The sequence below is a fragment of the Neovison vison genome, chromosome 3 (genome assembly GCF_020171115.1).
Source record: "Neovison vison isolate M4711 chromosome 3, ASM_NN_V1, whole genome shotgun sequence".
Classification (NCBI taxonomy): domain Eukaryota; kingdom Metazoa; phylum Chordata; class Mammalia; order Carnivora; family Mustelidae; genus Neogale; species Neogale vison.
In genome coordinates, this window is record NC_058093.1 from 12,886,525 (window position 1) to 13,007,083 (window position 120,559).

General features: G+C 41.6%; 4 protein-coding genes and 1 pseudogene across 13 annotated transcripts; 1 reads left to right on the forward strand and 4 right to left on the reverse strand.

Moving 5' to 3' along the window:
• Positions 1 to 16,099: 16,099 nt before the first annotated feature.
• LOC122901711 lies at positions 16,100 to 16,700 on the reverse strand (annotated as a pseudogene).
• A 4,032-nt stretch (positions 16,701 to 20,732) lies between these two features.
• CLK1 (CDC like kinase 1) lies at positions 20,733 to 31,105 on the reverse strand. Its single transcript, XM_044241265.1, has 13 exons — positions 30,957 to 31,105; positions 28,638 to 28,798; positions 28,172 to 28,400; positions 27,092 to 27,182; positions 26,628 to 26,694; positions 24,121 to 24,237; positions 23,866 to 24,032; positions 23,005 to 23,099; positions 22,781 to 22,910; positions 22,089 to 22,171; positions 21,573 to 21,652; positions 21,222 to 21,312; positions 20,733 to 21,099 (listed from the first exon to the last, which is right to left on the reverse strand). The coding sequence occupies exons 2-13, from the start codon at positions 28,796 to 28,798 to the stop codon at positions 20,956 to 20,958; spliced, it is 1,455 nt and encodes a 484-aa protein (XP_044097200.1). The 5' UTR covers positions 30,957 to 31,105; the 3' UTR covers positions 20,733 to 20,955.
• A 160-nt stretch (positions 31,106 to 31,265) lies between these two features.
• Positions 31,266 to 64,973, forward strand: NIF3L1 (NGG1 interacting factor 3 like 1). Of its 5 annotated transcripts, none has more exons than XM_044241267.1 (7): positions 31,266 to 31,289; positions 49,062 to 49,519; positions 50,351 to 50,513; positions 54,877 to 55,003; positions 56,791 to 56,929; positions 58,590 to 58,673; positions 63,702 to 64,973. In XM_044241267.1, exons 2-7 carry the CDS (start codon positions 49,087 to 49,089, stop codon positions 63,884 to 63,886), a joined length of 1,131 nt encoding a protein of 376 aa, XP_044097202.1. In that variant the 5' UTR covers positions 31,266 to 31,289; positions 49,062 to 49,086; the 3' UTR covers positions 63,887 to 64,973. The 5 variants fall into 5 exon arrangements, with proteins under 5 accessions (XP_044097202.1, XP_044097205.1, XP_044097204.1 ...); XM_044241270.1 differs by having other exon boundaries at positions 31,267 to 31,289; positions 49,116 to 49,519; XM_044241269.1 differs by lacking the exon at positions 31,266 to 31,289 and adding an exon at positions 46,886 to 46,901 and having other exon boundaries at positions 49,116 to 49,519.
• PPIL3 (peptidylprolyl isomerase like 3) lies at positions 37,212 to 46,814 on the reverse strand. Of its 3 annotated transcripts, none has more exons than XM_044241271.1 (7): positions 46,684 to 46,814; positions 45,162 to 45,246; positions 43,602 to 43,676; positions 42,121 to 42,214; positions 40,387 to 40,454; positions 38,154 to 38,272; positions 37,212 to 37,813 (listed from the first exon to the last, which is right to left on the reverse strand). In XM_044241271.1, the coding sequence occupies exons 2-7, from the start codon at positions 45,162 to 45,164 to the stop codon at positions 37,687 to 37,689; spliced, it is 486 nt and encodes a 161-aa protein (XP_044097206.1). In that variant the 5' UTR covers positions 45,165 to 45,246; positions 46,684 to 46,814; the 3' UTR covers positions 37,212 to 37,686. The 3 variants fall into 3 exon arrangements, with proteins under 3 accessions (XP_044097206.1, XP_044097207.1, XP_044097208.1); XM_044241272.1 differs by lacking the exon at positions 46,684 to 46,814 and adding an exon at positions 46,467 to 46,569; XM_044241273.1 differs by lacking the exon at positions 46,684 to 46,814 and adding an exon at positions 45,656 to 45,677.
• Positions 64,974 to 67,971: 2,998 nt separating the features above from the next.
• On the reverse strand, positions 67,972 to 114,218 carry ORC2 (origin recognition complex subunit 2). Of its 4 annotated transcripts, none has more exons than XM_044241275.1 (18): positions 113,992 to 114,217; positions 110,836 to 110,890; positions 109,332 to 109,435; positions 108,733 to 108,876; positions 98,065 to 98,154; positions 93,155 to 93,247; positions 92,576 to 92,607; positions 89,721 to 89,781; positions 87,690 to 87,883; positions 86,205 to 86,303; positions 82,299 to 82,408; positions 80,085 to 80,217; positions 79,202 to 79,298; positions 76,631 to 76,777; positions 75,506 to 75,677; positions 72,841 to 72,902; positions 72,012 to 72,130; positions 67,972 to 69,716 (listed from the first exon to the last, which is right to left on the reverse strand). In XM_044241275.1, the coding sequence occupies exons 3-18, from the start codon at positions 109,426 to 109,428 to the stop codon at positions 69,630 to 69,632; spliced, it is 1,737 nt and encodes a 578-aa protein (XP_044097210.1). In that variant the 5' UTR covers positions 109,429 to 109,435; positions 110,836 to 110,890; positions 113,992 to 114,217; the 3' UTR covers positions 67,972 to 69,629. The 4 variants fall into 4 exon arrangements, with proteins under 4 accessions (XP_044097210.1, XP_044097209.1, XP_044097211.1 ...); XM_044241274.1 differs by having other exon boundaries at positions 113,931 to 114,217; XM_044241276.1 differs by lacking the exon at positions 108,733 to 108,876 and having other exon boundaries at positions 113,931 to 114,218.
• Positions 114,219 to 120,559: the final 6,341 nt, after the last annotated feature.

A 120,559-nucleotide genomic window follows, 5' to 3' on the forward strand; every position in this document is an offset into this window, starting at 1 on the left:
TCTTATTTTGTTTTGTTTTGTTTTTTAAGATTTTATTTATTTGACAGAGAGAAAGAGAGATCACAAGTAGGCAGAGAGGCAGGCAGAGAGAGAGGGGGAAGCAGTCTCCTTGCTGAGCAGAGAGCCCAATGTGGGGCTGGATCCTAGGACCCTGAGATCATGACCTGAGCTGAAGGCAGAAGCTTAACCACTGAGCCACCCAGGTGCCCCTGGGTAATCTTTACACCCAACAAGGGATTTGAACTCTGATTTGAACAACCCTGATTTCAAGAGTCACATGCTCTACTGACTGAGTCAGCAAGGTCCTCTGGCCTGCAGTTTTCTTTACTTGTGAGGTCATTGTCTGGTTTTGGTACCTGGTTAACATCAGCTTCATAGAATAATTTGGGAAGTGGTCCTCTTCTGAGTTTGCTAAGAGTTTACAAAGAATTGATGGTAATTTTTTAAACATTGGTAAAATTCACCAAAGAAGCCATCTGTGTCAGGGCTTTTCTTTGTGCAAAGATTATTTTTTTTTTTAGTATTATTTTTTTTAAAAGATTTTATTTATTTATTTGACAGGCAGAGATCACAAGTAGGCAGAGATGCAGGCAGAGAGAGGGGAGGAAGCAGGTTCCCTGCTGAGCAGACAGCCCGACGTGGGGCTCAATCCCAGGACCCTGAGATCATGACCTGAGCCGAAGGCAGAGGATTTAACCACTGAGCCACCCAGACGCCCCTTTTAAGTATTATTTTAAGTAATCTCTACACATGGTGCTTGAACTCACAACGCCAAGATGAAAAGTCACATACCTTTTTGACTGAGCCAGCCAGGACCCCCTCTTCGTGCAAAAGTTTTTAACTACTAATTCAATCTCTTGTTATAAGTCTTCTGTTCTATTTTTCTAAGATTTTTTTTTTTTTGGTTATTTGACAGAAAGACACACACAGAAAGAGAGAGAGAGCACAGGCAGGAGAGCAGCAGGCAGATGGAAAGAAGCAGGCTCCCTGAGAAGCAGGGAGCCCGATGTGGGGCTTGATCTTAACTGACTGAGCCACCCAGGCGCCCCTAAGATTTTATTTAAAAATTTTTAAAAATTTTATTTTTAAGTAATCTCTACACTTAACTTGGGACTCGAACCCACAACCCTGAGATCAAAGAGTTTCATGCTCTGCCAACTGTGCCAGCCAGGCACTCCTATTCTATTTCTTCTATTTCATCTTAAATCAGTTATCGGTGAAAGGAAATTTGGCATTATGAATCAAAATTTTATTTTATTTTTTAAAGATTTTATTCATTTATTTGTTAGAGAGAGCGTGGAAGAGAGCACAAGCAGGGGGACTGGCAGGCAGAGGGAGAGAGAGAAGCAGGCTCCCCTCTGAGCAGGGAGCCTGACTCAGGGCTCGATCCCCGGAACCCCGGGATCAAGACCTGAGCTGAAGGCAGACGGTAACTGACTGAGCCACCCATGCGCCCCTGAATCAAAATTTTAAATAAGTGTATCTTTCAACTTAGCTCTTCCAATCCAGTAATTCATTTCCATCATATATTCCTATATAAAAAATCACCCCCAAATTTAGTTACATAAAATAACAACTGTTTTATTACGTTCACAGAGTCTGCGGTTCAGGAATTTGGGTAAGGCGCAGTGGAGACTGATCGTCTCTGTGCCATAATGTCTAGGTCCTAATTCAGGAAAATCTAAAGAGTGGAGAGAGGGAAGTAACTCGAATGACAGAAGTCTGGAAACACCTGGAAGCTGATCTAGGATGACTTGGAGCCTGACTGGAGGAATTACACGTGGTCCTTCTCAGTGACTTGGGCTTCTCATAGCTCAGGAGCTGGATTCCAAAATGCAGCCCCTCAAGAGGGAGCTGCTGAGAACAAGTGTTCCATAAAAACAAGATGGAACCCGCAGAACCTTTTATGATCCTAGTGTGACTTCTGCTACTGCTATTATCTGAAGCGGTTAGCAGCTCCAAAGAACATGTGAAGTTGGAGATATTGTGGCAGATGTTTTTAGAAAAAGCTGCCACACCTATCTTAGAGAAAACTTGTATGTTCATTAAAAAAAGCAACTGGCACAATCTTATTTGTAAAGTTTAAAAATGTGTACGTAGGTACAGATACAAACGCAGAGAGAAGGAACTGGAAGGGAGTGGGATCTCTGTACCCGTTATCGCAGTGGTGGGGATGAAGGAGATGAGGTAAACCTGGGCTTTCATATATTTCGATCTACAGTGTTTAAATTGTTTGAATCGTTTACAATGAGAATTATTAATCTATTTTTTTTGCACAACAAAATAGTAATGTTGAAAATAGTTAAGAAAAGAAAATACCAGTTTTCAATAAATGACATAATTATGAATGCTTTCGATTTATAAGACAAAAGAATAATGTAAGGCAGGATGTCTATTGTAGAGGCTGCTTTTAACTTGATCAAGGCAGAAGGATCCACACACAAAGTATCCACAGGCCTTAACCAACCAATAGGTTACTTAGAATCAGGCAGGCATATCAAAAAACGGAAATTCCGGGTGCCTAGGTGGTTCAGTGGGTTAAAGCCACTACCTTCAGCTCAGGTCATGGTCTCAGGGTCCTGGGATCGAGCCCCGCATCAGGCTCTGCTCGGCAGGGAGCCTGCTTCCTCCTCTCTCTCTGCCTGCCTCTCTGTCTACTTGTGATCTCTCTCTGTCAAATAAATAAAATCTTAAAAAAAAAAAAACCACGGAAATTCCGTATGTTCCCATACCTCCTCACCTTCCCTCTTTAAAAACAACCCCCACCTGCTGCCTCGCGGCAGACAGTCTCTGCTTTGCCGTCCTGTTCACTGCTCCTGGTAGTGGATACACTATGAACTTCTATCTCCTTTGTTCTGCCTTGGGTGAATTCTCTCACTGTCCACGCCACTGCCCCCCCCACATCATCACCCAGCATCTGGGGGCCCCCCTCTGATCAGGAGAAACACTCCATGTACAATATAATAAAATGCCATTGACTAAGGCTCAGAGATTAGAAACACAGGGCTGGAGTGACTGGGTGGCTCGGTTGGTTAAGCCTCTGCCTTCAGCTCAGGTCACAATCCTGGAGTCCTGGGACCCAGCGCAGCATCAGACTCCCTGCTCGTGGGAAGCCTGCTTCTCCTTCTCCTCCCAACTCAATCCTCTCTCTCTCTCTCACTCTCAAATAATTTAAAAAAACAAAAACAAAAACCCACAAAACAAAACAAAAAAACACAAGGGTTTCCAGAGAGATATGAAACATATAAAAGGAGACTTTCTAGAACCTACGATTCAAAGCTCTTTGTAAAGGCAGAGCGATGGCAGTTATCCCATGCTTGACGCTTACCCAATTTACAAATCTAGCCGTGGAGGAAATTTCACATGATGCAGGGAAACTAAGAATTTACAGTGGGCAATATACACTTACAAATATTAGTTGCTAATCTGCAAATGAAAATCCCAAGTTTTGCTGTTTAGGAGAAAGTACCAAGCGTTTTTTGTTGGTTGGTTGGTTTAAACAAAATCTGAGGGATCCTTCCCATGCTCACTTTTCTCCCCTTCAGTATTCTGTGGCTGTGATTTTGGCTTCCGGCAATGGCAGGATAACTTCTTCCAAACTCTCTTACTAAGAATAACTAGAAAATCTGAACAAAATGTAAAATACATGAGCTTGCAAACACTGAGGAGTTACCAAGGCAGTGATGACTCCTGGGGCCTATATCCTTGAGAAAAGGAAAGGGGGGTGCAAGGAAGCAACCCTTCAAAGTCCTGGGGAATTGACCAAGAGTGGCTGAAAGGTTGAGCAGAATTTTAGGCAGCTGCACGGGGTGAAGGGGAAAATGGTGCCGGAAGCCTGCCAAGGAGGACCCCAGGTTTTTCACGTGGGGTCCTGTGGCAGACCCCACTGGAGCCCTGCCCATTTCCCTCAGGTCTTCCCATTACAGTAACTGGAGGTTAACTTCCAGGGGCCAGTATCTCATCGGCATTTCTCTTTCCGAAGTCGTCTTTTGGCGGCACAGGCCACGCTACGTTTGGCAGGCTGAAGTGCCAAGAATTCGTTCTCTCCAGCCCAGCAGTCCTCAACATTACCCCTTGGGGAGAGCATTCCTCCACTCTTCTGCCCCGGCTCCCAGAGTTCCGCAGAGGCATTAAGCTCCAGGTACCCCCAACAGGAACTTCCTTGATAACGCGTCTGTCTGGGAGGTCAACCCTTTTCCCTCTCCCTTCTTTACTCTCTTACGGGTGTTTTTCTGGAATCACCTCCCAAATAATCTACTTGCGTTTGAAATCACGTTTCAGGGGCGCCTGGGAGGCTCAGTGGGTTAAAGCCTCTGCCTTCGGCTCAGGTCATGATCCCAGGGTCCTGGGATCGAGTCCCGCATCGGGCTCTGCTCCGCGGGGACCCTGCCTCTCTGCCTACTTGTGATCTCTTTCTGTCAAATAAATAAAATCTTAAGAAAGAAAGAGAGAGAGAAATAAATAAATAAATAAATAAATCACGTTTCAGAGCTTCTGCTTCTGGGAAAACTACCAACTAAAGCATTTGTCCGCGAACTGGTCCTACAGACCGGGGTTCCCAAGATGGGGCTCTGGGTGGGGTCGCTCCCGACCGGCCGGCTCGCAAGGGCCACGTGTGGGGGGAGCAGATCGCCCGGGAAGGCGGTGGCACCGCCGCTGAGACGCCCAGTCGTGGACGGAGCGAGGAGGCAGGTGGCGGGAGACGCGCGGGCTTCCAGGGCGCCGCGGCCGCCGGCGAGAGGGCGACGGTACCCGGAGAGACCCGGGCTCCGTCTCGCTAAGTGCGGTGCGTGCGCCCGGCTGCGACTTCGGGGAGCCGCGCGGGAGCCGTGCGGGATCCTGCCGGGACCCGGCCGCCTCCTCGGGAGTCCCGGGACCGAGCCGTGGCCGCGGCTGCGCGCCGGGGCTCCTCCGCCGGCCGCCGGGGCCGCGGCTGCGGGAGATCCGAGTCGGCTCCTCTCGGCTACAGGAGCCGGGACGCGAGTACGGGCAGGGCGGGGAGACGCGGGAAGGCCCGGGCCGCCGCCGCAGCCGGTGCCGCCGCGAGGATTTCTTCCTCCCTGGCCCGGAGCCGGCGCCGCGCGCCTTACGCGCATCTGGTGCAGCGGAGCGAGGAGTGAGGAGTCGCGGCCTCAGACGCTCGCTCCGGGCAGGTTCCCCCGTGACGGCACATCGCGCCCGGTGCCCCCTCGGTTCCTGGCTGCTGAGTCCTTTTGAAGCATGCGTTCTTTTGTTTTATTTAAGTTGTTTTTGTGTTTTTATTTTTTTAAACTTGCGAGCGTGTGTGTGCGGGCACGAGCGGGGGAGGCGGGTGCGGAGGGAGAGGGACGAGCGGCCGGTGCTGAGCTCGGCGCCCGCCCAGCCCGAGAGCACGGCCTGAGCCGAGACCGGGAGTCGATCCTTCACCGACGGAGCCGCGGCTGCCCCGGCTCCCGGTCTGCGTAAGTCATTCGTTCAGGTTGGCGCCGTGTAGAGGACGAGACGCCTCCGGTCCACAGGAGCCTGTGTGGAGCCGAGACACAGTTAAAGGTATTGCAGCGCCCCCTGATCCGGAGCAGAACCAGGGGAGGTCTGCGGGAGCCAAGACCGACGAGCCCCCTTAAAGATTTTATTTGTTTATCAGAGAGAGAGAGAGAGAGAGAGCACAAGCAGGGGGAGCAGCAGAGGGAGAGGGAGAAGCAGACTCCCTGCTGAGCAGGGAGCCCGACGCGGGACTCGATCCCAGGATCCCCGAGATCACGACCCGAGCCCAAGGCAGTCGCTCCACCGACGGAGCCGCGCGGGCGCCCTCGAGGTTGCTTTACGACTGAGTGAAGCCAGCGCCGTGCAAAGCCACAGCTGGTGCGTGTGCCCTCGCCGCGTGCCCAGGACCCAGAGCGGAGTCGCGGCGGGGCCGCTTGTCCCCGTGAAGGCCCCGCGGGAAGGGAGGGACCGGGCGGGGGGAACGGGAGGCCCGGGAAGCCACCCGCCGGGATCCCTGCGGCCCGCGGTGCGCGCGCGCGTGCGGGGCGGGGACTGCCCGCCCCTCGCAGGGGCTCCGCGGAGGACACTGGCTGACGGTGACGAAGAAAGTGATTTTCATTGTGCCACCACCGGGCCCAAGTGCCTTGCAAGTGGCACATCAGCCGCCTCTGCCCTTGCCTCCCCCCCAACCCCCCCTGCAGGTACCACCAGCCACCCCCATACCATCCTCAGGCTGGCGATGCCAGCAGCTCCTGCTCCTTACCTCATACCCCCAGCTGCTGGGCCACCTCCTCAGGAGGTTCAAACTGCAGCATCTCCCAAATCAGCAGGGGCCCCAAGAGCTCCCCTGGACTTCGACCACCCACTTCAGATTTCCCCACAGGAGCCCCAAGTCAAATGGATGTGGGGAAGAAACTGACTTTTACTGGACGCAGGTGCAACATGTTCAGTGGTAATGTGATTTAAATTTGTTGGTTTCTTTAAACCAGACACGTCTTTAGAGCTATCAGCATTAAATGTGAAACTTTTATTTTACCAAGGCTTACTAAAGGTCGAAGAAATTCATGTCATTTCTGTTGCAACTTGTCATCAAAAAGAGGACATAGGGGCACCTAGGTGGCTCAGTGGGTTAAAGCCACTGACTTTGGCTCAGGTCATGATCTCAGGGTCCTGGAATTGAGCCCCACATCGGGCGCTCTGCTCAGCGGAGAGCCTGCTCCCCCCCTCTCTCTGCCTGTTTCTCTGCCTACTTGTGATCTCTCTCTCTGTCAAATAAATACAAATAAAATCTTTAAAAAACCCACATTTCTAGGAATTATGAAATATATTCATAAATTTCCAATCTAAAGAATTCTGATGTGGGGCGCCTGGGTGGCTCAGTCGTGAAGCATTTGCCTTCAGCTCAGGTCATGGTCCCAGGGCCCTGGGTTTGAGCCCCTCCTGGGGCTCCCTGCTCAGCGGGAAGCCTGCTTCTCCCTCTCCTACTCCCTCTGCTTGTGTTCCCTCTCTTGCTGTGTCTCCGTCAAATACATAAATAAAATCTTTAAAAAAGTCTGATGTATTAAATCACAATTCACTAAAAAAAAAAAAAGGAAGACAATGATGTGAATATTCTACGTACTTACTACCCAGCCACCAAAATCACTCTGAGCAGCAACATTTCTGAAGCATGTGGACATACGTGTGTGTGTGTGTGTGTGTGTGTGTACGTCTGTAAGTATCACTGTTGCCTCATTGAAGCACCAGAGCCTAGGGAAATCCCACTGGCGCCATCTTTGTAACCTGGGATCACAGTTCTGGGCACAACCCCAATCATTCACAAAATGAAAATGAGCCTGACATTCCAAAAAATGCTCAGGGTGATCTGGTTACAAATGAAGAATTCTGTTTTATCTTAAAAAAAAAAAAAGAGATTAAATTGAAGAAAAATGAATTTTTGCTTGCTTTTCTGTTAACCTAAATCAAGAACAAAGGTGGGAGAGGGCAGTCTGTATTTATGCTGTCTGTAGGTAACATGGGGAAAATGCGATCTATGTTTTGAAAAAGAAGAAAAGGTCAAGTCCTATTTGTGTAGGAGTCTTTGTTGATAAAATTTTCCCAAGCAATTTCAATCATATCTATAAGGTGGTTTTTTAAAAAAATCATCTCGTTGTGTGTTTTAAGTGCCTTTTTATATTATACCAAGTGTGAACTTCTAGACATTTTCAAAAGTTTATAAAGACTAAGTGACATTGTATTTTTATAACCTCATTCAAAAGACTAAGAAATGAAATGTCATACCGATTTTTGTTTACCATTTCTTAAGCTTCAAACAATAAAGACATTTTACCTTTAAAAAAAAAAAAGTCTGATGTAACAGAGAGTTTACAATTGTCTAAGTACTTAATGTTTTCACTGGAAATTAAGATCTCATTCATTTGCTCATTTCATTCCAGTATCGTTAATAACAGTGTTACATTAGTTTCAGGTGTACCATATAGTGAGTCAGTAATTCTGTATGTTACCCAGTGCTCATCATGGTAAGTGTACTTTTAATCCCCTTCACGTGCTTCACACATTCCCCCCACTCACCTCCCCTCTGCTAACCCTCAGTTCTTTTTATTTGAGAATCGGGGCGGGGGTGGGGGTGGGGCGCCTAGGTGACTTAGTTAAGCGTCTGCCTTTGGCTCAGGTCATGATCCCAGTGTCCTGGGATCCGCATCGGGCTCCCTGCTGGGCAGGGATGCCTGCTTCTCCTTCTTCCAATGTGTGTTCCCTCTCTTGCTGTCTCTCTCTCTGTCAAATAAATAAATAAATCTTTTTAAAAAAATGAATCTGGGATTTTGGTTGTTTGTCTTTTTTCCTTTTTTGTTTTGTTTCTTAAATTTCACATATGAGTGAAATCACATGGTGTTTGTCCTTCTCTGCCTACTTGTGATTTCTCTCTCCATCAAATAAGTAAATAAAATCTTTAAAAGCAAAAGAAAGGTATGAGGAATAGGAATACATTTTTGTTGAAGAAAAGGAAAGTAATTTTTGCCTAAAATGAGATTGGTTGTTTAGAGAGAGGAGGTTTAAGACAAAATCTGAATGAAAAAGAAAGTTGTAGGTTTTGAAGGAAACCTTTGGAAAATAATTTAATGCATGGTCAGGGCTAAGACTGGAATGAAGTACATACCCTTCTGTAGTTGCCTTTAGAATCTCTTACTGCCACTTCGGTAAAATAGAAAATTAAATATTGAGTGTTATAATCATATGTAATCCTATTTAAGCACATGCTTTAAAACCTTCTGAGGTTTTCTTTTTTTTTTTTAAGATTTTATTTATTTATTTATTTGACAGAGATCACAAGTAGGCAGAGAGGCAGGCAGAGGGTGGGGGGGAAGCAGGCTCCCCACTGAGCAGAGAGCCCAATGTGGGGCTTGATCCCAGGACCCTGAGATCATGACCTGAGCCAAAGACAGAGGCTTTAACCCACTGAGCCACCAAGGCACCCTGAAACCTTCTGAGGTTTTTAACAGACTTCCCAAGATTTGAATTCTAAATGAAGTCTTTTTTACTAACTACGCTTGTTTATTTGGAGTGTTAAGTTGTGTGGGAAGCATTATCAAACATATGATGATAAAATTTCTTAGGTTATATTGCATGGGTAAATGCTGTAAATGTTCTAGAAAATTTATTAAATTCCTAAAATTGGGCCCTGGTTACAGCACCATTTAAAGAGTAACTCTTCTCTTGCAGTGAATTTGCTAAAAAATCCTACGCTGTACCTGACCATGAGAGTAGTAGAGTCCAAAGAAAGCTACATGTATAGCCCTTCAGTGCTAACAATCTGGACCCTGGTAAGAAAGTGGGGCTCTCTGACTTGGGATGGGATATACTTGAGAATCTTGAACCCCCAGATTCCCTGAACCCTCTGACATAGTTGAAGTTGCCCACTCCCCCCACCCCTTGCAAGAAGATAATGTCTCCAGTTCTCTAGATGGCCATGAAAAGCCTTCACGTAAAGCAGATGCCTCACAAAATGATTTATTTCCTCCTGAAGATCCGTCCTTGCCTGTCCACATTGCTTCTAGATTATAATCAGGATTTTCATCAAATCCTATGCCTGCTTTGGGAAGAAAGATATTTACCAAAAGTGTCACAAGATCTGGCTAATATAGAGAGCAGGAACTGGAAGAACATGACTGGAATTGAACTTGGAGGTGCTGGGCCAGGGATGGAGAGAATGACACAACACAAGGCTAGGTAAGGGAAAGTTTGTTGATTTGGGGGAATTTTCCCTTGGCTGAGGACTTAATTCCAAGGGCACCTGAAGCTTGAACAGTATGCTGCTGAGATCATAACTTGAAACTCAGAAAAACTGATGGCCTACAATAAAATAAGGAGGAGATGCTGGAATTGTCTTGACAGAATATTGGGGAAAAGGCCAGAGTTCTCGGAGTGATAATAATAGACAGGCTAAAATGAATTTATGACGTTAGATGAGAGAATCCATCAGCTAACCATGCTTCACAGGAGCCACAGGACACTCTCTTCACTAAATCAATAAGGAACAGGACACCCAGCATCACTGAGAAGCTTAGAGATAGGTCTCTCCTATCGGCTAGGATTATGACTAGGGGGTGTTACTAAAGAACTGGGTTTTTAGCATCAGTTGGAATAAATGGATTCCAGAATAGCAGAGGTCAAGGTCCAGTATTTCATCATCAGAGGCCAGGTGGATGTAATTTGTCAGCAAATTCAAGTTGGCAACTAGGGCAGCCTAGTTGCCAACAGATCCCTTCAGGGGATCTGTGACAGCTCTGTCACCCCTCCTAGTGTTGAGATAGCATTTAAGAGTGTTGCTTGATGTATATAAAAACCAAAAAAGTTCAAGAAAAAAAGAGCAGAAGGCTGATGTCGGCTACTATGGTGAAAAAAATCACAGTGTATTTCCAGTTGCCAGATTTGAGTTGGTTCTCAGACTGACAATTCATAGATTGAAGGGAAGGCTGGGCTCCCTTAAGGAAGACTCCTTCAACACTTTGAAGTGAAGTGCCAGTCTTTCTTTGCTTTCCCCAAAGGCCATTACTATAGTAAATGTAAGCTGGGGAAATTAGGGGATATCAAGCTCTTTTGAGGGCCTTTTAAGTCTGCTATAAGCCTGGGGTCTGCTATAAGACTGGGGGCATATGTCCCTCAAAATGTATATGTTGAGGGACGCCTGGGTGGCTCAGTTGGTTGGACGACTGCCTTCGGCTCAGGGCGTGATCCTGGAGTCCCGGGATCGAGTCCCACATCGGGCTCCCAGCTCCATGGGGAGTCTGCTTCGCTCTCTGACCTTCTCCTCGCTCATGCTCTCTCTCACTGTCTCTCTCTCTCTCAAATAAATAAATAAAAAATCTTTAAAAAAAAAAAATGTATATGTTGAAACCCTGATCCCAGTGTGGTGTTATTTAAGAGATAGGGCCTTGTAGGAGGTAATTAGGAGCCTTCATGATGGGATCGGTGCCCTTCAAAGAAGATACCAGAGAGCTTGCTCCTTCTCAGTCTCTGTCTCTGTCTCTCTCTCTCTCTCTCTGACATGTGAGGATGCAGCAAGGTCTGAAAACCAGGAAAAAGGCTTTCACCAGGAACCGAATTAATCAGCACCCTAAGTCTGGACTTCCCAGTCTTCAAAATTGCAAGGAAAAAATATTACTTAAGCCACCCAGTCAATGGTATTTTTGTTATAACAGCCCCAAAATAAGACAGGGTGTGAACTGGTATTTATCCTAGGGGAAACTGAAACAACCATCATGGCCTTCCTATTAGAGTCAAGTCCGGGTGGTAAATGGAGTCCTGGCCCAAGTCTGTCTCACAGGGAGTCCGATGGGTCCCAGGGTCTCACTCTACAGTCAGGTCCCCATTCTTTGAAATAAGGATGGACAGTTTAGCAGTTGACGAATTCCTAACATTGATTCCCCAGCTGCAGTATAAGAGATATTGAAGTAGCAAAGGCTGGGTGGAAGGCCCTAAAACTGCTTCCCCTCCCCAGCCAAGATCATAAGTCAGAAGCAATTCTGCATCTCCAGTAGAGTATTAAAGACTCATGAATGGTAACTTCAAGGTCTTTAAAAATGTGGGGATGGTTTTATTTCCCATTTGGCATCTACAAAAATAAGATGGTAGATAACAATGGGTTACCCTCGATTTAACCCAATGGTAGCCCCAATTTTAGCTGCTGTGTCAGGTTTAGTATCTACTAGATCGGATCAACACAGTCTATGAAACATTATGCAAAACAGAAGAGAAACGGAATGCAGCTAGTGATTTGGCCGGTGCAGTGTTTCTAATCACGTAAGACAGAGGATGAGGACAGAAGCACGTCACATTTACATGGAATGGCCAGCAATTCCTCCTCACGGTCTTGTCCCAAAGCCGTATTAGCTCTCCTACTCTCTGCCACAGGATCCGCACACTCCACAGAACATTATGACAGTCCATTTGATCAATGACCTCATTTAAATCCAACCTGGGGAAGTGGCGGGTATGCTGACTGTTCTGGAAACACACCTGTAAGTCAGAGGATGAGAAGTAAATCCTCAGAGATCGAGTCTGCCATATCAGCGAAATTTTCAGGAAGAGGACCAGCCAGTACATTCTCTGCCAAGTAGTGAACCCACTGTATCTTCTACCAGTGAAAGAGAGGAGCAGTGCTTGGTAGGCCCCTTGATGCTTTTGGAAATAGCACATCCCACTTAGAAATACTGTTCTTACTCACTTATCAGGTAACTGGGAGGGCTCTCAATTTTGAGCAAGGCCCAGTGCAAGGCCAAGCAATACAGCAAGTCACACTGTGGTACAAACAGCCCTGCCTCTTGGGTCCAGGAAGACTGCGTGGTACTGGAAGTTTCCATGCAGAGACGGATGTTGTGGGAAAGCCTCCAAAGAAGTACAGCTGAGCAGATCTCTCAGATTCTGCTGGAAGTCTGTGCTGTCTGTAGTGGAGATCTGTTCACCATTTGAAAAGAGCTTCTGGTGTGCAGCTAACCCTGACCGTGAGACATCAAGTGAGTTTGTGACTCGAGCTGCCCACTCTCATCCGAGTATTCTCAGACATCCCTGCCCACCAGACACACACACACACACACACACACAGCCTCCTGTGAGATGTCTAATATAGGGTGGCTGGCACATCTGTGCCTTCTCCATCTTTCTCTTTTCTCTGGAAAGAAGAAGGGGGAGATTCTTTAGGTTGGCTTTTCTTCTTGTTTTTAAGTAGGCTCTACACCTAATGTGGGGCTTGAACTCACGACCCCAAGATCAAGAGTCTCATGTTCTACTAACTGAGCTGGCCAGGCACCCTGAGGGTCTCTAGGTTTTATTACTCTTAGAATATAAGCAAATGGCTCCAGGGCTAATGAACCTTTAAAATTTCTGGAGTAGTTCACTTTCTCTGATTTCCAAGATATGTTTGTCAATCTGTCATTCTTTAACCCAGAACGACAGTCCTTTTTGCGCAGGAAGCCCTAACTATGAAGAAACACCACGTGTTCATGGAGCACTGTCTTCCAACACAACCTGTTGATGGGATATATTTTAGGCAGGTCCAGAGGGCACAAGTCGGTCACCTCTTGTACTTATGTTGCACCAGCTTTTCTCCCTCATCTGACACTGTAGGCCTTGGAGCAGTGGAAGGAGGAAGCCAGTGGGTGGCCTGTCGTGGATGGGACAGCTCAGGGGGTTGGAATATCTGAAAATAGGCTGCTTTCCCAGCATAGTCCCGCCCAACAGTGACTCTCGAAGGTTGTGGTGAGGGAAAGAGCAGGCAGAGCGTGGAGCAGTATACCTGGCCATTGATAGGTTTTAGGGACAAAGGTGGCCTGATGGGAAGATACATATGGACTCCTGAGCCCCAGGCCAGGAGCCTGAAAGGACTAACAACTGAGAGATTGGAAACAAAAGGTCTGGAGAAAGAGCATGGAGACAGACCCACAGGTGTGGGCAGAAGATACCCACTTACTCAGAGCACTGCAGGCACTGAAAATCAAGTGGTTGGGATGATCCACCTGTGAAAGGCTGGCCACTCCCTTTCCTGCCCTGGGGGCCTTGAAACCAGGATGACAGGAATGGAGACTATGAATGGACCCAACTGTAAAACTGTATTCTATCCAATGGGGACATTAAGACTGATATAAACTGCCCCACTGGTGTAGGTCTGCCCCGCTGGCAGCAGCAAGTGATGCCTCCCATGATGGTACTTGACCTTGAGAAGACCGGTGAGCCATCTGGTGGCAAACTTATTGTATCAAACTGCTTCCACTCTGGAGGCGACGGCAATTTCCAGAAGTGGAATTTGACACATACTCCAAATACAGGTTAGCCTTCCTTGCCCTAGGGCTTTGGCCAGCCAATATCTAGGGTTTTACGGAATGTCTGCTTTATCATAGTGGGAGCTCGCTTAAAAGTCGTATCGAAAACAGTTTATGACAGGGGCGCCTGGGTGGCTCAGTGGGTTAAGCCTCTGCTTTCAGCCCAGGTCATGATCCAGGGTCCTGGGATCAAGCCCTGCATCGGGCTCTCTGCTCAGTGGGGAGCCTGCTTTCTCCTCTCTCTCTGCCTGCCTCTCTGCCTACTTCTGCCTACTTGTGATCTCTATCCATCAAATAAATAAATAATCTTTAAAAAAAAGTTTATGACAAAAGAGTTTTTTTTTAAAAAAAGATTTTATTTATTTGAGAAAGAGTGAGTGAGAGATACAGCATGAGGGTGAGAAGGGGCAGAGGGAGAAGCAGACTCCCTGTGGAGCAGGGAACCTGACACGGGGCTCGATCCCACAGCTCTGGGAACATGACCCAAGCTGAAGGCAGACACTTAATCAACTGAGCCACCCAGCAAAAGAGGTGTTACAGTAGGCACATGACCATGGGACTTACCAGTCCTACTATACCACCTCACCCCACAAGCTGCTGCTCAGATAGAATACTGTAACAGCCTCTTAAAAGTATTGTCAAGACATCAACTCAGGGGTGATAATCTGAGAGACAGCACTATCCTTCATGATGTGGTGATGTGGTATCTACTTTGAACCAGTGGCCATTGTGTGCTGCTATGTCCCCACTGGATAGAACGTGTGTCCAGGAAACAGTCAGTGGAAGTAATTGCTTCATTCACCATTGCTCCAGCAACTCACTTGGGAACAGTCCTGAACTAGAGGTTCTGTTCCAAGGACAAGAGGAAGCTTCCACAGGGGATTCCCAGTAAGAGTTCCATCAAACCTGCTGCTGTGACTGCTGCCTGAGTATTTGGGGCTCTTTATGCTGGTTGACCATCAGTGAAATAAAGATGGCAGCATATCGGCAGGGAAATTGGCCTGATTCCTCTGAAAGACAGGGTTGTTGCTACAGGAGCTGGGCACACACTCTCTTGGTGCATCTAAGACTTGATAATTACAAGCGGGCAATTATAACCTTACAAGGGCAAGGTAAGCAGAGACTCAGTTGTCAGAAGGGATGAAGGTATGGTCATCCCATCAGGAGCAGCCTTCTAGACCAGCAGAGTACAGATCTAGAATGTATGGTAGAAGAGAGAGGTGATAAATATCAGTATGGACCCCAGGGCCAGTTACAGCAATGCAGTCTTTACAGCTTATTCTAATGAACTTCCTGTTGTGAGTTTATTTTTCCCCCTCTTTGGAAAAAAAAAATATATATGTATATTATATATGTACATATATTTTTATATATATGAATATATATTTTTTTAAAGATTTTATTTATTTATTTGACAGAGAGAGATCACAAGTAGGCAGAGAGGCAGGCAGAGAGAGAGGAGGAAGCAGGCTCCCTGCTGAGCAGAGAGCCCGACGCGGGACTCGATCCCAGGACCCTGAGATCATGACCTGAGCCGAAAGCAGCGGCTTAACCCACTGAGCCACCCAGGCGCCCTATTTATATATATTTTTAAAGATTTTATTTACTTATTTTTTAAAAGATTTTATTTATTTATTTGTTTTTTGTTTTTTTTTTTTGGAGTACCCTCATCTTCATTTGGGGAGGGGAGAAAGGGAATTCTGGGACGCCCGCCTGCCCACCACCCCCACCCCCGCTCCTGGCTAGGCTCACTGTCTCCGCCCCCTCTCCCGGAGAGGACAGGTGGGCGTGGGCTCTGGAACTAGCGGAGGAGGTGAGTGGGCAGGGGCGTGGGGTGCGGGGCGGGAAGGGGCAGCTAGCAGTGGTGTTTGCATGCAGTGCCAGGGTGGAAGGCTGGGGGGCGTGTGCCCTGAGGGGCCTGGCGGCCCTGTGGTCAGGTGCACGTTTGCAGAACAGGTCTGTGCAGAGGTGCTGGGCTTCTTGAGGCTTTGCTATCTTCTGACCTGGCCTCCCATTTGTGCCTCCAGGCCTCAGCTGGCCTCCTGTGTGGAATGAGCGGGCATTCGCCCACTCAGACTGCAGGGGAGGAGGATGAGGGAGGACGGAGAGGAGAAAGGAGAGGAGTGGGGGAGGCTGGGAGCTGGGGGTGTGAGCGAAGCTAGGGGTGGCGCGCAGGCAGGGCTAGGACCCCAGCAGGCGGCTACCATAAATACTACCAAGTTCGGCCGAACCCGAGCTACACTGTGTCTTGCACTAAACATTCCTCTCTCTCCGTGTCTGTCTCCCCTCTGTAGCCCCACCCTCCCTGTCCCCGCCACCCGCTAATCCGACCTCTCGCCGTCATCCTCCTGGTGGGAGTCCCCGTCCTGCCCATTCTTGTCTTCCTTGGAGAGGTGGGCCTGGGAGCCCAGCGCGGACAGCGAGAGGAGGCCGGTGCCAGCGCTGACCGCGGGCAGCGAGGGCGGCTGCAGCCCCACGGGCAGTGGGGTCAGGGGCAAGGCCAGAGCCTGAAGCTGGGACAGCTGGTGGCTTGGAGCTGCTGCCGGATGATGGAGTTCAGCTCAGGAGCGGTGACCTGCTTAGCCCTCTCGATGGCTCCCAAGACCTGCTGCTGGTGCTCTTGGGAAAGGTAGGGTAAGACCTGGGCACAAATCCCATTCAGCTTCTTGACGATTTCAGCCTGCTTGTGCATCTCAATGTTCAGGCCGTAGGACATCTGATAGTACATCACATAATGACACTGCATCTCTGACTTCTCGCTGGCCAGCTTGTCACTGAGCCTGCAGCAGCTGAAACTCGTCTTTGATGCGGTCCCAGGAGTCCGAGGTGGTGAATTTGAGTTGCTGGGGTAGGTGAGACGAGCCCGAATGCCTGCTTTGTGGAAACATCATGTCAGTCACGGCGGGGGGCGCGGGCTGCGCCCCGGCTCCGGAGGCTCGGGAGGCTCGGGGCGCCGGGTGGCCGCGCCTTTGTCCCGGCGCCGATCAGCATCTCCCGGGGCCGCCACCACCGCCGCCTCCCGCGCCCAGCCTCGCCCCAAGATTTTATTTATTTGACACAGATCACAAGTAGGCAGAGAAGCAGGCGGGGGGTGGGGGGTAGTGATTCGGGGCTGATCCTAGGACCTTGAGATCATGACCTGAGCTGAAGGCAGAGGCCTAAGCCACCGAGCCACCCAGGTGCCCCAGGAGGTTCCTGATTTTAATACTATCAGACCTGATTATTTTATTTTCAAAGGATTATGACCATATATTCAAGACAGCAACAATGGAGGACTTTAGCAAAAAAAACTAGGAATGATGAACTAGAATCATTATAAAAACCCTAGAGCCAAAATATATCTGAAATTAAGACTTCGATAGATGAAATTAACAGAAGACTGGACAAACTAAAGAAGATCAGTAAACTAGGAAACAGACCAGAAGAAAATCCCCAAATTGAAAGATGGGAGAATATGGCGATGCCTGTGTGGCTCAGTCAGTTAAGCGCCAGCCTTTCGCTCAGCTCATGATCTCAGGGTCCTGGGATTGGGTCCCACATTGGGTTCCCTGCTCAGCAAGGAGTCTGCTTCTCCCTCTGCTTGCCACTCCCCCTCTGCTTGTTTCTCTCTCCCTCTCTCTGAAAAAAAAAAAAACAAAACACAAAAAACTTAAAAAATAATGGAGATGGGAAATATAAAAAAAACACAAGAGACACTTCCAGAAAGACAGATTGAAGTATTTTTCCCTGCTCTTTCCACTAAGTACAACTAAAATCCCCAAGCATTATATATAAAACAGAAGAGACTCTGAAGGGTTCAGAGAAGGCAGAGCAGCTGGGGACCTTAGCTGTATCTGAGGACTGACATGGTTACTTTTCCTGGCTTTTCTTTTCTTTTTTTTTTTTTAAGATTTATTTGACAGAGAGCACACAAGCAGTGGAAGCAGGAGAGGGAGAAGGGGGCTCCCCACTGAGCAGAGAGCCCTATTGGGGGACCTACTCAGGACCCTGGGATCATGACCTGAGCCAAAGGCAGATACTTAACCCACTTAGCCACACAGGCACCCCCTTGGCTTTTATCTGTCCTAGACTTGATGCTGGCTAAGTTGGCAACCTGGAAACACCAACAGGTACAGACAAAAATCTTCAATAAAGTTTGTTCTTTCTAGCCAAAGGACCAAGAAAAGGGCAGGCTAGCAAAACAGAGCGGTTTTTAAAATTTTGAGAGAAAGCAAGAGAATGAGTCCAGGACGGGGGAGTGGTTGGAGGGGTAAAGGGAGACTCCTAGCTGAGCAGGGAGCCCAAAGTGGGGCTCAATCCAAGCGGACCCTGAGATCATGACCCGAGCTGAAGGCAGATACTTAACTGCCTCAGCCACCCAGGCACCCCAGGACAGGAAACTTTTAAAGACAATGAGTGCTCTGCTCCAGCCAAATACCACAGAAAAAAACATGGCATTACTTCTACTCCTGCCAGCAAAAAACCAAGTGGGGATCCCAGATTTTCACCCCTGCCAGGCTCTAACAAGATTTCTCAACCCCTGACAAGGTGTTGTCAGAGGCTTAGGAACTGGGACTCTCATCCTTGCTGGGTGAGAACGCTCCTTCCAGTCTCCTGTTGTATCCACTTGGAGAGCCTGGACTTTCCTCCTCATTCGCGCTGGTAATGAGTTACCCCTCCCTCTTCCTGCGGATGTGGCATTTCAGGAGGCCAGGTGGAGCGTCTCAGAATTTTCGTGCTGTCCAGAGATAACATGGGTTGAGGCCACTCCACCCTGTGTCAGTGGACCCTTAAGAAGCAACAAGTGGGGGCGCCTGGGTGGCTCAGTGGGTTGAGCCGCTGCCTTCGGCTCTGGTCATGATCTCAGGGTCCTGGGATAGAGTCCCGCATCGGGCTCTCTGCTCAGCAGGGAGCCTGCTTCCTCCTCTCTCTCTGCCTGCCTCTCTGCCTACTTGTGACCTCTCTCTGTCAAATAAATAAAATCTTAAAAAAAAAAAAAAAAAAAGAAGCAACAAGTGAAGAAGCAATCCTGCCGCTCCAGCTAGAGTGATAGCAGAGGCCCAGTGGGGAGTAAGAACTCCCAGCTCTGCCCAGGAGACATTCCAAAGTCCTGCAGCTAGTCCCGGCTAATATTCAAACTAGACAGTCTGGCTCTGGAGTTTAAATCCTCATTCTAGCAACAAGAATTTATACCATGGCCTACAAATATGCTTAATTTTTAAATTTCTAAAAAACCCCAAACGCTCTTCAGCAGTGCAGGAACTGGACATCCACACATAAGATTAATCCTTCAACAAAAATGAACTCAAAATGGATTAGACTTAAATATGAAACACAAAACTGCAGAACTACAAAGAAAACCTAGATGATCTTGGGTATGCTGACTTCTCAGACACTGAATTAGGCATAATCCATTAGAATTTACAATCTAGGGGTGGCTCAGTGGGTTAAAGCCTCTGCCTTCCGCTCAGGTCATGATCCCAGAGTTCTGGGATCAAGCCCCGCATCAGGCTCTCTGCTCAGCGGGGAGCCTGCCTCTCCGCCTACTTGTGATTTCTGCCAAATAAATAAATAAAATCTTTAAAAAAAAAAAAAAAAAAAAGAATTTACAATCTAGATTCTAAGAAAACTTCTGCTCTGTGAAAGACAAGCCAGACTGGAAGAAAATATTTGCAAAACACATCTACTAAAGAACTATTATCCCAAATATAAAAAGAACTCTTACTATAGTCTTACTATTTGACCTAGCAATTACTTTTCTACCAAAAAGAACTGGAAACTTATGTCCACACGCAAACCTAACCATAGATATTTTTAGCAGCTTTATTCGTAATTGTCTTTGAAGCATGTAAATAGCCTTTAGTAAGTGAATGGATAAGCTATGGTACACCCAGACTATGAAATACTCATAAATAAAAAGAAACAAATGATCAAGCTGTGAAAAGATGGAGGAAACTTAAATACACATTATTTAAGTGCAAGAAACCTGAATGGCTAAATATTACAGGAGTCCAATTATAGGATATTATGTAAGAGACAAAACTATAGACAGTGGCTGCCAGACTATGGGAGGGGAGGGCAGGATAAAAGGCAGAACATGGGATTTTTAGAGCAGTGAAAATGCTCAGTATTCCGTAATGATGGATTCACATCATCTTCCATTTGTACAAACCCACAGAATGCGATGCACCAAATGTCAGCCAGAAAGACTACTTTCCCAATCCCAATCCCAGCTAGAAAGTAGTCTTTCTAGCTGATCATCTGTGATCACCAGACCTTAGGTGATCATAGTTTTAACAAACGTACCCCTTAGTGAGGGATGTTGGTAACAGAGACTATGCATGTGTGGGAGTGGGAGGTACACAGGGAATCTCTGTTCCTTCCTCTCAGTTTTGCAGAGAACCCACAACTCTAAAAGTCTTAGAGAAACTAAAAAACAAAACAGAACGGGAAAAAAAACCTGACTGTAGAATCTTAAATGGATCAAGCATAAATAAAAACCATAGACAAATGCCTGACTCACTACAGTCACTTAATATTTGGCACTTCACTACAAAGTATTCCGGAAGCTTTTTTTCCCTTTAACATTATGTAATCTCTATCAGAAAACTACCCCCCAAAAAACCAAGAAAGTAAGAAATCTCTACACCCAGTGTGGGTTGAACTCACAACCCTGAAATTAAGGCTTGCATGCTCCACTGACTGAGCCAGCTAGGTGCCCCTCTGGAAGTTTTTCTGTTATTTGTTAACAGTCTTGAATGAGAATAAAAGGAGAAAAAAACTGGGGACTAATCGCTAGTTCTTTGTATTCTGTAAAATTTGGACATTATGTTTCATTTCAAGAAGGAAGGCAGATGCTGGCAATCCCTAAAATAGAAACAAATGTAAGTATTTCCAAAGACTTAAAGGAAGCCTCCAAAGATAGAAATACAGAGAGGAAGATAGTGCTAAAAACAAACTACAGATTCCTATAAATTTCGTTTAAGCACAAAAATTTTATTCTGAATAAATCATTTTATACAGCAATAACTGGAAAAAATGTTCATTACTTCAGCAATTTACTTAAATCAAATTATCCAAGCAAAATAAACATAGCAATACAAAAATGTAAGAATTTTACAAAAGCTATACAAAATAACTTATTATTTAAAAATTGGACTGATACAGTCTATAAAATCTCTTCAAGAGAACTATAGATCTATGTAGCCTTTTTTAGGGGGTAAAAGAAAGGATGCTTTAAGGCTTCTTTGAGAGTAATCCTTTTAGCTGGATCATACTCCAACATTTTCTCAATGAGGTCAAAGAGCAGCTCATGTTCAGCATCCTGAGAGAGCATAAATTCCTGAAAGGAAAAGAAATAGTCAATCGTCGAAAATTTTCAACTACCATTTATCACAACTTTATTTCTCTACCATAGAAAGAAGGGAAACTCAAGCTTTTAATCGTTTAAAGGCCCAGACTCACCTTCAGAGGTTTACAGCGCCTTGAGACATATCTGCCGGCAGAACTGTGTTCGTCCCAGTCTAATCGATCATGATGGAAATATTTACGTTTCCTAAAAGTCAATATCCATTGATGTTTATAATGCTGACAATGAAAACTTAAAACATATAGTGAAAATGACTGGTTTCATCAATTATTATGCTTTTATAGATCAAAGACTAACACTTCACTAGAGACTTGAAAACAGCCTAGCTACTGGCTTCCCAACAAAGGATCTGTTTAAGTGAAAAAGCATTAGTCTGACTTTTTATAAAGTTCTACAGAAGACCAAGCGGTACAAAGGATGGCACCTACTCTTAAATAAAAACATACCTGGTTTTCTGTATCATATGTTTTGGTAAAGGTCCAAGAATCCTTTCCATCATTGCCAAATGCTCCTTACTATCATGTGTCTAAAACAATAAACAAAACTTGTTGAGCACATTGTGTACTTTGTTCTCATTTAACAGAGCTGCTCAATTTCTCGTCCATAGAAATCAAAAGAAAGGTAATTACTAAAAAGGGCAAATTTTTAGCAAGTTACAGCTGATGATACATACTAAAAGCCAAAGAACAAGCTCACCAGTGATTATCTCCAAATGAACAGGATAACCGTTACAGTATACTTGAAAAATTTTTTAAGTAAAATGATAAATTATGAAGGAAATACAAATACCCAATAGCACGTTACAGAAACTTTATTCCTTTATACTTAACAATTAGTCTATTAATTAGGGGAAAAAACTGCCTAAATGTGTATACTTTGCTTTAAAATGTTCACTCACATAAACACCTTTATTTTTTTAAAAGCACTTTTTTTGAGCAAAGCCACTGAAACCGATCACTTACTGGAAATACTGTAAACCCAAGGTAGTATTCAATAAGAATACAACCTATACTCCAGACATCACATGGCTGGGACCATCCTAAAGCTGCAAAGCAAAAGCAAACTGTTAGGAAAAAAAGCTTTATTTCTTGAAGACACTGAAAAACAAACATGAGCTTAATATCTTTAATGTGTATGTATTTTTTTTTTTTTAAATTTTGTTTATTTGACAGAGATCACAAGTAGGCAGAGAGAGAGAGAGAGGAGGAAGCAGGCTCCCTGCCGAGCAGGGACCCCCATGTGGGCTCTATCCCAGGACCCCAAGATCATGACCCGAGCTGAAGGCAGAGGCTTAACCCACTGAGCCACCCATGCGCCCCTAATGTGTGTGTGTGGTTTTTTTTAAAGATTTTATTTGAGACAGAGCACATGTGCGCATCCTTCTGCACACACGAGCTGGGTCGGGGGGAAGGCAGAGGGACAAGCAGACTCCCTGCCAAGGGTGGAGCCCCCCAAAGTCCCAGGAACCTGAGATCAGGACCTGCACTGCAGTCAGATGGTGCTGACTGAGCCACCCAGGCACCACCTACCCATATTGTGTTTTAAGTTATTAATCTCTTAAAGGGAAAAAGATTTTAGAAAATCCCCACAAAGAATAAGACCAGAACTACAAAAGGATATATACACATTCCTAAAGCACAATTAAGCAACTTACCCAAAATAACTTCAGGTGCCCTATAATGCCTTGTAGATACCAATGTACTGTGATGTTCATCATCGTAAGTTGCGCTTCCAAAGTCTACAACTTTAATATCTGGATTTATTAAGGTACGTTCATCACGTTTCTGAAATCACAAATAATGGAATAAGGAGGCATATTAAGAAGGCATATGATATTAATTAATTTCAAACAATGAAAGTGACACACTGAAGACTTACTATTTTGGGATTATATGCCTCTGTGTAGTCAGACTGCACAAATAAGATGTTTTCAGGCTTTAAGTCTGTGTGAGTCAACTTGTTACTGTGCAGAACTGAGAATGAAACAGAAAGTTGTCATCTGAAAATCAAAAACTTAATCAAACTCAAAAGTCCTACAACAAAAACCTCTCTGATGCTTTTCTTACATGTCCAAAGTTTTCAACATTCAAGAGGCTGCTAGAAAACTACCTACTACCCTCAAAGTTAGTCTACCAGCAGCTAACCACTCAAATGTGAAGAAGTTATTTTTATTCATGAAGCCAAGATTTGCCTGTTTCGAATGATGGCTTTTAATTTTTAAAACTGTGTGAATTATTTTTTGGTGGGGAAAACATAAAATCTTTCCAAAAATAAAGAAGATTACTTAAAGTCTTAAAATCTTTTTATTTTTTTAGCCATTATTTGGAAAGCAGATCCGTAAATAAGAAAGATTAACACAGCAGATGCTACATACAGAAATGACTCCATTCAAGAATTTGAATCTGGACTTCACCAGAGTCCATCAAAGCAGGTTATCAGAACCACAGTAGCAAGAAGTAGAAGCAGCAGTTAAAAACCAAACTAAACTACTCTTCTACATGACAATATTTTACTACATGATGGACAATATACTACTTACTGAATGAAAGCAAAGAACTGACCAACAGCTAGTCATCAACATCTTTCTCATACCTACTCTTAAGTCAGGCTTATGTTAGATCCTATTTTTTTTCTTAAAAGATCCAAATCAGTCTGGCATTAAGTTAGTCTCAGTAACCTCAAGTTTCTTTTTTTTTTTTTTTTAACTTCAAGTTTCTTGAAGACATGCCAAGTACTTACAATTCACTGACTTGCATATCTGATATGCCATCTTCCTGATATGATCGAGACGAAATGGCAGAAAACCATTTTCCTTAATGAAGTCATACGTACTAAGTCCTAGTAGTTCAAATACAATGCAAATGTGACCATGATGCTCAAACCACTCCAACATCTGGACACAGCGGCTATAAATACATGAAAAATAACTGAATACACCTTCTCATAATTCAAATCTATCTGAGAGCATCTTCTGAGTTCTACTTTGATACTTACAATGTACTACTGGGGTCTGTTGTATTCAAGTGTTCCAGAACTTGTATTTCTGAGCGAGCAGCTTCACAGTATCTATCCACATTTTTAACTATTTTTACTGCCACATGTCTACCTCCTCTGTTAGAGAAAGTTGAAAAAAAAAAAAAAGTTAAAAATTATATCCTCTTCCACTTTCCTATTACTCTTTTCAAACTGTAACTACTTCTACTTTGACCCACTATATTTGTTTTCTTGAATGTATGGTCTAGCATTCAGTTTTATCTGATTATACCAAAGTATTCTAACAAAATTAACCCAGTTTTATAGGACTATAGCAACTCACTGTAAGCAACAATAATGATCTTTATTTTTTTAAAAGACTTTCCTTATTGGAGAGAGCGAGCGAGCAAGCATAAGCAGGGGTAACAGCAGGTACAGGGAGGAGCAAGCTCCCCGCCCAGCAAGGAGCCCGATGTGGGACTCCATCCCAGGACCCTGGCATCACAACCAGAGCTGAGGGTAGACACTTAACCAGCTGAGCCATCCAGGCATCCCAAGACTGATCTTTAAGTGTATGGTGGAATCAGTTGGTACAAATACATGCTGAATGACACAATTTTTTTCATCAAACCACCACTCATATGAATTCTTCTTTTGGTCCTTCAATTAAACTATGTATTAATAGCTATGATGTAACAAGATTATTGGGGTATCACCACTCAACTCGTAGTCCAATTAAAATTCAATACGTATATGTAAAAACAGTTTCTTCTTTAGTACTTGTCACTGACAAATATTTTATCAAATTCTTTTTTTTGGAAGATTTTTTTAAATTTGAGAGACAGTGAGAGAAGGAACACAAGCCGGGGAAGCGGGAGAGGGAGAAGCAGGCTTCCCGTGGAGGAGAGAACCCAATGCAGGGCTTGATCCCAGGACAGTGGTTATCATGACCCAAGCAGAAGGCAGATACCCAACCACTGAGCCACCCAGGTACCCCATTTTATCAAATTCTTCATTCTGTCTAGGTTATCAGAAAAGTTACGGAAGGGGCCATGTGATACCAATTTAAGAGTTCTCAACCATGGCTGTGTCATCAATTATAGCATTTTCTAAGAATACAGTGTCCAACTACCCTGAAGAATGTGTCAATATGCCTTGGGTGAGCCCAGTTCCAACACCCAAGAAACTAAGGCTGGGGGAAGTTCTGATTTAAATTAATGACTAGGGGAAGGAGGGAGGCCACAAGAACTGTCACAACTGTGCCCAGTGGGACAACAGAATATTTTCTAAAATAATAAAATCTGGGGCACATGGGTGACTCAGTTGTTGGGTGTCTGCTTTTGGCTTGGGTCATGATCCCGAGGGTCCTGGGATCAAGCCCCACATCAAGCTCCTTGCTGGGTGGGAAGCCGGTTTCTCCCGCTCTCACTCCCCCTGCTTGTGTTCCCTGTCAAGTAAATAAAATCTTTTTAAAAATAAATAAAGCCAGTGGGCTTATCTGATAAAAAAAAAAAGAAAAAATCCATTCTCAACTTAAAATCAAAGGCTACACACATTATTAATAGCTAGTGTTTAAAAATGCAAAGGACTCGAGTGCCTGGGTGGCTCAGTGGGTTAAGCCTTTGCCTTCCTCCCAGGACATGATCTCGGACCCTGGGATCACGCCCCACATCGGGCTCCCTGCTCAGCGGGGAGCCTGTTCTCCTCCCCACCCCGGCCTACTTGTGATCTCTGTCAAATAAAGAAGTAAAATCTAAAAAAAAAAAAAAAAAAAAAATCTAAAGGGCTGGTCATCCTCCCTCCCCCAGCTTTTTAAAATATTTTATTTATTTAAGGGATGCCTGGGTGGCTGAGTTGGTTAGGTGTCTGCATTTGGCTCAGATCATGAGCCAAAGGCAGACACACGGGTTCCAGTCCCATCGGGCCCCTTGCTCAGCAGGGAGCTGCCCAATCCCTTAGCCTGTCACTCCCCCTGCTTGTGCTAGGACAAATAAGTTCTTTTTTAAAAAAGAAAAAAAAAAAAAAAAAAAAAAGGGACGCCTGGGTGGCTCAGTTAGTTGGACGACTGCCTCCGGCTCAGGGCGTGATCCTGGAGTCCCGGGATCGAGTCCCACATCAGGCTCCCAGCTCCATGGGGAGTCTTCTTCGCTCTCTGACCTTCTCCTCACTCATGCTCTCTCTCACTGTCTCTCTCTCTCAAATAAATAAAATAAAATCTTTAAAAAAAAAATTATTTATCTGAGAGTACACAGAATAGGGGGAGGAGTGGGGAGAGGAAAAGGGAGGCGCATATTCCCTGTGAACGGGGAGTCCAACACAGGGTTTGATTGGAGGACCCTCAGAAGGAGATGCTTAACAAACTGAACCACCCAAGTACCCCTTATCAGGCTGGAACCTTTTATTGGGAGTTTCCTAGATCAAAGCAAAAAACCCAAGTGAAAGGATATGGTCAGACAATATACTAAAGCTAAAAAAATTCTCTCACATTGGTGACAGCCCCAAATGCAATCTCAGGGTAGGAAACTTACGCTTTATGATCAATGCACTCCACGACTTTTCCAAAAGCTCCTTCTCCTAAAGTATCAACAATTTCATCTAAAAGAGAGAAATAAATCTCAGTTATATCAAGAAGTGGGAACAGTTTACTTATCATAATAAATGCTATCAATGCAGATTATTCTAGTTGATGCTACAAATTTCCTTATCACTAGACATTTTATTGGTCAACACTGTCAAAAAACATTTATAACTATTTTTAGTTCTAAATTCATTCTTAAGCTCATTTTATTAACTTGATTTACTATTTTGGAAGATCTGCTTAACAAATATTAAATTTCTAAAGAAAGAAAGAAACACAATCCCCCCCCACCAAAAGAAATGAAGAACAAACAAACAAAAAAACAGAGAAAGAAAAGATTTCCAAATCCCTGAAATCTTTATATATAGATTATGTTATCTGAAAAGTTAATAAGTGTTGAAAAATATTCTATACATCTTGCACTTAGTACGTCTCCACTCTGACAGATCAGGTGACCCTCCTCATCATCCTCTACACTCCTGGTTCTTTTCCTTCGGTGACTCTTCTGGAAACGTCAAGTGGGCGGCACCAAGATCATCCAGCCAATCAATATACCCGAGTGAATTCAGGGCAGAATACGAAATTCATTCAGCGGGGAGATATTCAGGCATTCAGATACACGCCAGGCCACAAACGGTTGGCAGGAGCAATTTCAAATTCAGTCCCCAGAAATTCACAGGGCACATAGTTTATGTTAACAGGAGAAAAACATGGCAAGGAACAGATTTTCAGATAAGATACTCAAAGTGGCAAGGCAACAAAACATAATACAATTGTTTTTCTTAAAAAAAAAAAAAAAAATGCTTAAATGTAGCATTCACTGAAACATAATTTTAAGTTTCTAGTGTTCTAATTTAATGTTGTTAAACTGCAGGATGAAATATTTACTTGGTCAAAGTAGACTGTGGCCAAATTAAGATTTCCTAACTAATCTAAGAAAACAAATATTAAAACAGTAAATAAAATTAAAGTCCTAATTTTGGGGAGAAAAAAAAAAGATCTGGCATACAAGAATAACACTATGTCATTTAAAATGTCATCTGAACTAATACTCAAATTAACCCATAACCCATAATGTTCAATCTGTTAAGTGATTTGCTTAGTGAAAAAATTAGAGCATGCTTTATTAGAAAAAGACATGCCTAAACCCTCAACCATACAAAAATAAAATGCTTATTCTACTTTTGTGACAAGACTTCAATTTATCAAAACAAATCATTTCCTGAAATACCATAAAAATAAACTAATCTAATTACCTCCACTGATTCACTGGAATGACAATTAGTTGCCAATAATAATAAAATCTATTGCTATATAACTTAATATGTACTGTATTTCAGGAATCTCCTATTCAATGCACAAACATAAAAAATCCAAGTTAAACTGAGATGACTTTTTTTAAACAGAACTTTCTCAAATGATCAAACACAAATTCAAGTATTCCTGTTCCACGTGAGAAATAAAATTTACAGAATGTTTTAAAAGAGCTCATACCCCATGTGAACGATGGCGTGAAGTACTGTGGTGAATCCTGTGTTTGCTTTTATAACTACTTCTTCCACTTCTCCCAGAAGACTTGCTACTATGGTTCTGATATCTGCTTTCATGGTCTCTATGACGATGTCCAGGTTCACATCCTTGACTGTAGTCATTTCTGTATTCATCAATGTAGCGTCGACTATGATAATCTTTCTCATTTATGGATCTGCTTTCCAAATAATGGCTAAAAAAATAAAAAGATTTTAAGACTTTATGCTTTCCCCACCAAAAAAATACACACAATTTTACAAACATTACAAGCCCTCATTGGAAACAGAAAGGAATGTGATTCATCATTACTTACGTGATACTGTAATTTTAATCAGGAAAATATACGCCAACTTTTACTGAGATACAGTTGACGTACAGCATTGCAGTGCAATGTATTTTTATAGTGAGACACTTTAAATACCATCCTTACCTATCAGATGTTTTAGAATGATTATATTTGCAGCGCTTGTTCTCTCGGGCACTGCTATGTGATCTCTTCTTTCTTTTATGACTGCTGCTGCTTCTCCATTTTCCACAGTCCCAATCCTTTTCATCCCAATCAGGACAGTAAGTTCTCTTTGAGTGTCTCATCTACATAAAAGACACATTTTGCAGTTAAGTTGTATCCCACCTGCCAACACTGAGCAGTTTAATAAAACTCTTCTTTGCAAATTCACTCTAGCTTTGACTTTTTAAATTGTTCCTTTTTTTTTTTTAAGATTTTATTTTTAGATTTTATTTTATTTGATAGAGATCACAAGTGGGCAGAGAGGCAGGCAGAGAGAGCGGGTAGAGGGACGCAGGCTCTGTGCTGAGCAGAGAGCTCCCCCCATGGGGCTCCATCCCAGGACCCTGAGACCATGACCCGAGCTGAAGGCAGAGGCTTAACCCACTGAGCCACCCAGGCGCCCCTAAAGATTTTATTTTTCAGGACGCCCTGGTGGCTTAGCTGGTTAAGCGTTTGCCTTCAGCTCAGGTCATGATCCCAGTGTCCTGGGATAGTGTCCCACATCTGGCTCCTTGCTCAGCAGGGAGCCTGCTTCTCCCTCTGCCTCTGCCTGCCACTCTGTCTGCTTGTGCTCACTCTCGCTCCCCTCTCTCTGACAAATAAATAAATAAAATCTTAAAAAAAAAAAAAAAGATTTTATTTTTCAATAATCTCCACACCCAGTGTGGGGCCAGAACTCATAACGTGGAGCTCAAGAATCTCTACTCAGTCAGACAGTTGCCTCTAAACTGTTCTTTTAGGGGCTCCTGGGTGGCTCAGTGGGTTGAGTCTCTGTTTTTGGTCTGGTCATTATCCCAGGGTCCTGGGACCAAGCCCCGTGTCCCACATCGGGCTCTCTGCTCAGCAGAGAGCCTGCTTCCTCCTCTGTCTACTTGAGGTCTCTATCAAACAAAATCATTTAAAAAATCTGTTCTTTTAAATCGAAGTTCATAAGTCATTGGCGGGGGGTGGGGGGGGCGAGTGGCTAAGTCGGTTAAGCGTCTGCCTCGGGCTCAGGTCAGGATCAGTCGATAAAGCCTCCGCCACCTTCGGCTCAGGTCAAGATATCAGGGTCCTGGAGTCCAGCCCGGCTCGGGCGCTCTGCTCAGCAGGGAGCCTGCTTCCCCCGCCCCCTCTCTGCCTACGTGTGATGTGTCAAGTAAATAAATAAATCTTAAAGCCTCCCCTTTCCGGTCAGCAACATAAACATACACGTATGTGGACTACAGGTCCCCGTTTAAATGTTCACCGGAAACTAGCCTCTAACTCAAACGCACTCATAAACGCCCTCTGCGCCAGAACTCCTCACTATTAATTCCGTGAGGCAGATGAAGCCATCAAGCTACCACGTAAGTCAACCGTGGCATCAGGAAACCACGAAATGCCATCTTTTGAGGTACCCAGCACACTACGTAACAAAACCTAGCTTTTCTAAAAGCAATCTTACATAATTAAGGGGAGGGAAGCACCTTCCTTCCAGTCATGTTTCGAACAAAAATCCCTGATTACTGTTAAAAAAACATTTCATGGAATTGACCTTTCATCAATACCGTTCTTAGTAGTCCTAACTGCCGAGTCTCCGCCACGTCTCGCACTAACTGCATCAAAGCGCTCCAATCGTTCTCTAGGCGTCTGGGGGTAAAGGGGCGCAAAAATGCCAACGCTCCTTCAAACACACCCTACCATCTCGGCTTCTCGCGGTTTCTAGATCTGGTGTTTGGGAGCGCCACCGCGGCCAAAGGCCCTAGCGATTCTCACTCCATCTTTCAAGACTGGAACAACGTTAAGGGATACCTCCTCTATCAGGTCAGTGTGTCCTTCCTCTCCATTTGCTACAAACACCGTTCCTTACCGGAGCGTGACACGCACCTTCCAGGACCCAAGTAAACACCGCCCACCGCAGGAAGCTTCGCCTCCTCCGCCCCGCCGCCATCTTACAGCTCCGCTGAGGTGGCCGACGCCGTCGCCAACAAAATGGCGCCTAGGGGCGTTCGGCCCGGCCCTCCCAGCCCAGCACTTCCTCCCTACCCCCTCGCCAGTGTCCAGGGCGTCGCGGTTCAAGGAGAAATTCGCGGCAAAAGGCTCTGCAGGGCTGGGAAAACGAGCGAGCCGCCTTCCTGCTCGGGGGGGAGAGGGAAAAATGGGGTCGTCGTGCCGGGGATTACAGGCAGCAAACAAGCGAGCAGAGTGGACACCACCAGGCGCTTCCGAGGCACAGAAAAAGGGCCCTGACTGCCCAGCCCGCTTCCTTCTGCGTCTTACCGTCCAGGCCAAAGAGTCCAAGCCGAAGGAGACAAAGCTTGCAACGCGAAAACGGGAAAAGCCCAACTGGCCGCGACGGGCTCCAACAACAAAATGGAGCTGACAGCCGCAGCGTCGGGACTCGACTCGAAAACAAGGGTGACGCGGCGAACGCGTCCCGCCGCAGGGCGGGGCGGGGCGGGGGTGGGTGGGGCGGCGCCTGCACCCAGGGACGGAAGGAGACAGCGGTGGCCGCCTTGTGCGCAGGCGCCGCGTGGGGAGCCCGAAGACTGAAGGCGGAGGTGGGGAGTCGTGTCGGCCATGTTGGGGACCGTCTAGGTCCGAGGGAACAATGTGAGTACTGGAGAGTCGAGTCTCTAACGCGCCCATTAAAAGTGGTGTTTGGGAACGATGGGTGCAAGAGAAAGTGAGGAACCGTGATACTAAATAGTCTGTGCACTGATTGCAGCCACCGAACAATCCTTTAAAAAAACACGATCTCCGTCTTGTCGCTCTAAATTAGTAATTGTATTTCGACTTTGCTAAGCCTCTGAGACCTATTTAAACTAGTTGAGTCTTTAGTGGTTGGGACTCACACACACTGAAATTGGATTGCAAGGATTTTCCTCGAGGAAATGAGCAGGCAAGAGCCTGGAAACGGGAAGTGAGGACCCTTCATAGTTAAACATTTTGGCATTGAGCCAGTCCTCTCCACTGTCAAGGCCAGATGAACTCGAAATCGGTAAATGGCAGGTCGTGAAGAAAGAGTATCAGGAAACAGCCTCTGAACAACAAAATCATCAAACTGCATATTAATAGACCAAAGTAATTGCCAGGCCTGACCCCGCGCCTTTCCTCCATTTAGTTTCTTGTTTACTCATCCCAAACTTAGTGGAAAACGTATAAAATTAAACATCACAACTAAGCATAAGTTTATTGTTCACACTTGCACGGGAGAGCAGCAAATGTAGCCAGCCCTACACAGATGCACAATTATTGGGTAAATACTGATGAGGAATACGAACTTCCAAATTTCTATTGTAGTCTGCGTTTCATAAGACCCTTCTCTTCATGGTTTTAAAACCATTAATCCTTCTCAAACCACTAATACTTAAATCTTTATATTGGGGTCAGGGTCCCCAAATAGGTGGTAAATATTTCTCAGAGGGAGAAATTCATCACAATAACTTGTGAAATTCAGGTTGTATTTAGCACTTCTGAATGTTAAGCAAACCTAGGGAATCCCCATCTTTGAAGGATAATAGGTATTCATAGTTACAGAGCTAGTTACTGTGCTAAGCACTGTGCATACGTTCTTAAGCCTAACAATCTGGGAGATGGGCATCAACTATATTCTGTTACAGGTAATATTTGCAGTGAAGGACTACAGAGCAATTTTGGAAATCCCCACAGTAAGATTACAGGGGTGAAAGACGATAAACTTGGAAAAAGTCTGGTATATACTTCCAAAATTAGTTTCTGAAGTGGTTTTAAATTTAGCAAACCCTTATACCTAAACAATTACTAACTTGGTATTTTCATTTATGAGATTATTTTCTGTTTTCTTTAGTGCATGTTATTGGTTGTTTTGGGGTGGCACTATGTCCCTCCAGTTCATGTTTAAGTCTTAACTGCCGCTCCCCCCCCCCCCCAAGATGGTGAGTTATTTGTAGATGCGGACTTTACAGACCTACCTAAGGTTAAAATGAGGTCAGTAGGGTGGGTCCTAATCCTGTCTGATCTTTCTTTTTAAAGAGATTAGGACACAGACACTCACTGATTGTGTGAAGATAGAAAATGGTCTTCTGTCAGCCACAGCCAGACCTTAGAGTTAACCTGATCACACCTTGATTTTTTTTTTAATTTCTAGTCTGTTTAACAGAGAATTTTAAGTTACCCAGTTTGTGGTACTTCGTTATCACAACCCTAACAAACATAGTGCAGAGATTTAAAAATGGTAATTTGGAGGAAACTTGCAACTTTGTTCCCTAATTAGTGAAGTTGAACGTTTTCCCTTTTTTCATTACTTGCGCATTCATATCTCGTTGCTTTTTTGGAATATACAGCTCTCATTCGTCCTTGAAGTTTTTGTTTTTTGCTTTTTAAAGATTTTATGTATGTATTCGACACAGAGAGAGAGGGAACACAAGCAAGGGGGAGTGAGATAAGAAGCAGGCTTCTTGCTGAGCAGGGATCCCAAAGAGGGGCTCAATCCCAGGACCCTGGGGTCATGACCTGAGCCAAAGGCAAAGACAGACACCTAACAATTCAGCCACCCAGACACTCCAGTTCTTGAAGTTTTTTAATTGCAATCAAATTTTCGACTTTTATGTAGTTAAAGTTGTTCTATCTTTATCTTTGTCATGTTTGTAAACTGAAATTCTTTTCAGAGGTGTTTTTTCCTTTTTTTTTAAGGCATCTCCAATTTTGGGTAGAAATTGCATGTGGGGTAAAATTCTTCTGCTACTTTTCTTCATATAATTTACTGATTATCCTAACAAAGTTTATGAAATTACTTTTCTTTTTTTTTTTAAACAGTAATTTTTCTTTTTAAAGAATTTGTTTATTTGACAGACAGAGATCACAAGTAGGCAGAGAAGCAGGCAGAGAGGAGGAAGCAGGCTCCCTGCTGAGCAGAGAGCCCGATGCAGGGCTTGATCCCAGAACCCTGGGATCATGACCTGAGCCGAAGGCAGAGGCTTTAACCCACTGAGCCACCCAGGCGCCCCTATGAAATAACTTTTCTTTTTTAAGGATTTCAGATATGGCTTTTTAAAAATTATTTTATTTTATTTTATTTTTTTATTAACTTGAGAGTGAGGGAGAAGTAGGCTCTGCTGAGTTAGCCCAATGTGGGGCTCTGCAGAGCTCTATCCCAGGAATCCTAAGATCCTGATCTAAGGTGAAGGCAGACACTTAGCCAACTGAGCCACCCAGACACCCATGATTTTATTTTTTTAAATAGTCTTTACACCCAATTTGGGGCTCGAAACCACAAACCTGAAGTCAGGAAACCACAAACCTCCACCAACTGAGCCAGTTAGGTGCACCTGATTGTAATTTGCTTTTAAAAATTTATATTCACTAGTGAAACAGTAACTAATCTATCCAGTTTGCTAAACTGATTAAAAGTTGAGTCCTATGTATTAAAATTTATCTATTTGTGTATCTGTTAGCTTCTTAGAGTGCGCTCCCTTGGAACAAGCAGTGTCCTATGCACCTTCACATACAAGTCTGGAAGAAACTCAATAAATTACTTAGTTCTTTTAGTCTTTTCTTTCTTTTTTAAAGAAAGATTTTATTTATTTATTTGACACAGGAGAGAGAGAGCAAGAGAACACAAGCAGACTCCCCACTGAGCAGGAAGCCTATTGAAGGAGCTGATCCCAGGACTCTGGGATCATTATGAGCTGAAGGCAGACTCATAACAGACTGAGTCACCCAGGCACCTCTAGTTTTCGTTTTTTGAACAAAAAGATGAGAATACATACCTTTAGAAATACCCAACATAGCTTCGATATTGTTAAATGGATTTGGAAACTGCCAAGTTTAACCAAGGTATAAATGGTAACTATTCAGTTCACCAAAGGCCAACAGGAAGAGCTCTCCTGGGGTGCGTGGGTGGATTGGTCGGTTAAGAATCTGCCTTAAGCGCTGGTCATGATCCCAGGGACTAGGGTCGAGCTCCACATAGGGCTCCCTGTTTGACAGAGAGCCTGCCTCTCTCTCTCCCTCTGCTCCTCTCCCTGCTTGTACTTTCTCTCTCTGTCAAATAAATAAATATTTGAGAGAGAGGAGGGAGCAGGCTCCCCGCTGAGCAGAGAGCCTGGTGCGGGGCTTGATTGATCCCAGGACCCTGGGATCATGATCTGAGCCGAAGGCAGAGGCTTTAACCCACTGAGCCACCCAGGTGCCCCTAGCAAATTTTCTTAAATGGCAAGATAATAAGTATTTTAGGCTTGTAGGCCTTTTATTCTCTGTCACAACCAATCTCTACTGCTGCTGTAGCACAAAGCAGTCAGAAAACCTAAGATGGGAATGGTTGAGATCCATGAAGACTATTTGCAGAAACAGGGGGCCAGCCTGAGGGCAGTAGTTTGCTAACCTCTAGTCCAAAAGGGAAGACTTATTACTCTTCTTTTTATTTATTTATTTATTTTTAAAAGATTTTATTTATGTATTTGACAGATCGAGATCACAAGCAGGCAGAGAGGCAGACAGAGAGAGAGGAGGAAGCAGGCTCTCCACTGAGCAAAGAACCCGATGTGGGGCTCGATCCCAGGACCCTGGGATCATGACCTGAGCCGAAGGCAGAGGTTTTAACCCACTGAGCCACCCAGGCGCCCCTATTACTCTTCTTTTTAAAGAGAATTTGGTTGATCAACAATATTGTAGTCTTAGTCTTAGTAATACATACTGTCAGTTAATACATGGAACAAAATATCAGTCACTCAACTGTCCATGTTATTTGTGTGAACCAGTCAACTCAGTGTGAATGGACAGAAGATAGTGTTATGGATTTTGATCTCAAGATGTCTCCTAATAGGCCCAGGGTGGGCAGCCAGACTATCCCTCTGTTGATCTTTCTAGCTATAACTAAACAGACATTGTAAGAATGAGCTCTAAAAAACCCAAAACCCACCATTTACTAGTACTTAAAAAAAACAAAAGCAGAGTTTAGAATAAAAATTGAGGGAGTGTCAGTCAATACCAAAACATCTTGACAATCAGTAAAAGCCTCTTAAGAGAGGGGTGCCTGGGTGGCTCAGTGGGTTAAGCCTCTGCCTTCGGCTCAGGTCATGATCTCAGGGTCCTGGGATCAAGCCCAACATTGGGCTCTCTGCTCAGTGGGGAGCCTGCCTCCCCTTCTACCTCTGCCTGCCTCTCTGCCTATTTGTGATTTCTGTCAAATAAATAAATAAAATCTTAAAAAAAAAAGTCTAGAAATTTAAATGATTAAATTAAAAGGCTGAATCAAAATGTGAAGGCTTTAGGGGTACCTGGCTGACTCAGTAGGTGGAGTCTGCAATTCTTTTTTTTTAAAGATTTTATTTATTTATTTGTCAGAGAGAGAGGGAGAGAGAGCGAGCAGAGGCAGAGGGAGAAGCAGGCTCCCTGCCGAGCAAGGAGCCCGATGTGGGACTCGATCCCAGGACGCTGAGATCATGACCTGAGCCAAAGGCAGCCGCTTAACCAACTGAGCCACCCAGGCGAGTCTGCAATTCTTGATCTTAGGGTTATGAGTTCAAGCCCCACATTAAGCATAGAGCTCATTTAAAAAAAAACCAAAGTGAGGATGTTAGTATAACTGGCATATTAGTTTAGTAAAAGGTATAGATGGTAATTAAGAGGATATTGCAAGCTAACATCCAAACTCTAGTTAAGAAAGAAAATATTTAGGGGCGCCTGGGTGGCTCAGTGGGTTAAGCCGCTGCCTTCGGCTCAGGTCATGATCTCGGGGTCCTGGGATTGAGTCCCACATCGGGCTCTCTGCTTGGCAGGGAGCCTGCTTCCCTTCCTCTCTCTCTGCCTACTTGTGATCTCTCTCTGTCAAATAAATAAATAAAATCTTAAAAAAAAAATTTAGATCAGCCATCTGCAGAAATGATACAAACCAAGATATACTGGGCATCAGTTTTAGGAATACTATCAAGATGATTGAAGCGGACTGAAGAATATGTCTTTTTTTTTTTTCTTTAAATATTTTATTTATTTCACAGAGAGGGAATACAAGTAGGGGGAGTGGGAGAGGGAGAAGCAGGCTTCCTGCTGAGCAGGGAGCCCAGTGTGGGGGCTCAGTCCCAGGACTTTGGGATCATGATCTGAGCCGAAGGTAGATGCTTAACCACTGAGCCACCCAGGTACCCTGAAGAATATAGTTCTTAATGAGATCAATAGTATAGCTTGATAAATGAGGACTGATTAGGTGAGAGCCCTATGATGGAAAGGTCAGGAGAGCAGCTTCCATTTACTCACTACAGAACACTTATCACATGCCAGAAGCTTTACACACATTGTTTGATTCAATCCTTATGAGTCTTACGAGGGGAGGAGTCTTCAGGGATGAGAAAACTTGGGAGATGTTAACTTGTCTAGTCGGAGGTAGAGCTGTGATTCAGACACAGTCCGGGACTCTACAACTGGGGCTCTTCACCATCTAAATGCATCTTTCAAATGGATCACCTGTAGAATTCTATCCTGCAATACTGTAAATGATAAGGTTTCAAAAATGTTCCATGGGCGAATGAGTTGGGAAATTGAGTGCTTAAACTGTACTCGAGGACTTCTCTGAGCCTTTATTGTAAATCTAAAGACTAGAGAAAATAGCAAAATGGACTGGCTGGCTTTTCTAGGTCATCTCTATCTTGCCCTTACTCTAACTGCACAAAGTGAATAATTAATGGAAAACACTACTTCCAGGATGTGGACAAGATACGGCAGGAATATGTAATCAGAATGCTCAAAAATGCTGTTTATATATGAATGTTTATGTGTAACAAAAAATTACAAGTAGAAGAGTTTTTTTTAAAAATTGAACTTAAATACATTAGATAATAGTTATAGTAAAAAATATGCTGTAATAATGGAAATGAAAGCTGTTTGGGCCCTCACGGTACCACCAACTCCTAGAAGATCTTAGCTATAAACAGGCAGGCAGATGATGTAATCTTTCTACATAATTAAAACTGGGTAAACACAATAGGTGTGTTCCTTGAATAGTCGGCCAAATATTTTTCCAGATCTATTATAGCTATTGTGCAAATGGATTGGCATGTATTGTTATGTCCTTAATGTGTACATCGTTAAGAGGTCGATAGGTCTTCTCATTTACTGGTAGCTTCTCCAGTTCATCCAGAGTCTCCAGACCATCTATCACCCTGAAAGAGAAACAATATAAATGGATGAAAATTTCCTTAGATTGAAACATCATATCCAAATACCTATTACAGTTTCCTGAAAGGACCATGCTCAGAGTTCTTTGAATTCCCTAGTTCAGTGGACAATAAAAAATACTGATTTTCTGTCATGGATAGGAGTCAAAATTCAGAAGCAAAAATTCATTTTTATGCCTTTAGACAACAGCAATGGGTAGGATACTACCATCAAAGTACTCGCATAGCACAGCTACAAATGGATCTAATACAAACCAGTCATAAGATTTTCTTTGGTATCGGAAAGCCCAGAGAAAGTACGGAAGGATGACACCAAAATACTCACTTTCCAAATACTGTGTATTTCATGTCCAAATGTGGCTGCTTGCCATAGGTGATGAAGAACTGAGATCCATTGGTGTTTGGGCCATTATTAGCCATAGATACAACACCTCTAACATTGTGCTGTAAAAGATAGATCAATATATTTACCTGTGTTTTAATATAAATATTCCAAATATAGGACTGAAACAAGACCTGTACTTTTTAAGGGACCAAGAAAACATTTAATCAGCTTCTATTAAGGCTAATGCCAATGTTCACTTTTTGTATTATCTGTATTTCTAAAACTTGTATGTAAATTGGTCATGTATCAAATCACATGCCCCAGTTAATTTCATTTTCACTTTGGAGGAGTAGAGCCACAAACATTTTTCACAATACCAAGGTATAATAGAAATCCTTACATTTATATTAAGGAACATGCTGGCATGAAACGATCAGGCAGACAACAAAACCAAAATCCCCATAATCTCTTCACATATACACTGGACTCTGGCTAGTTTCTGTATCTGTAAAACAAGGGAGGGTGGTTGGACTAGTTCAGGGGTTTATTCATAACTCAAATGCCCGCACGAGTCAGCAGGTAATAAATTAATTGGACAGAATGTACACATTGGGGAGTGATGGAGTCTGGCAAAAGGAATGGTGTTATCTCTTGCCTGATAGCGCTAAACATTTTTTTTAAGCCAATGGCCATTGAGAATATATCTTGGGTCTTCTACCCAAGGGCAGTCAGTTCATGACCCAGGACTGAATGATCTAAGGGAAGGTTTCCTACAGCTCTAATTTCATGATAGTATTTGTTAAACAAGTAACTATTTAAAGAATTAAAAGGACTCTACTGATAAGATGGAACACATGACAGAACTGTGTTACAAGGAGGTGCTGCCAATAAATAATGATTACTCCTTAGCTGTTTATCAGGAAACACTAGTGAGACAAGCAACAGAAATATAGCTACATCAAGATACTAATGCTTTGATGGACATCAGGGAGGGCATGTGATGTAATGAGCGCTGGGTATTATATGTAAGACTGATGAATCACAGGCCTGTACCTCTGAAACCAGTACTACGTTGTATGTTAATCAACTGAATTTTAAAAATGTGAAAAAAAGATATTAATCCTTCATTGTCTTCCTAAAAGGTGACTCCCAAATGTTACATTTGATACATACACAAGAGTGTAATGTACGCCTTAGAACTTAATACTCATTAATCTATTTCTAAGATTTAAGAATCCAACTTACCCAACTGTTGCATATGCCTGTATACTCCTTATCTATCACCTCAACCTCTCGGAGAACCATTATTCTACTATCTTTAAATATGCCTAAACAATATATTTTTTTCTTTTGCTTGTTTTTGAGCTAAGATAGTATCATGCTATTTTAATTTTTTTAACTTAAATTTAAAAAAAATTTTAAAAAACAGGCATGCATTAGTTTATTAAAAAAAAACAAAACCAACAGACGTTCTGTGGGGCACCTGACGAGCTCAGCTGATGGAGCATGCAACTCTTGATTTTGGGGTTGTAAGATTGACCCCACGCTGGATGTAGAGATTACTTAAAAATAATTTTTTTTTCTTTTTTATACGAAATTAAAAAGAAAAGGTTCTTTAGAAAGTTTGAAAAATCAAGAAAATGTGAAAGAAAAATGTGAAAAGAAAAACAAAAACAGAACATGTGGGTGGCTCAGTGGGTTAAGCTGCTGCCTTTGGCTCAGGTCATGATCCCAGCGTCCTGGGATCGAGTCCCGCATCGGGCTCCTTGCTTGGCAGGGAGCCTGCTTCTCCCTCTGCCTCTGCTGCCACTCTGCCTGCCTGTGTGCTCACTCGCTCTCTCTGATAAATAAATAAATTTTAAAAAGAAAAACAAAAACAGGAAGGAAAATAAAAATCTCTAATTTCACCATGCTATGCCCTTCCCTTTAACCTAGTGAGACATTTAGCCCTGTTGGTACATTACTGATTAAACATTTCAGGTTGGATCCGAAGATAAGCTCCCTTAATATTAAGATACATGGGACTGTGAGATTCCAAAATACATTTATATATTCTAAAATATATTTAAGGCAAGAAATTTTTCTTGCCATTTTCTCCCTGACATTTATCAAGTATACTAGAACTACCAAAAAAGTTTGTTTGTATACTAATGACATTAACAACATATGTACTAAAAGTTTTCAAGTGTAAACAAGGCATGAGAAAATAGATTTTGAAGCACTAGAGGTATACCTTAAGATATTCACTATATTCATCCTCAAATTTCTTGCCCCAGATACTGTTACCTCCTCTTCCGGTACCTATATTACAAGACAAATCAAAATAAGTATCTAATTAAAAAAACCAAAGTATCGGTGCGCCTGGGTAGCTAAGTGGGTGAAAGCCTCTGCCTTCAGCTCAGGTCATAATATCCTGGTCCTGGGATGGAGCCCGGGATTGAGCCCCGAATCGGCTCTCTGCTCAGTAGGTAGGCTTGCTTCCTCCTCTCTCTGCCTGCCTCTCTGCCTACTTGTGATCTCTGTCAAATAAATAAATAAAATACTTAAAAAGAAAAAAACAGAAACCAAAGTATCTACTTAAAAGTTGAAAAGGTTGATTTTCTTTTCTTCCTTTGTTTTTTTTTTTTTTTTAAAAGATTTTATTTACTGGAGAGAGAGAGAGGCAGAGATAGAGAGGGCAGGAGCAGGGAGGAAAGGCAGAAGCAGGATGGCCACTGAGCAGGGAGCCTGATGTCAGAACTCAATTCCAGGACTCCAGGATCATAAACTGAGTTGGAGGCAGTCACTTAACCAACTGAGCCACCCAAGTGCCTGAAAAAGTTCAGTTTCTAAAACATATGGGCTATTTTATAACTATTTATTTATTTTTAAGAAGATTTTATTTATTCATTTGACAGTGACACAGCGAGAGAGGGAACACAAGCAGAGGGAGTGGGAGAGGGAGAAGCAGGCTTCCCGCTGAGCAGGGAGCCCAACATGGGGTTTGATCCCAGGACTCTGAAATCATGATCCCAACCAAAGGCAGATGCTTAACCAACTGAGCTACCCAGGCACCCCAGTAATTCTTTAATTATAAATAACATTTGGGGTGGCTGGGTTGTTCAGTTGGTTAAGCATCTGCCTTCGGCTTTAGTCATGATCCCAGGGTCCTGGGATCGAGTCCCACATGGGGCTCCCTGCTCAGTGGGGAGTCTGCCTTCCCCTCCCACCCGTTGTCATCCCCGCCCCCATGCTTGCGCATACATTCTCAAAAATAAATTTAAAAAAAAAGATAAAATTATATGTCCTCTCTTCTCAAAATTTCACTTCACAGACCAGAAAAATAAAGTATCTCTACAAAGAAATCCTTTCACTGTCAATAGTGTTCATATTTTAAGATTTATTTATTTATTTTGAAGAGAGAGAGTGCAATGAGCAGGAGGGGCAGCGGGAAAGGAAGACAGAGCTGAAGCAGACTCTGCACCTAGCACAGAGTCTGATGCAAGTCTTGATCTCACTCCCCCAAGATCACGACCCAAGCCGAGACCAAGAGTCCAGTGCTCACCCCACTGAGCCACGCAAGCACCCCTGTCCTACTTTAATGTAAAGCTAGATGCCAGTAGCTTCTACTTAAAAAATTTCTTGCTATGGTAAGGTAGCCGGGTTATAAAAACTCTATGTGCTTATATCTTTGGTTTTATTTTATAAAAATTAAATAAATTTTATTTATTAAAAAAACTTGTTTTTATATAATTCTCTAAGTAGGCTCCAAGTCCAGCGGGGCTTGAACTTACAACCCGAGATCAAAACCTGGATCAAAATCAAGAGTCAGATACTTAACCTCTGAGCCACCCAGACAACCCCCTCCAAATATTTTTAATTTGAGCATAGTTGATATACAATGTTACATTATATATTTTTTATTCTTTGTCTACTCTCTTCTTCATACTATATACCCAATTCTCTAGATATTGATGGAGAAACTTACCTGTCGGATCTCCTGTTTGAACCATGAAACCCTTGATATTTCTATGAAATATACAGCCATTGTAGTAATTACTGGCACAAAGAGCCAAAAAATTCTAAAAGAGTAAAAATAATGATTGGGAAATGATGTAACAGAAACACATTTAAAGCAATGAGCAAACTATTTTATTTACTAAAAATACCATTAACAATGCATTTATGTTTTTAGGAATTACTTTGGATCTCACTTTTCTGCCTAAAACACTTTAATAGCTTCCTTTTGTTCTTGGAATAGAATACACAATCCTACCTCTACATCTCATGTGTTAATAATTTCTTTCTATTACTATGTTAACCCCACTATCATTCTGAAAATTCATCTGAAAGGGGTCGGCTTACCCACCTAAGCCCTTTGTACTTCTATCTCTATACCTGGAATATTCTTTTTATCTCTTTCCATGGAAATGCCTTCAATACCTTCTGCACTAAGTTTAAGTATCACTTTCCTGGCTAGGCCTGCCCTCAACTTCTTTTAAATAATTCCTTTCCATTAGTCTCCATTTCAGTGCTTTGTTTCCTACAACGCATTATCATGATCTGGAATCATTTTTTTTCTAGAATGACTCTCCCGCCCCCCAACTTATTTTCTCAGAGTATTAGCTCTGTAAGGGCAAGGAATATCTCTTGTTCATTACTGTATTCCTTGACCCTGGCAAGATAGTCTTTCATAAATAATTGCTGAATGAATATAGAGAGAGAGCTAACTTTTTCCTTCCTTGTCATTTAAATAATTAAAATAATGTAAGAAACAGTTCTCTTACCTAATATCCTAATAAAATGAGAAGAAAAAGATACCCACCACTCTACAGTTAAAGAAAAATTATCAATCCTTTCTTTGCTCCACCTTTAACATCAAAAGTAAGTAGAAACTGGGGCACCTGGGTGGCCTTCAGCTCGGGTCATTATCTCAGGGTCCTGGGATCAAGCCCTGCATTTCGGGGGGCGGGGGTGGGGGGAGTCTCTGCTCAGCGGGGAGCCTGCTTCCCTCTCTCTTTCTGCCTGCCTCTCTGCCTACTTGTGATCTCTCTCTCTGTTAAATAAAATCTTTTAAAAAAAGAAAAAAAAAGTAAGTAGAAATTAAGATAGGATTGGGAGGGAGACAAACCATAAGTGACTCTTAATCTCACAAAACAAACTGAGGGCTGCTGGGGGGAGGGGGGGTTGGGAGAAGGGGGGTGGGGTTATGGACATTGGGGAGGGTATGTGTTTTGGTGAGTGCTGTGAAGTGTAAACCTGGCGATTCACAGACCTGTACCCCTGGGGATAAAAATATATGTTTATAAAAAATAAAAAAATTATTAAAAAAATTAAGTGAGAAATTATGCCGCCTAGTTTTTCCTGACACTGGTTTTATATACAAGTGTTCATTTTTTTTAGGTTAATTTCAAAATGGTTATCCTGCTGCATTAACTCATTAACTTACAGGTACATAATGGTACTCACCTCACAAGTTTTGGGTGTCCTCTCACAGAAAACTTCTATTTTAATATCACCTACATCTGTATGCAGTGTCACTGACTAAAAACAAGAAAAAAAAATAACAAATGAGATTTCTTCATGACTTTATGCATTGTATTTATTTCCCAAACTAGGATAAAGATGACAATCTGAATGAAAACACAAAAAACAACATTTCAGGGATGAACTATCCTCATAGCTGAGAGTAAGCTGTACTTCTTCAAAACTTATTTCAACAGTAGAAAAAAAAAACTCCAGAAGATGAATATGTTAATGTAAAATGGTATCTACCCTAAAATTTGATAGTAAATACTGTAATGGAAATACTTAAGTGTGAATTTTTCATCAATAAAAATGAAAACAATGGTCATGTTAGTAATACTGATTTAAATGGCAACACACCAACATCATTTATATTGAAAAATAGTAAGAAAATGACTTTTCAAAACAGAGGTTCCACCATTTTCCTTATGTACTTTAATTCTGAGTGACAGTGTTAAAAACAATTCCTTTCTTCACTAAAGACAACAGTCTTCTGTGTTTCTAGATCCTAAGTGTGCAGAGGTAACCATATTCTTGCTTGCTTTTTGTTTATCTGCTGTCCCAGTAACTTGCACATCCCTTTGGTTGCTACATTGTGGGGTGGGGGGTTACTCTGAGGCTTCCTTTTTCATTTCTCTTCTCCCAACAGTTTCTCGCAGTCAGAAAGTATGGTCAGGTTGATAGAGGGCAGGAGTTTGTGAGCTGGGGGTAGGGTGGGAGGGAGACAGAGCATTATTCTCATTGCCTGTCTTCTATGTCAAGCTCTGGGTGCTACCTTAGATCCAGAACAAAAGGATTCAGTTAAAATTATCACACCTGGGGACGCCTGGGTGGCTCAGTTGGTTAAGCAGCTGCCTTCGGCTCGGGTCATGATCCCCGAGTCCTGGGATCGAGTCCCACATCGGGCTCCTTGCTCTGCAGGGAGCCTGCTTCTCCCTCTGACTCTGCCTGCCACTCTGTCTGCCTGTGCTCGCTCTCGCTCGCTCTCTCTCTGACAAATAAATAAATAAATTAAAAAAAAATTATCACACCTGGTATACTCTGCAGCTCTCTCTTTCCATGTATATGCTGTAATCAGTCTTTTTCTGTAAAAAGTAAATTCTGTGCATTTTAAGTGAAAACACTGAAGAATTTAAAAGTAATTTTGCTTCTGGTTTTGTTTAGAGCGGTCATCTGCTGTGTGCTTCTGTCTTACCATTTCTGTCTTGCCATTAAAGTCCATGCAGTTTTATTTCCCTTGACTGAATTTCTAAAAATTATTTATAATGAAAGACATTATGAATTGCACAAAACTGGGAACGCCTGGGTGGCTCAGTAGATTAAGTGTCAGCCTTGATGTCGGGTCATGATCCTGTGGTCCTGGGACTGAGTCCCACATTGAGCTCCTTGCTCAGTGGGGAGAACCTGCTTCTCCCTCTGCCTGCTCTGCCTGCCTCTCCCCCTATTGTGCTCGCTCTCTCTCCGACAAATAAAATCTTAAAAAAAAATTTGTTCAAAGCTTACCATTTTTCTTCTTGATGGTTTCAGGAAGTACTACTGCTGAATTTCTCAGTCTTACCAAGAGAAGTTGGAAAATGTGTCTTTATTCCTGAAAGACAAAACTAGGTTTATTTTCCTCTCAACTCACACATGCTCATTTTTACTGCATATTTAAAAGAAAACGTCTCGAACAGCATCCCCAAGTAATAAAAATCTGACTATGGAAACGATGAGAACCTTCCCGACTCAAGCCCCTCAATCTCTCACTTACTTTTATTCAAAAGCCTCCCTGCAACTCCTGCAAGTCAGGTACATTTCCACCTTGGGGTCTAGACACTGAGTGTTCTCCCTTTGGAGCACTTAAACTCAGACGTCTGGACAGTTACATCCCTCACGTCCAAGTCTCTGCTCAAAAGTCAGGTCTCACTGGCCTGATAACTCTATTTAAAACTGCCTTCACTCTAGGACCTGCCCAATTATCTTCTCCTATAGTGAGATGCCTAAATTATAACCATTACCTCTATTTCTGCTTCTGTACCTTCGCTTGCTAACCCATGAGGAGATGGAAAAATACCAGCAGACTTCCTATGGACACTCTGTAACCACACATCCCCCGCCCAGACTTGACCCTGACAGAATGGCTGCTCCCGGACTCCCCACCGGGCTCTGGCCCGAGAGATAACAGCCATCTGACGCCAGAGTAACCCCCACCCGGAATTGGACGTGACAGAATGACTGCTCCCGGACCCCCCCCCCCAATCCGGCTCTGGGCCAAGAGATAACAACCATCTGGTGCCCCGCAGCTTAACGGGAAGACCCCAGTCAATCCTGAGCAGTTTGAAGAATGACAGCCCTTTGACCTAACCAATAATCTGTTCCCAGCCTTTTCCCGCTCTGTAGCGCGCCAGTCATATTATAGAGTTCCTTTTTTATTTTCCTGCAGTATGTGGCGATTTGTTACAAGATACTATGATGTATGCTAAGTCCCTGCCTCCCCAAAAATAGTGTATAAAAGGTGTTGTGATCCTGAGCTCGGGACCTCTTAGCGTCACTGGCAACGAGTGCGCGGAGGTCCAGGTTCGAACTTGTAATAAACGACCCTTGCTGTTTGGCTTTGACTCTGGACTCTGGTGGTCGTCTTTGGGGGGTCTCGGAATTTGGACACAACAATAGCACTCACCAATAATGCGCTCTATATTTTTCTAAATGAGTCTGTTCCAACACCACCCTCCCCGCCTGGTATGCTCACTTGAAGCAGCCCAAGAACCAAAACAAAGAGCTTAGCAAGAATCTCGGTAAGTGGATGAAAGACTGAGTGATGTTACTTACCACTTCAGCTAGCACAGCTGTTGCTGAAACAACAACAACAAAATCCCCTTGCATATACCCACGTTTTGGAGTTAAGAGACTTCGGGCTACGGGAAGTCGAGCGGGGGACCCATTAGAGAGTGCGCCCCTCACCTCCTCGCCTCGTTTTACCTCCTCCTTCCTTCCTATTTCAAACAAGAATGACTACAGCTAGGAAGACAATGTAATTTATCCTCACCTGGTACCTTTTGACAGCGGAAGAGAGCTCTTTTAATAAATGTACCAGGACACGAAACGTAAGCCGGAACCATTCCGCGCAACCTCTAGCAGTGCCTTGGGCTCCGACGTAAAACGGGGAGGACCAGTTCCGCCCGGCTCCTTCCCATCCCATCCTGCAGTGCCAGGAGGCCCTGCGCAGGACCGGAAGTAGTGAGCGCAGTTCCGGGCGGGCGTGGGGTTAGTGCTTGCTGTGGAGGTTATGAGGGTGCTTCTGGGAGGGAAGGCGGAGGAGGAGACGGGCAGGAAATTTGTGTGTAGCTTGAGGGCATAGGGCGCTAGTGGGGTAGGAGTGCCTACTCAGGAGCTTCAGGCTGGGTCTCGCCTCTTCATTGTCCCGGAAAAGGTCTGAACTGGGACTAAAATGGGGAGGTATCCGAAGTCACGGAGCAGGGTGCAGTTTGCAGGCTGTCAAGTGGTCCATACTAATGTGCTTAAAAACAAGGGCTGACACTGGGCTTTGTTCCCAGCTGTACGGTTGCATCTCGACCACACTGTAAGCGGGGCACGGGTATTTTTATTCTCGGCTGGGCGGAGCAACAGACGTTAGGAGATGGGCTACAGGCTGCGGCTCTGGGAGTCGGTCCGGTTTCAGAGTGGGCGCTGCTGCGCACCCGCTGCGCCGCCTCCCGTGGTTAATTGCGGCGTCAAGACGCGCAGCCTCGCAGTTTCCTGGTCTGTGAAATGGAGGGTGTTGTCTGTTACCTTGAAGGGCTCTTTCAGATTTAGCAGTACATCACTCAGAACTGTGGTGGGCCACTAGGGCTTTACTTTCACGCCTGCCAGATTTAGACGAGTCTGGAGAGTGGGGCGGTATCAGCACTTGGAATCCGGAGAAGGAAAGTGTGTAAGGACCTTCAGAAGATCTTCCAAGACCCCAGGCTCCAGTGGGTTTTGGAGGCTCCGCATTATTTCAAATCAGATTCTGAATAAGTACACACATGTCGTAGTAAATGTTTTTTGCTGAAAAAGTACATTTTTCTTTTTTTTTTTTAAAGATTTTATTTATTGGACACACAAGAGAGACAGTGGGAGATGCTTAACGACTGGGCCTCCCAGGCTCCCCTGAAAGAGTACATTTTTCAACAAATTTGTTAAATATTTTTGTGGAAATACTTGGTTTTGAAATTACGATTATCTGGTTAAATTTACAGTTGGCTATGCTTATCTTGTCAGTTATGCATACTATGAATGCTTTTCTTCAAAAATAGAAATGTTCCTGGATTTTTTTTTTTTTTTAAGATTTTATTTATTTAGGGGCGCCTGGGTGGCTCAGTGGGTTAAGCCGCTGCCTTCGGCTCAGGTCATGATCTCAGGGTCCTGGGATCGAGTCCCGCATCAGGCTCTCTGCTCAGCAGGGAGCCTGCTTCCCTTTCTCTCTCTCTGCCTGCCTCTCCGTCTTCTTGTGATCTCTCTCTGTCAAATAAATAAATAAAATCTTAAAAAAAAAGTTTTATTTATTTATTTGACAGACAGAGATCACAAGTAGGCAGAGAGGCAGACAGAGAGAGAGGAGGAAGCAGGCACCCCTCGGAGCAGAGAGCCTGATGGGAGGCTGGATCCCAGGACTATGGTATCATGACCTGAGCCGAAGGCAGAGGCTTTAACCCACTGAGCCATCCAGGCACCCCTGCTCCTGGATTCTAATTGGTTGAGTGTTAGTTTTGTATAGGGCCTAGACACTGAAAAGGTTTTTTGAGAAGCTTTATTTTGGAAGTTGAAGGAGTCTTGGAAGAAAGGGTGGTATTTAAAGAACTGGAGAAGGGAGGCGAGTGGTTGAAGCAGGAGTGGGGAGAACAAGAATCAGGGCTTCTGTGAGGTTCAGGAAGTAGGGATGAACATTTGGTGTATTACGTACCAAGCTCATGCTAGGTGACTTATACATATTAATTCATTTGCTCCTGTGAATGGCCTCTGATGTAGGTTATAGTGTCTCCCATTTTGTAAATGCGAAAATAACCTCAGGTTAAATGAGTTACCTAAGATACCGCATGATGATAAGTGGCAGAATTAGTATTTGAACCCAGGAATATGTGACTACAGCTCATATATATATATATAAAGATTATTTATTTATTTATTTGACAGACAGAGATCCCAAGTAGGCAGAGAGGCAGGCAGAGAGAGAGGAGGAAGCAGGCTCCCTGCTGAGCAGAGAGCCCGATGTGGGGCTTGATCCCAGGACCCTGAGATCATGACCCAAGCTGAAGGCAGAGGCCTCAACCCACTGAGCCACCCAGGCGCCCCTGTGACTACAGCTCTTTTGCTCCTTTGCTTTGCTCCCTTGAAGGTCCAGGCCTAAAGTGTGTCTGTATACCATTTTCTGTGTTTTGACTTCAGATACTCAGTTTTGCCTGATTTCTGTATGTTGTCATCTGTACGCCTCATTCGCAGAATAGTCCGGCTTGTTCATTCCCCAGTCTGCAATCCTTCCCGCTCCTTCATGGATTTGAAGGTGCTCGTTTCTTCCTTGAATGACTTTGCATCCCTCTCACTTGCTGAGAGTTGGGACAATGTTGGGCTACTGGTGGAACCAAGCCCACCACACACCGTACACACTCTCTTTCTTACCATTGACTTGACCGAGCAAGTAATGGAGGAGGCACTGCAGAAGAAGGTGGATCTCATTCTCTCCTACCACCCACCCATCTTCCAACCCCTGAAGCGTATAACCTGGAAAACCTGGAAGGAGCGCCTGGTGATCCGGGCTCTGGAAAACAGAGTCGGGATTTACTCTCCTCACACAGCCTATGATGCTTCACCCCAGGGAGTCAACAGCTGGTTGGCTAAAGGGCTAGGTGAGAAGCCTCTTATTTCTTCCTGTTTACTATTTTCCCTACAAATGCTTTGAAATTTTAGAATGTCTTTCCAAAAGAATTTTAACCGCTTTAGCTGTGGGTACCATGATTTTATTTTTATATATTTAAAAATAATGTGGAATCTGGCAACCGTATTTGATAAATGAAATTTTTGTCCTTAATGAATACGGAAAGCATAGGCAATCTTCATTGCTGGATTGAGCTTGGGGGGTCCTCACTCAAGTGTCACAGTGCCTGGCACCCGGAAGTTTGAGAAGTGCTTGTTAAATTGAGTCCAGAGCTTAGGCCTCTGCACAATATACTGCGTGCGTCAGTTAAACAGACCTCAGAGTTTTATTGAATGCTTACTCCTGCCCAGTACAATGAAGGACTTTAGCCTATGCGTTTTAGTTTTACTTTTAGTAAGTTACTTTAGTTTACTCGTTTGGGGCTGAAGCTTTTATGATTGTATAACCTGGATTAATGTGGCCAAGTAGGCTGTGAGCATTTGCAACCAGAATGATGGTTTACATGAATAAATTTAAGAAGCAGTCACAAATTCCGTATATCCTCTAAGTATTCATGAGTCAAGTTTTTGTGTTAAGAGTCTAATGGAAAATAATTCTGAAAACAAATTGGTTTTGTATGTACAAAATCCTACATTATGGCGATTTAGTATATAGGATTTAGGTGTATATGTAAGAGATATGTGTGCATGTGTGTTACATAAGAGTCTGAGAATTGATCTTTAAAAACTCATTTCCTTAAAAATTTTGCTCATAACAGTTTATCTTTTTAATTAAAACACACACCCACCATTTTTTTCCCTAGGAGTTTGCACCTCCAGGCCCATACATCCTTCCAAAGCTCCCACCTACCCCACAGCGGGGACGCACAGGGTCGAATTCAGTGTTAATGGCACGGAAGACCTGGACAAAGTCATTTCTGTAGTGAAAGATATTACAGATGTTTCTGTCACTTCTTTTTCTACAAGGTACGATATATTTTTCTCCTTTTTTATGTATATTTATCTGTATGGCTCTTCCTTATAAATTCTATAACCCTGCTATTTAGATCTATTTTCCCCCAGAGTGGGTTTCTAGGGCAGCACACTTCTCATCTGCATGTGGGTGTTCCACGGGGTCTTTTCAAAACAGTAAAAATGACATAGAAAACACTGTTTTCTATGTGGGAGGGACTGTGCTACACCCTTTTGCTTATAATATTTCTAATCCTCCTGATAACGTTGAAAGGTGGTTTTTTACCTGAGAGTATATAGATAAACCCTATTGATAACACCGATTACATGGATTTACTTTCAGTTTCTAGTAAAAGTGATTCCCAGGCACTTTTTTTTTTAAAGATTTTATTTATTTGACAGACAAAGATCACAAGTAGGCAGAGAAGCAGGCATAGAGAGGAGGAAGCAGGCTCCCCGCTGAGCAGAGAGCCCGATGTGGGGCGATCCCAGGACTGTGAGATCATGACCTGAGCCGAAGGCAGAGGCTTAACCCACTGAGCTACCCAGGTGCCCCTCCCAAGCACTTTTTAAATTTTATTTATTTTTGGGCATCTGGGTGGCTCAGTCCATTAAGCATCTGCCTTTGGCTCAGGTCATGATCTCAGGGTCTTAGGATCGAGCCCTGCATTGGGCTCCCTGCTCAGTGGGGAGCCTGCTTCTCCCTCTCCTACTCCCCCTGCTTGTGTTCCCTCTCTTGCTGTGTCTCTCTTTGTCAAACAATAAATAAAATCTTAAAAAAAAAGAAAAGTCTCTTATGGTTTGCCGCCTTCTCTGTTTTCATCTTATTTTATTTTTCCTTCCCTTCCCCTGTGTTCATCTGTTTTGTTTCTAAAATTCTACATACGAGTGAAATCATACGGTATTTGTCTTCTCTTATTTTGCTTAGCATAATACTCTAGTTCATCTACATAGGTACAAATGGCAAGATTTCATTATTTTTGATGGCCGAGTAATAGTCCATTATATATATGTACCATGTTTTCTTTATCCATTTATTTGTTGATGGACATCTCGCCTCTTTCTGCATTTTGGCTATTGTGGACACTGCTGCTATAAACACTGGGGTACATGTACCACTTCCAATCACTATGTTTCTATCCTTTAGATAAATACCTAGTAGTGCAATTGCTGGGTTGTAGGGGAGTTCTATTTTTAAGTTTCTGAGGAACTGGGTACTATTTTCCAGAGTGGCTGCACCCAGTTTGCATTCACAACAACAGTGCAAGAGGGTTCCCCTTTCTCCCAAGTCCTCCTGAATACTTTAAAGGGAAAAACAAACAGACCATTCAGGTGTCTCTTATAAGGCCAATCATTTATTTAGGGCAGAGATACCAAAATGGTGCCTCATAGAAGGTTTCCTTTGAAGCTAATTTATCCTCATGCCTTTTGAAACATGTTAAAAGACAAGTTATACAAAGCTGGAACTTAGTAATTGTTTAACAAACAAAAGTAAAGGGGCGCTTGGGTGGCTCAGCGGGTTAAACCTCTGCCTTCAGCTCAGGTCATGATCTCAGGGTCCTGGGATCGAGCCCCGCATCGGGCTCTCTGCTCAGCGGGGAACCTGCTCCTCCTCTCTCTCTCTCTGCCTGCCTCTCTGCCTACTTGTGATCTCTGTCAAATAAATAAATAACTAAAATCTTAAAAAAAAAATAAAGATTTTAATAAAATGGAAATCTCTATCAGGCTACAACAAAAAGTGATTCTTTCATAAGTGGTTTGGTTTTGTTTTGTTTTTAAAGATTTTATTTATCTGAGGGAGAATGAGCAAGCATGTTTGTGCACACACAAGCGAGGCGGGGCAGAGGGAGTGGGAGATAAGCGGACTCCTTGCCAACCAGGGAGCCCAATGTGGGGCTCAATCCCAGGATCATGAAATCATGACCTGGGCCAAAGTCAGATGCTTAATCAACAGCCAACCAGGTGCCTCTTAAGAGAGGTTTTTAAGTGTAGACCTTTTATAATTGAAAATGTTTTTTAATAGTGTTGAGGAATTTAAAGACTCTCAAGAGAAATTATAGGACTTAATAGATTCCAATAATGGCAGTCTTGTACCTTATTGAAATACTGTGTAAGTACTGATATTAAAAACAGTGATACAAATAAAGAAAATTTCAAACAATACAGAAGTCCTCCTTGCAAATGATCTTTTCCCTGTTTTCCCTGTTTTCAGGGATCTGAAGAAATGTATCGTTTTTTGGTTGTTTTCCCCCATTTAATTAAATGATATGCTGTATTTGTCTTTCTTATTAGCAGGGTGTCTTAGAGATCATCCCATATAGTTCTAGAAGAGCTCTTTGCCTGATATGTAATGTTTCTTATTTTAGATGTACCGGGTTTCTTTAAGCATTCTTCTTCCTAACTGATGAGCCCCCACCCCCAACTGATGCACATTTGGTGTTAGTTTTTTCCTGTTACAGGTAATATCTGGGTTTTACCTGGGGTTTACCATTAGATTGGGGTCCAGGCAGTTTTTCCTTTTTCTTCCAAACTCCACAGATGATTCTAGTGTTGACAACTACTCTTCCAGATTCTTTTTAAATTTTATTTAATTAATTAATTTATTTATTTGACAGAGATCACGAGTAGGCAGAGAGTCAGACGGGGGGTGGGGGGAAAGCAGACACCCTGCTGAGCAGAGAGTCTGACTCGGGGCTCGATTCCAGGACCCTGAGATCATGACCTGAGCCGGAAGCAGAGGCTTTAACCCACTGAGCCACCCAGGCACCCCCCTCTCCAGATTCTTTTAAGGTGTCTTTTAGTTCTAGACTTCTGTGATTATATTTAGAGTTTACGGTTAAATAGAGAACTTTCCTGATGCCAGTCTTTTTGGAGAGGCTCTATTTGGCATTGCTTTTCAGAGGGTGACTCAGGGAGCCCCTACATCAATGTTAATGGGATGCTTATGAAAAATGCATATTTTTGGTTTTTCATTTTAGATCTATGTAACTAGAATAGAGTTTGCTTGAAAATCTGTCCCGGAGAATCTTGTATTCAGTGATATTTGAAAGTTAACTTCCGTAGGGCCTTAAAAAAATGCAGTTTGCTGTAGTCCCATTCATAGAAGTTCTTTTTCACTGGATCTGTAGAAGAGTCCAGCAGCTATCATTTTAAGAAGGTAGCAGATTGCTGATGCACACCTGGAATTAAGAGTAGTTCTGTAACAGGGCCCCTGGAAGGCTCAGTAGGTTAAGCATCTGCCTTTGGCTCAGGTCATGATTCCGGGGTCTTAGGATCAAGCCCTGCATCAGGCTCCCTGCTCAGTGGAGAGTCTGCTTTGCTTCTTCCTCTCCAGCTTCTCCTGCTCTGTGCTGCTTCTCTCTCTCTCTCTCTCTCTCTGCCTCTGAAATAAAATTTTAAAAAAACAATAGTTCTGTAACAATGGTTTCAAAATGAAGTCCCTGGGTCAGCAACATCAGCATCACCTGGAACTTGTTAGAAAGGTACATTCTCAGATCACAACCTACAACTGCTGAATCTGGGAGGTAGAGCTCAGCAATCTGTGTTTTATTAAGTCTACAGGGAGATTTTGTGGTGCCTGGGTTGCATCTGACTCTTGGTTTCCGCTCAGGTGGTGATCTCAGGGTCATGAGAGTAAGCCCCGTGTTGGGATCTGCACTGAACACAGAGGCTGCTTGAGATTCTCCCTCCCTCTTCTTCTCTCTCTCTCACATAAATGAATCTTTAAAAAAGAAGTTTACAAGAAGATTTTGATGCATACAGAAGTTTTTTGTGTTTTTTTTTAAAGATTTTATTTATTTATTTGACAGAGAGATCACAAGTAGGCAGAGAGGCAGGCAGAGAGAGAGGAGGAAGCAGGCTCCCTGCTGAGCAGAGAGCCCGAGTGGGGCTCGATCCCAGGACCCTGAGATCATGACTTGAGACGAGGGCAGAGGCTTAACCCTCTGAGCCACCCAGGCACCCCTGATGCATATGGAAGTTTGAGAAATACTGTTCTAGAAAATAGTTTGGTTTGGGATTGAATCTTAAATTTCATGGAATCTAATCTCTTTTACAGGAGTTGTAAAATGGATTGTTTAAAAATACATTTCATGGGGCCCCTGGGTGGCTCGGGCGGTTAAGTGCCTGGTTAAGCATCTGACTCTTGATTTCCCCTCAGGTCATGATCTTAGAGTTACGACACTGAGCCTCTTGGCAGCAAAGTCCAAGCTCAGCCCAAAGTCTGTTTGGGATTCTCCCTCCCTCTCCCTCTGTCCCTTTTGTGAGCATGTGCTTGTGCGTGTCCTCTCTCAAATAAATAAATAAAATCTTTACGAAAAATAAAATACATTTCACTTACTTTATCCTAAAAGAGCAAGTGATTTTTCTTCTTTTATAGGACTGATGAGGAGGAGCAAACACGGGTTAGTCTGAATTGTAGTCAGGAGGCCTTGATGCAAGTGGTGGCTTTTCTTTCACAGAGCAGACAGTTCTATCAGAAGACCGAAATTCTGTCACTGGAGAAGGTAATAAAAATACATTACTGTGCATTTTTGTTTGACAGTTTCATTTGTAGATCGTTAGATCGACAGGCTATGGTAACTGTTACTTAAAGAAGCACAAGGTGGTATAGAGTGCGTAAAGCATCCTGGGGAAAAAAAATTGAGAAAGGGAGACATGCCAGGAGTAGAAAACTGTTGGTAGATGTTTCGGTCCATTTGGGCTGCTCTGACAAAATACCCCAGACTGGATAGCTTATGAACAACAGAAATTTTGCTTCTCGCAGTTCTGGAGGCTAGAAGTCCAGGATAGCAGTACCAACAGATTTGGAGTGGTGGCTGGTGAGGGCCTACCTCCTGGTTCATCAGCGGCGCCTTCTCTCTGCGTTCTCACATGAAAGGAAGGACTCGGAGTACCTCTTGGAGCACTATTGTATAAGCGAATCGCATCATGTGGGCTCCCCACTTAAGACTTAAGTACCCCCCAAATTCCTCCTCATAGGGCTCCACCTCCTAATACCATCACCTTTGGGCGTTAGGATTTCAACATTTGAATTTGTGTGGGGGCAGAAACATTTGGGTCACAGCAGTGCAGGACTTAAAAAAAAAAATTCTGATGTGGGGGCACCTGGGTGGCTCAGTCCATTAAGTGTCCAACTCTTGCTTTTGATTCGGGTCATGATCTCAGGGTCATGAGGTACGGCTCCACACTGGGTGTGGATCCTGCTCAAGAACCCCCCCCCAACTCATATATCCACGCTCTCTCAGAAAAAAAAAAAAAGAAATTAAATAATATAAAATAATTTTTAAAATTCTGGTTGTTGTTGTTTTTTTTTTTTAAGATTAAAAAATTTTATTTAGTTGAGAGAGCAAGAGAGAGCTCACAAGCAGGGTGAGAGGCAGAGGGAGAAGCAGACTCCCCACTGAACAGGGAGCTGGATGCAAGGTTCGATTCCAGGACTCCAGGATCATGACCTGGACTAAAGGCAGGTGCTTAACTGACTGAGCCATCCAGATGCCCCTGAAGTTTCTGTTTTTTATCATTAAGTGCGGTTGACACCCAGTATTACAGAGCACTACTTTCTAGGGTTAGAGACTCAGTTACAGGTTCCCAGGTTCTATCTCTCTTTTTTTTTTTAAGATTTTATTTATTTATTTGACAGATAGAGGTCACAAGTAGGCAGAGAGGCAGGCAGAGAGAGAAGGGGAAGCAGGCTCCCCGCTGAGCAGAGAGCCCAATGTGGGGCTCGATCCCAGAATCCTGGGATCATGACCTGAGCCGAAGGCAGAGGCTTGAACCCACTGAGCCACCCAGGCGCCCCCCAGGTTCTATCTCTTTTATACTCTCCGCCTTTACCATTTTATTTGCTCCTTTAACCTGATTGCTGTTTGTATAATGATTCCTATATCTTGATTTTTTAGCTCAGAATGCTTTCTTAATGTAAAAAGTTAAAAAACCCACATTTCCAGGGACTCTCTGACATTTTCCTCTTAATGGATCCCACAGGTACTTCAGTATATACAGTTACTGACCTTATTCCCTGTATCACCCTTTATTTATTTTTATTTTTTAGAGACCGCGTGAACACCTGTGAGAGCAGGGGTTGGAGGGAGGGGCAGAGAGAGGGAGAGGGAGAGAATTTGCCTTTCCAGAAGTCTGAGCTTGTAGAAGTCAGAGAATGTCTTTGTCAGGTTTCCATCCCCAGGCTTTAGCCTGGTGCTGACATACTAAGTGTGCATGTTTTCTTCTCATCACGTGCTGTTTGTTTACTAGGCGAAGATGAGCAGTTTTTCTAACTTCTGTTTCTCCTCAGCCTCTGCTCCTGCATGCTGGAATGGGACGGTTATGCACACTGGATGAATCTGTTTCCTTGGCTACCATGATTGAGCGAATCAAGAGGCACCTTAAACTACCTCATGTTCGCCTTGCTCTTGGAGTAGGAAGAACCTTAGGTAAATATGTACCACTTATTTGTCCGGTGCATTTACTAATGTAGTATTATGTAGTATTTGGGCAAAAGTTGAAGTTCTTGGTTATATTAATAGAAGTGACAGGAAACATGTTAGTTCATGGGAGATGACTGGTTTCTTTTATCAGTCAGGGTAGACTAGATGATGCTGTGGCAAACCTCTTACTGTCAAACAAGATTTATGTCTCTCTCGTTATGACCATTACTTTAAACTTTGCTTGGCATTTTACTTAACTGTGTTTCATCTAGTTCTTTTTCTGAGGTTACGTCTTGTTCTTTCATTGGGAATTTATTCCTCAGTCTTCTCGTTTTGCTTGACTTTCTGTGTTCATTTCTATGAATTAGGTGGAACAGCTGCTTCTAACCTTGAAGGGATGGTCTTGTGTATGACCATCCCTGTGTAGGCTGTGTGTGCTCAGTGGCTTTGGCTGGGTGGAGCGGTGTCGGGCATGGGCTTGGAGTCCCAGGGCACTCTCTGTTGGGGCTGTCCTAATGGGATGGCAGGAGCTAAAGTGGGCATGGACTGGGACGGTCCTGAGGCTCTCAGAGAATGCCCTGACAGGACAGCTGTAGGTGAAGTGGGTGCACCCTGGGGTGTCCCTCGGCTCTCGGTGTAGAGGACATCCCAACTGGGTATCTGAAGCAGAAGTGGGTGTAAAGCTAGTGTCCCAGGGTGCTCTGTGCAGGGGGTGCCTCAGAGGGGCAGCTGGAGCGGCGGTGGTGCATGGGCTGGGGAGGTCCCAAGGGGCTTTATGCAGTGGGCACCCTGGCAGGACAGCTGTAGCTGAAGTGGGTACAGGCCTGGGGATCCTGGGACTTTCCATGCAGAGGGTGCCCTCCGCCACTCTTTTAAAGCACCCCTAGGAGTGCCTGTGTGGCTCAGTCAGTTAAGCATCTGACTCTAGATTTCGGCTCAGGTCATGATCTCAGGGTCCTGGGATGGAGTCCTGTGTCAGGCTCCCTGTTCAGTGGGGGATGTGCTTGAGGATTCTCTCTCCCTCCGCCCCAACCCTGCACATACGTGCATGCACTCTCTCTCTTTCAAATCAGTAAATCTAAAATACCTCTAATGGAGTGACCACTAATGAAGTATCCATTCTAGAATCCTTAAGGGTGAAATACTTGTGGATTTGGGCTTCAAAGCTTCTGTCGTTTTACTCTTCAACTCTTCAAAGGTTGTTCTTTTAGAGTAAATCTATTTAAAAATATATGTCAGATCAATTTGGTAGCATTCCTTTAAGTAGCTGTTTTGGTTCCTCACTAGAGAACAGTGACAGTACCTGCTACCTCTCACTGTTGCCCGGAAACCCAGGAGAGGTCACTTTACCTTGCAGCAGGGACAAAGCCTCGAGCCGCGCAGTTAGCACTGTTCAGCGGTGCCTTACGTGGGCTTGTGCAGCTGCGTACGTCTGAAGAAATAACAGCCCTGTGTTGGGTTATTTATGCAATATCAAAAAATAATCTGCTTGTTTCTGTGAAGACATGTTTTGTTGCTTTTTAAAACTCAGTAAGCAAAGTTCTTGTACCGGTGGTGAGACCAGAACTGAAGTCTGCATTATGTGAAGGATTCTTGGTGCAAATTACAATGTTAACATGAAGGGGAATTGTAACGTATTGGTCTTCTTGTTTCTTTTATTTTGAAGAGTCTCCAGTCAAAGTTGTGGCCCTGTGCGCTGGTTCTGGAAGCAAAGTGCTGCAGGGGACGGAGGCCGACCTTTACCTCACAGGTAGGACAGCCTTTGGGTCTCTTTTTCTTTTCATGTGTGTATCCTTCCCCAAACTTGGTTTGTTTTATGAGATAAAACATAGATTTTAGAACAGCACTTGGTAGATAAATGGATTTAATAACTATTGTTTGAACCTGAACTAAACAGGAACTACACTGAAATTGGAGACAGGCCATATTTTTTGTACAGGGGAAAAAATCATTTAGCAATTTATTATTAGATTATATAAAAGATTGATTGATGTTGAGCATTTATTTAGCCTGTCTTCTTTCCTACACATGATTCATGTCAGGTAATAGGACACTTTCTACCCTCCCACCTTAGCCAGAAAATGGTTCTTGCTCAGCCCTACAGCCCGTCATTAGCTCCTACCAGCTCTAGCTGCAGAATCTTCATAGAGCCTTTCCTTTTCTCTCTACTCAGGCATCATCACCTACTTGAAATCCTTCATCAAGTCCCTAATCTTAGTCTTCCACATAGGCCTCCCAAATAAACTGTTCTTCACAAGTATAAATTTATTGGGTATGATACTGTCCTAGCTACGAAGCCTTCAGCGATTTCCTTTATGTGTCTCGGGCGAGCCTAAATGCTCGTTCTCTTCCATGCGGCCTCTGTTTATGCGGTTTTCTCTGACTAGAATGTCTTTCTGGCTCCTTCCTTTACACTTCCAGTGATAAGCTCAGATACCTCCTCAGAGAAACGTTTCCTGTCACTGACTCCTGCCCTGATGGTCACGCCTTCCTCTCCAGTCCCCGTCGCTTTGTCCTTCAGCTCCAGGATGCTTTTCTGTCGGACAGTCATTGTTTGGCACCCAGGCGTTACTTTCTGTCATAGGGGAAAGCGTCTGACAGGTGACCTGGCCTCTCATTCAGAGGATTTGGAGGCACTTTGTACTTTCCTGATACCAGCTGCATTTCCACCTCTGTTCCTCCTTAGGGTTAAGAGAGCGGGAAGTTAAGAATTAACTTTTTCCAGGGCACCTGGCTAGCTCAGTCAGTAAGAGTATGTAACGTTTGGTCTCAGGGTTGTAAGTTCAAGCCCCACGTTGGGTATAGAGATTACTTAAAATCTTTTTTAAAAATTACTTTTTTGACTTCTAGGACCGGAATCGAGGGTCTTAACCCCCATGGCTACTTCCTAGGCCTTTGCATTATTCCTCCTTTCCTGCCCCCCATGTCCATGCCCCTTATTATCTGTCTAGCACACCCTCCTTCAGAGGCTGCTGGACTTAATACTGTCACATCTGGAAGTATAGCGGAGCAGTATCTGAGCTTATTAAAAACGTACACAACCATTACCCATTTTCTATTCTTCTAAAGACTTTTTATAAGTCCTCAAACTTGTACCAGATTGAAATAAACTTCCAGTGTATAAATAATTTGACAAAATAGCTTATAGCATTATATGACTATTTAATTTTAATATTTATTTTAATTTTTAAAAAATATTTATTAGCATGAAAGCAAGCAGGGGAAGGGTAGAGGAGAGAATCTTCAAGCAGACAGTCTGCTGAGCATAGAGACCAACCTGGGGCCCCATCCCACAGCCCTGAGATCATGACCTGAGCTGAAACCAAGAGTTGGATGCTTAACCAACTGAGTATTTAACTGACTTTAAAACAGTCATGGGGGCGCCTAGGTGGCTCATTTGGTTAAGTGTTTGACTCTTGGTTTTGGCTCAGGTCATGATCTCGGGGTCATGGGATCGGACCCTGCATCAGGCTCCCTGCTGAGGAGTAAATCTTTAAAAATGATATTAATTATAACATTTTACTTTGAAAGAATTTCAGACCTGTAGAAAGTTGCAAGGATAGTACAATAAACTTTCGTATGCCCTTCCCTTAGATTACTAATGGTTATATGGGCATCTGGGTGGCTTAGTCAGTTAAACATCCGATTCTTGATTTCAGCTCAGGTCTCGATTTAATGGTCATTCAAGCCCCACGCTGGGCTCCACACTGGGCAAGGAGCTACTTAAATAAATGAATAATAAAGATCAGTAATGGTTATATTTTGCCACATCTGCACATTCTGTGTCATATACACGTTATATATGTCTGCATGTATATATATGTGTGTATAAATATCTAAGGGTGTGTGTACAAATATATTTCTACTTACATGTTTCCCCCCAAACCATTTTAAAATAAATTGCATACATGACCTTTTGTCTTATCCCTAAATACCTTAGCATATGTGTCCTAAGAATGAAGATATTATATGACCATGGACAGTGATCAAATATAGGAATTTAATATTGTTAAAACATTTATTTAATATGTCATCTATCTGGAATGCTTCTTTGTCCAGAGCACTGTCATTTTTAAGGGTACAGACCATTTGTTTTGTGGCATATCTCTATTTGGCACCTCTGATTGTTTTCTTATAAATAATGACTTTTTTTTCTTTTTTAAGATTTTATTTATTTGAGGGGAGCCTGGGTGGCTCAGTGGGTTAAAGCCTCTGCCTTCAGCTCAGGTCATGATCCCAGGGTCCTGGGATCGAGCCCTGCATTGGGCTGTCTGCTCCGCAGAGAGCCTGCTTCCTCTTCTATCTGTGCCTGCCTCTCTGCCTACTTGTGATCTCCTTCTGTCAAATAAATAAATAAATAAATCTTAAAGGAAAAAAAAAAAGATTTTATTTATTTGAGAGCATGAGAGGAGGGAGGGTCAGGAGCAGCAGACTCCCTGCCAAGCAGGGAGCCCGTCGTGGGACTCTATCCCAGGACTCTAGGATCATGACCTGAGCCAAAGGCAGTTGCTTAACCAACTGAGCCACCCAGGCGCCCAAATAATGACCTTCTTAAAACTAGGTGGGGTTTTTTGTTTTTTTTTTAATTATTAAGCAGTATGTGCATAAGGTAAATGAATGCAATTCAAAGTTGTTAAAATAGTCTGCCTATCTGGTTATTTGGGGAAATACAAAGTGTCTTCTTATCTGGCTGACCTTGGACGTCTGTGATCTGTGAGGTACCACTTTGAGTCTAACTTGAGGGATAAAAAGCACCAGCTCAGAGACCACACACACAGGCCTCGGCTGATGTTCGCCACTCCGCCTTTGAGCAGAGCATGGTAGTATCAGGTCATTAGGGTAAGAGTGTGGGAAGACCAGCAGATTGGGAGCTTGCTCCTTGCAGGTATAAATCCTCTCATTTGCTCTTTCGTTCCCCAGCGACCCTCTGAGCTAGGCTTCTCCCCCCACTTGCCTTCGGCTGTTTCTGTGGAGTCTTCCCAGAGTCTCCGCTTTCATGCCCTCTGAGAGCCTTTGGAATAGTCCAGGCCACCAGACTTGTCTCTCCTGAAGCGCAGCTTCCAGGTGGGCCCATTAGGGTCTTCTTTCTATTACGGATTTAAATACTTTACTATTACAGATAAGATGTTTTAGGCGCCCCTGGGTGGCTCAGTAGGTTAAGCGCTGACACTTGGTTTCAGCTCAGGTCGTGATCTCAGCGTCGCGAGGCGGGCACCGCACTCAGCCGGCAGAGTCTGCCTGAGATTTTCTCTCTCCCTCTGCCCCTCTGCTCATACATCCTCTCTCTAAAATAAATAATAAAATCTTTTTAAAAAATGAATAAAAATTATTCTATATATGAAATTTCATGTATTGAGCAGGGTGTGTGGGGGATTGGAAATTTCTCAGGGGAAAAAAAATGTTATTTTTCCCCTTAAGAAGCTTCTCTCAATTTTTTATGCTTTTTTTTTTTTTAAGATTTTATTTATTTATTTGACAGACAGAGATCACAAGTAGGCAGAGAGGCAGGCAGAGAGAGAGGAGGAAGCAGGCTCCCTGCTGAGCAGACAGCCGTATGTAGGACTCGATCCCAGAACCCTGGGATCATGACCTGAGCCGAAAGCAGAGGCTTTAACCCACTGAGCCACCCAGGCGCCCCAATTTTTTATGCTTTTAGGGCTCTAAACATATTTCAGAATTATGCTTATTATAAGTAAGCCAAATTGTGCAGTGTCTTTTTGCTGTTAAATTTGAAGTCATCAGGATGCCTGGGTGGCTCAGTGGGTCAGATGTCTGCCTTTGGCTTGGGTCATGATTACAGGGTCCTGGAATTGAGCCCCGCATTGGGCTCCACGCTCAGTGGAGAATCTGCTTCTCTCTCTCCTCCCCACTCTGTCACTATTTCTGTCTCTCGCCTCTCATTTAAATAAATAAAATCTTTAAAAAAAAATTTGAAGTCATCAGATTCACAAATGGGATTTTTAAAAATGCAGAACACTTGAGTTTTCCCAAAATCTGTTTGCAAAAGATGAGATCCTGTTCTACCAGTAACTTCAGAATTTCTAGAAATTTTGCCTAGGTCAAAGGAAAATAAATGCCCTGTTTTTATTTATTTATTTATTTATTTATTTATACCTTGTCTTTTATTTAGAAATAGCCTTAAAACTCATTTCATCTTTATGAATTAGACTAGAGTTGATACTGAAAAATTTGGTGTTCACAAAGCATAAAGGAGTCTTTGGGAAGTATACCTAGGGTTTTCTAGAGGTATTTGTTATTTAATATTTATATGAGAGAGTTTTCTGAAAGCCCCGTTTCACTTAACAGTGCTCATTTATCTTATAATGGAAACGTTTGTATTTTTGGGGTTTTTTTTGAAGTAGGCTTCAGGCCCAGCATGGAGCCCAATGCGGGGCTCAAATTCCTAACCTGAGTTGAGCAGAGATGGAGTCAGAGAAGCTTAACCAGTGAGCCCCTCCCGCCCAGGGACCCCAAATGGAAGCATTTTGAATGGAGGTTCTTACAGGTCTGGCAGGCAGTAGGAGATACTGTTGCATATGTGGCTTTTAGATTCTTGTTTTCAACGGGCCACAGAGAAAGAATTTGGAATTCTCGGTGGGATGGCCTGTCTCTCTCTCAGTTGGAGGACATGGAAGAAAACCTGTACCTAACTTTCTAGATTTGTGTGTACAGTTCTGCTTTTTACCCAGCGCGAGCTTGGTGTTTCTGCAGTGGTGGTTTGGCACTTGGCAGGCCGCTTGTCTGGTATTTACGTATTTGCCCTTTCCCCTGGCGGCAGGCGAGATGTCCCACCACGATGTTCTGGATGCCGCGTCCCAGGGGATAACTGTTGTCCTCTGTGAACACAGCAACACGGAACGAGGCTTCCTTTCTGATCTTCGAGATATGCTGCGTGCTCACTTGGAAAACAAGATTGATATTATCCTGTCAGAGGCAGACCGAGACCCTCTTTGTGTGGCGTAGAGCCTCCTGGAGGAGCGGGGGGACGGCCCCCACCTGAATGCCTAACGGGAATTGGCGCAGCTCGAATCCTCCTGGAAGAACGTCTTAGAATGTACATTATTTCTGGTTTGTAAATCCGCTTCAACAAATGTTCTGTAGCTCATATGGTAAAAATCGTAACAGTGACCATTCAGAACAAGTATTCATTATAAGAGGAATTAAGATGATTATACAATGTAAATCGTATTTCATTATAAACTCCTGGAAAGATCCACTAAAATCTGTTTACTTAACATTCTGGGGAAGTTGCTCAAGCAGTCTTCTCCTTAGTTTACTTATAGATGGGATGTGTTGTTCTAGATATTTCTGCCCTTGGTTAGTTTAGAAATATACTTTAAAAAACTTGAGATTGGAACACTTATTTCTAGGTAGTGGCCTCTAGGGGGTGATAAGGTCTTGTCTCTGTTCCCATTTGTAGATCACTACGCTTTGACCTTCTGATTTCAGGATCAGGATGAGGTTTTGTTTTTTTGTTCTTTAATATACATGATCATTATTCATGACTATTATTGCTTTTTAGATAACTTACCTGAAATTTTTACTAGTAATACAGAAAGATAGCTTTTAGAATAATCCCAGTTATCATGCAATATTAATTTCATGCTAGGCATTCTCGGGTATGTTATAAACACTTTCAATCTGTAGAAACAAGAATGTGGGTATTATGATTTCCATTTAACAGATGATTAAACTGAAACAGGTTATGGAGTTTGCCCGAGACCACGTGGCTAGAAAATGATGGGAGTTTGAACACAGACTCAGGCAGTCTGGCTCGAGTCTGTGTTCTTTACTGCTTCTTAATGAACAATGCTGATAAACCTGATAGAGGAGATAGTAGGCAATCCAGAAGAAATTCATTTTAACTGGGATTTTCTCTGGGAGGTATGGGAGGTTTTTCTTTTGAATTCTGTCAGATTTCCAGTTGCTCTGGGGAGTTTTTTCCTTTGGTAATGACAAAAGCCCATTTGTTAAAATACTGTCTAAGGGGCGCCTGGGTGGCTCAGGGGGTTAAAGCCTCTGCCTTTGGCTCAGGTCCTGATCCCAGGGTCCTGGGATCGAGCCCCGCATTAGGCTCTCTGCTTAGTGGGGAGCCTGCTTCCTCCTCTCTCTCTCTGCCTGCCTCTCAGACTACTTGTGGTCTGTCTGTCAAATAAATAAATTTAAAAAACAAAATAAAATACTGTCTAAGATGAGAGAGGAAAGAATTTTACATTTATTCTGTAGGACCCTTTTCCTACCAGTCATCTCCTAGAGGATTTGGGATCCCAACTTACAAATTATTCTTGGTGGTTCACCTGTAATATTGATTCACCACAGAAAAAAACCAATAGGACTGAGCCTTTAGAAACACCCCCCAATTCAAGGGTTGGAGGAGGAGCCAGGAGAGGAGGTGGGAGGAGGATCAGCAAAACATCAGAAGCCAAGTAGAAAGCTTTGATGAGGGGTGGCGGACCTCAAAAGTCGAGCCATTGGAGAGCAGAAGGCTTCGAGACTCTTGAGGGCATTTTCCTCAGTCATTGCTTGTGTTCTTTGTGCTGGGCCCATGAAGATGCAGGAGTGGGACAAAAGTTTGGGTGATACCGACGAGTTTATTGTAATTACCTATGCTAAAGATACACAGAGAGCTTATAGGGAAGGTTTCCTGGGGACGTGGGAGGGTAGAATTCAGTCAAGAGGTAGAGCTTGTACAAACACTAGTGTAGAGAAACAGCGCAGTGCATTGAAAGAGCCCAAGTAAGTCATCCACTGTTAGGACAGAAAGCAGAGGCAGAAATGATATGGTCAGAGATGCTGCTTAATAGCTTGGGGGCAGTGATTCTTAAACCTTTTTTTTCCTTTATGGCACACTGAAGGTAAGGCATGATTTCACCTTTAACTAAAATTATTAGTCCTGAAGGTTGTGGATTAAAAATTTATGATTGGACATGCTTATTGCCAAATTGTTGGTTTTTTTTTTCTTAAAGAATGCCATTGTTACCACAATTGTTAAAAGTTTATTTACTGGCTTGCTAACATTTCCGAATAACTAAAAATACCCCCAAATATGTCCTCTGGAGTTTTTAAAAATTAAAGTATCACCAAAGATGAATTATTTTCACTTGTCAAATTTTTTGAACTGTTAAAGGTGTTGATGGTTTAGTTATATATCTCATTGCTTTTCAAACATTAATGTGCAGAAGAATGTATGGAGTTTTTTTTTTTTTTTTAAGATTTTACTTATTTGATAGGGAGAGAGCAGGAGAAAGAGAGGGAGAAGCAGGCTCCCCACTAAGCAAGGCCGATGCAGGACTCAATCCCAGGACTACGGAGATCATGACCTGAGCTGAAGGCAGATGCTTAACCGACTGAGCCACCCAGGCGCCCAGAGACGTGGTTTACAAATGCAGACTGATTCAGAAGCTCGAGTGGGGCCCAAGCACTTCTGTGTTCCCAAGAGAATGCTGCTGCCATCAAGGAACATACGTTAGGTAGCAGAAGTAAAGATTGTGACCTAAACATGTGGGCAGGCTCAAGGCCAGAGTGTGCTGCTATATACCAAGATTGTTAGGAGAGTGTGATAATTAGCTTTCTATTTAAACTCATATTTAAAGTCACATTTTCCTTAGCATCAGTTATTTCAAACTTATTTCCAGCGTATTATGACTACTGTGACTTTTAATGCTATTAACAGCCCATATTTCTTCCTTCACATTCCTTACAACTCCTCTATCTGGCACAGAACCTTCTACACAGGAAGGGTTCAACAAACATGAATGAGAATGTTTTAACAGCAATTTGAAATCTCAAAATGTAGGACTCTCCTACGGGGGTAGTCAGGTAATTACAGAAAGCCCAAGAACAAAGTCATTTGCATATACTTCTTTTTATTCCTCAGTTTTAGGAGCCACACAGTCTGTGGTAAGACCGACCCTCCTGATTTGTCATCTCTGATGGTTACTTGGTACTAAGCTGAAAGTCTTCTCACCTCCTAGAATGTAGGAAAAAAACATTTTGAACAATACTACTGGCTCCACAATGAATTAAAGGGGAAAAATCTTCTAAAGTGTTTTTTTTTTTAATTTATTTTCAGCGTAATAGTATTCATTGTTTTTTGCACCACACCCAGTGCTCCATGCAATCTGTGCCCTCTCCAATACCCACTAAAGTGTGTTTTTTTTTTTTTTAAAGATAAGCATTCTCTATTAACCATCCCCTAAACTCACTGATCTTTTATATGAATGAAATGTTCAGGTATTAAACTGACAAACATGCTAGGAAAATCTGTTTCTTAAAGTATCACAAGAGCTGACTTAGAACTCTCTGCATCGGGAATACAATGTTCTGTCAACTTCGGTAGAGTGTAAGAATGCTTGTTCTGCCTCCCCTGTGCCTTTTTGGGGCCTGTTTACTTGGCCATTTTATTAAGAGCAGCCAGAAAAATCCTTCAGGATTTTCAGGTTTGTTCACTCTTGTCAGAAGCAAGGAATAGAAGTTGGGAGTCTTAGCAGTCAGGTTCTCACTGGTAAGAGTACGAGGAGCACGGATACGGAAGCAAATGGAGAGTGTAGAGGAATTCTGCGCAGATCTGCAGATCTGTAAGATGCACTTATAAATTTTTTTTTTTTAAAGATTTTATTTATTTGACAGACAGAGATCACAAGTAGGCAGAGAGAGGAAGGGAAGCAGGCTCCCTGCTGAGCAGAGAGCCCGATGTGGGGCTCGATCCCAGGACCCTGGGATCACGACCTGAGCTGAAGGCAGAGGCTTTAACCCACTGAGCCACCCAGGCACCCCCAGCACTTATAAAATTTTTGAAGGACTTAAAGATATTTTTTTTAGTACGAGGCGCCTGGGTGTCTCAGTGGGTTAAAGCCTCTGCCTTCTGCTCAGGTCATGGTCCCAGGGTCCTGGGATCGAGCCCCGCATCGGGCTCTCTGCTCAGCGGGGAGCCTGCTTCCCCCTCTCTCTGCCTGCCTCTCTGCCTACTTGTGATCTCTGTCAAATAAATAAAGAAAATCTTTAAAAAAATATATTTGTAGTAAAAAACCAGTACTATGAAAAAATGATTCTATCCAAATTGGCTTTTTATTTATTGATAGATTGTTAATACATACTGTTTGCAGGTAGTATGGACACAAAAATTATAAAAATAAACCAGTAGATTTAAGGGCAAATGCAAAATTTGCGTATTAGGTAATTAAAGATTTTATATACTTTTTTATACTGTAAGTTATAAACTAGATATATTAAGCAAAAAAAGCAAGGTGCCAATGAGCACATATCATATGCTACCATTTGTGTTTTTAAAAGGAGATACAGACACATACCTTCCGTGTGCATAGAATACCTCTGCAGGAGGGAGCTCCTGTCGCCGGCTGCATAAGGGACTGGATCGGTGAAGGGGAAGGAAACGCACTTTTTAGTGGATATCCTTTGGTAACAACAATTTTTAGAATCAAATTCATGTACTAGTTTAAATATTTTGATTCTCTGTGACTGAACCCCCGCACATGGATTTAAATTCTATGCCACAAAGAGAAAGGATTTACTAAAGGATTTAAAAGCATTTTGGAAACCGTTTCATGAGAGGGGCTTCCGGGATCAAGTAGGTGCCGCCTCAGCAGTTCGCACTTGTTCATGACGGTGATATTTTAATGAAGGATTTCTTTTCCAAGTATGAAATGTTTTAGACAATATGTGAAGACTATAAGCTGACCAGTGGCCAAAGTTAGCCTTTTTCTCTTTCCTAATGAAGAAGGCTTGTGTAAATATTTAGAGGGCTTGAAATTGTTAAAGAAAAAAACTGAAATGTCTTACAGTGAGTTCTGGGTCTACTTGATAGAGAAATCAAGATTAAAATCTGCCGTTAATATGCTACTCACTTGTAAGTTATTGAAGAAAAATGTCAATACAAGAATAATTGAATTTTTATTTTCTGTTGTCTTAAGAACAATGACTAAACTGTAGTTCAGGACTGTGTTTCTTCTGTAGCCTGGCTTCTTTCTTGTGTCACGAAGGTGATGACACAGATGTTGGCCGTTCCAAGGATCATGATTGTTGTTCATGTGCTTTCTAAGGTGGGTATACACCCTGTAGGCTCATTATGCTTTTCCCACTAACCCAGCTGAAGAGGGTCAGGTCCTCCTGCTCCACCCCACCAGCATGGAGTCTAAATCCAAAAAGAGAAAGCTAGATCACCTACTCTTCCCCAGTGTTACCTTTCGTTAAGCCTTTCGAGAACAGTAAGCTGATCTGCCTTCCCTACACTCGTCAGCTCTGACAGAGGAGCAAGTAGATTTATGTGATGTCACTGTTTTTGTACCTCCATGCTCTGGAACAAACACATCTGCAAACAGTCCGCTCTGGGAGCGTTTAAAAGGCCCTCAAAAATTGGGAATAATATCATCTCTAGTATAAAAGAATCCAAAAACATCCAGCTCCAAATAGTCCCTGAGCACACAGTTCATTCCAGCACGAAGTCTCCAGAGAGGTAATGAATGAAAGGCACGTTTTCTCCGACTTGAGGACCGCTGCATAGGGCGAGATGGTGCACCAGCCAGGCTAAACCAAGGTTCTCAGCGACGACATTCCTCCCCTCCCAACTTGAAGTCTTGTGCACTGGAAGGATCTAATGTTAGATGTAAACACAACACTTCAGACTAGAGGAGTGGCAGCTGGGGTACAACCCTTCCTTCCACAGAAGATTCAGGAGTAAAGGACAACTTCAAGACTCCTCTTCTTCCTTTTCCAGGAACTCACTCAGCGTTCCACTGTCCACAGGAATTAGCAGGTACTCCACCCCGTCGGTTCCCTGAAAGTGAGAAGACCCTGGATGTTAGTCATTTGTAAAGAGGTGGAAGGTGAACCCTGTTGTAAGTTAAACAAAAAAGATGGGTTTAATATCTTATATAAATACAGAAATGTAAAGATTAAGGCAGAAGGGTATATAGGCTTATCTATCTAAATACACTGAGTTTATAGTTAAACCACTTCCTAGTGGAAAAGACTAGAGGGTCAGTAGATCTCTTTACGCTCCTGCTCTGCTCTTGATTTCTCTGTCCTTTTATTCAGGGATCTCCACCCCTCCAACACATATACCCCCCCTTTTAAAAAAATCCCAGGGGCACGTGGGTGGCTGAGTCGGCTAAGCATCCGCCTTCTGCTCAGGCTGTAATCCCAGGGTCCTGGACGCCCCACTCTGGGAAGTCTGCTTCCCTCTGCCTCTGTCCTTCCCCTGCTCGTACTCTCTCTCAACTAAAAACTATTAAAAAAAAATTTTTTTTTTTAAAGTAATCTCCACACCAGATGTGGGCTGGAACTCATGACCCTGAGCTCAAGAGTCACATGCTGTACTGACTGAGTCAGCCAGGTCCTGCCCTTCTTAAATAACCCTCACTAGCCTCTCATTTCTATCACCCAACCTCTGTACCTTTCCAGAGGAATTGTCAGCAACTGCTGGTCTCCATTTCTTCCCCTTTCACCAACCCAGTCCAACCTAGCTACTACCACCATTATCATGTCATTAGAAGAGCTTCTGTTTGGACCACCAGAAATTCCTTACTCCTAAATCCAATACATATTTTCATCTTTTTGGCCTCTTAGCAGAACTTGTACTGCTGACTGTTCTTTCTTAAAACATGCTTCTCTTAGCTTCTATGACATCATATTCTGGTTTTCTTCTTGGCTGTCTGGCTATTTCTCCTGCCTCTACACGTTTATCTTCTACTTGGCCATTACATGTCACACTTCTAGGCTTAGTTCCTGGCCTTCAAATCTCACTCCCACCAATGCCTGGTTTTCGTTACAACCTAAATACACAGGGACTGATCTTCTATCTCTAGCCTAGATCTTTCCCCTGGTTTCTTGTCCTAGGAAAACCCAATTGCCTAGCTAACGTCTCCATTTGGAAATCTCAAAAGAGTAAGTCTAAATATAATACAATCAGGAACTCGATCTGTCTCCCCAAAAATGTTTCTCACCTAGTTCTCACCAACTCTCTAGTTCTGGAAGCCAGACACCAGAAATGATTCTTGACACTTTTCCTTGGTGCTCCTATCTATCCATCAGTTCTTGTCAGTTCTGCCTCCCGGGTGTATCTGAACTCCAACCAGTTTTACTCTTCATCATCAGCTCTAACTACTACTATTAACACACCTTCCTAGCCGGTCTCTGTGCACTGACATTTAGCAATTCCTACCCGACTCTGCCCATTCCATTCTCCGTACCAGAGCCAGCACAATTTTTTTAAGGACTTCCCTTAATTTTCAATGAAGATTAAAATCCTTTCCTTGGCCTAAAAGTAGTGCATGGGCTAGCCCTTACATCTCTTGTCTTTTCAGCCTTGTCCTGGGGCACACTGGCCTTTATGGTTTTCTCTGACCAGTTATCTCCTAGAGTCCTTCTAGATCTCAGCTCAGGGGTCTGATAACCAGAATTAACATGTGAACCCGACTTCTTTCAGAACCATGTACTTTTCTGATCATAGGACACCATAGTTAAAGCTTTAGATGTATCGGATTATTTGACAAATATCTGTCTCCTCCATTAGACTCTAAGCTCTATCAGAAAGGAGTCGGGTTTTTTGCTTACTACTTTATGTTAATACTTAGTGCTCCATACAGACCCAGTTAATAAATGTGTTAGAAGGAAGAGGGAAAAGGGAATAATTTCTAAGGGCCTATTACTCTGGACTAGAATCTTTTAAAGGGCTGAGTACTTTCAACTTCATCTCCTTCTGCAGACTCAGATGGCACACTGCCCAGGTGGATCCTTGTGACCCATCACGGAAGCTGCATTTTATTATCAAAGCTGAGTCAAAGGCATACTTGTCGGGCGCCTGGGTGGCTCAGTGGGTTAAGCCGCTGCCTTCGGCTCAGGTCATGATCTCAGAGTCCTGGGATCGAGTCCCGCATCGGGCTCTCTGCTCAGCAGGGAGCCTGCTTCCCTCTCTCTCTCTCTGCCTGCCTGTCTGTCTACTTGTGATTTCTCTCTGTCAAATAAATAAATAAAAAATCTTAAAAAAAAAAAAAAAAGGCATACTTGTCCTTAAGTAAACAAGAGAGAAGGTGTTCCTAACATCTATAATGCTGCCATAGAAAACTCTCACCTTCTTTGTCCTTAAAAGCTTGTGGTCCCTAAATTCAGTTAACTGAGCCCGAAGTGTCAGATCACTATTGACCAGGAATGCCTCCCGACACTGTTGGTAAAAATCTTGAAAAGAAAATCCTAGAGAGTTCAAAAGGGGATGTTAACATAAGTCAGCACTGAAGACATGACCCCACATATCAAGGAACACACACAAAGAGTGCTATTGCTGTAGTATGTCAAAGCAGGCTGTTAAGCATTGCTTTAAAAACAAAACAAAAAAACCTCTGGAAGAAGCAAAACTAGAGAACACTTAAGTATTAAACACTGTGGCTTACATTTTAAAGAGAACTGATTGGCTGAAAATACTCATCTGTGACCAAGTAAAACATAAATCTTGTGGGAGCTTTAAACAGCATGAATAAAGTGGACTTTTAAAGAAGGAACTACTAGTAAGTCAAGAGAGCTGTACGAATATTAAAATATTTGTCTAAATGAACACATTATTTTTATCCAAGGGGAAGAAAATCTTGCTAAGATGCCGAGCATATGAAATATATATAATTGGTAGACACATGTCCACAGTTGCCATAGGAACTTGGGAAATTTTACACAGGAACAGTAAAAATGGGCCGGACGTGTCTTTCAAAGTGCTCTGGCCAGCAGCCTACTCAGCAGCGTCTCTGTGGGGTTCTTGAAAATGTGCCACGTGGCAGACAAACTGATCCCAGAGCAAACCATTTATTGGCTCCTGTGAAACACTGCAGTGCTATTATTAGATTCCAGAAAAAAAGGAATTTATGGGGTGAAACAAAAGTCACACACAATTTAATATCATAAATATTAGATACCAATGTAAGAAGGGTTATCCTGGTTATCCAGCTGATACTTTATCAGTAGCCTGAAAATCCCCCTAAGGGAAAAAACAAAAAAACAATTAAAATCCAGAATGTTAACATCAAAAGAGAACAGTAAAACAGACAAAGATAATGTGAACTATTTGGTTTAAACTTTTTGTATTTTCTTCTGTTCCCTTCTCCAGGGAACATCCTATCCTGGCCTACTTAAAAAGGAGAAGCTTTTAAAAATTTCCTTTTAAGGAAAATCTCAGAATTTTTTTTAAGGCTATAGGTTGTTCAAGTTAGAAAATGTGGAATATATAATAAAGTGTACAGAGAAAAATACTAATGTCGTAACCCTAAAATAACATCCACTAACATTTGATGTAGAAATCATATTTGTGTTCTGTCTTTTCAAATCTTTGTGGAATGAAGTAGGGTGGGAACAATTAATTCATGCTTTATGTATAGTATACACCATTTTATATCCTACCTTCTTCTTACTCATTTTTCCATTATTAAAAAGTCTTCCTAAATTTTTCATATCAATTTCTACAGAAGTGTACAAAGTGGAATTACAGGGCTGAAAGCATGCTACACTAAGATTTCCAGGAGTCCTTTGGTGTGGCAGAAACTTTAAACCTTTATATTTACATTTTTAAGATAATCTAGACAATAATTACTATCAGCATATTTGGATCATCTGAATGGCCACATTATAACTAGATACTGCCAGTGACTCCGCAGCTAAATGTTGGTTAAAGTTTTTGATCACATTCATACCAAGAAAAGACTACGTGATATTGGAGTTTGCAGAATGAAACAAAATTTCATAGTTTAAAAAAAAAGCAGTGGAGGCTAGGACGCAGACATTTAGGGTACGGCAAACTACCAACTACCTGCATCAGAGCAGCCCGAGTCCTCTCTAAGGTCGAGAGTTCTCTTTTTTTTTTTTTTTTTTTAAAGATTTTATTTATTTATTTGACAGAGAGAAATCACAAGTAGATGGAGAGGCAGGCAGAGAGAGAGAGAGGGAAGCAGGCTCCCCGCTGAGCAGAGAGCCCGACGCGGGACTTGATCCCAGGACCCTGAGATCATGACCTGAGCCGAAGGCAGCAGCTTAACCCACTGAGCCACCCAGGCGCCCCTCTTTTTTTTTTTTTTTTAAAGATTTTATTTATTTATTTGACAGACAGAGATCACAAGTAGGCAGAGAAGCAGGCAGACAGAGAGGAAGGGAAGCAGGCCCCCTGCCGAGGAGAGAGCCCGACGCGGGACTCGATCCCAGGACCCCGAGATCACGACCCAAGCCGAAGGCAGCGGCTCAACCCACCGAGCCACCCAGGCGCCTCCTGCTGCACGGATTCCCAATTTCCCACATAGCAGCTTGCATAGTCCGTTAACAGTAAGCACAGTTAAGACTGAATGAGACTTTTTCTGTTGCAATTCTATAGAAATTTTGATTACTCATTTAATGCACATTTCAATATTAAAGCAAGGCTAATCTTCAGGTATACAAAGCAGCTTTACAGAGTAAAAAAACTTATCATTAAAGTGTGAAAAGGGGGCGCCTGGGTGGCTTGGTGGGTTAAGCCTCTGCCTTCAGCTCAGGTCGTGATCTCAGGGTCCTGGGATCGAGCCCCACATTGGGCTCTCTGCTCAGCGGGGAGCCTGCTTCCCCCTCTCTCTGCCTGCCTCTCTGCCTACTTGTGATCTCTCTCTGTGTCAAATAAATAAATAAAATTTTTTTTTAAAAATGTGAAAAATACTGTACCATTTGACTAGAAGTGCCATTGCTTTTGGGAGGAAAAAAAAGACTTCACTGGTCTCACCTGCTTCTTTAAAAAACTTAAAACACAATAAAAATCATCGATGTTTGGATTAATTTATAGGTCTAATACATTCTAACTTGGGAGGAGTTAGTTACACTACCTTTATAATATTCAGTCCACTCATCTAAGAACACAGTATTTTCTTCATCTTTTTAAATTGTAATAATTCTCAACAGGGTTTGTTTTTAAACAATTCATCTTGTTAACTATTCTAGAATTCTGTGCTTGGGAGGGGAGAATCTACTACTCACAGCCTTTTTCAACAGGTTAATTATCATGCCCTTTATGTTTTGCCAGTTTATGCTATATCCAGCTTTTCTTAGCTTTTATTAATTCAGATACTCCTCTAGGTGAGGCTGCTAGAAGGGCTTCACTGAAAACATTACAGAGATGTTTAAAACCAAGAGTTTGGAAGTCAGGCAGATTCGGATCAAAATCTCTGTGCCCTTTGCGATCTACCGTATAGTGGTGGTGAGGATCAAAGGAGTTATTTTATGTCAATGGCCCTATGTCTGTATCACAGTGTTCAATATATAATTAAAAATAACCATCAGATTGAAGTAAAACCCATCAAAATTCTTTTTCCTCCACAATGACCATTATCTTGAGATGCTCTTATTTAGAAATATAAAAACCAAAAAAAAAAAAAAAAAAAAAAAAATGTTGACTACCGTTAAGGAGTCTGCCTATTGCATAACCCAGTACTGGCAACTCTATTTTTTATTCTCTTAATCCTGCAAACTAAGTAGAGACTTTAGAATTTTAGAATTGCCATTAAAACCTACTCATGAAAATCATATAATGTAGATTTTTTTAGAAAAAGAAATTAGAGTTTTCATTCTTACCTTGCATTAGGGGTAAGGCTTCGTAAGACATGAATTAGGGAACTAAGTGGTAACGATCCAGATTGTTTAACCAAAAGAGAATTCTCATAGGAGGTTTCTTCAGTATAAGGACTATATGTAGTAGTTTCATACCAGAGCCAGTTATAAAGACTCTGCTTTGCATGATCCCACACTGTAGCATGTGATTAAAGGAAACAGAAGTTACTAATTAGTATCATATTATCAGGTTACTAGAGTCCACTCTAGGAAACAAAGTGTTAAATAAAAAATGAACCCTGGGGGCATGGGCGAGGCTCAATGGGTTAAGCCTCTGCCTTTAGCTCAGGTCATGATCCCAGCGTCCTGGGATCAAGCCCCACATTGGGCTCTCTGCTCAGCAGGGAGTCTGCTTCCCCCGCTCTCTCTGCCTGCTCTCTCTGTCAAATAAAATCTTTAAAAAATAAAATCTTAAAAAAATCCTGAAAATTTTTCATTTTTGCCATTTCCCCATCCATATCAGTACCCCACAACTTAATTTCATTGTCAACCAACATATGGATTTTTATTTGTCTATTAACTACAGTTTAAAATATATTAGTGTTACCAGGGCATAGGGATTTTCACAAAGTCTCAGAATTAAATGCATAAAATAAATGTTGCAATACCACAAAGAGTAGAAAGAGACCAAAATACTAGTTGGGCTGCTTCTTCTCTTCGTGAAACTTCAGGTGTAAAACACCCCCTTTAGAATCTGAATTTTTTTCCCCAAGAATTATGTTCTGAATCAGACTGAGGACACTTTTTTACTTTTAGCAATCTGTGACCTTATGCATGCAACAAAAGAAAAAGTGTACTGAAAAACAATAAAAATGTTATGATTTACAACATTAAGAAATTTTTTAAGACTGAGGGACGCCTGGGTGGCTCAGTTGGTTAAGCTGCTGCCTTCAACTCTGGTCATGATCCCCAGGGTCCTGGGATCGAGCCCCACATCGGGTTCCTTGCTCAGCGGGGAGTCTGCTTCTCTCTCTGCCTCTGCCTGCCACTTTGCCTGCTTGTGCTCTCTTTCTCTGACAAATAAACAAATAAAATCTTAAAAAAAAAAAAAAGACCAATATCCTGAGAAAGAAGAATGGTAATACTTACTGAGAGGGGCATTGAGGTGATCGATAGATGCTATAAGGTATATGTTACGTAAAGATGACAACTGTCCAATAATTTGCTGGCTTTTGTCTCCTCTCAACATTTGGCTATCCAAATTGTGGATGAGAAGGAAGAGTTCCAAAGAAGAATCTAAAAGGAAAGACTATTCAATTATTATTTATAAGGAGTATCTGTAAAGTCCTTAACCACACACAATGCCTGTGTATTAAAAGATGTGTCACAGTAGTACGGGACAAAGTAACTATTGCATAGAGGTATGCACTTTATTTGAGAAGATAGCAGTTTCTCAAAAGAGGCAACAAGTTATTGAAGTCTTAAGGAAATTCACTGAAAATCAGTCGGGACTGAATGTTAAGTGGAATGGTTAGCACCTGCATCAGATCATCCAGCAGTTTCAGTAAGGCTCAGGAAATAAGGCTCCATGCATTTGGGGCTGGAGGTCAATCTGTACACGTTGCATTGCAGGGCGGGAGGGGAGAGGGGACACGCACACACCAAAAGTTCTCTCTATGCACTAAGAGACAGAAAACCCTGATTATCACAAAAGCCAAAGAAGACAAAAAAGGGGCGGCGGTGGAATTTAGGATATTGCTCAAGGCATCAGGAAAGTCAGAGAGGTAAAAAAATGTCTTAAAGGTCAATGAAGGCAGCACTTGGAGGATGGGGCTGTCGAAACCGTTAATACTTGCAGAACCAAGATAGAAGAAGGGTGAGCCAAGGCCACCTGTGTTTAGTAAGAAAACTACAGGTGATCTTCAAGCATCTAGTTCAGGTAGCACAGAAGTAAGAAGGTAAGAAAAAAGTAGAAGCGGGATATGTCTTCAAAAAATCTGAAATCACTGAACTAGGAAAAATCAAATAGTGTGGAAGGGCAGTAGAATCAGGTAAACTTCTTATGCTGGAAGAAGTCCTAAACATGTTCAAAAGCCACTGACAAGTCTCTCCAGAATTGTTAAGAAATAGGACATAATGGAGGATAAGCCTTTTCGAGAGAGTAGATTTTTCTCTCACTGGGGCTAGAGGGACAAGAGAGACAATATAGCAACAAAGACTCTGACAACATTTTGAAAGTCAAGATGCCACCATAATCAATAGTATCTAAATTATATATAAACATATTTCTATTTTAGAATTGAATTATACTTAAATGTTGATATATTTACATTTATATCATATGCATACTACATAATTCTGAATTATGTAATTATATATTCAAATTATATACCCATATGTAAAAAACTTTTATATACCTTATATAATTACAATTTATATAATTATAAGTATTTTTTATAGAAACAATATATAAAACAGGCATTACATATGAATAGGCACCTATTTTCATGAGCATATAAACAATATCAAAATTCTCCGTCATATCAATTATTACTTTTTTTTTCCTTTTTTAAGTAGATTCCATGCCCAGCATGAAGCCTAATGTAGGGCTTGAACTCATCACCCTGAGATTGAGACCTGAGCTGATACCAAGAGTTAGACACTTAACTGAGCCATCCAGGCACCCCACCCCTTTTAATTCTTTAGTGGCTAAGTGGCAACTGTTGGACCCTAAATAATTTTATTTTTAATGTTTTGATATGCTCACATAGCCAAAACATTCAAACCAAAGGAAAAACAATAATGTTTCTTTTCATTCCACAGATTTTAGTGTATGAAACTGTTCAAATGCAATGATATTTACTCCAAATAAAGAGATAAAAATGTTTCATAAAAATAGTAAACAATATAAAAATACCAAAGATGCATCTATCACCTGGGGGCATTTCACACGGACCAAGTAAAACCTGAGAACTACTCTGAAATAACAGGCTTTGGATTATACAAACTCAGGGAAGTACGAGCAATTCTTTCCTGTTAGGTATTAGTGAAGTTCAAAGAAAATCTTCACAGAAAGGACAAATTATTTCAGAGAAACCTAATCAGCACTGACAGAAGTATTATTGAAATAACCCACATTTTTGGATACAATAATACAGATACTCCTTGGTTTCAGATGGGGATATGTTCCAATAAACCCATCCTAACTTGAAAATATAAGTCAAAAATGCATTTAATACACTCAACCTACCAAACATCATAGCTTAGCCTGGCCTACCTTAACTGTACTCAGAACTCTTACGTTGGCCTACAACTGGGCAAAAACACGAAGCCTATTTTACAATAGTGTTCAAAGTCCCATGTCATTAATTGAATACTGTACTGAAATTAAAACAGAGAATGGTTGTATGGGTACAGAATAGTTACAAGTTTATTGGTTATTTACTTCCATGGTCGTGTGGCTGACTGGGAGCCTTGGCTCTCTGTCACCACCCAGCATCACAAGAAGAGTATAGTACCACATATCGCTAGCCCAGGAAAAGATCAAAATTCAAAATTGGAAGTATGGTTTCCAGTGAATGTATATTGCTTTTCCACCATCACAAAGTCAAAAAATGGTATGTCAATCCATTTTAAGTTGGGGACCATCTATCTGTACATGAATAAGCAGACGTGTATGCTTAGCTTCACCCTAAAACTAGAGCATCTACTTCATGTTACCTTCTTTAAATTTGTTTACTATCCAGTCTAGCTGATCCAATGCACTGCGGAAAGTACCCATATGATCCAGGACTTCTTCTGTTACAGAATTCAGGATCTATGTCATAAAAGTGCAAGAGGTACATCAATTACTACTTATTCTGTCATATAGGATAAATACAACTAAGAAATCAATCCTTTTTTATAAATTAAAATGCATTTAGATTTCCCATCAAGTCTGAAAAACCACTTAAAAATCCTACTGGTGCTTAAGTATATCTAATTCATTTTTTGGCCCAAGTTATAGCTAAAACGGAACATGGGAGAACAATAAGGATGTACAGGTGAGAGGGCAGCAAAAATATCACCCCCCACCACTATGGCAAACGTTAGAATACCACAGAGCTATCAGAGAAAACAGGATACAAACATTAAAAAGGCACTTTTAAAAAGGAATACTGCACTGGTTAATATCCAGCACCAAAAGGTTTAGTTTTCAAATGATGAAGACACACAAATGATCTATAATAAATGCATTATAAAACTACAAACTATTACTTATATTATTACTTTCAGAGTAGCAAAGTGACAAAAAAGCATAGTAAAACTAAAGTCTTCCATAATCCTGTCTTTCAGAGAAGTACAGTTGATATTTGGTATAGGAAACAACGTAACATTCCTCTAAGACTTAATACATTTATCAGTTACAAAGTAGAAAATTCAGAGATCAGGATTCAAAGCTAGAACCCTGAGTCCAAACACATGATCTCAAGCACTATGTAATCCTACTACTGTAAAAGCTAAAAAAATTTGAACATGCCGGAAAGAGAAGCACCCTCATTCATGTGGGGGTACGGACAGGCAGGGATATAATGTTGCTCCTTTTAACATTTTTGAAACTTACTGATTTCACGCTTATTCCAGGAAAGAAGCCATTGATGACAACATGAATGGAATCTTGCAGAACACTGGTTCGAAACCTTTCTAGTAAATCTCTCTTAGAACCCAAACCATAAAGCACAATGTTGAACCCCAGGCTGTTAGGAAAGATAGCATTCATGACATTAAAGTTCGGTACCTCTTAATTTTTTATAATCAACTAGTTTCTTTAAGTCAATGAAGAACACGGAAAGGACTAGGGTGACTGAGTAACTACACCGATTCCCAGTTTATACGCGGGAGAAGCACAGCTTTACTGTGTACACGCCACACTTCAGTTCCAGCTTCGGGAGCTTTCTTTCCAGCTCTTTATTACCTTTCAAGGGATCACTGGCTGGAGGCAAGGGAGAACAGCAGGGACAAGGCACTAACAGTTCCACAGGCTGAAGCAGTTTTAATTGATAGATTGAACAGGAAACGTTAGCAGAGGCCAGGCCACAAAGGTCTTATTAAGTCAACTAAGACATTAAGTAGACTTTATTTCAAGGACAATGACCATTTAAAAGCAACTACTAAGGTGTTAACGGAAATGTTCTAAGTAGGAAAGTAGCATATTTTTAGGAAGATAGTGCTGGCTGAACGTGGGACATGGACAGAAGGAGAGACAGACCGCCAAAGACTATGGACTTGAATTAGGTATTACGGAGAAAAATCATAGCTGTCAGGAGCTTTACATGTCCAGTCAACAGGATTTGGAGTGGTTAGATGTGGAAAGTGATGGAAAGGGAGTATTTCAAAATAACTTTTTTTTGGCATCGGCAACTACATGAATGGCGTGACATTCATTGTGCCAGGCTGCTGGGACAGGTGGGAATGATGGGTTTAAGAGGAATTAAATTTTATGTATACTGAATTATTTACAGGACATCCACTTGGAAACCTCCAACATACACTTTGGATACCTTTATCTGCTGCTGCGGAGTGATACCTGGGCTGGGCCAGAGACACAACTATGGGAGTTTTTCACTGCGAAAAGCAACCAAAGCCAAGAGAGTCAGAAGATCCAGAACACCAAGCACTACGGGTCAAGCTAAAGCTCGACTCCGTGACTGTTCATAGAGGTCAGTCAGGAACAGTATTTACGTGATACCCGGTAGCAACACAGGGGAGCCTACAAATAGAAGAAAAGCAATGACCCCCACGCACAGATCAGCAAGGTGGCGGCAGCTTTAAAAAGCGGAATTCAGAGAGTTGGCAGTTCTGCTGAAGTAGCTGACTGAGGCCTAGGCTGGGAAGCGAAGCTAAACAAGTTATCAGAGCTGACCTGTTAGAAGGAGGATGTGGTCTGTGGGGGATGGGATCAGAGTGAAGAGCTACTTTACAAATTTATAACGAACAAATCTATAAACACTTACTGGGAGAAGCTGAGGACCCAGCAGGAAGACAAGCATGACCCTTTGATGTATTATTGGCAAAAGAAAACCAGGATCAACTGGGAAAATTGTGTCAATTTCTGTTTTTACTGCTCGGTGGACCTGCCTTCTTACTTATTCCAGTGACCATGTAACCGTGAGTATATGTTTACAATCGCACACTTTTTAAGAACTTCCTTATACTAAGATCCTTTTTAATAAAAGTATAAAAGTAATTATAGCAAAAAAAAAAGTTTTAATAATTCTTCTAGTTATTTTAATGGGAATTTAAATTTTAACCTGAAGTATCTGGAAAATGGTAAAATTGAAAAACTATTCTAAGAAACAATTTTCAAATGGTAAAGTAATGTTTATAGGACAGATATCACAAAATTCTGAAGATCTATAGTACATGAAAATAGAAGGAGATCAAAATAAATATTATATTCTTTTTAGGAACTTTGCTGTAGAAAACTGGACTTAAATGTAACTGATATCAATCTTGACAAATTAGATTTTCAAATACTTAGATAAGTAGTAATTAGTAATTAGTAATTAATTCCTTAAGAATTCTAAGTTATTTTACCATTGGCTTTCGCATCTGATAAATTTAGACACATTTCTTAAAAACTAGAATTTGAGATGAGTCATATAATATGAAATTTCTACATGAGTCATAAAATTAGGAAAAATACCTATCTTTTCAAATTTTTATATATAAGAAATATATCAGTTGATTGCAAAAAGAAAATTCAACGTTAAACTGCTTTAACACAGACATATAAATATGTTATTTTACAAGGGTATGAAATGTTGATAATACATACCGTAACTGCAACATCCACTTATGAAATAATTGTTCATATTGTTGATTTAGTTGTTTAAGTTCAGCAGAAAAGGAAGGAGAAACTTTGCCCAATAAGTTACGCAAAGTTTGCTTTAAAAAAAAAAAAAGAAAATCATTCTTAAACCATAAACATCAAAATCAGTCCAAACTAAAAATATTTCACTAGAGGCAAAGGTTGAGTAGTAGAAATGGTTCACTAGAGGTAGAGGTTGAGTGGTAAAAAAAGAGGCCAGTGGTAGAAATATTACTGTAATCAGGTTTTGTAATGAGTGCATTAACGGAATACACATAATATTTCAAGTATGATTTAAGTGTTTTCTTTATTTATTTTTTATTTTATTTTATTTTTTTTTTAAAGATTTTATTTATTTATTAGAGAGAGAGAGGGAGAGAGAGCAAGCACAGGCAGACAGAATGGCAGGCAAAGGCAGAGGGAGAAGCAGGCTCCCTGCCAAGCAAGGAGCCCGATGTGGGACTCGATCCCAGGACGCCGGGATCATGACCTGAGCTGAAGGCAGCTGCTTAACCAACTGAGCCACCCAGGTGTCCCTAAGTGTTTTCTTTAAAAAAAAATTTTTTTAGAGAGCATGAGACTGAGAGCAAGAGAGAGCGTGCACATGAGTGCGGGGGGGGGGAGGGAATAAGAGAATCCCAAGCAGGCCCCCCAACCTAGTGCAGAGCACAGTCCAACATGGGGCTCGATCCCATGACCCTGAAATCATGACCGCAGGTAAAACCAAGAGCCGGACTCCCAAATGAGCTAACCCGGCACTCCTGTTTTCTTAAAAAATTTTAAGCATCGTTTTCAGTACAAATATATAACAGTAAAGAATTTCCCAAGTTTTGTTTAGAACCATTTCCATGATTATAAATTCCAAATATAAGGCTTTAATTTCTAAAAAGATGATTACCATAAGTAGATGATTAAATCTGCCTCCCAGCTTTTACAACAAATCCAAACAGATTTAAAAAAAAATTTTTTTTTGAAGATTTTATTCATTTATTTGACAGAGAGAGAGAGAGAGATCACAAGTAGGCAGAGAGGAAGGCAGAGAGAGGGGGAAGAGCCCAATGCGGGCCTCGATCCCAGGACCCTGGGATCATGACCTGAGCTGAAGGCAGAGGCTTAACCCACTGAGCCACCTAGGCACCCATCCAAACAGATTTTTAAAAACCTACGAATTTGAAGAAATGTGAAAGCTTATGGTAACAGTGAAATATGAATTCTCAGAAAACATTAAAGGTTCTTTATAATTTACCATTATCACTAGTAAAATAAACTTGTATCATTCTTTCTCTACCAAGAGCTGCTGCTGCTGCTTTTTCTTTTTTTTAAAAGTAGGCTCCACACACAGGATGGGGCTTGAACTCTTGACCCTGAGATCAAGACCTGAGGTTGAGTCAGTAAATGCTGCTCTACTGACTGACCCACCCAGATGCCTCATTAACATTTAATTTTTTAAAAATTTTTATTTATTAAATATCTCTACCCTCAACGAGGGGCTCAAAACAATGATCCCAAGATCAAGAGTCACAGGTGCGGGGCGCCTGGGTGGCTCAGTGGGGTAAAGCCTCTGCCTTCGGCTCAGGTCATGATCCCAGGGTCCTGGGATCGAGCCCCGTATCGGGCTCGGGCTCTCTGCTCCACGGGGAGCCTGCTTCCTCCTCTCTCTCTTGCCCTCTCTCTGCCTGCCTCTCTGCCTACTTGTGATTTCTCTTTCTGTGTCAAATAAATAAAATCTTTAAAAAAAAAAAAAAGAGTCACAGGTGCCAGCCAGGTAAGCCCCAAAGCTTCTTCTAACAAATCCATCTTTGATAAGTACAGCAAAGTTTTGTGTTTTTCTTTCAGTTTTTTTTTTTTTTTTAAGGTTTTATTTATTTACTTGACAGACACAGGGAGAGAGGGAACACAAGCAGGGGGGTGGGAGAGGGAGAAGCAGGCTTCCTGCCGAGCAGGGAGCCCCATGCGTGGCTTGGTCCCAGGACCCGGGGACCATGACATGAGCCAAAGGCAGACGCTTAACGACTGTGCCATGTAGGTGCCCCTAGATTTTAAGGAAGTGCCTGGATGGCACAGTGAGATAAGCATCCAACTCTTGATCTCAGGTCGGTTCTTGATCTCAGGGTTGTAAGAGCATGGATAGGACTTAAAATAATAAATGAATGAATGAATGAATAAGATTTTATTTTTAAGTAATCTCCACACCCAATGTGGGACTCAAACTCACAATTCCAGGATAAGAGTCACATGCTCTACTGACTGAGCCAGCCAGATGCCCCAGTATGGCAAAGTTTTTTAAACAATAACGTAAATAAACTGCAGAACGTACATTGCCCGGTACCCAAAACTTAGAAATTCATGCTGGTGAATCAAATATAGCTACTGTCCGAAAAGAAAACTCTAGCAAAAAGCTATATATGCGGGGCGCCTGGGTGGCTTAGTGGGTTAAAGCCTCTGCCTTTGGCTCAGGTCCCCCCTCTCTGCCTGCCTCTATACTTGTGATCTCTGTCAAATAAATAAAAATAAAATCTTTAAAAAAAAAGCTATATATGCATTTTACCTTGGGGCTACCATTTCCCCATGATTCTATCCCTTAAGTAAAGTATTTTTTTAATACTAAAGGGTAGAGTTGGTTAGCTATGTCTGCAGCCAGTGCAAGACCTTCCCTTCCCTCATTACTGGTAACAGGTGTTCCTTTCATTTTAGCTCTTTCGGCATCTCAGTCCTGTGAAACCCTGCTTTGACTCTAGACTCATTCACCCTTCTCCCATGTTGCTCATATCGAAATAGATGCACTATGCAGATGTTAGTTCCATCTCCTCCCTGAAATAGTTCGGTTTCTTGACATGTCTTCAGTTAGTCTTTGATCTGAGTCTCAGTATCAATAAGCCAGCTGACAAAAACAGAAACAATGACATTGCATCATGTCTTCTAGGTCACAGCAGCTTATCCTCTCTATATCTCTTTTCTGTGTCTGTGAGAAGCCCTGTATACCCTGGAAAACCGCAAAAATTCTAGTTTAAAAATAGTTAAGTCTCCAAGCTCTTGGAGCCAGTAACAATCTCTTCTTGACCCAGATTATCCACCCCACTTTCTACTGAAAAATTTTCTCACTCAAATGGGTTCTCTCTTCTCTCTGGAGGTGATTAATCAAAACCCTGAGTATAACTGGTATTTTTTATAAACTAAGATACCAGAGCCATAGTATACAGTAACCTTGTTACCTTATGGTACTGAGCAGGTTTGCTGTAATTTCAAGAAGCAGATTCATTCTGCTCTTTGCAAGGTCTATAACTAAGAGACCGGTCACAGTCCACTTTATGACCAGTGTGCAGTTCAATGAATATGTGAGTTCAAGAATAACAGAGATTAATGCTGCATGGATATCCAAGAAACTATGGCCCTGATTATCATAAATCCTGAAGAAATAATAAAGTACTTAGAGAAAAAATTTCAGTTATGGTACATCAAACAGATTTCAAGTTAACCATTTACCATTTTATATAATGAAGTATCTATCGGGTCACTTTAATTTGTGTTTCATTTTATCAGGACAGTAATTCAGTTTGTGTAAATTTACCTTTCAAATTTGTTGTTTATGTGGTGTACTTTTTATTTTTATTTATTTATTTATTTAAAAAGATTTTATTTATTTATTTGACAGAGATTACAAGTAGGCAGAGAGGCAGGCAGAGAGAGAGAAGAAGGGAAGCAGGCTCCCCGCTGAGCAGAGAGCCCAATGTGGGGCTCGATCCCTGGACTCTGAGATCATAACCTGAGCCGAAGGCAGAGGCTTAACCCACTGAGCCACCCAGGAACTCCTGCAGTGTACTTTTTAGTTCACAATTTAAAAAAAATATAGAAGCAACATTCCTTACAACATACCTGATCCAGTTTGGCTCGCTTTAGTTTCTGCAGTGTTCTGTCAGAGGTCAAAACTTTTGAACTGCTATGAGCTTCAAAATATTCTTCTACCAAATCACTCTGAAAGCAGATACAGCAAAATCAATTCTTAGTTTCAGGTATTTTTAAAATTCTGAAGAATTTTTAATTTTTAAAAAGATTTTATTTATTGGGGTGGGAGGGGGGTAGAGAGAACAAGCAAGAGCCCAAGAGCCAGGGCAGGGAGAAGCAGACTTCCTGCTGGGCAGGGAGCCTGATGCAGGACTCGATCCCAGGACCCTGGGATCAAGACCTGAGCCTGGAGGCAGACGCTTAACCCACTGAGCCACCCAGGCATCCCTAGATATTTGATTTTGTTTTGTTTCATTTTTAAAGATTTTATTTATTTATTTGACAGAGAGACAATGAGAGAGGGAACACAAGCAGGGGGAGTGGGAGAGGGAGAAGCAGGCTTCCCACGGAGCAGGGATCCCAACGTAAGGCCCAATCCCAGGACCCGGGGTCATGACCTGAGGCAAAGACAAATGCTTAACGACTGAGCCACCCAGGTGCCCCTAGATATTTGTTTTTATCAAAACTAGACTGTAACATTAGCATAAAAGAGGATACATGAAATTCTTTATTTGACACTATTTTCTTTTTGAAGCAACACCACAGATTAAGGACCAAGGACGTCTAATTCTAGTAGTAAAACTGAGTAACTCTTAGGATCATAAAAGTTAAAGAAATGACTAGATGGAAGTAGTCTGTTCACAAAAACGATTCCTAAGTTCCAACATAAAATTTCCATTTGGACTCCTATTGGGACTTTCATTTTGCCTTACATAGTTCTAACAAATCCTTTAACAGCTGAAGAACTGGAAATGAGGAAGATATCGGCCATAAAGTAAAAGACCAGCTTACCATTGCAGTGAAATGGCTCGCTACTTGTTCTGCGGATGTGGGGCAGGACTCACCGCCACGGGGGTAAGAAGGGATGGAAAACCTTTCAAGCGGTATAGGCTTCCTAGACTCCCCTGAATCTTTACACACAGCACCAGGTAATGAGCTTTTTCTCAGGCCATGGCGCTTACAGTGTTCTTCCCAACAACTCAACACGACCCACAGCCACTTCACTTACCACTTGTACTGACTTGAATATATCAGCAATGTTATAAAAACAAAACTATCTAAAAAGGTATTCACTGAAAAGTCTTGCTTCCAATGATCCAATCAAAATTTATTTAAAAGCTCATTTTTATACAACTGAACTGAGATGTCACCTTTAGCATGTGCCACTGATACATGATTATGAATGCAGACAGGCAAAACAGAAAGTTCGGAAACAGACGGGCATACTTATGGGAAAAACTGAAAATACAGAAGTAAAGAAAAAAAATTATGTTGATCCCCCAAGTGAATCTCTTTAGGGTAGCTTAGCTTTAAGATAGTACACAATTTTTCTTTAAGGTTAAAGTCTCCACTTACTGTTTTATCTCTTTTCATTTTCTTAGAAGGTATTTCTTTGCAAACAGGAGCTGACATAGCTCTATTCTGAGATGGACTCTTTTGGCTCAATGTGACTTCGTCAGTGTCCTCTTCACGTTCTTGGGCAATGCCATCATCATCTTCTGAGTTGGAAGCAGAATATTCGCTTTCACTGTCAGAATGAGACCTTGGAACTGGCGGGGGGAAAGCAAGTGGGAAAATTTGAGAGTCTGATGAGAGGCAGTGGAGGGTAATGGAAAGAGCGTGGACTTTGAAGTAAGAGAATTTCACTCCTGGTTTTGTCATTACTTTCTGATTTCCCCAGAGCTAGTTATTTTATAAAGTTTCCTGAGCACCAGTTTCCTCATTTCTCAAATGAAGCTCACAGTGCCTAATTTAATGAACCATTGTGAAGATCACACTGAAAGGTACACAAAGTAACTAACAATGCCTGACATCCAGGAACTGTCAATCGTACCTAGTATTGTTTTTTTTTCTTCCATGCTAAGGAACTCTCATTTTGTAAAATGTGGCAATGTGTCGCACCCTAAGGAATAAATCATCATGGTAATTATCTGTTCTTCTGTCAGATACTTGGTTTCCCAGCCTCTTTTGCAACTAGGATTGGCTATGTAACCCTCTGATCAATAACACTTGAGGTAAAATTTGCTAAAAGCTTCTGGGAAATATTTCCCTCATTTATGGAGGGAAAGTCCCTTATTTATGCCAATAGTTTAAAGGTAAAAAAGCCATTTGCAATATGAAGCATCAAACTGAAAGAGGGAAAATGCTGGTGACAGAACAAGAAGATAGGAAGAACCTGGGTCCTTTATGACACTGGAGTTACCTCAACCATGGAATGGTCTATCCCTATACTTTTCATGATGTGAGAGAAGTATATGTCTACAGCTTAAGGCATTATTGTAGAATTTTCTGTTGCTGCCTATACAAAAAACAGCATCCTTAATTGACTCAAAAAATGGTAGCTACTATTCTAAGTATTACTAACAGACAGGCACATTCCATCCCAGAGCCAATACAAGCATTTTATTTTTAAACAAACCATAGCAACTTCCACTATTCCCCAGAAATAATAAAGCTAGTTTTACACTCATGAAGAATAAAACTATTTTACACTCAACAAAGTAAGTTTAAAACTTTTATAAAAAGTTAACTTCCAAAATAAGAAAGTTCTTAAGCCAAATCAGTGTATCAATTCTGAACAACACATATATTTCAGAATATCTAGAGTCCACATATAATAACACACAGGTCTAAAGGAACAGAAAAAAGGATTTGATTTTGGGAGCACATATACCTTAGCAGAGTCATTTTTATCCTGACTGCTGCCCACGGCAGATGCATGGGTTAGAAGTAGCAGGAGGAGCCAGAAAACGCTTCTACCTCATTGACACTTCCACATGTCTGGTAGGGACTGAGAAGGAAGAGGAAGTTTACCTTCTCTCTAAAAGGGATGGTTCTTGATCTCAGGGTTGTGAGTTCAACCCCATGGTGAGCCTAGAGCTTACTTGAGAAAAAAAAAAAAAAAAAGGATGGGGCGCCTTGGTGGCTCAGTCAGTTGGGCATCTGACTCACTCTTGATTTTGGCTCAGGTAAAGGTCTCAGGGTGGTGAGATGAAGCCCCACACAGAGCTCTGGAGCTCCACGCTCCGCAGAGAGTCTGTCTCCTCGGCCCCCCAACATCCCCCCCACCGCCTGCTCATACACTCTCTCAAATGAATAAATCTTTAAAAAAATAAACTTAAAAGATAATAGCAGCTAACACCGGTGAAACGCACATCAGGGTCAAGCACTATACTAAGCACTTCTGACATCTTTTATTTCCATTCCTCTCAGAACGACTCCGGGGCTGGTACAATTTTCACCCCTATTTTGTAAATGAAAAGCCTGAGCCCCAGAAAGGTCTCTGTAAGTGGCAGGCCGAAGATAAAAAACAAGCAGCCTAAGACTGGAACCAACATAAACCATGACTGCCCCTTGTAAAAACTCAGTTTCAAAAGAAATACATACCTATTAATCTTTTCCTCAGACCACTAGGTGCTGTTGACAGAAGTTCACTTTTATCGCTGTTCTGTTTAAAAATAAAGCAATACGGTTTCAATAATCAAATAATAATGATGACATGTAAATTAATGATGGATGCGTGGAAGGGGCTAGAAAAGAAAAACGTTTTGTTTTCATTAGACTACCTTTGAATTATAAGACAATGACAAATGACTCTATTAGGAAAAAATAGCAGAAAGCAACAAAAACAATGCAACAAATTCCAAAGGATTCCTACAGTGATTCTAGAAGTTGTATTCCAGACATCTATAAAGTATTTTCTATGATGTAACAAAAAACAAAAAGCATATGAATTAGCCTTTTGAACCACTTTCACCCATCAGATTAGCACAATATTTCTTTTTAAAAAATTGATAATACCTAATGATAATGAGTAGGTGAGGAAACGGGCACTTGTATACATACGGTAGTAGGCCTTTAGATGTGTTTGAAATTTACTGGTGTTGAAGTATCACCTTCTGTGAGGAGGACAGAAAGAGATCTCTACATTTTACTCCGTTATGTTAAGATTTTTAAGCACTTCTCGGAAGTATAAAATCTGTTTTTCTTTTCCTCCACATAACATAACACTCTAACACCAATAAATCTCTATAGCACATTAAAATGCCCACTGTTGTATAATGTTAGTATTGATAAAAGATAAAAGTCCCAGGGTGCCTGGGTGGCTCAGTGGGTTAAAGCCTCTGCCTTCGGCAAAAGTCATGATCCCAGGGTCCTGGGATCGAACCCCGCATCGGGCTCTCTGCTCAGCAGGGAGCCTGCTTCCCTTCCTCTCTCTCTACCTGCCTCTCTGCCTACTTGTGATGTCAAATGAATAAATAAAATCTTAAAAAAAAAAAAAAGATAAAGTCCCTGTGTTATTTTGGCAATATGAAATTATGACAAAAAATTCACGTCTGTTGTCTTGTAATAGGTTGTTAGTGTTAATTTTCAATGTTAACACAATCTGATTTGGGATATTAAAAATAGTACTGTAAAAAAAAAAAAATAGTACTGTAATAGGGACGCCTGGGTGGCTCAGTTGGTTAAGCAGCTGCCTTCGGCTCAGGTCATGATCCCAGTGTCCTGGGATCGAGTCCCACATCGGGCTCCTTGCTCGGCGGGGAGCCTGCTTCTCCCTCTGCCTCTGCTTCTGCCTGCCACTCTGTCTGCCTGTGCTCGCTCTCTCCCTCTCTCTGATAAATAAAAAAAAAAAAAAAAAAATAGTACTGTAATAAATGAACTGAGCCCAATGGATTTATAAAGTATATGAACTTTTCTGATCCCGATCCTTAAAAAATGTTTTTACATTTTGCGCATCTTGATCTACATGTGCATACAGCATACAATTGAAACAAATTATAATGAAATAATACTTACAAAATAGACTTTCTCAATTTTATTCTCTCATTTTTTAAACTGCAGGTCATAGCCTACTAAACTCATCTCAAGACTGAAAGTGGAGACAGCTGTGCCTCCATGTGGATGAATTATCAGGGATGGAAACATCTGTGTCAAAATAACCGTTGTGGAAAATTCTTGCTCAAAAAGGTAAGGCTATAAATTAATAAATAACGACAGTGTTTGCTACAGAAATTTTTGCAAACTACCTTATCTAGACAGTGTGCTCTTTTGGGCAACCTGGTCTCCCATGAGAATAACAGAGAATTCAGCAGGGCAAGCAGCTAACCCAACAAGAGTTCATTCTTCAGGACTCCGTTCAAGACCCTCTCTTCTCTCTGTCCACCAATCCTTAAATATCATATCATGAGTTTTGTCTATACATATCGGTTTTCCATCCTGATAGCTGTGCATAAAACTTTTGAGTCCAGATCCCCAAGCCCTATAAATATTCTCTCCTGCATCCCCCCTTTTAAGATAGTGCACTAAGACTGCCACTGTGATGTTGTCTCTCATTGTGGTCAGTCTTCTGATGGTTTCTTAGGGGAACTGACAAGATCCACTTACGTGTTGTGATCCACACCTTGAAAAGGAATGTGCTAATATATCTATATTCTTGACTGGATTATGGCAATGAGTTCTGTTCTTTGATGGTCATCTAGTACACACGATATAATACAGGAAGAACGCATTTTCAAAGACAAAAGGAGGCTCTGACATGTCTATTCTCACATCTAGACTTGCCTTGTACACAGGCCATAACCATGACCCTGAATGTCTATACTCACATTCTTATAAGGAGTTCCCCAAACTTAGCATATGTACAATTCCAGGCATGTCAAAATTTATAGCCTTCAAGCCTGGACACAATCACACATACTCATTGTGATGGGTTCATTCATGCCCATCTGGGCTTGTTCATATCCAGAGAGGGCCACTTGACAAGGCAGAATGAAAAACCAAAAACACAAAGGGAAGAATAAAAATTGCCAATTCTTTTCAGCTACCCTGGAACAAATTTACCAAAACCAACCTGGTATTCCAATGTAAATTATGAAAGGATATACTAATGGATTTAATGGATCTTGGCATCAGTCCCTCAAGAAACAAAACATTATGTATAAAAGCAAAGCAAAGCAAAACCAAACAAAACCCATAAAATATCCAGGCCAGTACTACTAAGGTGAAAATTCCCAGAGACAGTTCTGACAGAAACGGCACAGCGGTTGGGTGTAGAAGACCTGGCTTCATTTTTCATCTTTTCTCTTTCCGAGTTAGATGAACTCAGACAATCACTTCCCCTCTCGGAACCTTGGATTCTTCATCTAACGTAAGGTGCCCCGTACACTGAGATGAGTGCCCAGCTGTCATCATGTCTTTGTAACACTAATGTTTTTGCTTGTTTTCGATCAACCGCTTACCTTCAACTGAACTTTGTCTGAAGCAGAATGCCCTGAAGAATAAAACAAAAAGGCATTACTTACTACAGTACTTCAATTTTCATCATAGCCTAGTTTCATTCAACTGCTCCACACTCTCCATAAACTCTGACTTCCAAACCCCCAAAGCCTTATTTCAAATAGAATGTAGCAAAGCAGTTCCTTCATGAGCATTCGACTAACTCAAGCCAATGATAAGAGGCTTTTTTTTTTTTAAATTTCCATATAATGTTACCTGTTTCAGGGGTACAGGTCTGTGATTCGTCAGTCTTATACAACACACAGCGCTCACCACAACACACACCCTCTGATCACAGGGTTTGAAGAGTATTTCTAGTTGACCCTGTCAGTTTGCACAACTTTCATCAGCACAATTATTTCCCCCTTTTATTGAGGGCTAAATATGGGTATACTAAGGCACAAACTGGGTATTAACCATATTTTGTTGAATGAATTTTCAGAACAGAAAAGAGCATATAGCAATGCAGTTACACAAAAACAAGAAGCATAACTTAAAGCAACCAAGAAAACTCTACTCAAAGAGCTGAGATAGAATCTTACCCTTGCTACACTGAGGAATGTTTATCATAATTTCAGGATCATTCTTCAAACTGAACGAAACATTTTTTCTTGGTGTGTTTGCTAGTTCTGAAGCTGTAAACAGACAAAAGTATATAAAACAATCTTTAATGGATGACAGCAGATGAAGGTGGAAATAGCTTCATTTCACTTACATAAGTTCTTTTTTTTTTTTTTAAAAGATTCATTTATTTATTTTAGAGAGAGAGACAGAGTGCCCATGTGCTAGAGAGTAGGAGGAAGGGCAGAGGGAGAGAATCTTCAAGCAGACTCCCACCAAGCGCAGAGCCTGACGTGGGGCTCAACCCCATGACCCATGAGACCTGAGCCAAGATCAAGAGTTGGCTGCTTTAAAAAAAAAAAAAAAAAAGAAAAGAAAAGAAAAAAAGTGGTTGTTTAACCAATTGAGCAACCCCGGTGCCCCCTCACTTACATAAATTCTTAGGGAAAAACAAAAAAAAAGAACCTGCCTGCTACTATTACCAGGAAGATACACAAACCTACCCATCTTAAGAGCACTGCCTCTTACCTTTGTTTGCTATGTTCCAAGCATCTTAAGTCTTCTTTCAATTATCTACAGGTGTCTCAAGAAAATACAAATAAACAGTTTTGACCTTACTGCTTTCTATAACTGTCATTCTCTCTCCCTCTCCTCTCCATTGACAATTTTACACTCTTTCCATTTCTTTATCATACACACTTGAGGCATACCTTTACTAGGGGTAAGAAAGAATGGCCAGAAAATAGGATCTAGAATCAAATGGAAGCTGTGTATGTTTAAAACTATGCTTTAAAAATTCTTAACTCTCCCACCACATGTGGTTTATTTTATTTTGTGTCCAAAGTTCTGTAATACATGTGAATAATATATAAACTATAAGAGAGCACTGAACAGATGGCTGTTTCTTCAACTGAGCATCAGATTAAATAGCTGGCTTCTAAAATATCGGGCCATTTTATTTTATTTTATTATTATTATTTTTTAAGATTTTATTTTTATTTATTTGACAGACAAAGATCACAAGTAGGCAGAGAGGCAGGCAGAGAGAGAGGAGGAAGCAGGCTCCCTGGCTGAGCAGAGAGCCCGATGCGGGGCCTGGTATCACGACCTGAGCCGAAGGCAGAGGCCTCAACCCACTGAGCCACCCAGGCGCCCCTATAGGGCCATTTTAAATGAAAACTATAATCTTTGGGGCGCCTGGGTGGCTCAGTGGGTTAAGCCACTGCCTTCGGCTCGGGTCACGATCTCAGGGTCCTGGGATCGAGTCCCGCATCGGGCTCTCTGCTCGGCAGGGAGCCTGCTTCCCTCTCTCTCTCTCTGCCTGCCTCTCTGTCTCTCTGTCTACTTGTGATCTCTGTCTGTCAAATAAACAAATAAAATCTTTAAAAAAAAAAAAAAAAAAGAAAACTATAATCTTTACCTTTAAAGATACTTACGTTTTCAATTGCATGAGAGCCATGCGGAATGGAGCCTAACTAAGGAATGGATTTATATTTCCCAATTTAACATATACTGGCCCATTGTTCACTGAGAAAAAAAGGGATATACTATTCAAATTATATCCTTGCCCCCTTTTGCTTTTAAAGGACAAAGTATACTTGAATTTGTGTAAGTTAAAGCCACTTTACTGACTCAGATTCTTCCTAATCTGTTTCACAGTTTTAGCCTCCAAACTTGAAATGGATCCAGAATACCCAGGACAGTCTCCACAAATGAACTGCCTTCTTTTTTCTTAACTAACCTCCTTGGTCTTCTGTATCATTTACTAGAAATTTTTTTTTTTATCTTACTTTGAAATTATTCCTCCATTTGCATTCTATGACATTATTCTGGCTACTGTTGGTAGTTATTCCATCTTTTCTCTGCTTTCTCCTTTACATATTCTATCTCTAAGTATTCCTAAAAACCAGCCCTTTGCTTTCTCTTCACACCAGAAGAATGTGCTATGTTTAGATTAAAGGCTGTTGATCTAAAGGATAGGAAAAAAAAGCTTTACATCAACAAAAAGCTACATTAAGCACAAAGTGATTTAGCTGGGATCATTTTGGTTATATGTTGCAACATGGAAAAATTCTGTTTTTAAGTAACTCTTAAACTACAAAAGGGAAGGAAAAGGAAGAGTTGAAGAGGAAAAAGAGTAAAAGACTGTTAACCACATACAGCTCTGGACTCTACTAATAAAAAATTGAGGCATATATTGTTTGTCTTTTTCATTTTTCTAATAATTCATTTGTACTATATTTTATATAGCTGGTCTGCAACCAATTGGAAATTTTAAAATAAAATTGTAAAATCTTCTTTGCTTTCTCATTAGGCTATTATTTATCCTATCAACCTATCTATTTTTTAATTTCCCTAAAGTCATCCCTTTCTACAAGCTTGCTGAACTCCTTCCTGTTCTCTACTGGTATTTCTACCAAGTTTGCTCTTTATTTGTTCTTCTGCTTGCATTCATTTACTTATCCAAGCCATGTATTTCAAAAAGCCGCCCGGTCTAACTCCTAGTGTATTTCTAGTCCTGTATCTTCATTAGCCCAATTATATTTAGCCATTTATACACAGTAATATATGATTTTATGGCTTATTATGAATAATAAGCAAAAATTTGTCTAAAAAATACTAAGGCTGGAGTGCCTGGGTAGCTCCATTGGTTAAGTGTCTGACGGGCTCAGGTCATGATCTCACCGTCCTGGGATCAGGCCCTGCATGGGGCTCTGTGCTCAGCAGAGAATCTGCTTCCTCCCTCTCCCTCGGCCCTGCCCCTGCTCTCTTACTCTCTCAAATAAATAAAATCTTTAAAAAAGAAAAAAATACTAAAACCTCCTACTTCACTGATATTATTAGAAGTAAACACAATTAGCGACAATACTTAATAAGTCAAAGAAACTATTTAAAGACCATTACAGAGGAGCCTGGGTGGCTCAGTGGGTTAAGCCTCTGCCATCAGCTCAGGTCATGATCTTAGGGTCCTGGGATTGAGCCTGGCATCAGGCTCTCTGCTCAGCAGGGAGCCTGCTTCCTCCTCTCTCTCTGCCTACTTGTGACCTCTCTCTCTCTTTCTCTCAAATAAATAAATAAAATCCTTAAAAAATATATTAAGTAAAAATAAAAAAATAAAGACCATTATAACTAAACATTAGTCCTAACTAAAACACAGATTTTATAAAATGTGATCAATTTCAAATTATCTAGAAAACCATCTTTTCATGACTGTATATATATATATATTTTTTTTTCTTTTTTAAAGATTTTATTTATTTGACAGAGAGAAAGAGAGTATGAGCAGGGGGAGCAGGAGAGAGAGAAGCAAGTTCCCCACTGAGCAGGGAGCCTGATGTGGGGCTCAATCCCAGGAACCTGGGATCATGACCTGAGCTGAAGGAAGACAGCCAACGAACTGAGCTGCCCAGGCACCCCCATGACTCTATTTCTTTCATTTGTGTTAACAGAAATGTACAACATAACAATACTTAAGTTTCTTGCATCCCATATAATGGAAGACCTACATCACGGTTATTATATGCATGTTAAAGATCTACTAGGAGAACTTCTACTTGGCAACTCTTCTGGGGCTCCTCTCCACTATTAGTTCTCTTTCTCCAATGTTCTTTGTCCTGTTTCACTGTTCAGGGGTTTCAGGTTAGTCTTGGTGTCTATCTGATCCTTTCTGTAATAATTGTTTTAGCATTTATTTTCTGGTTTCTCAGCAATCCTACACAGAATCCAGTCTTTTTTATAAGTCAAAAAACTTTCAATTACTTGATATGGATTATAAACTCTAAGAAATAGATCAGTTACTATAAAATTATCGTACTTGCCATGTTAGTTTCAAATTAAACCTTTTAGAAAAACTGCATTTTGCAGGGGCGCCTGGGTGGCTCAGTGGTTTAAGCCTCTGCCTTCAGCTCGGGTCATGATCTCAGGGTCCTGGGATCGAGCCCCACATCGGGCTCTCTGCTCAGCAGGGAGCCTGCTTCCGCCCCTCTCTCTGCCTGCCTCTCTGCCTACTTGTGATCTCTCTCTATCAAATAAATAAATTAAAATCTTTTAAAAAAAAAACCTGTATTTTGCAAATAATTATTATGTTCTATTACATAGGTCTTATAATTATTTCTCATATGTCCCTCATCAGTATCAACACTTAAGTTTCTCACTTGATCTTGAATGTTTACCTGGTTACTGGCCAGAATGACTGCATAAAAATACACTACTTCAGAAATACATGTCGGTGTTCTATAATTACAGATTAAAAGCTCTATTACACCACTATTACATTTTACTGGGTGGTTAATTATTATTCCCTTACTCTTGACTTCTTGGTGTCCCAAACCTTCATATACTTATGGGCCTCCTTAATTTTCAAACTGCTTTCACATGTTATTTCCCTTCCTCCAAGTTTTCAAATCTAACCCCCATACCACAGAACCCAAATAAAGTTCAATTTTAATGTTGTATGCAATTTATTTTAGTATAGTTTTTAAAAATCAGTAATTCATGTGTAATTAATGTAAGTGGTAAATTAAGTAAGAAAATGTCACAATAGCCCATTTGTAACAATTTTATAGTTTTCCACAATATAAACATTTTTCTATACATAGTATAAAATTCTTATTTAATAAACTCAAAACATTTGTGATTTAGGCGACTCATATACTTAAAAATTTGTTCAGAGCCTGTGCTACATGTGGGAAGAAAATGAAGCCAGGAGTCCTAAGATGAGAAGCTCAAAACCTAGCTGGGAACAGAAGACATATATGAGCATGAAAATCTGACTTTATGTATGCTTGAAAATGTGATTATAAAAGGACATCCCCCATTCTTCTAGGGAATGCAATAAGATGATAACTGTGGGGAATGTGGTGAAGTACACCTTCTTAGAAGAGCAACTTACCTAATTTAGCCATCTTTTCAGAGTGTTTTCTGTTCTGAAAAGAATAAACTTTATTCCCACCATCTGCAGCAGAGCCATTTTTCAAGGATTCTGAAAGAGAAAATGCAATATGTTTTGGAAAAATAAGCAATAATAAGAAAAAAATCTTTACTAAAAACCTAAGATTTGTACCCTCTATTGTCTTGCATAAAGGTTTAACAATACATATTTATACATAAAATATTTTTAGAAATACAAAAGAACTATTTCTATAAATTTGAAACACAGAAAACCTATTACTCTTCACAATAAACACACACACACACACACACACACGCACACACGCACAGCTCCCCTCCCAAAAGCCCCTCCAGACTGAGGGAGATACATTCATCATACTGTTGCCCCTAAGGCGGGAAAACCAGAGACTCTAGTATGTTTTCTTTCTGAAGCAAATACACAAAGTGCCATGAGCTGAGGCTAAGATTTAAATAGTTACACGGTTGCAGCTCTCTTACTCCCTATCGAGATAGTGACTTAACTTCATGCAATCATCCCCTTAAATGAAACTGCTACCTGCAACATACCAGATGTGCACGGCTAGTAGCACAGCAATTCTCGAAGTGTGGCGGCGTCAGGTATCTCAGGTCCCCGAGGCCAAGACTGTTTCATAACACTAAGATATTATTTGACTTTTTCTCAATCAAGAGTAGAGAGTGAGGGGTGCCTGGGTGGCTCAGTGGGTTCAGCCTCTGCCTTCGGCTCAGATCATGATCTCAGGGTCCTGGGATTGAGCCTCATTGGGCTCTCTGCTCAGCAGGGATCCTGCTTCCCCCTTTCTCTGCCTGCCTCTCTGCCTACTTGTGATTTCTGTCAAATACATAAATCTTAAAAAAAAAAAAAAAAAAAGAGCAGAGAGTGAGGTATTCCAGATGTGTGACGTGTGATGGGTGTATGATGACAACACCATCCCGTGGGTTAATGGAGTGTGTGAAGCAGATACGAAAACCCAGCTGTCTTCTATTAAGCCAGACATTAAAGAGATTTGCAAAAATGTAAAACAGTGACTTCTTCACTTTTTTTTTGAAAATTGTTGTTTTTAAAAAAAAAAAAAAGAAAAGAAAATTGTTGTTTTTCATCTAAATATATTGTCATTATGTAATGGGCTTATTACTGTTATTACAAAACAGTGCCAACTTGTCCAAAGTCAGTGCTCCTTATCCTTACTGTTTGAGTCCCCGTAATATAAGCACTAATACTTGGCATTATCTAGACTCCTTACTCTCTGCCAATCGAGTGTGTGTAAAAATGAATCTTATGGGGAGAGCTGTTTCAATTTCCCTTTTCCTAATCACTAATGAGGTTGAACATCTTCCCACAACTTTATTTCCAAGGAAGAAATACCTTCTTTATTCTGTGACTTGTCATCTTACTTCTTTATGATGACATTTGATGAAAAGAAGTCCCAAATTTTTTTTTCAAAGACTTTATGTTTTAAAAGCAGTTTTAGGTTAGAGCCAACCTGAATAGAAGGCACAGAGATTTCCTATAGACTTTCTGCCCTCACAAATGCACAGCCTCCTCCAGCTATCAACAACCCACACCCGCGTGGTTATTTGTTACAACCATGAACCTACACTGACACCTCTTTAACATCCCAAGTCCACAGTTTATATTAAGGTTTACTCTTGGTGTGGTACATTCTAGAGGCTTTTTTTTTAAGTTTTTATTTAAATTCTAGTTCTAGTTCGTTAACATACGAACTAGAGTGTGTTACCCAATATAGTTAATACTGGTTTCAGAGGTAGAACTTTGTGATACAGGCTTACACATAACACCCAGCGCTCATCACAACAAGTGGCTTCCTTGACACCCACTAACCCTTTAGCTCACTCCCCACCCACTTCCCCTCCAGCAACCCTCGGTTTGTTCTCAATAGTTGAAAGTCTCTTATGGTTTGCCTCCTTTTTTTTTTTTTTTTAATCCCCCTCCCCTATGCTCATGTTTTGTGAACTCATGACTGAAATCATATGGTATTTGTCTTTCTGACTTATTTCACTTAGCGTAATAGATTCTAGCTCCATCCATGGGGTTACGGGCGGCAAGATTTCATTCTTTTTGATGGCTTCCTACAGGCTTTGACAAAAGTATAATGATCTGTATCCACCTCTGTAGTATAATACAGAATAGTTTCAGTGCCCTAAAAATTCTCTGTACTCTACCTAGTCATAGCTTCCACTCCCTGACACCTGGCAACTACTGATCTCCTCACTGTCTCTAAGGTTTTGCCTTCCCTAGAATGTCATATAGTTGGAATCATAGCCAGTAGCCGCCTTTTCGGATTGGTTTCTTTCAATTAATAATAGTATTTAAAGTTCTTCCATATCTTTTCATGTCTTGATACCTTTTTTAAGTGCTGAATAATATCCCACTGTATGGATGTATCAGTCTATTCTTTTTTTTTTAAAAGATTTGACAGAGAGAGAGATCACAAATAGGCAGAGAGAGGGGGAAGTAGGCTCCTCACTGAGCAGAGCGCCTGGCATGGGGCTCGATCCCGGGACCCTGAGATCAAGACTGGAGCCGCAGGCAGAAGCTTAACCCACTGAGCCATGCAGGCCCCTCTCAGTTTACTTATTCGTTGTTAACTTTTTGGTTGCTTCCAAACCACTGCAATTATGAACAAAGCTTCTATAAACATCAGCGTGCAGGTTTTTTTTTGAGTGAACACGAGTTTTCAACTCATATAAGTAAATACGAAGAAGCACAATTGCTAGATCATATGGTACGAATATGTTTAGTTTGCAAGAAACTGGCAAACTGTCATCCAAAGAGCTGTTCCGTTTTGCACTCCCGCCAGCAATGAGAGCTCCTGCTGTTCCACAGATTTGCCAGCATTTGGTGATGTCAAGATTTTGCACTTGGGCCATTCTAATAGGTGTGTAAGTGGTATCTCGTTGTTTTCATTTTCAATTTCCTAATGACATACAATGCTTTTAGTATATTTTCATATGCTTATTTGCCATCTGCATAGCTTCTTGGTGAGATGTCCGGTTCCTCTGCTCATTTTTATTATTTATGTAGTCAATGGATTATTCATTCATTTATAATTATTATTAATATTACATATTAATACCATATTATAAATACATAATTATAATGTACAGTATACTCTAAACAACTGATATAATATAAATATTAGTTATAAATTATTTAATTAATAAATTTATTAAACAAATGAGTAAAAGATTTTACTTCTTCATTTGCCAGAGAGCGTACAAGCAGGGCAGCGGGAGGCAGAGGGAAGAGCAGGCTCCTCGTTGAGTCCTCTGCTCATCTTTAAGTCAGGTTATTCATTTTCTGAATGTTGAGTTTTAAGAGGTCTTTGTATACTTTGGGTAAAATTTCTTTTAGTTTTTTAAAAGATTTTATTTATTTATTTGACAGACAGAGATCACAAGCAGGCAAAGAGGCAGGTGGGGTGGGGGGTGGGGAGCAGACTCCCTGCCAAGCAGAGAGCCCGATGCAGGGCTTGATCCCAGCACCTTGGGATCATGACCTGAGCCGAAGACAGAGGCTTTAACCCACCGAGTCACCCAGGTGCCCCACTGGGTAACATTTCTTTAACAGATGTGTTTTGCAAATATTTTCTCCTAATCTGTTGTTTAATCTTCTTGAGAAGCATTGAATTTTAATTAGTTGAATATGTCAGTCTTTTCTTTTGATTACATTAAACTAAAAGAAATTCCTCTATAATCAAGTCAAAACCATATTCTCTTATATTTTCTTATAAAAGCATTTACATTTGCTTTATGTAAATCTTAAAATTAAGGTAATTAACTTGTTTATGAAGGAAGGAAGAGATCCAGTTCTTTTCATAAGGATACCCAATTGGCCCAACGCTGTTTACTGACCAGGTTATCCTTAGCTGAGTGGTCTCCAGTGCTATCTCTGTCATATATCTGATTTTCATGTATGCAGGAGTCTGTTTATGGCAAACCTATACTTATGTAACTTAAATGGCACAGAGAAGAAATATTTAAAGGTACTGTGTGGTTTCTATGTAAACTAAATTAAATGCTTGAGAAATATTTGATAAAAGTTATTAACTAAAACAAATGGTTTCAAATTAGGTATGAATGAGAAACCATAAAAGATTTAAGAAAAGGGGCACCTGGGTGGCTCAGTGGGTTAAAGCCTCTGCCTTCGGTTCAGGTCATGATCCCAGGGTCCTGGGATCAAGCCCCGCATTGGGCTCTCTGCTCAGCAGGGAGCCTGCTTCCTCCTTTCTCTCTGCCAGCGCTCTGCCTACGTGTGATCTCTGTCAAACAAATAAAATCTTAAAAAAGATTTAAAAAAAAAAAAAGAAAAAAGAAAAAAAAGATTTAAGAAAAAATATAAAAGCATACTACACCAAGACTGCATCAAGTGTCTTTAAATGTACAATCTAATGCAATCTCAGATGCTGCATGCATTATGGATATACTGTCTAAAAAAAAATCCAACACCAAAATCAAAAGGTAGTACGGTTCTTCAACCAGCTAACCTCTAGCGAACTTCTAATTAAAGAAGAGTATGTGTGTGTGTTTGCTTATATATATACACATATGTACATATGCTTATATATAAAAATGTTTAAAGTACAGTAGTTATGATTTTCTGGTTCTGACATTTTGATTTACTAATTAGCAATGGTTCTTATCACAATGGGCAGGAGTTTACTATAATACATATAAAACTTTTTAATAGGTTTTAAATTACTCAAAATGCACAAAACCAAAATGTTATGTATATAAAAACCATGCAAGAGGGGCGCCTGGGTGGCTCAGTGGGTTAAAGCCTTTGCCTTCGGCTCAGGTCATGGTCCCAGGGTCCTGGGATCGAGCCCCACATCAGGCTCTTTGCTCAGCGGGGAGCCTGCTTCCCTTCCTCTCTCTCTACCTGCCTCTCTGCCTACTTGTGATCTCTCTCTGTCAAATAAATAAGTAAAATCTTTAAAAACAAAATGCTTAAAAAAAAATATATGGAAGAAATTGAAGTGGGTAATAAATATAAGAAAATATGTTTAATGCCAATGAGGGAGCTTAATACTAGTTGATATAATCTTTCTAGAAATTTGGGAATATGTACGAACACCTTCACCAATAATTCCATAACTAGGAGTCTCTTCTGAAGAAATAAAAGATCTAAACAAATATTTATGCCCAAGGATAATCACTATTGCATTAGTTACAATGAAAATTTAGAAATAATCCAAAAGCCTAATAGAGGCCAACTATATTTTTATAAATTTGAATCAGTATTACAGAAATAACACTAATATTTCACACCCATTAGGAAGGCTACTAAAAAAAAAAGTGCTGGTAAGCATACGGAGAAACTGAAATGCTTATGCACTGTTGGTGGAAATCTAATTTGGTGTAGCTGCTGTGGAAAACATTATGGCAGCTCTTCAAAAAATTAAAAATAGAATTACCATATGATCCAGCAATTCCACTTCTGGGAATATACCCAAAAGAATTCAAATCAGGCTGTCAAAAAGATACTTGTACACCCATGTTCATAGCAGCATTATTCACAGTAGCCAAAAGGCTGAAGCCACCCAAATGTCCATTGACAGATGAATGGATAAACAAGTGTATATACATATAATGCAGTAGTATTCAGCCTCAAAAAGGAAATTCTGACACATGCCACAACATGGATGAAACTTGAGAACTTTATGCTAAGTGAAATAAGCCAGTCACACACAAAAATACTCTATGATTCCACTTACATGAAGTACCTAAAATAGTCCAATTCAGAGAGAAAGTAAAATGGTGCTTGTTGGGCTGTGGGGAAAAGGGACTGGGGAGTTTTTAATGGATAGAATTTCAGTTTTGTAAAATGAAAAGAGCTCTGGAGACTGCTAAACAATGTGAATGTATTTAATACTGAATTATACACTTTAAGATGGGAAATTTTATATCAAATATATTTTACCACAAGTTTTATTTATTTATTTCTTTTCTCATAATTTTTTTTTTTTTAAAGATTTTATTTATTTGACAGAGAGAGATCACAAGTAGGCAGAGAGAAAGGAAGGGAAGCAGGCTTCCTGCTGAGCAGGAAGCCCAATGCGGGACTCGATCCCAGGACCCTGAGATCATGAGCTAAGCCCAAGGCAGTGGCTTAACCCACTGAGCCACCCTTCTCATAGTTTTTTTTACAAAGATTTATTTATTTTAGAGAGAGAGCCTGTGAGAGTGGGGATAGGGACAAAGGGACAGGAAGAGAGAGAACCTCAAGCAAACTCCACACTGAGCCCAATGCATGTCTCGATCCCACAATCCTGAGATCATGACTAAGCCAAAATCAAGAGTTGGATGCTTAGATGACTGAGCTACCCAGGTGCCCCTCTCATAATTTTTAAAGAGATTTTACTTAAACACAATTAAAAATCTGTTATAATCCTTAAGTTCAAAAATGGAACTGTGAATAAGGCAAAATTAAATATAATATGAATGGGGTGCCTGGGTGGCTGTCAGTTAAGCGGCTGACTTCAGCTCAGGTCATGATCTCAGGTCCTGGGTTGGAGCATCGCCTCAGACTCTGTACTCGGCAGAGAATCTACTCCTCCTTCTCCCTTCTCCCACTCGTGCATGCACACGCTCTCTCTCTCAAATAAACAAAATCTTAGAAAGAAAGAAAGAACAAACAAGCCACGTATTTGTCACAGAATTTTCTAGCAGCTAACTTACAAAGAATCAAGTATAGAATTACACTGTTCATAAGACTAAAAAACAAACCAACTGTTCAAGAGAAACATCAATAAGACAAATCATTCTTGAGAATACCTATCTAATTGCCTCGGGAAAAATCTTCTATTCAAGGCCAAGATCAACTAGCACTTCCATGCAATGATTGTTCTCCAGACTAGATGGATTAACAAACCATAAGAATTAAACCAGGTATGTCAAGATGTGTGTTGCTTATAAGCAGTAGCTTATAATAATAAATATCGTATAATAATTTGACAAGTAAAGGGGTTAATCAATAAAGTATTTAGAGGTCCTTGTTAAAAGGTTGTTTTCTAACTATTCCAAATTCTTTGCCAAATGTCCTTCTGTGTCTTAAAAATAATGCACATTTGTTTTCTATTATAATAAAAGATTAGGAAGAAGCTTATTGTTCATTATTTCAAATGAGGCTAAAAAAGATTGCAATAGATGTCACCATTTCTTCTCTAAAAAAAAAACCTTAAAAGAAAACTCTTCTTCCTGCACCTTAACTGAAACACCGTTTTTCATCCTCTCCACATATTGGCAAACAAGAAAAAACAAATCAAAATAATAAGAGTCATGTCTTTGAGACAACTGTAAGTTATGAGCTCATCTGTAGTACATGCCCATAGCCAAATGAACAGCTCCATTTCCTGGACTGAGAGACTGTCAACACAAGGTTATGTATGTACATGCACACTCAGACAGAAAATACACACCCAACTGTTAATAGTTCCATGTTCTCTAAAAGCATGCATTCTCAACAGGACTATATTGCTCTTAATGGATTAAAAAATAGCTTCTGGTGGGAGGAGGGAGAATATGAAAAACATCTTAGATATTACAAACGGTCTGTGGTCTTCCCAATGGCCACAGACATGTACACGGATATATAAATAGATACGTATCATATATGTAGTATTAAAATTTTGTGGGTGGGGGCAATTAGGAGAAAATGTATAAAAGAAGGCTCTTGAGGGGATGACTGTAAAAAAACAGGTTGAGGAACACTGGTCTGAGGCAGTTTCCCAGAAGGTGTGCAAAACTAAAGGCATAGGTTACAGATGTGCTGACTAACGATCCTCTTGGGCCTTTGAGCATGCCAGTCAGGGCTGGCAGAAGGGGTAGGAATAGGGGTCAGAAGCCCGAGGGCATTTATCGGTCTGAAGCATTCTCTTCCGTTTATTCCAGTATGCTCCCAAATATCATTTGCTGTGAATGCTATTATGTAAGAAGCAATGAACTTCTACTACAAATATGTATTACCTTTTTTTTTAATTAAAGATTTTATTTATTTGACAGACAGAGATCACAAGTAGGTAGAGAGGAAGGCAGAGAGAGAGGAGGAAGCAGGCTCCCTGCTGAGCAGACAGCCTGATGCAGGGCTCGATCCCAGGACTCTGAGATCATGACCTGAGCTGAAGGCAGAGGCTTAACTCACTGAGCCACCCAGGTGCCCACAAATATATATTACATTTTTCTTAAGGTTTATTATTTTTTTAAAAGTAATCTCTACATCCAACATGGGACTTGAACTTACAACCCCCAAGATCAAGAGTCACATGGCTTAATCAACTAAGCCAGCCAGGAGCCTCTTTTACAAAAAGAAACAATTAAAAAAAAAAACAAAAAACACTCTAGTGGTGCCCAGGTAGCACAATCAGTTGAACATGTTACTCTTGGTTTTGGTTCAGAATATGAACTCAAGATCATGGACTTGACACCCATGTCAGTTTCTGAGCTCAGTGGGGGTCTGCTTGAGATTCTCTCTCCCTCTGCCCCTTCTGTTCATGCTCTCTCTCAAATAAAAAATAAACCTTAAAAAAAATTTTTTTTAAAGATTTTATTTATTTCTTCAATGAAGAGAAAGAGAGCATAAGCCCACAAGCAAGGGAAGCAGCAGAGGGAGAGGGAGAAGCAGGCTCCCAACGGAGCAGGGAGCCTGATATGGGACTGGATCCCAGGTCCCTGCAATCAAGACCTGAGACAAAGGCAGATGTTTAACTGACGAAGCCACCCAGGGACCCCAAAAAACAGTTTAAAGACAAATATATTGTTTTCAATCTCTTCTTTGGTCTCCCATAACAGGAATGAAGAATTCAAAGTTCTGGGGCGCCCTGATGGCTCAGCCAGTTAAGCATCTGACAAGTCTGCTTGTCCCTCTACCCTTCCCCCTGGCTCATGCTTGCTCTTGCTCTCTCTCCAATAAATAAAAATCTTAGAAAAAAAAAAAGAAGAAGAATCCAAAATTCTACTCAGAACATGCCCTAAAAAATGTCAACTATCTAACTGGGGACACTTTTAAAAAATCCACTCTGCCCACTTAGTTTATTAAGGGATAATTTTTTTTTCTTTTAATATCATGCCATTTAACACCAGGAACTAAACCAGAAGCATTATGATTCAAGAGACAAAAGGTCAGAGGTAGCAATGATGGCCATTTATAGGTCAAATATGAGTAAAAAAGCACGTACATGACAGAAATAGGTAACAGAGAAAGAGAATGGGTGCCCAGAGGTGACCTAAGGAAGACTAGGAGATCCGTACAAGCAAAGTCCCTATGTTTTTAATGTGGTCTCAGTTCCAACGTCCCTAGTGCCCAACAATACTGATTTTGTTCCTTGGTCTTTATTTTTTTAAGCCAACTTAAGTAAATCTGTGTCCTTGAGCCCTAGCTAAAACATAAGAAATCTAAAAAATGTTAAATATAACCTGGAAGGAATCTGGCTTAGGTGTAAAAAGAAGAAAAACAAAACCAGCATGCCTAGGTTGAAGCAATATTACTTCTCGGAATGTTCCTTCTATCTCCCTCTCTCCTTCCCTCCCTCACTCCTTCCTTCCTTCAGGAAGAGACAGAGAGACTGGTGAGCTTGAGGCAAGGAGGGGAGAGGGGCAGACAGAGAGGGAGTGAGAGAATCTCAAGCAGGCTCCACACCCAGCATGGAGCCCAACATGGGGCCAATCCCACAGCCCTGAAATCATGACCCACGCTGAAAACAAGAGTCAGATGCCCCACTGCCAGAGCCACCCAGGTGCTCCCTTTCTAAATATTTCTGTAGAAACCAAAGTAATAATGAAGTGATTTGCTTTATGAAATTATTTCAAATTAGTTAAAAGTGTAAATATCTTAACAAATAACTTTAGATTGGGTTGTAGACTCTAAAAATCATTAAGTGCAGGACTGGTTGTAGTTGAGGGGCACCTGGGTGGCTCAGTAGGTTAAGCCTTTGCCTTCGGCTCAGGTCATGGTCTCAGGGTCCTGGGATCGAGCCCCACATTAGGATCTCTGCTCAGTGGGGAGCCCGCTTCCCCTTCTCCCTCTGCCTGCCTCTCTTGTGATCTCTCTCTGTCAAAATAATAAATAAAAGAGGCGCCAGGGTGGCTCAGCAGGTTAAAGTCTCTGCCTTCGGCTCAGGTCATGATCCCAGGGTCCTGGGATGGAGCCCCGCATCAGGCTCTCTGCTCCACAGGGAGTCTGCTTCCTTCTTTCTCTCTGCCTGCCTCTCTGCCTACTTGTGATTTCTGTCTGTCAAATAAATAAATAAAATCTTAAAAAATAATAATAAATAAAAGCTTTAAAATTAAAAAAAAAAAAACTGTAGTGGAAATCAGTGCTTTCAACCTTTCCAACTATACATAAAAACCCTAAGCGCATGCTTTTCTGATAAGAAATATAATAACATAGCACGCCTGATGAAGATTTCTGGAGATGGATGACGACAGCACAGCATCACGAATATATTCAACACAACTAAAGTATACACTTAATAATGTTAAATATGGTAAAGTTTATATGTCGTTTACAGTAAAAAAAATAATATAGTTTGCCACTGCCTAACCTACCAGACTACTGCTACGTATCCAGCAAAGCAATTTCGGCTACTAGCAGAAATTTGAGTATACTCTCCCCACCCCGACACCAAAATACCTTGAATATCTCGTCCTAAAACTTCCACATAGTTCTGATCTTTTAAGACTTCCTGGTCATCTTCTTCCAAATCATATTCTGGCTTTTTTATTATTTTTTTGGGGTTGACCAAAAGCTGAGCTCGCTCCTTTTTTAATTTAGCTCCTATAAGAACATCCAAAGAATGAGAACACGACAGGTATAAATTCTTTCCAAATATTACATTTAAATAAGTAAATAAACTGTAATACTTATATTATCATTATTTAAAATCAGGAAAAAAATTCAGTGTTTTCTCTTTGATGAATGTATGTACTACTCTTCACAGTTTATATAAAGAAAAACCTTGAAAGTTTGTTATTGGGGGGCGGGGTCACATTTTAATTACAATGGATAGTTATCACTTACTCCTAATACTATTTTATTTCAGATAAGGCTTTATTATTTTTAGTTTTCAAAAGTTTGAATGGAGTGAACTAAAAAAGTAGTTTTTATTTAGTCTTACTAGATCAGATACTTTGTGCTATATTTTTTAAGTAGGTTAAAATATTTTAAAAAATGAGAAAATCCATAACCATCACATAAACATCTCTTCAATTTGATAACTGTATAATCGGTACCTCCTTCTCTATCAAGAATGTGATTAAGGACATCATCATCTCCCACAAACTGAACCTCCATGATCTTGTCTTCCTTTAATTCCAGTTTACTCATCATTGCCAACCTAAACAAAAGCAATAAAGAACACAAACATGATGAAAAATTCATTTCAACAACATTGAAATAAACATTCACATAATACATACATGTATTTATATGACATTTTAAAAAGTCTCTCAAGTCTCTCAATTATGCATTATTGCATTAATATTATGCTTTTGATAACAAGTAGATCAACTCTTTATCTGAAAAATGGAAAAGACAGGAAGTGGTGTCTGAGAGTTGGAAAAAGCCAAATTCAATCAAGGCAAATAAAATATAATAATACGAAGGCAATTCTTCCTGTAAAGAAAGCCCTAACTGGGGCGCCTGGGTGGCTCAGTGGGTTAAGCATCTGCCTTGGGCTCAGGTCATGATCCCAGGGTACTGGGATCGAGCCCCGCATCGGGCTGTCTGCTCAGCAGGAAGCCTGCTTCCCCCTCTCTCTCTGCCTGCCTCTCTGCCGACTTGTGATCTCTGTCAAATAAATTTTAAAAATCTTAAAAAAAAAAAAAGCCCTAACCAATCTACAGTATGATAACATTACCAGAAAGGAGGTGTTTAATACATGAGTGTTTAGAGAAGGGGCAGACAAGCAAAGAATAATAATTTGGCAGATTTTAGTATCTATTCACTAGAAATAAGTAGTCAATTGGGGGAAATCCATGCATTTCACTGGTATACCAAACCTGGATCAAATAATCCTCAAGCATCCCCCTTTACTATTATCTCATGCTTACCAAACAATTTTAGTTAGAATAAGGCTTTCTGGGTGTCCTGGTAACGAAACAGTAAACATGCATCTTCCCAATACTTTTACAGTCAGTTCTTCACTGAACAGACTTCAGAATTTGGCAAACAAAAACTTGATCAACTCTTCCTACTCTGAAAAAATTTTGTTTCAGAACTATATACCACGAACGGCTTGAAAGGAAATAAGGATGATCCCAACTGGCTCCCAGCTGATCTGTTTACCCAAAAAATGAATTTTTTCTCTCCTCTCTCTCCTATAAATCCCATTTTCCTTTTATCTACTAATAATAGGAACTACGGACTATGTCACTTGTGAGTCAGTTATTTGCATGCATGTAACTTACTAAATGTTGTCAAGTTTTCTTTTGTAACTAGCACACTTTTTTCTTTTTTAAAGTTTATTTATTTATAATCTCTATACCCAACGTGGGGTCAAACTCACAACCAGGAGTTGTACGCTCTACCAACTGAGCCACACACCTCCCCTCTGCCACATTTTTTTAAAAATGACATCTTTACGTTATGAAAGCTTTATTTATTTAAGTTATCTCTACATCCAACATAGGGCTCAAACACAACCTTAAGATTAAGAGTCATATATTCTTCCAACTGAGCCAGCCAGATGCCCCTAAAACTAGCACACTTAAATGGCTTGTCTTTATTTTCACTTACCTTTAAAAGCACTACACATTCTGCAGCTGGAAAATTCAGGTAGAGTCACCTGCAACTGTAAAAAGAACTTGGTCAAGGTCGGCTAATAGGAAATGAAAGCAACCAAAGAAGTTCACTAGTTTAATAAACAAGATGAATAGATAAATGCAGTTCTTACAAAGTTATCACGAAGGCATAGTAAAGGACAAAACAACCATCAGTATTTTGGCCAGGAAGTACTAGAGACTGAGAGGATCTGGACATTGGGGGCAAGTGGCTGGAAAGAGGAAGCCAACATTTGAGCACTTACTATATGCTGGACACAATTTTGAATATTCTATATGTTATTTTCATTTAACCCTCATAACAACTTTATTAAGGCTTATGTTTTGTGTATAGAGATAATACTTCATCTATAATTTATACGACTACTGCCAGCAGAACATAACCTTTTGGGCCATCTTTCTAGTCATGATACTGCTTTCTATTACGGGGAATTTGGATGTATTGGAGAAAAAGTTTGATGCATATACATGATATTTGTATATAATAAAGGAACTTATGATTTCCTTATATTTGTTTTCTGAGGGGCTATTTGTCAGGCACCCTATTACGTACTTTCATGGATAGTAGATCATTAAATCCTCAGATTCTTTGAGATGGTTAAAATATATATAATTCCTCCAGTATACAGATGAGTAAACTTAGGTTAACTATGAAATTACTCATCCAAATTTATACAACTAGAAAGTGTGTTAGGGCTAAAACCCAAGTCTGACTGATTTCAAAGTCCCTAATCATTCTATTACACACTTCTGCCATTAAATACAAATTTGTTACCTTTTTTTTTTTTTAAAGATTTTGTTTATTTGACAGAGGTCACAGGTAGGCAGAGAGGCAGGCAGAGAGAGAGGAGGAAGCAGGCTCCCTGCCGAGCAGAGAGCCTGTGGTGAGGCTCCATCCCAGGACCCTGGGATCATGACCTGAGCCAAAGGCAGAGGCTTTAACCCTCTGAGCCACCCAGGCGCCCTCCCTTTTTTTTTCTTTAAAGATTTACTTATTTATTTTAGAGAGTGAGAGAGAAAGAAAGAGTGGGGGAGGGACAGAAGGAGAGGGAGAAAGAAAGAATCTCCAGCAGACTCCTAGATGAGCACACAACTGGACTCAGGGCTAGATCCCAAGATCTTGAGACCAGAACCTGAGCCAAAACCAAGAGTTGGGACACTTAACCTATAAGCCACCCAGGCACCCCCAAATCCATTACCCTAATTGCTTGTTCTGACCTCTGGATATCATTCATAATATACCTAATCATTTTCCCACCTGGCAGTTTACACATCCAAAGATTTCTATAGTTCTTCTGTGTTTCCAGTTGATTAAGTTAAACATGCCTAGTTCTATCAAGCATACTTTTAAAAGCATGGCCAGATACCATCTAATCTACTTTGTTTTAAAATATAAACAGCTATGTTCTACAAGGATATGAAGTAGTGACAATAAGCAAATGCAATAAAACAAATAACAAACTATAATACTAATAGGCAGTCTGGATCCAGGAAATTCTATAAAGAAAGCAGAAAATACACCATACAAAGAATGTGGGCTCTGAGCTAACTGACAAAGTGAAAAAGGAGCAAAGCTCAGTTACGTGATTCTCATGAGCAAAAGTTCAGTGGTTCCTTTGGGGAAAGATTTTCAAGAAAAATTTAAAAACAGAAATTCCAGACAACTGAATATCGTCCAATTTCCCTATGGTATTCTACATAAGAACTGCCTGGACAGAGGCACCGTAACTTAATCTTGTTTGTAACTGAACACATTTATACGGAATTTCTTTTTCTAGATTTTAAGGCATCTTATTACAGTACAGAACCAGCAAACTGAAGAAACTTCTACGAAGACCTTGAAAGAAACCTTTCCCTCTTTCTTCAACAATTTCTGGAAAACAAAACACACACAAAAAAACAACCTGACAACCACACAATAAAATGCAAATTTTTAGTGACCATCTACTTTTCAAGGCACGGTCTTTGGGTGCTTAAGTGGGACTTAAGAGGGACTCCTTTCAAGGAGTTAACAAGACAGGTAATAAAACAGCAGCACCAAAAGAGTATTAACAGCAACACACCCTCCTTTGAGAGCAAATGGATGACTACAATTTTTAAAAACATAACCCCTATTTTTTAAAAAAAAGCTAAATCCCAATTTTAATATCAGATAGAGCTGGGTTCTGATCTTAACGCCACCCTCATACCTGTGTGATCTGGGACAAAACTGTGGCGATTACACGAGAGCATATGCATGGCAAAAGAAAATGCTAATTAAATGTCTCCTATCATCAGCTTCTTCAACCTTCCCCTTAACCACCTAGAGCTCTTGCACTTCTCTACGTCTAACACAAAAGGTGCCCAGGAAATGAACGTGTGCAGCGCCACACACGAAGGTGCGGAGCCACGCTCTTCTTCTTCGGATTTTGCAGCTACGGTGGGGAGGTGTAGCGGTTTTATCCCGATTTCGGCTGTAAGACGGGAAGTAACGCATCCACATCCTTCTAATTTAAAAGGCTCTCCCCGAAGAGCCTGGTTCATCCACATGGTACCGCCAAGCCTGGTCGCAGGGGGACTGCTCGGGGAGGATGCTCCGTTTGGGGCCTTCGGGCGGGGATGGCATGGAAGGTTCTCTCCCCTGTGGTAGTCTGGGGACGGAGTCCTCCTCCGCAGCCTCCCGGTGCCCGCTCCCCTCGGGGCCGTCCTGCACTTCGGCGGCACAGGTTCCGTTTTCTCCTTCAAGCACGACGCTCTTCGAGCCGAGAAGCTGACAGGCCGGTAGCGCGTCAGTCGCACGGAAGGCCTCGCAGGGCTGGCGAAGCCCCCAACGGTGCTTCCAGAAGGAGCCTCTAACCCCGACGAGGATTTACGGACTTTGGCGGGTGCCTCGCGCCGCTGACCAGTTGGCCGCGCTCGGCCAGCCGAGGGTCCTCGGGCCCGCGGGGGCCGCGGGCAGCCCGGGGAGGGCAAAGAGGCAGGCGCAGCGACCCAGCCCGGAGCGCCGGGAGGCAGCCCTGTCCGAGACGCGGGCCCCAGCTCGGCTGCGGGGCTGGGCGCCCCCGGACTCACCTCACAAACCCCGAGCTAAGCGGGAGAGGGAAGCCGGCTGCCGCGTTGTCCCACCACGCACCTCTAGGTCTCCGCCAGGAGCCGCTGCGGCCTCCCCGCGCCTGCCGGACGGTACTCGGGTGACTGGGCGCCGCAGGCAGGGTGGCTTGGGCCCCGGCAAGAAAGGCCAAATTCCGGCTTAAGCACAGCCGGAGAGGGTCGTGGAGTCTCAAGAGCCAGCAGGGAAGCCCGGAAGCCGGCTGGGGGATGGGAGGCCTGCCTGCCGCACACCGAATCTCCCGCCCTGCCCAGGGGGCGGAGTCCAGGAAAACCAATGAAAAGCGGAGTCAGCCGAGAGCGACGTCGCTGCCCGCCAGTCGGTCTCCGCCTGTCCGCCCCGCCCATCAAGAAACCTGAGGAAAACGAATCCCTAAACCCCGAGTTCTGGGCCTTTCCTGTCCTGTTTTTGTTTCCGGGGAACGGGGAAGGAAGCGTTGGTGACACCTGGGGAAGTTTGCAGAGGTGTAGGTGGTGTGTCTTTAGGCAATCTTGGAAGTCTTCATTAGTTTCTCTACACATCTTCTTTTGAGGAAGAAGATAATGCGAATGAATCTGACTTTGTGGCTTGTTTTCGTTTTGGTCTTTTTTTTTTTTTTTTTTTTACATAGAGCACAAGCAGAGGGAATGGAAGAGGGAGACGCAGGCCCCCGGCTGAGCAGGGAACCCTATGCGGGATTTGATCCCAGGACCCCAGATCATGACCTGAGCCGGAGTCAGTCGCTTAACCCACTGAGCCACTGGCTGAGACACCCAAGCATCCCGTGTTTTGTTTTGTTTTGTTTTGTTAGTTTATTTATTTGGGGTGAAAGGTAGGATTCCATACATCTAAAGGGTTTGGAGTAGGGAAGAAGGGAGATACTGCTCTCTGGAAACAAGAGAATATGGAAATGGGATCAGACCGCTAAGGGGATGGAAAGACTAAGGAGTAGATGTACAAAGAGCTAATGAAGAAGAAAAGATTGAACCTATCAGGATACAGTCTTACCCACTCACAGAATACTATTTCATTTGGTTTCAACAACACTACAGAATCCCCTGTGTACCACATAATGATACACCATTGAGTGAGACAAACACCATCTCTTCTGTCACCAGACAGCTTCCTCTATTAGAGGAAGATACTGAAGGGACAAGACTGAGAAAAATGCTACCATATGAGAAGCTCAGTGTTTATTGGACCACATGGCAGAAGTACCTAACCAAAGGACAGAAGAAGCCAGGAACAATTTTCTTGAAGGAAGAGATGTTTAAACTGAGAGTTGAGTAGATTTAAGCCAGGCAAAGAGGAAGCGTAAAATTTTCCAGGTAGAAAGCCCAAATCAAATAGCATGTGCATAAAGGGCCAAGAGGCAAGTGCGAAAGTTGGGTCTGTTGTTTTGAGGGCTAGTTTGGCCCTTGGTACACTAGTCAGTGCTACTAAAAGATCACTTTGGATAAAGCAGGTAAGAGTGGAAGCATAAGGAAAATCACCATTTTGGAAGATGTTTAGGAAATCCACTTAAGAAAGAGAAATGACAACCTGGATACCTCAATATACCATTTGGGTTGCCAGACTTTAAGAAAACAAAGGATAAAGGTAATTTTCTCTACATTGGAAATAAAAGAATCTGGGGAAGCATGAGCAGAAAAAAAGAGTAAAGAACATAGTCAACAGTTAACAATAAAGTACTTGATAAGTTTTTAAAAATGTGAAGATCTAGGGTGCCTGGGTGGCTCAGTGGGTTAAGCTGCTGCCTTCGGCTCAGGTCATGATCTCAGGGTCCTGGGATCGAGTCCCACATCGGGCTCTCTGCTCAGCAGGGAGCCTGCTTCCCTCTCTCTCTCTCTGCCTGCCTCTCCATCTACTTGTGATTTCTGTCAAATAAATAAATAAAATCTTTAAAAAAAATGTGAAGATCTAGGAATACTGAATATTTAACTAATATATTCTTTACCCAATATATTCTTTGTTTCTACGATGTAAACTCTATTTCGTCTCCTCTTCAGATCTACATCAAAGTCTATAGACTCAGTGGCCTTGTTTGAGTGGTGGGTTTTGAGTATGTTTTTATGGTATATTTGTGGGAAACAGAGGGAAGGGGATAGGTGTTCATGTCTCTTCTTCTTCTTCTTTTTTTAAGATTATCTATTTGACAGAGAAAGAGAGCAAGAGAGAACAAGCAGGGGAAGTGTCAGGCAGGAGAGGGAGAAGCAGGCTCCCCACTGAGCAGGGAGCCTGATGCAGGGCTCCATCCCAGGACTCCAGGATCATGACCTGAGCTGAAGACAGACGCTTAAGCGATGGAGCCACCCAGGTGCCCCTCAGTCTTTTTCTTTGGATAGTTCAATTTACTCGGTTAACTTTGAGCACCTACCTGTATTGTGAACATAGTGCCCAGATATGTTCCTTACCATTAGGGAACTTAAATTCTTGTTTGGTAGAAAGAATCAGGTAATTTCATTACAATAAGGTTTAAGTGCAAGGATAAAATGTGCAGAGATTTACTAGGACAATGATCACTTAGTTCAGCTTAGCTAAGCAGAGAAAAGGCAGCAGAGGAAAAGCCTATCCAACTACAGATGACAGAGAATAGGGGCGGAAAAGGGATTTCAGGAAGAGTATCGTATTACAAACTGGGTGTGATAGTACAAAGAAGTTCGGTTTTAATTTAACCTTAAGTAAAAGTTAAGAATGGTAGGAGATGGAATGGGAGAAGTCTGGGGTTAAAGAATAGAATTTATCCTCTCTAATGAACTATTGAATAATTGTAGCCAGGGACTGATGGGTGTTTTATATTAATCACTAATGAAGGTAAGTTTGAGAGGGGTAGGGGTCTAGTTAGGAAGCTATCAAAGAATTCTGGATATGAAGATGAAGATAGGAGCTTGAGATGTAGTGATAGAACCAGAAAGGAAAGGATGACTTTGGGGGAAAAAAAAAAATAGGCAAAGTCAGCAGGATTTGGAAACTGGATATAGAAGTAAGGAAGAAGGAAAATTTAAGTCTCAGGTTTCTGGCATGGTTATCTGGATATCAGCTCCCCAGTGTTCTGCGAAAGATTACAGATAGACGGAAAGAGTTTAGCTTGAGGCATCTTGACTTTGAAATCCCTTTGAAAGAGAGACCAAATTATCCTGCAAACAGTGGTTTTAAGAGTTTGAAATTCATCCAAGAGATCGATAGAGAGAGATCTAGGGGTCACCAGTGTATAGATTAAAGCCAAAAGGAGAAAAAAAGAATTGCCTTAGGATGATGAACAAAAGATTAAATGAAGTGAGGTACCTCATCTTCTGAGACACGCAGCAAGTAGATGCGCATAGTTGTGGATATAGTTGTTCTTTGAAGTGGTGGGAGAAAACAGGAAATTAAAACCTTCTAGCATTATGGCCTCCATTTAATGAAAAAAAGCTGAGGCTCCTGGGAAAGTGGTACTTCAAGTGATGGAGCCTTGGAACAGGAACTGAAGGGAATGAGAAAAGTAAGCAGGCCAAGAAGTAGAATGACTCAAAGTGTTGGGGGCTTAAGGTTGGGGCCAGTGAAGTTGACTGATGCCTATAGCATTCAGTGAACTGAGTTAAGGGAATAGAAAAGGTGGTGTGTAGCACTGAGATGGACGAGTTATACACATACACACAAACACACACTGCATTAATCTCTTATACTGGCATTTACTATTTTATATATTTCTCTGGGAAAAAAAAAAATTCTTGAGTCAGTGGTTCCATGTGGAAGAGGATAGCTTACCTATGAAGGCAAAAGATTGTTACAGGACTAAAGAGAGTTTTCAGTGCTGATTTCACAAGAAAATTAGCTGGGGAAGTGATAAAATTGCTAATGCTAGATCCCAATCCCACGGAGTGTGAATTTGGCCTTAAATGTGGTCATCAGAAATTTCCCAGATTTTCCTTCTCTCTCTCTCTGCCTGCCTCTCTGTCTGCTTGTGATCTCTCTCTGTCAAATAAATAAATAAAATTAAAAAAAAAAAAAAAAGGGGGCGCCTGGCTGGCTCAGTGGGTTAAGCCGCTGCCTTCGGCTCAGGTCATGATCCCAGGGTCCTGGGATCGAGCCCTGCGTCGGGCTCTCTGCTCAGCCGGGAGCCTGCTTCCTTCTCTCTCTCTCTGCCTGCCTCTCTGTCTGCTTGTGATCTCTCTCTGTCAAATAAATAAATAAAATTAAAAAAAAAAAAAAAAAAGAAATTTCCCAGATTTTAACATGCAAGCTAGCGTTGAGAACCACTGAGCCAGAAGAATGAAAATTTTTGTCAAATGTGAAATCACCTAGATGCCATGCATTAAACACATACTTGCTAAGGATATGTATGATAGGTCTAGAAGGGCAGTGGCAAATGCCTCAGCAAATAATATCTACCCCGAGTTTTGTTTTTTTTTTTTTAAAGATTATATTTATTTATTTGACAGAGATTACAAGTAGGCAAAGAGGCAGGCAGAGAGAGAGAGAGAGGAGGAAGCAGGCTCCCTGTGGAGCAGAGAGCCTGATGTGGGACTCGATCCCAGGCCCCTGAGATCATGACCTGAGCTGAAGGCAGCGGCTTAACCCACTGAGCCCCCACGCGCCCTACCCAGAGTTTTTAAGATACAAATTTGATTTCAATCCTGCTCAGGAGAAAGCGATTACTTCTATCCAAACATGTAGGAATAAACAAGAATAGTAGTAAAATCCTATTTCATCTCCAGGATTTTCTCATGCCAGGGATGATGAGGAGGCCCTTCTAAGGCACAAATTAGTAATACAAGATTTGGCGGATTACTCCTTTAAAAAATACACATAATAATTCAAACTCTGGGAAATGAGTCTTAGAATCTAATCTTCAATACAGAAAGTTTTACCATGTTCATAAAGCCATTATTTATAGTAGTTGTTAGATTTCTTGAAATTCTGATTTTCTTTGAGGAAATGATATTTCCTACTGAATACTGATTGGAGAGAATAAAAATATTTTTGAATTGTTTTTAGTTAAATTACACAATGATTCAGAATTTAAGTTTGTACTGGGTAGCATGATCTGGCCATAAAAAAATGTTTTCATTCCTAATGTGTATTAAATATTGTTAAAGTGCTAAAAGTGATTGGTCCTTCAAGTGAGTTTTTTTTTTAATATTTTTATTTATTATTTATTTGACAGAGAGAGATCACAAGTGGGCAGAGAGGCAGGCAGGGGGGCGGGGGAAGCAGGCTCCCTGCTGAGCAGAGAGCCTGATGCGGGGCTTGATCCCAGAACCCTGAGATCATGACGCGAGCTGAAGGCAGAGGCTTAACCCACTGAGCCACCCAGGTGCTCCTCAAGTGAGTTTTAGAAGAGAGCCCACCCCTTTCTGATGTAACATGTGAGGAAAAGTAGGGGTGTAACTACGGACTATTATCCATTTTACTTGGATTAGGACCCAGGGCCAGATTTAGACCTTTAGAAACCCTCAACATAAATGACCGTATTTGTACCCTCTCCTATGTTGTACAAAACAGTATTAAATCATAAAATAATTATAAGGAAGTCCAACAAAATTCTGATTTCCTCCCAAGCCACCTGGCAACATTTTTTGAGGAAGAGGGATGCAGGTAGGGACCTGTAAAATATTTTTAAGTTCTTTGAGAGCTTTCTCTGCGTTATTATACTATAAACCAGGTTTTCTCAACTTAGGTTCCTCCTATAAACCACAGAAAGACTATTTTTTTAATATTCCTCTTAAGAATGGTACTCAAGGATAGTACACAACTGGAACTATACATAGGAGATAATTTATAATCGTGCATTCCTACGTTATTAGGGCTTGACTCGTGGGTTTAGTTTGTCTATTAGTAATCTAGCACTGCTGAGATCCCATCTGCCCTTCCTTCCTATCCCCTATAGGGACCTTGGCCTTGTGGGGATAGGACAAGTATACCAGTAGTTGGGAATAAGCAATACTGTATGAAGCAGCATCCCGTGGTAGTTAAGTGCACAAGTCCATAAGCCTGAGTGTCTGGTTCAATCCTAGCTGTATCACTTACTACCTCTGTGACCTTAGACAGATGAACCCTCCTTTTCTTATAAAAGGAGAATAATATTACTTATCAGACACCATTATTGAATTATTGCATTTCCTTTAAAGTGGCTAGAATGGTGCTTGGGATGTCCTAGAACCCAGTAAATGTTATTGTTTAACTCCCATGAGAAGAATCTCTGGACCATAAATTGTGACCTGGACCAGTTGTGGTATGTGTTAGCAGGACAGTGTCTCTACTATCCTCCCTAACTAATGCAGATCCAGAGTAAAGGCAAAACCAAATTAATCGAGGCTTCATACGTTGCCTTAACCCATTCTGTTCTGGAACTGCTATTCTTTATTAGTAATTTTGGATTAAGGCATAATAAGAATTTTCAAAATGCATTTTATATTGCTTGGATTGGAAATAGAAGGGAGAATAAAGCCTTTGGTCCATAAACAAAGAATAACAGCTATGGGGATGGGGGAGGCCTGAGACTTTTCTAGAAAGTACATGTAAAGAAAGGAAGAGGGGGCTTGGGGCTGAGCTCTTCATTCAACCCCTATTCTAGGACAAGGCTAAAGTCTGTCTTTAGAAAACACACTGTGGGAAAAAGTTCACTGACTAG

What these genes read in the sequence shown, in the direction of transcription:
- CLK1 (XM_044241265.1), bottom strand. Translation starts at nt 28,798, where the DNA reads ATGAGACACTCAAAGAGAACTTACTGTCCTGATTGGGATGAAAAGGAT. An exon ending in ACAGACCCCAGTAGTACATT is followed by an intron (nt 24,033 to 24,120) that starts GTAAGTATCAAA and finishes ATGTATTTATAG; the next exon opens with CCGCTGTGTCCAGATGTTGG. An exon ending in CATATGATACAGAAAACCAG is followed by an intron (nt 21,313 to 21,572) that starts GTATGTTTTTAT and finishes ATTGACTTTTAG; the next exon opens with GAAACGTAAATATTTCCATC.
- PPIL3 (XM_044241271.1), bottom strand. An exon ending in GGACACCCAAAACTTGTGAG is followed by an intron (nt 42,215 to 43,601) that starts GTGAGTACCATT and finishes TTACTCTTTTAG; the next exon opens with AATTTTTTGGCTCTTTGTGC. An exon ending in TCAAACAGGAGATCCGACAG is followed by an intron (nt 40,455 to 42,120) that starts GTAAGTTTCTCC and finishes CTTGTAATATAG; the next exon opens with GTACCGGAAGAGGAGGTAAC.
- NIF3L1 (XM_044241267.1), top strand. Translation starts at nt 49,087, where the DNA reads ATGTTGTCATCTGTACGCCTCATTCGCAGAATAGTCCGGCTTGTTCAT. An exon ending in GTCACTTCTTTTTCTACAAG is followed by an intron (nt 50,514 to 54,876) that starts GTACGATATATT and finishes CTTCTTTTATAG; the next exon opens with GACTGATGAGGAGGAGCAAA. An exon ending in AAATTCTGTCACTGGAGAAG is followed by an intron (nt 55,004 to 56,790) that starts GTAATAAAAATA and finishes GTTTCTCCTCAG; the next exon opens with CCTCTGCTCCTGCATGCTGG.
- ORC2 (XM_044241275.1), bottom strand. Translation starts at nt 109,428, where the DNA reads ATGATGAGTAAACTGGAATTAAAGGAAGACAAGATCATGGAGGTTCAG. An exon ending in CATTCCTCAGTGTAGCAAGG is followed by an intron (nt 92,608 to 93,154) that starts GTAAGATTCTAT and finishes TTTATTCTTCAG; the next exon opens with GGCATTCTGCTTCAGACAAA. An exon ending in TCTGAGGAAAAGATTAATAG is followed by an intron (nt 87,884 to 89,720) that starts GTATGTATTTCT and finishes TCCCCCCGCCAG; the next exon opens with TTCCAAGGTCTCATTCTGAC.